Source organism: Anopheles stephensi, chromosome 3 (assembly GCF_013141755.1).
Source record: "Anopheles stephensi strain Indian chromosome 3, UCI_ANSTEP_V1.0, whole genome shotgun sequence".
NCBI lineage: Eukaryota > Metazoa > Arthropoda > Insecta > Diptera > Culicidae > Anopheles > Anopheles stephensi.
Genome location: NC_050203.1, coordinates 49,651,706 through 49,787,161, shown reverse-complemented (window position 1 = coordinate 49,787,161; position 135,456 = coordinate 49,651,706). Strand labels below are relative to the sequence as shown.

The window sequence follows — 135,456 nt, the reverse complement described above, 5'->3', positions numbered from 1 at the left end:
AGACACGCCCCTCAAAGTGGGCGGAGCTTCATCAACAGCAGGCATCACTGTGCGCCGAGGAAAATGCTACCCAAAACGTTGCGATTTACTCGTTCTTCACACTTCAAACCACAGCCAGCTCTTGATGGGGTACGTGCAAGAGAGCAGGAACGATACAAAAAGTCAGCTTATGTATCTACCAAAAGCCTAACACCATAAAGTGGGATTTCGTGCGACGGTTGCTGTTCAATGTGCTTCCCGGGAGCACATAAAAAAGGCTGGAACGGGGCGGTTAGTAAGGTTAAACATAGATCGAAACAGCAAAGCATAAATATTCAACATTGCCAAGGTGGTGGATTGTGGGTCTTGATTGTTTACTGAGCTTCCTTTTATTCTTCGGCTTTTTTGTGCCTTAATGTTCCTCTCTACCAAAATGGAGGATCTTTTGCAGGCGCTCTTGGAACATAGGTAGGAAATGGATTGAACTGATTTCTAGTCGTTATCATACCCTTTGCCTCCCACCTACCAACGCTGGTGTTCGATGACGCAAAAGGCTCACAATCACCGAACAAGAGTCAACCGGTCGACCCAATCTCAGTCGCTCAGTAAAAATGGGTTGCTCACCAGATCCCTTATCGATCCGTCGCATCCGACCGTTCCGAATGCGGTCAGTCCTTTAGCGTTTTGCCCTTTTCGTGTTGATGTATTGATTTTTCACTAAAATAAACTCAATTTCTCCTTCGTTCTTCTGTTTCTCCGGGACGAGTGAACGGTTTTTTGTTCTTTTGTGTAACTTTTTTGCATTCGGATTATTTTTAAAAGCCTCTTTCTACGCGTTGGTCTTTGAGATATTGTTGCCAAATCAAAGTGAACGAGCAACGAACGAGAATCATTGTCAATTGTCGTTCCGTATCGTTCGCACAAGCAAGCATGGAGGTCGACCGAAAACGATCCACCAGAACGTGACGCAATTTGACATCGTGTTGCACTTGCATTCTGTCGACTTGCAGCTTGCAGATTGATTTTTTATTGCTACTCTTTCAGCGTCCGGGCGAAGAACAATCGACTGCACTTCGAACTCTGAACGTGTACGAGTCCGAACGAACGAACGGACATGTGTAATTTGCGAACCGGAGACACCTGATAACTGATGCCATTTTCACCGGACTTCCGAGCCTTGGCACTCGGACTTCGTAATTGGGTTTGCTGAATCGTCGATAAACTGATTAACGGCCATCAACGTGTGATGCTGCCGGTGACCGTTCAAAGCATCTGGAGACACCGTCCAATGCAAAACACGACAGCAAACGAGAACTCGGACAGGCCGCGGTCCGAATATACGTTTTATTTGTGCAATGATGACCATTATTGATTTCGGGCGCTCAGCATGGTACGTGGGACTTTGGACGATCGCGATGTGCTTCCAAATGGACTGGAAAATTAATCGACGCGGTCAAAGTGCGATTTCTTTTTGGATCGCGCCGAGTTGTGGAGCTTTCGGGAGGTTTTTTTTCCATCATTGAATTGTTGATTCAGCTGGAGTGAAGTGTTATAACGCAGACTGCGCAACTATCGTTAGTACGCGGTAAAAGAGGCACACTCATCTTTGTTCATGTTGGAAGCGACTTCACTACAACATTTATTTGATTATCATCTTCACATCGACATAATCATTTGATAGACAAATAAACATGCACAATCGTATCCTTCAAGCCTTCCGGGAATTGAGAGCTGCCAAATGTGCAGATTAAATAAAGGTGTAGCTGAGCTACCCACGGTACATCGTGTGCTTTATCAAATGATCATCTTTGTTTTGAAGGACACCACTTGTTTCTAGAAGTTACTTTGTCTGGAAAAACTTGGAAGGGAGTATGTTCAACTTTAGGAATCCCCACTCGGTAGTATTTATGTAAGTTTCACCAAGAATCGGATTTTACAAACATATTCAAAACTAATTAGGTCTTACAGTAAAACCAAAGAGCGTCGTCATCCGATCGACCCATTCGACGAACCGAGAGGATGGTTGCTGGCAGATGTAAACTCACTCTTGAGCCCATCCATTTCCATTCCCAACGCTACAGATAGCGAAAGGGAAACATTATAAATCTAACCCTTAATACTACTTAATCTTTCCTCGCACTTCCGTCTAGCTCAGGTCCCATTTTCATTAAGCACTAAATCAGGTTCTCCTCTGCTATGCGATGCTGCTGTATGTGTGCCATCAGTCAAATCGGTGGCTTCCTCATAGTATCCAGCGTGTTGTCTTGCCTTGCCAGGACGATAGCACCAGAGGACGAACGGAACAAACACCAAAGCCCCAGCAAATCACCATAGCGACGAGATGAGAAGGGAAAAGTTTTCTCCACCATCATCCGGTTTCTTGTTTCTTGTTCGCTCCAATATCTCTTCCTATCTCTCTCTCTCCCTCTCTCTCTCTCTCTCTCTCTCTCTCTCTCTCGCTCGATCGCTCTCCACCTAGTTCCGCTGCCATAACACAAATGCGGCCATCGTAAATGTCAGGACACCGAACCAAATGGAGACCGTAACGTTCCACAGCAAACGGTAATACGATGCAAAAGTGCCATCAGAGAGCTGTTGTGGGCTTAAACCGGAGTTGGGCGTTCGCTTTTATCGTCACCCATCCACCCATCCACCCACCCACAACGCCACGAGCACCGACACGGGACGCCTCACGTTAATGGAATATTGAAAATTTGTCACAGATGTTTAATGGCGGCGGTTTAATCTAATATATAAGCACCATAGAATATAAATTATACATAAAAGATAACGTTAGAAAAATAATTCCTGTTGATTGAGTGGCGCCAAGGGCGAGCGTTACGGAACGACAGTACGATCCCAACGTGGTTTCGTAGGACACGAATCGCGAAAGGCGACGCCATGAAAGAGCGACATCCTCATGCACAGTGTGAACCACCAGAGCGAGGACAGAGTCGGCAGAGTCGACGACCGGTGGACGACCGGGTCCGCATCTAGAGCGAGCACGATGATGATGAAAGACTTTTCCGAAACCGTTGGTACGGCAAAGAACGTTCCGGACTCAGGACGAACTTTTATTGAATCGATCTGTGCCTGAAATGGTTGGCCGCCACGCTTACTCCACCATCATGACAAATGTTCATCGATGTACCGTAGACGCTTTTGACTTCATTTGCATATCCTTCGTACAAAACGGTCCCACATCCTGCCGGTTGGGGAACGGAACGTCGAGAGACATCAGACCGATAGGCCGTGCCCGATGCCGGTTGGTCCTGATACTGATTTTGCATACAGATGAACGTTGGCTTCGTGTGCAGTGAGGCGTGCGAGGATTGAAATCGAATAAATCCGGATTGCTTTATGATTGATAGGGCAAAAGGCTTGCTATTTTGTGCCCGATATGTCAGGTGTAATCGAGAGCTGGCGGTGCATTTGTATCGATCGAACGATGCATTGTTCGACGGTGGGCGTAATATAATTGTGGCTTTGGTGCTATAGTACACTGTTTTGGGATTGCAGCACTGCTTTTAGATCTCATCATTTGTGTGGCGGTGTATGTCCTATTCGTGTTTGATAATTTATTGAGAGAGGTTCAGTTTTAATTTCTGGTATGTTAAGGATCAGTTTTAACAGTACTATGTTTCCTTTAATACGAAGCACTTTATAGTTTACTGAACTATGAATGCAAGAGGACTGTTGTCTCTTAAGATGACATCTTGTACATCCATTGCACAATCGTATGTGTTTGAAATATAGATCTACTATCAGCAGCTATCTTAAACCATTCATGTTTTTGACCGGAACACCCAGCCCGTAAAGTCCTTTTAGGCCGTCCACACGGACAGAGGAGGCGTGGTAGGCCCAAATTGAGATGGAGTGATGGCATTGATGCGTCCGCCAGAACGGCCGGGATAACGGATTGGCAGACGACGGCGCTAAACCGTGAGCGGTATCGAGGATTGTTGCAGCAGGCCAGGACTGCAAAGCGGTTGTAGCGCCTGATAACGATAACGACGGTTATGACTTTTATCCATTTTAGACCTTTGTCATCCTGATATCATTGAAATTTCCTTAAGCTTTGTCTTGATTTCCCGCACTTCAATTATGTTCTCTTATGTTTTAAATGGCGTTTGTGTTATGCTCGTTTCCATCATCAACGACCTAGGTGTTTGCTTCAAAACTGATCTTACTTTTTCGCATCATATCGACTCACTGCTCGGTAGCGCCTGGAGAACACTGGGCTTACTAAAACGCATGGCTAATGATTTCTTCGAATATCTACATCTAAAGGGTCATTGTTGCTTGCTGTTCAGGTCGTTGGTGCAGTTTTCCTCAATGGTCTGGACCCACTCTGCAAGGGTTCACATTGAACGCGTACAGCAAATGCAAAGATCTTTCAACAGGGATGGCACCCCTAATCTATTGGGTGATAAGACCTCTGCACTGCCTCCGTATGAGTCAAGAAGTTATTTATAAGGCTTGCGTATTGTGCAGGATCGTCGTCTATTTACTAAATTCTCTTTCATCGCTTTCTTTCTTTTCTATCACCTAGATGCTCCCACTAGACGGGGCGGTCTTGCGGTCGAGGCTATAGCGACGCCGGTCTTCACACGGCAGTACTGGGGTTCAAATCCCATCCAGATAGCCACCCCGTCCGCTGGACAGAATATTAGGCTACACGGGTACAAGGAAGTCAAGGGAGCTTGAAATGGAGAGGCCGATGTCTTTCGAGGTTGTAGTGCCAAAGCAGAAGAAGATAGATGTTCCCGCTCTCCTTTCTTCAATTCATTTCTATGTTCTTTCTCGCTAACTGTGCTCTCATTTTCCTTCAATTGCAACCCACAAGGCACGCTTTAGATGAACGCAAAGAGCCTTTGCACCGTACAATGACTAGCTTTAACCTTTTAGCACACAGCTTCGACTGGAATACGTCTTTAGTCTACTTCTGTTCCTGTTTTTCATATAGCTAGCAGCTATCCTAGGTTTTTATTTAAGGTAGGTTATTTAGTCATTTACTTACATTTGTTTTGCCGTGATCCAGACAATATTCATGCTGAATTGGATTAATAATGTAGAATATGAATATAATGGTCTCGTAGATACTTTACTAAAGTGCATTCTCACATCAAATAATAGATTGGTCAGAGTCACCAGCGTCCTTCAACGATGTTGTTTGTTTAAGACGTATACGTTTGAGTTAAGGGACACGATCTACCGGTGCGGCGCGTGTTACTACAATTCAGCGAATTGAACAATCTCCTTAAAACTCGACTATCCTCGTCCCCTTGTTGGGAACCGATTGTGTTTACTTTTCACGCTGTGTAAATTATTAGCTAACGGGTCCTCCTCCCTCTATTGCTTCTCAGCCCTTCTGTTCCACCACCCTGACACGGACAATTAGAAGCGCTAAACGTGTTGCCTCAATACTTCAGCTTCAGCCCAGTGGCCGGGGTTAGTTTCGCGTTGCATGCGACCTATTGTCTCTTGATTGGCAGCCACCGTTCTTTACATCATTATCATTATCATCCCAGGCCCGATTTGCACCATTTGCTCACCGCATTCCGAAAGGCGGCTTCCAGAAAGGTCAAAATCGATATTGAAACAGTGCACACGCCTCGAGATCCCACACAGTCGACCGGCCCGACCACGGGAAAGCGAACCGGAAAAGCGGAAAAACAAACACTTCAACCCCTGGGATTGGGACCTGCAGCCAGGCAGCCAGGCAGTCAGCCGGTTTCGTCCGGCAGTCAGTCAACCAGTCAATCTGTGCCCACCTTTGCGTCCGTCAGTTCCACGGGAGGTGTATGTTTTGGAGGTTAGCCGAACGCAAAGCAAACTGCAATAGCTGCCGCCACCGTCGTCGCATGCAGGGATGTGAAATGAATTTCATCAAATTTTTCCATTCCTGTTTTTGACGCGTTAGCCCTCCTCTCGCACACGTACACACACACAGCCCTGCAGCTCATCACAGCCCACCTTGGGTGGGTGCGCCTTTTTGGTCGGCATGTTTGTGTCCGGTTGGTTGGTTTCGGTTTTCGGGACGTTATCATTTCTATATTTCATTCACGCCGTTATGAGCATTAATAGTCTGATTTTATTATACCAACAAATATTCGCACAAAGCCATAACGAGAGTGGTTTCCCGTCGTTCGTTGTGGTCACACGCGACAAGCGGAGGATGCGTGTTGCGTTCGAGGGATGGCCAGGATGTAGGAGTATGCCTTCAAATCGAAATTGCGCACACGTGTCAAACATGGACGTACAAATTGATTCACCTTTGTCGTATTATTCTAAATCAGCTCTTAGAACAATGTGTGGCGCTGTGTTATTCGAGCTTGACGTTGCACAAAAGATAAATTTACATCAGGAAAATTCGGTTGCCGTATGCCAGCACATACGGGAACTGGTTACACTTCAAGGTTCCGAGATTGCAATCGAGAATTAAAAGGAAGTTTCAATCTTCATTTTTTTACGAAGCATTTCATGAACTAGGATCAGGCTTGGGTTTTTTGGTTGAAGAAGCAACAATACATAAAAACACCTCGCCAAGGTTTCCTTCCCAATGCAGCATTCCGGACATGCTTTTGATAGACGGTACTCCATTTCCGCGATATGATTCAAATGCAAAATGACACTGTTATGACAGCGCACTGTCCGTTTCCAATGGCTCAGACTCACCACATCCTATAGGGCCCTATCCACAACAGCATACTCGCCATGTTGGTCCATTTCTTTTCCCCACGTTTTCTGCAATCAAGCGATAATTTGTTCGTGCTTAGGCGTGGGTTGACTAGTTTGATGAATGCATTCTGTTTCTGACCGCCGTCGGCAATATCTGTGTGGTCCCGCCTCCATCCACTCTCAAGATCTGTGCTAGTTACAGGATGGTTGCAAAAACACGAAGACACAACCCGAGAGCAATAATCGTGCTAAAACAAAGGTCAGCATATTTCTGTCAGCTTCAGCCCCAGCGCCAGATAAGACGCCGAACGTTCCTTTCGCTCTGCGCGAGAAAGCCATCTTTAGTCTCAAGATTGCTTCCACCGAATGTCCCTACCATTCGGTAGCGTCACAAATGCTGAACTCAACTTCTCCCGATTGACAAAACTGTAATTTATGTTGATTGAATTACGTCGCTCGCACGTCGCTGCTGACACCTCCGCTGCTTCTACCGACTTCTGGCGAGATATTGACTGGAATGTCAAGAAGAGCGGTCGTCCGGATTTGGCACTCGAAACAGGCGCACGATTCGCTGAGCTCGGAGGCAACTTTGAACTCAACAAATCAAATCAAAATAAATCAAATCACCGAAAGATAAAAACGAACCGAATGCCACGACCGAGCCACGTACTGCCAGGGGCCGGCTGAACTTTTCTGGATGGCGCACTCGTACTTGCTCGCGCAATTTATTCGTACTTTTCAAGTTGTCGTTGACTGTTTCTTTGCAATCCAGGACGGCAAACCCAACCTCTTCAAGGTGAGTCGAAGAATTCGATTAAGCGTAATACCTATTGCCAAAAGGACTGGCATGTTTTTTTTTTATTTTATCACAGGTAACGAACGGCTAAAGGTTACTTTGGTTGAACTTAACCTTGATCATAGAAGGGATATAAGTTATGAGAATCGGTAATTAATCGATGAGCGTACAGGAATTGGAAGAGAGTTGTAGCGATTTGCAATGGAATCATCAAACAGTGTTCTGTTTTCTAAAATAATATGCCATGTTTGCTTGTGATTTGTGAACATGAGGTTAGTAATTTTTAATAATTTCTATTTACAGCTCATTTTATTTAATATGAATTGAACTACGGCGGTCTGATTGTAAAGGCGTTAACGGCGGCAAACTTCACACGGCAGGATCGGGGTTAAATTTCCATCCGGGGACCGTTCCTCCGTAGTAAGAACTGACTATCCAACTACGTGGCATCAATAAGAGTAGTAAGCCGCATTATGGCCAGGATGATCATTTAGGTCGTAAATAAGGTTGAAGCACTATATCTTTCTAGCTCTAGGATAAGATCTAGACTTCAACCATATCTCGCATAAGGAACACTTATTTCGAAATTTCCTGCTTATTATTTCTGAATGATTAAATTATTTGGGATTTTAGAACATACTGTTGTACGTTCGTGAATCAATCTAGTGTAATGAGTGGCACCGCTTGGGGCGGTCCGGTGGTAGATGCGATAACGACGCCGGTCTTCACACGGCAGGACCGGGGTTCAAATCTCATCTAAACTTCCTCCCTGTTCGTAGGGCTGACTACTTTACTACGGGTTAAATTTAGTCACAGAATGCCAGAAATGGCGGCCCGAGACCTCTCGAGGGTGTAGTGCCAAGAAACAATGTGTGGAATTGCGTACTAATAATAGTAACGAGATACATATGATATTTGTCAATTGCGTTCATCCTTAGAATTATTACTACCGATTGGCTGAAGCTTTTTCAACTCACGTAAAAAGCTTCGCGCAGACCTGTTTCGTGTTTCCTAGCTTAGCTTAGCTTATACACGCTTTGTTAATGTGTGAAAGTGTCATTTGTTGGCGTTGATCCTTGTATCAAAGAAAATATCGGTAGATTATCATCTCTTGGGATACAAAAGTGATTGACTCTATAGTGCATGAATGTCTGAATGGCTATCCAATTGATTTCGGCACACCGCAGCTATATTCTGATCAATAATTCCTTCAGAAAAAGGACGACGATTCATATGTGTCATAGTATGTATTTTTGTAGAACTCGATGGCTGCAATTCGTTAAATTCGACCAGTTGGAGTGTAACTGTTGTATCGCAGAATAATTATGTTTTTGTGTCTTGTTATCGTACAAGAGTAATGTGATAAGAGTATCACGTCCAAGTCACTGAGGCTGACTTAGAGATAACCATTTTGCCTTGTTGGCTGCTGGATGTAGACACAGCCATAATTCAGTCATGATGATCAGTATCCTAGAACATGAGCACTCAGAGATGTGGGTCGACTTGACAGGTGTACTAAAGCGATCGTTGTTCATCAGTTTAGATAGTTAACTACTTCGAATGATCACTATTGCCTCTGGAAGATTATTTGTGCAGGAAGCCACCGATATTACATTTTGTAGCTAAGGTGATGCCTTTGGACAAAATCGTCTGTAATGGAACATGCCTATCTAAATACTGTCGAAATCCGCTTAGTAACAACATCGAGTCCATCTTTCCCTGTACAACTCCCATTTTACACGAAGATATATCACAGCGTAGGGGTGTGTCATAGCGTAATCAGTGGCTTCTATTCATTCCGACTTCTGCATAAGTGTACCAACATACCATGTAGAGCATTTAATTGAGGACGCAGTTAAGACGTGGGAAACGGTAATTTTCGTAGAGACTGTACTCGCAGAACTGGGAACTGTTGTTGGGCAAAATAAAATGAATAGCGGAGTCAGAGTCAGGAGCAGCCGGAATCGACTCCGGATCGACTCCGAAGGTTGAAGCGGAAATAAGTGTAAGGTTATAGCGGTGATGACCAGAGCAGGGAGGGAGGGAGGTTGGAAACTCTGGCAACGATAGAGCTCTAGAGTCGGGTCTGGAATTCTATCGGAGTTGGAGTCAGTTTTTAAAACGTAAAGTTGTAGTGGATTCGTGAATCATCGCCGGAGTTCACATCATCACTCGGAAGACGACGCCTGTACGTGTTCTGAGTGGTACAGGATACATTTGATTGGTTTAATTGAATTTTGTTAATTATCTTCCACAAGTATTTGTATTTTATAGGGCTTTGAGTAACTAAGTTCATTTAACATGTGTGATTTGAGGCACTGATTTATAAAAACATACGATTTGTTGTTGTAGGATCCCCCGTTTTCCCCTTTACGAAACACTGATGTGTGCAGCAGAAATCTATCAGATTATTATTTGATTTCAGCAGCGTTGAACGAATTTGTACTCCCATTTTTTATCAGTAAATTAATTAAATGGTCTGTATTTGTAAAAAAAAAACAGATATAAAAAGATGTAATTGATTTAAGGTAATAGGAACTTTACAAATATTAAGAAGTCTAAAGTAATCTCTAAAGTCTAATCGTGGTTTACACGTGTATAGTATAGCTTACGAGATGAAGTTAGAAAGGTAAGAATGCATGAAATTTTGTTAAGTTACGTTACTTTAGAAACTTCAGCTACTACAACTTTTTAGATACTTTTCAATCAGTGTGTTTATTCATCAGAAACAACTTGGCTGTATTGTTACTGTTAATACTTTAGTAGAATTAGAATTTTCTATTTTTAGTTTCAATTTTCAAATTTCTGCCTACCGGTATATGTGAAGCGTAAGTCAGAAAAAAAGGTCGCAATTCTACTTGTAAATAAAGATCTCTTATAAAGTCACAGAAAGGTCACAGATTTCTTATTTTATCTCTATGTTTCGACAGTTTTGATATTTATGCTTTCTCAAATAGCTCTCCAAAATGAAAACTAATGTTTAGATAGAATTTTCATCTTAATTTCAATAATTTTCGAAGTATTTTAGTAGTACTAGTTTTAGGGGGCCCCTAACGGGTGGGGGGGGGGGGTGGCTCCGGGACCGCCTCCTCGTACGCTGAACTGACTATCCAGTTACAGGTAAAATCACATCATAGAATGCTAGAAATGGCAGGCCGAGTCCGTTCGATGTTGTAGTGTCAAATTAGCAGAAGTTTTAAGATTAATCGATTTTGCATGAGGCACCCGTATCCGGTATCTATATATCTGAGATATCTGGGTAAGAGCAAGAGTTGGAATCATATTTAATATTTCATCAACACAACGACTAGCCTTTATTTAACTCATATACTTACGACGATTGTTTTGCTTCTGGTCGACTGATTCTGAAGTCGATCTACCTGTACTTCTACTCTCTCTCTCTTTCTTCCTTTCTCGCTCTTTATACGCCCTCTTAAAAGCTTTTTTCGACACTATAATATCGTAAAAAAGTACGATATGATTGATTGCTAATTGTTTTGAGATGTAAACGGTACAGAAACGGAAAACTCTTAGTAAGTATGGGCGTGACATAAACTCTAAGTTATACTTGAAACTAAGATTCAGAACTAAGAAACAACTAAGATTGTTCGGAAAAAAATCGAATGAGCTAGCTAAGTCTACGGTTATTTGTGTCAATAACACGCACAAGTTAGAGAAAATCCACAGTGAGATGATCTCAGAAATCACAATCAAAGATTTTCAGTGGAAAATGCTTAAATGAATGAGGATTACAATATTTGCTATGCTTGTCATCTCTTGTAGAAACATGTTAGTTAGATGAAGCTGCCTTAAAGCAATTATCAAGTTTTAATCATTTTAAGCTGAACAGTAATTCTCCATTTTACATTATATGTTCATATTTATTTTCCATCCAAAACATTTACTGCCATACCCATTTCATAAACAGCATTTGTTTCATCATACACTAACAAACATGAAAAATGGTATTACAAATTTGTGTTTTGTTTGACTATTTGACTATTTGTCCCGAGGCTCAAATCCCATCCAGACCGTCTCCCCGTACGCAGGGCTGACTACTTTACTACGGGTAAAATTAAGACCCAGAAAGCCAGAAATGGCAGGCCGATACCTCTCGAGGTTGTAGTGCCACCGAAGTAGAAGAAGAAGAAGAAGAAGAAGAAGAAGAAAAATTGACTACATTGTACAAGTGTATACTTAAATCAGACACACCATATAGCAGGAATAACTAAGCATTTCTTTGTAAACTTACACATTACCAATCAGAACAGTCAAGCTAAGGCCTTGTAAGAGATTTGGGAACAAACTAGCAAGAACTAACATGGTCGTCGAATCAATACCTGTGCCATCTATTTCTCTAACATGCATTGCGCTTATTCGTATTCTTTGACTCATCTTGAAATGGTTGGGTTTGCCGTCCTGGCTTGCAAAGAAACAGTCAACGACAACATGAAAAGTACGAATAAATTGTGCGAGCAAGTACGAGTGCGCCATCCAGAAAAGTTCAGCCGGCCCCTGGCAGTACGTGGCTCGGTCGTGGCATTCGGTTCGTTTTTATCTTTCGGTGATTTGATTTATTTTGATTTGATTTGTTGAGTTCAAAGTTGCCTCCGAGCTCAGCGAATCGTGCGCCTGTTTCGAGTGCCAAATCCGGACGACCGCTCTTCTTGACATTCCAGTCAATATCTCGCCAGAAGTCGGTAGAAGCAGCGAAGGTGTCGGCAGCGTCGTGCGAGCGACGTAATTCAATCAACATAAATTACAGTTTTGTCAATCGGGAGAAGTTGAGTTCAGCATTTGTGACGCTACCGAATGGTAGGGACATTCGGTGGAAGCAATCTTGAGACTAAAGATGGCTTTCTCGCGCAGAGCGAAACGAACGTTCGGCGTCTTATCTGGCGCTGGGGCTGAAGCTGACAGAAATATGCTGACCTTTGTTTTAGCACGATGATTGCTCTCGGGTTGTGTCTCCGTGTTTTTGCAACCATCCTGTAACTAACACAGATCTTGAGAGTAGATGGAGGCGGGACCACACAGATATTGCCGACGGCGGTCAGAAACAGAATGCATTCATCAAACTGGTCAACCCACGCCGAAGCACGAACAAATTATCGCTTGATTGCAGAAAACGTGGGGAAAAGAAATGGACCAACATGGCGAGTATGCTGTTGTGGACAGGGCCCTATAGGATGTGGTGAGTCTGAGCCATTGGAAACGGACAGTGCGCTGTCATAACAGTGTCATTTTGCATTTGAATCATATCGCGGAAATGGAGTACCGTCCATCAAAAGCATGTCCGGAATGCTGCATTGGGAAGGAAACCTTGGCGAGGTGTTTTTATGTATTGTTGCTTCTTCAACCAAAAAACCCAAGCCTGATCCTAGTTCATGAAATGCTTCGTAAAAAAATGAAGATTGAAACTTCCTTTTCATTCTCGATTGCAATCTCGGAACCTTGAAGTGTAACCAGTTCCCGTATGTGCTGGCATACGGCAACCGAATTTTCCTGATGTAAATTTATCTGGTATGCAACGTCAAGCTCGAATAACACAGCGCCACACATTGTTCTAAGAGCTGGTTTAGAATAATACGACAAAGGTGAATCAATTTGTACGTCCATGTTTGACACGTGTGCGCAATTTCGATTTGAAGGCATACTCCTACATCCTGGCCATCCCTCGAACGCAACACGCATCCTCCGCTTGTCGCGTGTGACCACAACGAACGACGGGAAACCACTCTCGTTATGGCTTTGTGCGAATATTTGTTGGTATAATAAAATCAGACTATTAATGCTCATAACGGCGTGAATGAAATATAGAAATGATAACGTCCCGAAAACCGAAACCAACCAACCGGACACAAACATGCCGACCAAAAAGGCGCACCCACCCAAGGTGGGCTGTGATGAGCTGCAGGGCTGTGTGTGTGTACGTGTGCGAGAGGAGGGCTAACGCGTCAAAAACAGGAATGGAAAAATTTGATGAAATTCATTTCACATCCCTGCATGCGACGACGGTGGCGGCAGCTATTGCAGTTTGCTTTGCGTTCGGCTAACCTCCAAAACATACACCTCCCGTGGAACTGACGGACGCAAAGGTGGGCACAGATTGACTGGTTGACTGACTGCCGGACGAAACCGGCTGACTGCCTGGCTGCCTGGCTGCAGGTCCCAATCCCAGGGGTTGAAGTGTTTGTTTTTCCGCTTTTCCGGTTCGCTTTCCCGTGGTCGGGCCGGTCGACTGTGTGGGATCTCGAGGCGTGTGCACTGTTTCAATATCGATTTTGACCTTTCTGGAAGCCGCCTTTCGGAATGCGGTGAGCAAATGGTGCAAATCGGGCCTGGGATGATAATGATAATGATGTAAAGAACGGTGGCTGCCAATCAAGAGACAATAGGTCGCATGCAACGCGAAACTAACCCCGGCCACTGGGCTGAAGCTGAAGTATTGAGGCAACACGTTTAGCGCTTCTAATTGTCCGTGTCAGGGTGGTGGAACAGAAGGGCTGAGAAGCAATAGAGGGAGGAGGACCCGTTAGCTAATAATTTACACAGCGTGAAAAGTAAACACAATCGGTTCCCAACAAGGGGACGAGGATAGTCGAGTTTTAAGGAGATTGTTCAATTCGCTGAATTGTAGTAACACGCGCCGCACCGGTAGATCGTGTCCCTTAACTCAAACGTATACGTCTTAAACAAACAACATCGTTGAAGGACGCTGGTGACTCTGACCAATCTATTATTTGATGTGAGAATGCACTTTAGTAAAGTATCTACGAGACCATTATATTCATATTCTACATTATTAATCCAATTCAGCATGAATATTGTCTGGATCACGGCAAAACAAATGTAAGTAAATGACTAAATAACCTACCTTAAATAAAAACCTAGGATAGCTGCTAGCTATATGAAAAACAGGAACAGAAGTAGACTAAAGACGTATTCCAGTCGAAGCTGTGTGCCAAGAGGTTAAAGCTAGTCATTGTACGGAGCAAGAGATCTTTGCGTTCATCTAAAGCGTGCCTTGTGGGTTGCAATTGAAGGAAAATGAGAGCACAGTTAGCGAGAAAGAACATAGAAATGAATTGAAGAAAGGAGAGCGGGAACATCTATCTTCTTCTGCTTTGGCACTACAACCTCGAAAGACATCGGCCTCTCCATTTCAAGCTCCCTTGACTTCCTTGTACCCGTGTAGCCTAATATTCTGTCCAGCGGACGGGGTGGCTATCTGGATGGGATTTGAACCCCAGTACTGCCGTGTGAAGACCGGCGTCGCTATAGCCTCGACCGCAAGACCGCCCCGTCTAGTGGGAGCATCTAGGTGATAGAAAAGAAAGAAAGCGATGAAAGAGAATTTAGTAAATAGACGACGATCCTGCACAATACGCAAGCCTTATAAATAACTTCTTGACTCATACGGAGGCAGTGCAGAGGTCTTATCACCCAATAGATTAGGGGTGCCATCCCTGTTGAAAGATCTTTGCATTTGCTGTACGCGTTCAATGTGAACCCTTGCAGAGTGGGTCCAGACCATTGAGGAAAACTGCACCAACGACCTGAACAGCAAGCAACAATGACCCTTTAGATGTAGATATTCGAAGAAATCATTAGCCATGCGTTTTAGTAAGCCCAGTGTTCTCCAGGCGCTACCGAGCAGTGAGTCGATATGATGCGAAAAAGTAAGATCAGTTTTGAAGCAAACACCTAGGTCGTTGATGATGGAAACGAGCATAACACAAACGCCATTTAAAACATAAGAGAACATAATTAAAGTGCGGGAAAAAAAGACAGAGCTTAAGGAAATTTCATTGATATCAGGATGACAAAGGTCTAAAATGGATAAAAGTCATAACCGTTGTCGTTATCAGGCGCTACAACCGCTTTGCAGTCCTGGCCTGCTGCAACAATCCTCGATACCGCTCACGGTTTAGCGCCGTCGTCTGCCAATCCGTTATCCCGGCCGTTCTGGCGGACGCATCAATGCCATCACTCCATCTCAATTTGGGCCTACCACGCCTCCTCTGTCCGTGTGGACGGCCTAAAAGGACTTTACGGGCTGGGTGTTCCGGTCAAAAACATGAATGGTTTAAGATAGCTGCTGATAGTAGATCTATATTTCAAACACATACGATTGTGCAATGGATGTACAAGATGTCATCTTAAGAGACAACAGTCCTCTGGAATTCATAGTTCAGTAAACTATAAAGTGCTTCGTATTAAAGGAAACATAGTACTGTTAAAACTGATCCTTAACATACCAGAAATTAAAACTGAACCTCTCTCAATAAATTATCAAACACGAATAGGACATACAACGCCACACAAATGATGAGATCTAAAAGCAGTGCTGCAGACCCAAAACAGTGTACTATAGCACCAAAGCCACAATTATATTACGCCTACCGTCGAACAATGCATCGTTCGATCGATACAAATGCACCGCCAGCTCTCGATTACACCTGACATATCGGGCACAAAATAGCAAGCCTTTTGCCCTATCAATCATAAAGCAATCCGGATTTATTCGATTGCAATCCTCGCACGCCTCACAGCACACGAAGCCAACGTTCATCTGTATGCAAAATCAGTGTCAGGACCATCCGGCATCGGGCACGGCCTATCGGTCTGATGTCTCCCGACGTTCCGTTCCCTAACCGGCAGGATGTGGGACCGTTTCGTACGAAGGATATGCAAATGAAGTCAAAAGCGTCTACGGTACATCTATGAACATTTGTCATGATGGTGGAGTAAGGGTGGCGGCCAACCATTTCAGGCACAGATCGATTCAATAAAAGTTCGTCCTGTAGTCCGGAACGTCCTTTGCCGTACCAACGGTTTCGGAAAAGTCTTTCATCATCATCGTGTTCGCACTGGATGCGGACCCGGTCGTCCACCGGTCGTCGACTCTGCCGACACTGTCCTCGCTCTGGTGATTCTCACTGTGCATGAGGGAGTCGCTCTTTCATGGCGTCGCCTTTCGCGATTCGTGTCCTACGAAACCACGTTGGGATCGTTCTGTCGTTCCGTAACGCTCGCCCTCGGCGCCACTCAATCAACAGGAATTATTTTTCTAACGTTATCTTTTATGTATAATTTATATTCTATGGTGCTTATATATTAGATTAAACCGCCGCCATTAAACATCTGTGACAAATTTTCAATATTCCATTAACGTGAGGCGTCCCGTGTCGGTGCTCGTGGCGTTGTGGGTGGGTGGATGGGTGGATGGGTGACGATAAAAGCGAACGCCCATCTCCGGTTTAAGCCCACAACAGCTCTCTGATGGCACTTTTGCATCGTATTACCGTTTGCTGTGGAACGTTACGGTCTCCATTTGGTTCGGTGTCCTGACATTTACGATGGCCGCATTTGTGTTATGGCAGCGGAACTAGGTGGAAAGCGAGCGAGAGAGAGAATAAGAAGAGATATTGGAGCGAACAAGAAACAAGAAACCGGATGATGGTGGAGAAAACTTTTCCCTTCTCATCTCGTCGCTATGGTGATTTGCTGGGGCTTTGGTGTTTGTTCCGTTCGTCCTCTGGTGCTATCGTCCTGGCAAGGCAAGACAACACGCTGGATACTATGAGGAAGCCACCGATTTGACTGATGGCACACATACAGCAGTATCGCTTAGCAGAGGAGAACCTGATTTAGGGAACAGGCGCTTTCCGTCTAGAGTGCGTAATGAAAATGGGACCTGAGCTAGACGGAAGTGCGAGGAAAGATTAAGTAGTATTAAGGGTTAGATTTATAATGTTTCCCTTTCGCTATCTGTAGCGTTGGGAATGGAAATGGATGGGCTCAAGAGTGAGTTTACATCTGCCAGCAACCATCCGCTTGGTTCGTCGAAAGGGTCGATCGGATGATGACGCTCTTTGGTTTTACTGTAAGACCTAATTAGTTTTGAATATGTTTGTAAAATCCGATTCTTGGTGAAACTCACATAAATGCTACCGAGTGGGGATTGCTAAAGTTGAACAGATCATCTTCCAAGTTTTTCCAGACAAAGTAACTTGTAGAAACAAGCGATGTCTTTCAAAATGAAAATGATCATTTGATAAAGCACACGATGTACCGTGGGTAGCTCAGCTACACCTTTATTTAATCTGCACATTTGGCAGCTCTCAATTCCCGGAATGCTTAAAGGATACGATTGTGCATGTTTATTCGTCTATCAAATGATTATGTGGATGTGAAGATGATAATTAAATAAATGTTGTAGTGAAGTCGCTTCCAACATGAACAAAGATGAGTGTGCCTCTTTTACCGCCTACTAACGATAATTGCGTAGTCTGCGTTATAACACTCAACTCCAGCTGAATCAACAATTCAATGATGGAAAAAAACCTCCCGAAAGCTCCACAACTCGGCGCGATCGAAAAAGAAATCGCACTGAGACCGCGTCGATTAATTTTCCAGTCCATTTGGAAGCACATCGCGATCGTCCAAAGTCCCACGTACCATGCTGAGCGCCCGAAATCAATAATGGTCATCATTGCACAAATAAAACGTATATTCGGACCGCGGCCTGTCCGAGTCCTCGTTTGCTGTCGTGTTTTGCATTGGACGGTGTCTCCAGATGCTTTGAACGGTCACCGTCAGCATCACACGATGATGGCCGTTAATCAGTTTATCGACGATGCAGCAAACCCAATTACGAAGTCCGAGTGCCAAGGCTCGGAAGTCCGGTGAAAATGGCATCAGTTATCAGGTGTCTCCGGTTCGCAAATTACACATGTCCGTTCGTTCGTTTGGACTGGTACACGTTCAGAGTTCGAAGTGCAGTCGATTGTTCTTCGCCCGGACGCTGAAAGAGTAGCAATAAAAAATCAATCTGCAGGCTGCAAGTCGACAGAATGCAAGTGCAACACGATGTCAAATTGCGTCACGTTCTGGTGGATCGTTTTCGGCCGACCTGCATGATTGCTTGTGCACTTGCGAACGATACGGAACGACAATTGACAATGATTCTCGTTCGTTGCTCGTTCACTTTGATTTGGCAACAATATCTCAAAGACCAACGGGTAGAAAGAGGCTTTTAAAAATAATCCGAATGCAAAAAAGTTACACAAAAGAACAAAAAACCGTTCACTCGTCCCGCAGAAACAGAAGAACGAAGGAGAAATTGAGTTTATTTTAGTGAAAAATCAATACATCAACACGAAAAGGGCAAAAAGCTAGAGGACTGACCGCATACGGAACGGTCGGATGCGACGGATCGATAAGGGATCTGGTGAGCAACCCATTTTTACTGAGCGACTGAGATTGGGTCGACCGGTTGACTCTTGTTCGGTGATTGTGAGCCTTTTGCGTCATCGAACACCAGTGTTGGTAGGTTGGAGGCAAAGGGTCTGATAACGAATAGAAATCAGTTCAATCCATTTCCAACCTATGTCCCACGAGCGCCTGCAAAAGATTCTCCATTTTGGTAGAGAGGAACATTAAGGCACAAAAAAAAGCCGAAGAATAAAAGGAAGTTCAGTAAACAATCAAGACCCACAATCCGCCGCCTTGGCAATGTTGAATATTTATGCTTTGCTGTTTCGATCTATGTTTAACCTTACTAACCGCCCCGTTCCAACCTTTTTTATGTGCTCCCGGGAAGCACATTGAACAGCAACCGTCGCACGAAATCCCACTTTATGGTGTTAGGCTTTTGGTAGATACATAAGCTGACTTTTTGTATCGTTCCTGCTCTCTTGCACGTACCCCATCAAGAGCTGGCTGTGGTTTGAAGTGCGAAGAACGAGTAAATCGCAACGTTTTGGGTAGCATTTTCCTCGGCGCACAGTGATGCTTGCTGGTACTGAAGCTCCGCCCACTTTGAGGGGCGTGTCTGAGCCAGCCATAGTACAAAACATGAGGGCGATCCGGTAGCTCGAGCGATTCTAGACCACGAAGAAGAGAAGACGAAGAGAGGAAGACGTCCGGATGCGGGATGTGCGAAACCAGGAAAAAGCGCCTGTCATAGTTCAGCTGACTGCCAGCATCCTTGGTCTCCTGTCTTGTGCCACCATCTCAGCAAAAACTCAAATGGCGACGATTCACTTGAGAATCCTTGAACGATTTCATTTCCTTGGATGTGTGTGGCTCTTTCATTCTTTCACTGCATGTCTGGTCCATTGCGAGGAGTCCAGGGGAGAATGAATCGAAAATGATGCTGGAGTTGCCGCTGCACTTGGCGGGGATTGTAGTCTTGAAATGGCATGCGCATAACCCTTCGCATTATGATGGCCGGTAGCAAGAGCAAAATGTACAGAGTAAAAGCCGTGGTGTGTCGTTTGGAGCGAGGCTGAACGGGAATAGGTAGCAACAGCGAACTGAACGGCGCCACTTCTGTGCCAGTAATAAATGTCATCGTACTATGTGGAGCGGACAGATATTCGCACAGTCAAAAACAACGAAAAAAAAGCAATACTGTGTGTATGTACAGTTGGCAGTTTGCTCGCTTGTGGTTGTTGAAGAAGCGGAATGAACCAGATTCATCGATCAACATTGTGGGAGAGCAAAACAGTATCAACTCCTAGCGTCAAACGTTCACTACACAGCAACGCATGAAAAATGAGTCAGAAGGGAAATGTTTGTCAAAATATTCAGGAAGGTGTAAGGTAATGAATTTTATTGTGTTCGGAGCAAAGGCAGCATTTTGAAAGCTATCGGCAACAGTCGGATGTAGCATTGAAACAAAGCTTGTTAAAATATCTTAAAATACTATTAAGTTTACTACTGTTAAGCGCTTTTACTTCATTTTAATAATAAAAAAATGTTCCATGAAATGTTTAGATTTCAAAAGGATTCCTTGAAGTTAGAAGGTTAATCAATGCGAGTGTTTATCTTTTCTGAGATCCAGAACAATGCAGGATTTTGTGCATTTAGCCCCTTATTTGGAGAACATGTCAAGTATAGTCTATAATTTATTATTTTAGAGTCCTTGTTGCTCTTTTCGTGTGTTTCGATTATCCTGGATCTCAAACCATTTGCTTTTTCAAGTATAATGTAAACTGTTTATAAAAATCACTCGATAAATTCAAATATTTTTTGAGAATAAATTCATGAACTTCAAAATATTAGAAAGCCAAGGAGTTTGCAAACAAGTCAACTGTAGAAAGCTTTGCTGATAGCTTCGAAAAAAAATTGTGCAACCAGATTCAGCCACAATTTGTCTGTCACTGTCTCAGTTACCGTCATAATCGCTATCGCCTAAGCCCTTCGCCAAAGACACACTGACATCATACGACGCTTGGCGTTCACTTGGCGTTTAGTCTGTCCCAACGACTGCAGCGGTCTGTTCACGAGAACAGTGCTCCACATTGGAAAGCCGAAATAGAGCGAAATAGGAAATAAGCGAAAACGAGAGAGCGATAACAGCCAACAAAAAGCAACAATATCGCCAGACCAGAGCATACCGTTTGATGTAGCTTTCCTTTTGGGGGATTCGACTGGCACCGGCATCAGCAGGCAGAGTGAGCGAAAGAGTCTCGCGCAATGAATGGGAAAACAGAGACCATCGCAGCATCCTCCCAGGAAGCATTGCGAGGGGATGGAAAACGCTTACCGTCCCTCGCCGGCGTCCCGCTTTTCACCGCGCTTTTCCGCGCGCACGATGTACATAAACGACCAATAAGGGAGGAGTTAGCTTAGGGCTTACAAGTGGCAAAGTTAACAAATGTGGACTTTCGACATCAAGAGAGGACGAATCATAGATTTCCGATTGCATGAATTTTCGCCCCGATCGTCAGTCGCTGTCAGCGAGAATACACAGGCGGCCGTCAGGCAGCAGCACCAGCATAGCAGTGTGACGAGGCTTCGGTGTCGAAAGATTGGCAGTTGTGTCAACGGAACTGGCGAAGGTGCTGTCTGGTACGGCGTGGTCGATTTGACGGAGTGATTTCTAGTAGCAGCGCGAGCGACCGTCGCCGAAGGTGTTGATGGAGCCACTGGCATCCATACCGTCGGCTTAATGCAGTGTATTGTTGATGAGCAGGAGTGATTGGTTCTTGGGAAGCCTTCACGGAGTACAAGTGAAAAAGTGCTGAATAGCTGACTGTTTCTTGGTGAATGACGCTCGACGGTAGAAATACGTACATCGAAAAAAACAATCGCTTGAGGTCGTCCTCTTTGTTGTACGGAGGTATGCGACTGCACTTTTTGCATTGTATGCTGCGTGAGTGCATTCGTTGGAATGTGAGTGGTACATACGAGTCGGAAGTTAATTAGATTGCGAGCATAGTGCTGCGTGTTCCCGTACCGCTTGTAGCTTATGAGGTGCGTTTACTGGACAACATCAGGGCTTTGTGGTGTGATTCCATAGACTCGGACAGTTTTTATTTTAGTTAGAGTGTTTTTTTAGAAGCAGAATAAGGGAAAAAAATCAAATCAGTGCAATCAGCGAATGTGTGACTGTAGACAGTGGGAAGTATTGTCGATTGACGCGGGTTCTATCGTCAGACTCGTCAGTATGGATTAATAGACATTTAGCGAATAGTTGCGCAGCGGAGTTGCATATTCCTTCGATGTTCTCATGTTGATACCGAACAAACGCGAGCGAGACTAGTCTAATCATCAACGTCAAGAGTCAATGGAATGGTAATAGCAGCACATCAAGCCGGACAGAGTGTGTGTGCAATTGATTTTGAATGTTTCGGTTCAGCAAGAAAAACGATAACATGGACAGCTCGACGGTACTGCAGGATAATAAGAGTGGTAAGTGAAGGAATATGTGGATCACGTTGAAGTATTTTACCTTTGAGGAATCGTTTATGTTGAGCTGGACAATAGTTGTCTAAGAATGTGAATATTTACTAAGAACATCCAAGTGTTTGAAGCTGTCCAGGGTAATCGAAATGATTGAATTAGTCTTAGACAAGTTTCACATAAGATGAGCTTAGATGAAGAGTGAAAAGCCTAAATCCTCCTGAAGATCGCATTCAAAACAAAATTGCCGTCGCATGTATGCTCTGATTATTACAGGCCGAATGACTTCACACTCCCACGACTTAGGGAAAGTAATTGAACATTTTAAGCACGATCAGTATTTAAACCATCGATAGAAAATTAAAGCAATTTGAATAAATTACTTGTGATGACAGCATGTGTAACCTGTGTCAATACTCATATGCAGCAAATTTTTGGAAAGTGAAAAAGACATTGGTGACCAGATATTGTAATGTAATGCTAATCCAATTCCATTTTCCTCTTAGTACTTGTTAGAGGTGAATAATTTGAAGTCAAAGGCTTAATTGATCTGGAGCCACAATTGCAGGTGCATGAAAGTGTGATCCATGTGTTTTATCGAAAATGAGCCATAAAACGATCCACGCAAATCTTCAGAATGATAGACTGCTCTACTTGACTTTAGCAGCAACACTGTTACCAACTGTCACGAGGTAGGATCAGCAACAACCAACGCCACTGAGGTGATGTCATCCAATAGCGTATTGACACAGTTGTTGAAGGTGTTTCGGGGTTTTCAAAGTTGCTTCGACAATAGGAATTTCGAAATAAAGGCCTCTGGAAGATTTACTCGCTCCATTGGATCATTGTTGAATCAGGGCTTGGATTGCGCTTGAAACTGCGATGTGCGTTCGTGACAACGGTAATGAACAATGGTAGAACAATATTCTGGCACCTATTTGGCGAAGTAAAAATAGACCCCACAAAACGAAGACGATGATCAGGTTTTGTGTGTTTCGGTTGTCTCGTCAACGAGCAGGATGTTATTCTTCTTCGTGGCATGATCCATTTATGATAACTACATGCCGCAGGCTCGCCGGCCTATGGGATGGGAGCACGGTTTGTTGTCACAGATGTTAAAACGATGAGTTGCAAATTTGAAAGTCATCCTTAGCTATGGGAGCGATACAGCGATAAGCGAAGCGTTGAAATCAAAATGGTCGCTTCGGAAATGATAAAACAAGACGTTTACGGCTTAGTGAGCTTGGGCATGCTGGTAAAAGACGTAATTGATTAGCATAAGGTTCTTAGTAATGGTAGTCACGTTTCCATTTAGATAAGGGTGAGCGACACTTGTTTCGCTTAGTCTCCTAACAATCTGATTAATGAGTTTGATCTAAATTTAATGGGAAGACAATTTGACCACACGTCTTGATGAAGCATAGAGGACGCCAAGAGCGTCTTACGGATTGATAAAAAAAACAGTGCGAAATGGAGCACCTTTGTAGACTCATGAGAGTCAAACTCGTTTAACGAGAACCTACCAGAAACCACACGTGTGAGTGTGTGTGTGTAAAAGATGGCTACAAAGTAACCACCGTTTCTGTTTGGTATTGGCCGCTGAGTAAACAGTAGTTAATTTCTTATTCGTCGCGGAAGACGTTACGGCGTTGGTGCTAGCACGCATCAGCCCCCCAGAACCTTGTGTTAGGGTACGTGAGAGGCGGTTGTTTGTTCACCGTCCGATGCGCTGTTTGTGGAGTCGAGTAAGATGGTTCAGCCGATATAGGTTGGATGTGATGCGTCGAGGTCAATGATATGGCAGGGAGGAAAGGAACACAGGTATCTGGACAAACAAATGATGTGCGATGATAATCAAGGATACGTGTGGCTTGTGGATAGGGTTCGCGGGCTAGAGCGATGCCATTCGTGCGAGACAAAGGTGCAGAACGTGATCATTCTCGAATGGATTTCTTTTCAGGATTCAGCAAATGTTCCATCGCAGATTTCTACGATAAGCTTGATAAGGATGAAGGAGGTCGTACGTTCGGCATCGAAGATGCAGCCCACGGAGGATTATCACGCATCGAGAATGGAATGTCCGGCAAAGGAGGTAGGATTTTTGTGTGATGCAAACCATTTCTGAATGACGAGGAGTGATCGTTCTTCATGATGTTGGTATTATGTTGTTCTCTCGTCCGCAGAACATCGCGGATCGCCTATTTCGTGTTACTCACCCCAGAACCGATTGTTGCCGTGGCCTCCGCAGCATGCCAACGAAAGTCCGAGCTCCTCGGCCAGGAAGGCTCAGAATCTCGGTCTGATTTGTGTTGTATGCGGAGACACGAGCTCGGGGAAGCACTACGGCATATTGGCATGCAATGGGTGCTCGGGCTTCTTCAAGCGCAGCGTCCGGCGGAAATTGATCTACCGGTAAGTACAAGACCATATGATTGGCGATAAAGCTTAAAAATGAAGATTCTAGATTCAATGCTCCGATTCGGTTTAACATTTTCTTGGCAACAGTTTCGCTTACGAAAGTAGAATATATTTGGTATCTTACTTCAGTGGTACGTTCGTCAATACTGTATTTGAAGCTGAATTTGGAAACACGTGTAAGATTGCGAGTCACGATTCGCTGAATTCGCCATCATTCCATAATTATGGACAAAGACAAGTTCGACCACATAATCCGTCAACGCAAACAATTCTACGCCTTGATCCCGACACGCGTCGAGAATGTTGACATACATCATATTTGATGTTGATGCTACGGAAAGACAACAAACCATTCCCGATTTCCTTCGCAAATAGAATAATAGCTTTCCAATCAAAACACCTCCTCGTTAGACGATAACAATCGAATCAAAGGGACGAGGAGAGTGACACATTGCGGTCCCTCAGGCTAATGCCTTCCAGCGAGGTCGCGTAGTGCAAGCAAAAACTGGTAAATATTTACCATTTCGTCTACGAGAGGCACCCTCCAAGGAGCACTTGCTGGGCGAATCGAGAACGGTGTCCGTGTTTTTTTTTTTTCCTTTTTGCTGCTCACCTCAATGCGAAGGACTCTCTCGCATTGCTGGCAGATTTCCGAGTGCGCTCGAGATACTACAACTTAATCCCTGTATCAATTTAACGTGGAACCCCTGTCGGAATCAATGCACACCGCCAAGTTGGCGTGACTGATGACTGGCCGCACAAGGGTTGCAGTAGGGGTGCGCTTTGGTTGTTGTCGGAAGCGCTGGTGCTAGAGAGCCACTCAATAAATTAAATTCTAATTAATCAACAATTTGCCCAGCACCCCTCGGAAGCAAGCGTTGAGTTCTACCCTGGTCGGGTCGGTTCGGGTTGTGCAGAAGCAATAGTTTCCAGTTGTTCCCGGTGGACGACAGATTAGGCGGAAATCGATCAGATGTTACCATTCAATTGTGTCCGGGATGATGCGGCCGGCTGCGTGGTGAAGTTAATGCACTTTACTCCCGGGTACAATTGACAATGACCAGCGTGAAGAAATGGTGGGATATATTTAAAAAAGGGACGAGAGTCGTACAAAAAAAAAGGATCTGCATGTATTTAGGAAGAGAAACCCAGCGCCAGTTGGTGTAGGATTTGTGCAAGGATTCACCGTTGATCCTTTGCATTGAGGCTTCTGCCTTATGTCAGGTTGGGTTCCGCTTCGCTGGAAGGAGCGAGCCGAACGAGGCGTGAACGGGAACCAGTTTCCAGTTTGAAGGGTGTTGCATGAACCGATGTCCCCGCCACTAAATGGTGTTATGATGAATTGGTATTTTATGGTTTTGCATCGTTGGTAACCCGCTAGGAGCCAGGCAGGAACGAGAGTTTTTGATGGAACATATGCCTCTCGATTTCGGGACTCGAGGAAACTCTTTCTCACAAAAAACGAATCTCGATGTGTACCAAACCACGGAAGCTGCTTTCCACCGGAGATTGTGAAGTAAAGGAAAAATGGCAGGAAGCAATGTCCCAAAAGAATGTGTTCAGCAGGTGGAGTTGAAGTTTTTCGAACTGCCATTATTGCAAAGTTTTCAATTTCGAGGGCCAATAGCGTTACTCGATGTCCTCCGTCCTGTCGATGGGTCCCGCTCAGCACATCTGGAGCAGATTTATGGTGGAGTATAAAAAGCGAGAAAGCATGGATCCATTTTATCGTCGCGATTGGAGAGCAAGGGACGATGGCTCGTCCGATGTAGCTTCCATCCTTTGCGTGTAATCTGTTTCATGTGCCTGTGTCACATAAACTCGATCGACTTTTTCCACCTGAGACGCGTTGCCTAGAACCGTTCTGGGAATTCGCTTCCGACAAGAACATTATCATTTTTCGGAGCTTTGGTTCCATAAATCATACCAGCCCGTAATCCCACAGTAATCCATGTTCTACTCTAGGGAGTGGAGCGAGTTGCGGGACGCTCAGAATGGACATAAATTTTGATTCAACATTTTGATATTTGTGTTGAACTGGGCATGCGTTTCGTTGTTACTTTGTAGCTGTGGGCCGAGACTGTAGATTGATCCTGTCAAGAGTGAGAGACCAGGTGGTGCGGAACGAATGGTTGGAAAGGATTCTGCTGGTAGTACATGTTCGGCATGGTTGATAGTAGCTGAAGTGTATTTGTCAGTGTCGAGATGTATCCGTTGGGGAGTCATTAGATTGCAAGAGCTGTTTTTGGTTATGTCTGCACTACTTGAACGAGACTACCTGCTGTCGGTCAATGGTCGGACTGACAAGGATGAATGAGGATGAATATTCAGACAGACTGGGGATTCCATCACAAGGCGTGGTCATGAATAGTGGATTTATTATGTTGCATGCAAAGACAGCAAAAGGCTTGGAACATGAGATCAAAGGGTAGATCTGCGACTGGATTTGTCTTCCGCTTCGATGCACTTGAGCTTGATGCTTTGAAGGGTTCTCTATCTGAAGCGAATGAAAGGTAGGATTCCACTTTAAAATGAGCAGGAAACTGATATCAGAGATGAGTATCGTAGAATCACAGATAAAGTTAATCGGTGGAGAATAAGCCGTGGCCTTTCTACGGTGATTCATTTTGTTTCGAAAAACTCTTGACCAGATGCGACCCTGTGTAGGGAATCTTTGACTGCCAAAGTATTTAAGTTCATCATTGATGAGGATAATTTCTCATTCCTGTAGAGTTGATGGGAGAATGAAACGCTTCCTATCAGTAATGGGAATGTAAGTACAAAGATGATGAGGGGAGCAGATTAATGATGGACTGTTTAGATGGAATAGACATGCTTCAAACCGTGATGATTGTTGCGGTTTCAGTCGTTGTAGTTTATCTTCACATCATTATGCAATGTTAATCATTTGCAATGTTATAAAATAATGATAAAAGTGTCTCAGCTTTCTTCTTTGGAACAACAACCTCGCATGTTCTCGGTCTGCCATTACTGGCTTCCCGTGACTTGATTTTACCCGTTGTTGGATAGATAGTCTTACGTATTGGGAAGCGGATTTGGATTGGATTTGATCCCCAACCCTCCCGTGTGAAGACTGTCGCCTCCAGTCCGGTGGTCCAAAATTTATTTGGTTTTTAGATAATTTTATCTACAATTTGTTCAATTGCTCCTCTTTCATATAATGCAATTCTTTATGTTAGCTCGGTTGTTGTTTTTGCCCCAAAAAATCAACAGCATCACGTCATCGATCGAGTGGATTATATACTGTTTCGTGCTGTTTTTGTAGCTTCGTGTTCGTTGTATTCAATTTATTGGAATGGAAATTGTGTTTTCGCTTTTCCACTTTGGCACATTGAACTTTGCATGGCTGGCGTGTGTGTGTGTGTGTGTGTCCTCCATTTCAGTAATCCGCCCTAACCCGAGTGGAGCATTAGACAGTAAGAGTGAACGTTTGGCGTACGGGCGGAGTGATGCGAACACTTCAATTTCAATTAACAGTTTCCCTTTTTCGGAGGCATTCTATCTAATGAGATTTAGAAGCTGCGCTGGTAGGATGTGCGTTGATTGTGGAGGAATGATGATTCGATTTTTCGGAGGATTGTTGTTAGGTTTACCGGGCTCACCAATGCCAGGCCACCAAAATGCAAAGAGTTGATCCGGTATTAAACGCTTCTTTGTTGTATGCACGAGTTTCGAGAGAGTACTTGTAGTTCTGTTCATTTGACAAGGTACGTGAAGAGTCCAGAACACAGAAGAGGGTTGTTATCTGAGAGGATAGACATGAATAGGTACGCATCTTCCCTGTGAAGGACTATAATCCTTGCACGCTTGGTGACAATGAATTTTGCGTGAGCCTGTGGCTTTAACACGAGGATCGCAGGGGACACTTTACGTAGGGGTCGCATATGTCACGAAATATGTTGAGCTTCTGCAATATTACTGAAATGCTACTTGTATCAAAATCTGTTGGTGGTTTTAATGTTGTTAAAAGCGGGTGTTGATTATAAGCCTCATCGAATTATAATATTTATGAACAACGAAGACAGTATTAATTACAGACGTGTAATCTAATGATCACTAACAGGACAATCAATAACCAGGATTGTCTAAGCATTTTTATGCAAATAAAAGAGTAGGAAAGCAAAAATTAGTAGACCAACATCTTATAAATTCGAAGTACCATTTGAGTATAAAATGCATAAGATCGCGAATATGTTATTTATCCGGATGTAAATCCAGATGTGCCAATGTAAATTTGGTTGATAAAAGCGGTTATTGTTCTTTCTGAAGACATTGAAGAAATGTCTGAAGAGATATTCAAGCTTTATGAGGAAATTGAGCTAGGTGTGTTTAGGTAATGATCATAGTCTACTGTTAAGATTTATTTTTGGTTATAAGACATTGTGTTTGCTTAAGCAATCTTTAACCAGCAATGGGGAGGCCCGGTGGTAGGAGAGACAACGGTGCCCATCTTCACACGGCAGGACCGGGGTTTCAAACTCATTCGAGCTGTTTCCCTGTAGGGAAGATTGACTATCCAACTACGTGGTATCATTAAGTCTAGTAGGCCAGAAATAGCACGCATGACCCTGTCAGGGGTAGTCAAGTCAAGAGAAACTTTAAAGGTCATTAGGCCAAAGAAGAAGAGTAACTAGCTATACCTTATCATTTTAAATCATTATTTATACACACGGAAGTACTGTTTTTTTTTTTTATTTCCTGTGTCATCAAACAGACATTTTTAGAAATCAGGCCCGGTGGTAGAGTCGACAGCGGTCCGGTAGGATCGGGGCTCAAAACTCATTTGAACCGTTCCTCAGAAGTGAGGATTGACTATCCAACTACTTGATATCAATATGCCTAGTCAGCAATAAATGCAGTTAAACAAAAGAGGATGGTTTTGCGTCTCAAGAACAAGAACTACCCTAAATTCTTCACAATTGAGTTTTCTAGCGATTGGGCTGGTTTGTAAAATTCTTAATTTTATAGCTATTAAACGTGATGTGGTAAAAGGGGCGGTCCGGTAGCCGAGGCCCTTACGTTCTGACAGCGGCGCAGGTCTTCACACGGCAGAGCCGGGGTTCAACTCCCATCCAGACCGCCTCCCCGTACGTAAGGCTGACTACTTTACTACGGGTAAAATTAAGTCACAGAGAGCCAGAAATGGCAGGCCTCTCGAGGTTCTAGTGCCAAGGAAGAAGAAGGTAAGAGGACATCTCTAACACTCTAACACTCTAAGGAACATTAAGGAGAAACTCTAACACAATAGTTTAATCATGTTTCTCTTGGAATCTAGAAGACTAAGGCACAAGATACGTTCTGGCACAATAAGAGTACTAGGTTTACGCTTATTCCAATAAACAATGAGTTTATTAGTAAATAGTAAGCAAAATACTCTACGGGTCACAAAAAACCCAATTGTGGTTCAATATTGCCGATTTTAAAAGGGAATCCAGAAAAACACGTATTCATTTCATAGGACGTTTGAAACAAAATTTCTCTAAAATTGGGTTACCTAGTTATACTGCAATACGACTGACTAACATGGTGTATTTTTTTACCCACAAAACCTTCATCAAAGCGTATTTGCAGAAAGTGTCCGTGGAGCGTTGATAATGTTGTCAATGAAAAATGGCGACTAATGCTTCAAAAACCTTCACAAACAAAACAAATCATACACCTCACAGTGACATGCGCTTGTCAAGCGCAGAAGCGAACCACGGTACTACAAAACTTGATTAGAGAGTTCTAAGCCACGTTTTCTTATTGCGTTATAGCATGGTTCAATCAAATACTGCACGGTTAGAAATACTGCGGACATGTCACGGCCCTTTCATTTGGCCAGAGTTATGCAGAGTTATCCTTCGGCAAAAATTGTAACCATCCGTCAGAGGAAAAACTTGTTCCATCCTGCGATGAGGAGATGATCATCGCCGTGGAGGATACGCCATCATCACATCCGTTACGGTGTGTTAATTTCGAATGGCTCTCTGTGTGTTGGGAGTGTTTTGTTTCGTTACCACACGTTGGGCGATGTAAATTTTACAAGACACGTGCGTCCTCGCAGTGCTGCTAACCGACAAGGTCGTACAATGTTGAAACAAGCGGACCGGGTTCCCCCAGGGGTCCATCAGTTTGCTCATTAATGGTTGCGATCAAAGTCGAGCGGCTCATGGCGACTGATTGCGCTCGGGGCACACGCAAATGAGGCACAAACCTCGCACGTACTCATCGTCGAAACAGTCTACAATTCCTGAGGAGGCTCACTGTTTCAACAGGCTTTGGGTGGGGAAACGGAGATGGAAAGACTTTGTCAACCATAAATACATCCGATTCCGTTTTGCTTGTTATTAAGTACACATTTGAAATTATATTGTTCGAAGTTGCAAATGATCCAGCAACAGGCCTTGTGAGTTAAAAAAAAAAGAGCTGGAGCTCAGCTTACAGTAGGTCGTCCAGAAAACAATCGGAAAAGATTATAACGCGAGAATGCGGCATTCGGCTCGGTTCTTTTCGATTGAAGGGAACGATAGCTGGCGTAAGAATATTTAAGAGATTGTTAGGCAAGAGTGGAGTGTGTACTCAGCTCGAAGCACCTGTTGATGGATCCGCGTGAAAATCTGGGTGGGAAATCCGAAGAGGAATCAACCTGTTGACGCTGCAGCAATATCGACACTGTTGAATGTGTAAACAGCAACGGAACGAGGCTCAGTAGAATTTTGAAGTTTTCTAATGGATTGTTTGGGCGATAATAAAATTATCATTAACGAGTCTCTGATAGTAATTTTACCTTAAATCGATGTTACCTTATTCTAATAGCCTGAATGATCAATTGTTGTTCGTGTTGAGCCTTGTCTTATCATAACTGTGCTACTTTCGCATTTGTATCTGTTTCTCTCTTTCTTTCTCTCTCTTTATCTCTCTCCCTCTCTCTCTCTCTCTCTCTCTCATTCCTCAACTCCAAAAGCCATACAGTGCATCGTAGGGAGTTTGAAGCAGCAGATGAAAGGAATTATTGACGTATTTGGTAACCACCGTCACCACCTGCCACTAACCATACTGTTCTATGTCTTTTAATCCTCCCTCATCGCACTAGGTTAGGCAAACCCAGTCCCACGGCCTTCCATTCCTGTCTTTTCGGCCCTTTCACCCAAAATGCCCGCTAGAAGGGTACCTTATTTGTGTGTGTATGTTTATTCAAATGATCTCATACTTTCGATTTTCAGTAAAGCATCCAGCGACGGCCATCGTCGGCCAAGGCCACTGATGCCACAGGTTCTGTTGGTTGGGACAAACTGTTGGCACGCGTTCGCTGCGGCTTGCCGGGTGAATGACGTGAACAATGTTCTAATTATTTTTGTGTAACAAATTGGTTTGTCTTTTGGGTGGCATGATGAAAGGAAGGAGGAGGAGAGAGCAAGAGAGGGAGACAGAGAGAAGGGCTTTGCTAACAAGACATCGCCGCATGGCATTTGGCTGTACGTGCGCGAGGTGTTTGCGGGTTGTATGAGCAATCATGTCAAAAGATCGGTGTCCCGGACGGGCTGGAGGTGCATCCGTGAGAGTTCGTTTGCATAAAACGGTCGGGTTAGCGGTTTCTTTTGGGTAACGGTTGCTTAACCACAATTTGGAGAATCTCCCGCTGTCCCGAACCCGGCTTTGACACGTGCCGTTCGGTTGTCGTATGTGGACGCTTGTGAGGTGTGAATATGGCAAGATAGCTCAGTCATGAGAGGAATAGAGTCCAGGGGTCCTGATCTAGTGTTAATGAGGAGCTAAAATGACCAATGTATGAGCTTATCCTTGCAAGCAGCGAAAGCCACGCCACTTAAACGTTCGCCAACACGCACGCCTGCGGGCACGAAATGGCGAAATTAATTATGCATAAAAATGGTTACATCCCTCCCACATTATCTGCAGGGGTTTGTTGCAGGATTTGAGTATCTTTTTGTTTTCAAGGGTGATCATTACTCCGAGCTTTGTCATAAGTCTAGTGGCAACGGAACACATTTTTTTGCGAGAGTTTCCCACGCATTCAGTAACATGGATCGTGTCCCTAAGTTCGTTTTGTATTTTTGTATTCGTTCCAGCTGTGCAAAACGAGCGTCAACCGCGAAATACGGCAACAATCCGACCGGAAGCGCTGCGGGATATGGAGCAGGGTCGGGCCTTGCGAGAAGCGGCCGTAGCCGTCGGAGTATTTGGGTGAGTGTTGAATACTTAATTATTCCAGATTGTCCCTAATATTCCAAGATAATGACATATTGATAGAATGCTGTTTTACAACTAATTGTCACATTCTCGGACACCAGGCCTCCAGTTTCATTGGCGTTACTGTCACCGTCCCGCTACGGTCCCAGCATTCTGCCAACACCCGCCTTACCGACTAGTCAATTTCTGCACCATCACAGCCAGGTGTCCTCGCTGGTAAATAGTCTACCGCATCACCATCCCCACCATCCGCACCATGCCACCATGCACGGCCTAGCCAACGGTCTGTCGATGAATCTGAACGGTGTCGGTATGCCGGGACACAATGGCACGTCCGGCTTGGTGCATTCGGCTGGAAATAGCTCCGATCGGCACCGAGACACCGCAGTTCCTATGAACAGTAGCAGCGGCGATAGCAACAACAACAAGAACCCTTCGTCTGGCTCGACCGAGAACCTCAACACGGCATCGTCCTCGAACCACTCGATGGCCGGTGATCAGTCGCCGAGTGGGGCAGGATCACCAGCGCACGGGACATCGGTGAATGGACTCGGGACGGGTGGTTGCCCAACCGGTGGTTCGAGCACGGGAGCCGAGAAGCATCCCCATCACAGCTCGTCTTCCTGTGGATCGGCTAGTCCTATTCTGGAGCAGGACAACATGAACGATAACGATGGTAAGTGTTTAGGGGAAGGATTGTCTCGTGTGGCTATGAGCTCAATTTATTTGATGGAACTTTTATCGCTTCCCATCACAATCGAGAGTTGCACAATCAACCTTTATTCCTGGACGACATCTCCGGAGCTCGGGAGAAAGTCATAAAATGATATAATCATAATTTAATCGATTACTTTGTTGATCACAGACTGTTACTCAGGGACATTTCGTACCCAGACTCAGACGAGAGGTACAATTTTGGGTAAAATTAATTTGGCTAATGAGAAGGATGAGACCACACTGTGGAACCAACCTCGGATACCATGAGGTGCCAAAGAGTTATTCCAGAGGGCATAAAATAACTATTTGTCACTTTCTCGGGGTGGTTTAATATCGCATAAATAATTGTCCCTCGTTTGGCATTTGTGCAGAATGGTCAGGAAGGTAGGGCTTATAGTTTCATAAGAGTCCAGCATCAGGGTCGAGCAACCCCTTGCTAACAAAAGGGTAAACGAGGCATGTGTAGTTCAGATGGACGTTTAGGAAGTTCGTAAGGGATAAAGGGAGGAGCTGGTAAATCATTATGCTGTTATGCTAAATGATTTCGTCGTCTGGAAAAGGGAGAGTGGAGGATTATGCATAGCAAATGTTGTTTTGCCTTGATTTGTCCGAGTGCATTTGACAATTATGATGAAAGTTAGTGTCATATCCCTAAAGAATTTGAAATACCTTGAAAGTAGAGAGAGGAAGCTTGCTCTAAAAACATTGTTTTTATATCTCAGGCAAAAGATTTAGAGCTTTTAGTAGTGATGATAATTTTTCAACCGTGTTATTCAGACTGGATCTCTGAGCCCTCATTCGCCTCAGTGATGAGGAATGATCTATGAATGTAGCTGCTTATTTTTTCAATTTTCCCATTAGCCAACAAGAAGCATTTCGTTTGAAAATTCTCCCCTGCTGGGATCGAAGGCGAGAAAATACCTCTGCCTTGTGCCGGAAACTTCAAAACTTAAACTTTGATGGCTTATTTATAACAATTTTAAAACAATTATTGTCGTTGTTCTCTATTCATTCTATAATTGATGGTTTTACCCGGTTCGTGCCGTTGTTCCCTGAGTCATTCAATTAATCAATCACCTTCCATTTTTTGCGTCAAAAGTTTAAAATCTCAAATGTGCAATTTCAACTCTCTAAAGGCTTATTAATAGCAGCATCCGTAAAAACCCTCTTTGGTCGAAAGTATGATCCATTACATCCTGCGCCACTCTTCAGGGAGTGGCAAATGAATAAAAAACTGAATCCCTCTTTTATTCGAACAGCTCCGAAAAAGGCACGAACTCAGTTAAAAAGCAACAGGAGACGCCAGACCCGTGCAATTTTATCATCGTTGAACTCGACTTGAATTACCCTCACGTAGAACTGATGCTGAAACGTGTTTGACGATGTTTATGTTGAAACCTTCATTTTTGCAAAATAAGCGGACAAAGGTAGTGGGATTTGGGTAAAGTAATAAAAAACAACATCATGAATGACAAGTTTATCATATTATACAAATCGTTTATCGATTATTTTAATAAAACTGCTCAACCAAAGCAAATAAAAACAACATGCTGCTATATAATGTTTAAAACAATATAAAAGTTACTGTAAAGTGAAAAGGCTCCGTAACAGAAAATGTGATATTTCTTATGAAGAGATCAAATATATTTTTGTGCTAAAACCTATGCTTATTTATTAATTTACTTATTCTACATTTACTCAATATCACACTATTATAAAAAGGTGGGTATTTTAGGCATTAGTTTTTAGTTTTTGAAAAAGAACTCAAAAAGAGGTCATAAAACTATTTCTGAGTGCGAGATAGCAAATCAATGCCTTGTGATTGGAAAGAAAATATCCGTCCCATGTACCAGATGAATGGAAATCTCTCAGGGTCCTTTACTACCATTAAGGCACCAGGGAAATGGGCAGGTCTGTTTTCTCTTCATTCCAGAGCTAGGGAAGGCCATCCAAAACTTGGAGAACGAAACTTCGGAGACTATCTTCTGTAAGTCAAACGTGATGCTAGCTTATGCTTAGGACTTATACATCATTGGATTGAGGCTCTCCAACGTGGCAGAAGTTTATTGGTTGATGATTCTTGATCAAAGAGCTGAAACCCCAAATGATGATAGCGCCACTAGCTCTGATTTACGCAGGGATGATTTAAAGATCGATGATCGCACTTTTGAAGTCGTTTAGGACTTTTACTATCTGGGGTCAAAAGTCAGTGCCGATAATGATATAGATGTAGGCTTACGCGTAAGGGTGCTGTCTGTCAACAGCTCAGTACTCACATACGCCTCTGAGACATGGACTCTGTCCAAAAGTGACGAAACCCTAAGCCGCGTTCGAGAGGAAGATGCTCGGAAGGATTTTTGTGCCCCCTATGTATGGAAGGACAATGGAGGAGCCGTTACAATCACAAGATCTATGAGCTGTACGATGATCTCACCATAGTGCAGCGAATTAGAATCGCCAGGTTGCGATAGGCTGGGCATATCATGAGAATGGCACAGGACGACCCAGTCCGTAAAGTCCTTTTAGGTTGTCTACATGGTCAGAGGGCTCGTGATAGACCCAAATCGAGTTGGAGTCATGGCACTTGAAATACTTGCACAAAGAAAAGATTTCTTATTTTGCTCGTAGTTTTCAGTTGACAATTTTGAACTTGGCTATCAACTTTATGAAAGCATTACAGAAATTAAATTATATTTCAAACATCTAAAACTTATTTAGCTCAATTCCCGTTTTCCTTTTATGACACTCCATACCAGACGCTCTAACGACGTATTCAAATCAAACTAAATTTTTAGAACACGCCTGTTCTAATTTCAGTTTTAGAGCGTTTTCAGAGCCTGACATCTGAAGCGTTTCCACAACACGACAACTGTCAAGCGTTTTCTACCAATCTGTTATCAACAATGTTTGTTGTTCAAAGTGGTGCAGTGAAATTTAAGCAATTTTCACATAGTTTCTATAGTTTTTCGCGCTTTTACAGCACTACAAATAGTAAGCTAGTGGTAGGTTCCCGTTTGCCACTATGTGGCAAATATATTCAAAGCACAACGGCCGCGTGGACACCTGCATCCAGCCACGTTCTTCCTGGCTCGTCTTTGGTCAACAACAACAATCACAACATTGTGCAAACGCGATGGAATTCCACCGATGAACAATCATCCAGGCAGCGCGTTCGCAAGCGCTTAATGCTGATGGATTTCCCGCAACTGGTGTGGCCATCGGTGATAAAAACCATCCGGAACTGGATCATGGTGCACTTCATCATCAGACCATACTTTGACCGAGAGTTTGTGCTTGCCGATTTCGTCCAGGGTGCGAAACAAGCTTTGCAGGTGAGTAGTTTGCCGCAAGCCGTGCCTTACCGAATCATTGATTGTTTACACCACATTCTGAAAACCAATTTTGTAGGTGGTATCTTCATCGCTTGCCGGAGGAGAAGTGAAGCATTTGGAAGGATTGGTTGACCGAGCTGCACTGGCTGATCTAAAGCAGTCAATTGCTAAAATGTCCGTTGCTGAACGATACGACATACAGGTGGACAAGGAAGATGTGTACTTCTCGTTTCCCTACCAAGTGGGCGTGATGTTTGACGAATCCAACGACGATAGTCAGAAACGGTTCGTCGAAATAACGATGGTGTTCCATGTACTGCGGGGTCTTAAAGGCATGATAGAACGTGGTGAAACAGTCCCGTTAAACGTTGGGTAAGTAGATTGTCAGGTTAATCCTCACCAAGGGCCCCATCCTGAATTGAGAAGTCATATGAGATGCTTGCGGCTTGGCGTTCACGCTCGAGAGCTAATTAAATATTTAATAAAAATCATTCCTAATCGTACAATCCATCCCCCACAGCGTCCTTCCAGAGTTCCGGGACAAAATAAGTGTCTGCAACTATCGATTCATCAAGGAATTTACCAAAGGCGTCGACTCCGACTGGACTGTGAATGTAGTGAACCATTTCAAGCCCAATGATTACATCGAAGAATGACCACACCGACCGGTATATGTTCAACACAAAACACCTCAACCCGACTTACGACGGGAACTAGCGCCGGAACTAGGGCGTCCTGTGTGTAGAAACAATAAAGAAGACAAAAGTGTGCATCCTTTTTGAGGGTGATTAGTGAAGCAAAATATGTGATGAGCGGTTATTTTTAGCATAATTTCCGATACGAATAGCGGTAAGCGATATTGAGATAACGGTGTGAACGAGTTGTCCATCAGTGTATATCAAACCGGATCCATCCAAATGCAAAGTGATTCAAAATGGCGTGCGACTTTCCATGTGTCAGCAGAGTGGAACAGGTTTCGCGTTGAGTAATTTTGACAAAAAAAAACTTATCTTTGTGACCTAGAACAGTCGCACAGTTCATCAAACTCAACAGGCAGGGGTTGGCTATTCTTATCACACACTGCCCAAGTCCAAGGACTCCTCTTCGGATGTACAAGAAGCGAACTTCGAAGACCAGCAGATGATCAGATCAGAAGTTTGTGGCGAACAACTTTGCTCTATTCCCACCACTTCAAAAGCCATGCGGTTCAATGAATCGCAAGTCGGACAACGGTTCTTGCGTCATTTGCTTGCAGCGTCTGGTTAGATTATCCCTATCAGAAGCAATCACCTGCACATAGGCGTCCCCGTTTGGTCTACAAACCCACACACGTAGTACATTATCTAGCAAATTGTGTGCACTCTTCCTGATAGTATTCATCAGCGATAGCTGCGTAGTTGTAGTAAATAGATAGAATCTTGCACTTTCTCATGCGCAAAGATCGTGATTGAGGAACGCCACTGGAAGCTCTTAAGAGGCTACAGCAAGGACAAACATTTCTAAACATGATTACAACACACCAGTAATTTACGTGATCTTCGCGTATGTGTGACCCACTAACGATGCGCGTCTAGTGGCGCTTGGAATATACTATACTTTCTTTCTAAACTCCGGAGGACGTGAGGCGAGCGCGACGCGAGATTATACATTCGCTAGCTACTCTCCACCTTAATCACCACGAAGATTTTTCTATTCTATGGGTAAACTGGGCTAGTTATAGTGAAATGAGGTTTGCACTCGCACTTTTGTCCGAGGGAGACTTAATGGAAAGTACACTGATGGATGGTAGCAAAAACCGCACTGATTATGTCTTCCGCGAGCTTACGTGAAAACGAACACCATCAACATCAGCTGTATATTCTCTCGCGACCACACGCTCCGCGATCGGTGATAATGTGCCACCCTGCGACTGATAAGAAACAAGCCGTGGGTCCTCGGTTTGAACGAGCCCAGTACCGGCCGGGTTACTTCAATTCGTCCAAACGCTTCATACCGAGCGGTTGTACGGTTCCACAGTCTCGCGGCTCACATTAGCCATCGAAACCGGCGTATTTTGTGCAGTGAAGTAAGTGTTCTGGTGCAAGTGGTATATACTAGCGTACGAGTTGCTAGTTAAAAAATCCAACAGTACCAATGAACCTCCCCGAACAAAGTCTAAAGATCAGTGAGTCAAGGTGATATAAACCAATGGACGGTTGATAAGTGTGATAAGTGTATCAGTATCAACTACAATCCCGAACCAGTAAATCTTCGCTAGCAGCGTGTGCGCTCTGATCAATCACCGGTAATGACAGGACCATTTCTCTGAAGCATCCAGCAGCAGGTAAGTTGTGTACCGGTTTGCAAATCACGCCAAGCATTGAGCATCATGTGAACCAATCGTGACAGACCGCATTGTCGAACGAAGGATATACCATTGCCTGCGCCTGTGTATGAACGTGTCCACCCTGTCTGTGGTACTTGTGTTTATTTGAGGCTTGTAAAAAGCCCACTGATAATGTCGACCGACGAACCGCGCTTATCAAAATGCTTTATGCGAGTCGTACAAGTGGAGGAACCGCGAACCAGTCGCAACCGGTTACAACCAACGAAAATGCCGGTTTTCGCCTCCAATTTTGCGCGATTTTAGTTTACCAATTCATCTACTACCATTACTTATCTGTTTTCTCATTAAACCGATTTGTTTTTTGTGTAAACACAACCGGACTGGAATCATCGTACAGGTTGATTGAGATGTACAGATTTTGGCGTAAGTTCTACGGTCAAAGATGAGAAGTGAATATGAGTCTGAATAGCTCCACCACGCATCGATCTGAATCGCAATGAGTCGATGACCTACAACGGGGTGCTTAAATATCGATAAAGTGGAAGTGAATTGAGTCCGAACTGACTTCATCAACGAGCGGGACCAGTTTCCCTATTTGGATAGTGCTCGAGCCCAAGCAGTTGTAGTTGAACCGCTCCATTATACTGTACTTTATTGAAGAACTCGAGGAACGCACACACTCGATCGTAATCGTGTCCTCATGTCACGAATGTCGGGTACAGGAACTTCTAGTAAGAATTAAGTACCCTTAAATGCGTTACACCGATTTCCGTTACGAGTGACAGTTTAGAAGCTGTTTCTGGCAGTATAATCATCTTGAAATCAATCAACGCTCAATACACGAGTATGTCTTTACCCTTATGAAGTGTAATGATGTGCTGTGAATGAATCGTACCAGTACATACTGTCCAGGAAACGGCACTGCCAAAACAAACCATCCAAAAGTTACTCCCAAGGACGTTCGTTTACGGGTAGCTTATCACTGTTGGTTGTGGGGCTCAGTCTGACCTATTCCGGTGGGAGAGGTTATCTCCCGAAACCGGACATTGGCATAACGATGCTGAAACTCTGCGGGAAGGTCTGCAATACGAATGCATTGATTTCGGTAAGAAAATTCGCAATGACCCCCAAGAATATGCGCAGTTCGTATATGCTTCCTTCGCGTCCTGCATTCGAACCGTACTTATCCGTACCTCCCGCCGAAGAATCCAGGGTATTTTCTCCACGAATTGACCTTCAAGCAATTAGTAACAGCAGCGTTAACTAACCCGATCGAGCAGGAAGTTCATCCAACTTTGCTACCGCAGCGACACACAGGCACACCTTCTTTGACCCCGCAGAGAATCAAGCTGCTTCCTCTTCTGTACACGATCATATGCGCGAGAAGGCGGAAAGCAATTCATCAACCGCGTGTTGCGGGCGCGTGAGTCTGCTGGAAAGAAAGAAGCCGCAGTGAACGGAATAATGAACGTCAGCTGCAATTTATCGCACACTTTACCGTCTAGCAGGTTTCTTTACTTTCCAGCCGGGAAGCCGGTTCAAACGGCATCGGTTGTAGGCAGACGCGTCGCGATAATTAATCGCCAGCGCTGTGTAATTGCAAGGCTTGTAATTGTTTAATGTGTGTTCACTCAACACCTTCTCTGGCTGGTTATTAAACGGTAGCACATCCCTACTATACAGGTATACGCGTCCAGAAAAGATTGACTCATGGCAGTTTTGTTGTTGCTTCTGGATGCTTTAGATTACATGTTTTTGGTCTTCCTGTTGATCGTTCCCCGGGGAAACTATGAAGGATTCTTTTTATTACACAGAGAATCATGCATAATCATCGTTAAAAGTGATTCGAGACTTGAGCTCCCCCTCGTTAGTGAGTCATTTACATAGTAAAGTAAAATTTCAACAGCCCTCAGACTGTCTGGCAGTTGAAGTTAATGATGGAGTGGACCGTTTTTACATACTTCGCGAGCCTGATCTTTTACCTTTTAAAACAAACACCCGGCTTACTCATGTGTAATCTTCCGAGCGGCGACTCGTCGGTGGGTTGGAGAAAAAAATGTTTCCTCTTCAACACACCGTTGCGTTTGTTGATTACTACGCATCCGATCTACGGAACGGTCAAATGAAAGGCACTACACATATCGAGGAGATCGGGAACGATCTCTGGTATATCGTGCTGGTGTTTCGTCAATAGCCCAGGACACGAAATGTGATCGTGCCGTGCACAGATCTAGCAGATGATTCAATGTGACCGATAACAGTGTAGAATAGGAAAGCGGATGCGCATACTTTGTACAGGGAATGGATCCCAAGGAAGAGATCCCTAGGGTCGAAATCGTTTCAAGGTGAAACGGTCTTGTGTGCTCCCTCTGCTGCCTGGCGCTGTTGTAGCAGAACGCTTAAACAGTTGCTACCGCTAGCACGGAGACCACCGCTACCGTGCGCAAGTGATTAAGCATAATCGTGACACTGCGCTCACTTTTATCAAATCGGTCAGCTTCAACCACCGACGAACAATGAAGGTACGGACATTCGGGCAACAAGAAAAACGTGACCTGATTCCGTAATGCAAACGGCGCCGAGAAACGTTTCAACCCCACACCGGACGCACCGTTTTGCTACCGTTCCCGCTCCGAAGATTGATAACTGTAGTCCCTTCTTTGACGCTTGCCAAAGGAGCTTCCTCGTTTGATAAGTTTCCTTTGTACGATGGATCAATCTGCAGAAACCTTCGACGGTCCATACCGTACCGTACCCGAGGCGTTGTCCGCGCGACGATTTCATTGGGACTTTTCCTACCCTACTAAAGGGAGCAAACCGATGGTCAGCACCGCAATCAGCCGGCGATGTTTTCGTTAGGAAGCGTAACATCTGCTGCAAGCTCATGCCGGCGATAAGCATAACAGCCGGCTTCAAGCGGCTACTAGTTTTTTCTAGTATCTGCCGCTGAAGGGCCACATCACAGGGCCACGTTGTTTACATTGCCCGAAATCGGAGTAGCCGTGGAGTAAGGTGTGCGGAGACTATCGGGAGAGAGCGGGGAATATTATTGCCGGTTAGTCACAGACACACTCGTACCAAGGGTAGGTAGTAACTGTTTTCGACCAGACTGTTATGTGAGCTAACTTGTTTACAGCTTTTGTGATGATTTGGACCGGTATTATAACGGCCTAATGGTAGCCATTCATTGATTCTTTCAAAGACAGCCGAATCATTCAATCGATTCAGTCCGGTATTTCATTGTACACCTCGATCACATGTAAAAAGCGTATTAGAATGCAATTACAGTATTCCCAATCTCGATCACGATTCAGGCTCGTAAACAACCTATGTCGCAAATTATATATGCACCACTTCTATACATCTTCATCCAACACTTCCCAACGCTCCCCCTAGACGAGGAGACTAAGCGATGCCAGATTTCTTCCTCCTTCGCATCCTTTACCCAGTGAGGCTTTTTGCTCTCCAACACGATCCAACGATCACGCTCTAGCACATAAAGCTACACAACCCTCACAGCCTCACAGGACGAAGCGTAGCTCTGTAGGGCGGCCCGTTCTCCAACAAGCGCACCCTTGCGCCTTTGCCTTGCCGTGGACCGTCGATCACTTACATGGATAAAATCATTGCCGTGCACCGTGGTTGCGTTCAGTATCATAGTTCGGTTCTCGATCGCGAGATCGCGCGCGTCTCTCTTCCCTTGATTGTTAGTCAGCACCCGTTGAAGCTTCTTGAAGCGAGTGTGTGAGCGCGCCTCCTAATGCTGATCTCGATCCCCAAACGCTCCACGGACGTCGAGTCGAACGAGAACGAGTCGAAGCAGAGCAGAGCCACACACAACGTGCTGTGTTGCACGTTTTGCCTTTTAATTTCTTCCGCTTTTATTTAGCGCACCGCTAAACTCGTTTAGTTGTTCAGCCAATTCAGGACCTGCTGCTATTCTACTGCGACCAGCGTACGTTAGTTGCGTTATAGTAATAAGCGGCTGTATTAAAGGTAGTGCCAGCGCGTAGGAAGTAATTGAGAGTGCCGTGTTGCCAGCGAACAAAGTGTAGCCCTCAAAAATTCCATTACTGGTGCATTGCGTGTTGCGTGGCTGGCAGAAGCTAAAACAGTCTTCGTGACGTATTTGACGTAGCGATCGCAAGAGGATAGAGAAGCATAAAGCGGGAACGAGCCCAACATTTGATTCCTTGAGGAGTCCTCCTTATCAGCGGAACGCACGTTGATGAACCGAAGTTTCGTCACTCACCAACGCCACGCCACTATTCGTAATTCATTAGAGGACCCATTGTATAATCATAACTCCCGATGGGCTAATGGGCGACCTAATGCATTTATCGTGAGTGATCGTGAGGTGCCTCACTGAAAACGGGCTGATCGGGTGAGTGGATATGGTTGACCGCGCAGCAATTGCAAACGCCCGGGATCGTGACGAAGATTGGCCGATGTGTCGCCAATAAAAAGAACAAACAAACAATCACGGCGAACAGCTGGAATCGTTACAACATTCGATTATTGAAATCGTGCCGTTTCGTGCCGTGGGATTATTGAGTGTGACGTAAGGTACAACTTGATGCAACATCAAGCGATTAGATACGATCAAGTGCGAATGTGTTCTGGATTCTCAATTTCTTTGCTAAATCTGATCATTTACCAAGGATAACTCATCAAACAAAAGTTATCCACTTACGGGCAGAGCTGAATGATCCTCTAGAGGGTGATCGTAAACAAACTCCCGAAAATAAATATCCCAACCTTGGTCATTGGCGTGAAAATCGTGTGAATTTGCCTCCATCCGGCGCGCTGCACACGCGCGTGTTTTTTTTTCACTATTTTCTTTCGGTGTACGACTAAACGACCGGAACAGCGGTCCGCGTCGTTAGCCAATAAACGACCTTGATCTTGGGAAAGTATCGAGCGCGCGCGCGCCCGAGAAACGAAACATCTGGGCGTCCACCGGTTCTCCACGGCCCGCGACCATTGGCCTGGGGAGACCTACCTGTACGCGTCCCACTTCTTTGCAAAGAGCGAACCGGGTCCGAAATACTACTCAAAGAGCAAAACAAAACGCGCGCGGTAAAGCAAGATCACACCCCGGCAGGCCCCGCACACACAGCAAAGACCGGTAAGGGTAGATCGCGATCGCGAGAGATCGTGCCGTATGTTGGTCGGCTTTGGAGGTGCGCGCACGCTGTTGCCAGTCACTTGTGGGCAGTCGTTTAGCGAACATCACATGCGAACCACCACTTCGCATTCGATCAAAAGGCATATCGCGTGCGTAGACGAATAGTACACACGAAAAGAAAAGAAAAAAAACTTACTACGTTACTAATTGAGTGAAACTGGCACATGAAACGTTTTCCTTCTTGATAGCTCAAGATACAGACTCACACGGAAAACGTCAGAAGCATTCGATTTACAACACACTGATTGACAGTACCTTTGTGATCGGTTGGGTGAAGTGAACAGTTTGGCCTAGGGTTTAGTTTGATCGGATCGACGATGGATCTGCTCCCAGTGGGCCGGTTTGGCCCGAAAGCTCTGACGGAGAAAATGGGCACCATCTCGCGGATGCTGCCCGACGGTACGGTCGGTTTCCTTCGTGGCAACTGTCGCAAAGACTCGTTCCCCGATGGCGGTTGCGTCCTGGCGAACAACCGCGTGCAGGCGGACGCTGCAACCGCGTGTGAGCAGCAGCACGGTGAAGTGCGAAACGATGACGACGAAATCGACCTAAGCCGGTTCGCTAGTGAAAAAGATACACGTGCTTACTTTAAGCGAAAGTTGGCCATCTTCGAGGCGTCCATGATGACGCCGGTCGCGGCCAACAGACGCCTGGCGGCACGGAAGCTGGAGATGGAGGGCGGTTTCGGGGAGCCGTACGCGCCCGAGGGCACCGGACCGACCGACGAATTGGATTGTATTCCGCCCCGACAGCTGCTCATGTACTTGGTAAGGTAGGTATATCACGCGGACCCTGCAGTTGAGATGTAGCTGAAAGTGTCCAGCCAGCTAAGAACGGCGATCAACCGCCGACAGTAATTGTAATCTTCGTCAATGTACACACAAAGAGAAAGGAAGTGCAGCAGCATGCAGCGAAGGGTGTCCCTTCGTCTATCCTTACCCTTTTGCTTAGAACAGTCACTTCGATGGAAATAATGAAGGGTGAAGGTGCTTTCCATTTTATTCTGGAGTGCTGATGTGCATGATGATGATGGCAGCAGCTGTACGGCTCGCAGTCGGTGACATTAGTGCACACATCCGCTTTGGTAATGGATGACTTAAACGGTATTCCGCAATCGTCAAGGAATCGTTTGCTGCGGGAATCATACAAAGACGGCATGGCCTCAGGAAAAGGAACTTTCCGTGCTTTGTATTTACAAAAGATGGTGTCGTTAGTCTGAAAGTACACGACTGATTAGTGATGAGGCTAACGCTAATGAGGTGAAAGATTAATTCACCGTTCTTTCTGGGATGCATTTTGTTCTCATTCATTGTAATCTCTTTGTACCTTCTTCCATTGTGTAACTGTAATTGGTGTAACGCAACAGAGCTGCATAATGAAGATATCGCAAAATGCTCAACACACACAGCAGCGACGCATTGATGGCGTGCAGCTGCGAAGTAGGCGCATGTGCGATAGGCGCGTAGAAGCAGTACGGCGTTATGAGGCACGTTGTTCAACGGGCTCGTTGGTCTAGGGGTATGATTTTCGCTTAGGGTGCGAGAGGTCCCGGGTTCAAATCCCGGACGAGCCCACCTCCCAGAAACTTTTTGGTTGTTTCTTTTTTGCTTCCTACCAGCTTGATGGGGTCTTGCTTTGCGAAATGTCACCCCAAGTTGCGTTTCATCAAATCGGCGTGTGGCTGCATTTATTTTCTACTTGTTGACAACGATATTTTCATTGCGTATCGCGAACGAACATCTACACCACCACCAAATCAACAAATGCCGGCGTTTAGCCAAGCGTGAAACATATTACTTACGATTCTGTTCTGCTTTTATGTACACGGATACACATCGCTCGGTGGTTTCGTTGCTGAGTTTAGATTTTTTGGAGCATAGAAACTGAAGCGCCGGGTAGAATTTACACCATCTGATGAAATTACTCATCCATCCCAGGGCTATGTGGTGGTGATGTCTCGAATCATTAATTCTTTCGTTCTCAACTCAGTCGACCGTACATTGGAAATTTTGCAACTTTAGCACCAAACACTCGATGACGTCTGCTGTTGTTTTCAAGAAGGTTCCAAAAATAAAACAACTTTAAATTCATCATTTATTACAATTCCCCAACAAAAAAAAAAATCCAAAGCTCTCCCCCTCGAGGCACGCCGAACAATCCCGAAAATTATAAACAAACCGCTTCCCCTTCATCATCCCACTACCTGCTTCATGTTGTCTTCTGGTGGAATGTTTCGTTTAATGGAATTTCAATTAGAAACACCCCGAAAAGGGAGTGACAGATATTACAAGAATGATTCATTCCGGTTCCGATTTCGGATATGATTGTGGAAGCCTTTCAGCACCGAATTTGTTTGTTTGTCTGTTTTTATTGTCATTCTGGCCTCGTTCGCCATACTGCGATGAAAGTGGGTGTTGCAAAGGGATAGGAAAGCCTCCCAAAAAAACTGCCCCAAACTGGATCGGGTTGGAATTAGGTCTGGTCCCCAGCATTCCAACCACACAACAGGTCCCGAGGGAAGCTTACGACGCAAAAAGATTTATGCAAATGTTGACCTAAGCTGAAAGTGCGCTAATCGGACGTTATTTTGCTAATATTTTGACCAGATCGTTAACCTTAGCCGTGTCGTTGGCGCCACGATCACGCGTGGGAAGATTTTATGGGAGAGAGAGATAGGAATCTGGGAATGGTTTTCGATTCTTTCTTTATTTTGTGAATGAAATAAAAGCGATAATGAGCTTTTACTGGTCAGCGGAAATGACACCAACGGTCACAGACAGTCGAATGGTAAGCATCGGACATAATCCATTGACGGCGCTACCCGCGTTATTTATCGTTCCGTGGCTATTGGGCACGATGATTAATTTAATTGATTTATTTATTCGTGTTTACCGACGTTTATTTCGTTTAGAAAAAAATAAATCGTTGTGTTGTTTATATCCACCAACGAATGTTTTTTTGTTATATCTCTTACTGGTCCAAGGAAACAAACAACAAGAGGGTCGACGTTTTAGTGGTTTGTCCCGATCCTCGAAATCAACAATCGACGTCTTTAACGGTCAAGAAGCACAAAACGTGTGTTCTCCCAAGGTTTCCTCCAGACTTGAACCGCCGTTGAACTTTGCCTTCGTCATATTTCGGGATACTTCTTGCCCATCTAAATGGACTTTGGTTTTGTGCGGGAGCCTTTTGTGCGTCTTGTTGTTGTGCACCTGAGCTTTGTTACGAGTCATCGAGAGGAGCCTTTTTGCTTTCGGGGTGGTTCTTTCAGTCTAAAACAGTAGTTCTTATTCTTAGCTGTCTGTCAGGGATTTAACTTCACACGTGGCGCCACTTCGTAGGTCGCGAGACTCGTGCGTTCGCACGGACTATAATATCTTGGCGTAAACAACCGGGAATCGGTCAGTTTGCTGAAGGTCACCGGCGCTAGATGACTCCGGCTCTAGATGCACAGTTACCAAGGGTTTACAGATCGAAATAGCAGATAAACACATATACACACACACAAACCGTTACCACCGGTTCAGAACTATGAAGTTTGAAACGATCGCTTCCGTCTTGGGTGAATAAAATTTATTACGCTTTGTGTGGTTTTCGATTAGAACACAGAACAAGCATATTGCTTGCTGTCAGGTTCTAACCGATACGCTGCTTTTATGCTGGAACGAACCTCAAACATTGCAGCATTCGATAGATCGTTTAATCGTGATCCATGGTTCGGGAAGCGGGAGACGGTACCGCACGAGAACTTACTACTTTTCACCCTCGCCAATGCCAGCACTTCCCACTCAATGCGATTGATTTCCCGATCTAACGGTACAGCCATACCATGATCGTTAATCAAAAATTCATCCACGGAAGAAATGCACCGATCTGATCGATGCACCCCGGGCGCTGCTGCATCGAAGCCGTTGGCCGTGCGTGTCCGTAGTACACCTTACCGATACATAGGGTGAAAGGTAAGGTGTCGTTACGGAGGCGGAACGGAGGGGGAGGAGATGTAAATTACAGTTAGAGCCGGGCGGCGTGCTAGCCCGCAACCTTGACGATATTTTGCAAGATCGCTCGCCTCCAGTCGGCGGACACATCCATAAAACCTTCGCCTCCGCCGGGGGCCACAACACAGCCGACCATTCTTCCGAATTGTCGGTTTTCGAGATCTCCTCGCGCCGATGGGGAGGGAGAGCCGGAGCTCGTAAAAATAAATTGCAACCATGCCTATGTGCCCGAGCGCAGGGCGGTCCTTGAATGGCTGGATGGGATGCAATAGGCAAAACCGGACCGGGCAAACGCGCTGGGTGCATTTTCTATGCCCGTACCTTGGAGATATTTTGACCTTATTACTGTCCCGAAAATACACGCGCATGTTAAGGATCGAAAGTGATTACACTAATTGATTGAAGGTTTCTTCTCAAAAATATTGCAATAAGCTATTATTTTGGCTCTGGTGTTTTTTAAATGTTTTATCATAACTAACAAATCAACGATGGGGCCCTGCTGATGAATGCCTATGCTCAAATTAAAACAGTTTGAAACGACGAATACGACACAAAACCGGTTCTGACGCCTGGCTTTATGCATGCCGCGTACGAAGCGTGAGTTGTGCCTTCCGTACACCGTACAACAACATATCCGTATGGCACCCTGGCACGCCATTGCGTTTGGTGTGCACCGCCATTGCTTAGCCTCCTCCTTCTGGCTGACGCACTTACCGTTTGTGATTGTGATCTTCAGGTCGCGACCTAGGTCATAGCCCCTACCACATTGAAACAGGTGTCGATCGTGCCACCGCAACACCGGGATCGTGTATCATAACGGACAGATTTGGCAGGCATACAGCATCGCTCCAGTTCCGGTCATTTCGTGCGTGTTTCGGAGCTGGAGAGGTGCAATTAAAAAATGGAATTCCCTGTCGACGGATATTGCGTCATTTTGTAGCGCTCTAGTCCGCGTGTTTTTGAGTTGCTGGTAAGGGTTAGCGAGATGTGCTGTGTGTATTTCTAATTTAGCAAACCATTCACTTTCGTGCTCGTCGGGTCGATCGTTGATGATCGATGTCATCTGGGTGATGGACAGCTCCACACGTCGCACCGTAATGATCGTTCCGAATAAATGTGAAGGTTCAGGGCAATGACATGAGCCACCGGTATCAATATTCGTGCTACCCTCAGTTAAGCTTGTTCCGGATGCTGCGGAAGTAGAGCAGGTGGTTGAGAGTTCTGCTAAAATAAATTCTAGCTAATAGTGGTATTCTATATTCTAATACTATTTCTTCATATGCGATCGTCACGATTGGTTCACAAAGATGCTAACTTTTGCTTGCTTTCAACTATTAACTCTAAATAAACTTACTCTTCCTTACTTTCCACCGTGTAAACAGCGCACTCGAAGCTAACGAGAAACCAAAAAAAAAAACAAGACACACAAGCCGAGCGCGATTCACATAAAATTCACGTCGTCGCTCATCTTCCGTCAGGATGGATCTTCTCGTTCGCACGACATGGATATTTACGACGAAGCGTTTCAAAAATTTACTCCTCATTCCAAGGTAATTTTGGGACGTTAAATGAATGCTTTTACAAAGAAAAATGGTAAACAAAGCTGTATCTAAATACACAAAGAAATCTAACTAAAATTGCACGCCATCAGTGCGAAATCGAACAACGACCATCGGATCGTACCGGTTCAGGCGGGCGAAAATTTGAAAATTACCGCTTCGTTGCTGCTGTCAAACTTCGGCTTCGTTCGCCCGTCGTCAGTTGAAGTGCTCGAGTAGATGTTGTATACAGCGAGCTTATGTCATCCCGCCAGCAAATTGAATTGTTCGTGCGGTGCAGCGAAACACACACGGCTCGGTGCGGTACGGTGGTGATTTCGATGAAAAGGAAGAACAACCGTGTGTTGACTACCGTTGTGCGTGTGTGTGCGTACTTGTGGAATAGGAAAAGGTGCAATAATAATCACTGGTCGATGGTTGTTACCCGAAACTCAAAATAAAGTTAATGGTGGTGAAATCTGTGCGCCTGTTGCATTTAGTCGTACGAGCAGAGGTTTCGCCTTCCGCCTGAATGTGCTTCTCATTAGTTTGATGTTTGCATTGCTTGCTTTTCGGCCAGAATAAGTTCTACTACCCATATCTACGCAGTTTGTGCAAATTTCGGTGCAATAGCGGACATTGTAAGGACACGCAGGACAACGCCTGCCGCCCGATTGCGTGGGATTTTGGGGGCAAAAAGTTCAGATGCGCTTCGGTTGTGTTGTGCTTAGCAAGTGCGCATTTGGTGATTGCATGCATCGGTTTTTTTTGCACCTGGTCTTCCCATTCAGTGAATGTTAAATAATCATCGGTAGAGTGGGGTTGCAAATATCCGTGCCCACGACGGTACAGCTGTGACCGAATGCCCCGTGTAATGATCCTTGTTAGTGTAAGGCTGTTAAAAGTTAGAAAATAGTTTCACACTCACGTCAAAACTAACAATTCATCGATCAAACATTGCTGTTCCACTATTGCACCCTGTTCGAAGTAAATGTTGTTTACCGCTCGCATTAAAACACACTCACCTAGGTCGCGCTTGTTTTGCCTTGACCTTCGAATTCTGTTGATCCTGCCATCTTTATTGGTGCTTTATGTTTGCAATATTATGAGACTTATTTGCCTTTGCTCGCCAAGATTTTGGGACAGTAATTGTGGTAAATTATTTTTAATGATACTTCATAATATAACTGGTTGAATATTGGGGGTTCTTGGTAGTCGATGGATTTACATGGCCAACTTTGATCTCATGAACACGATCGTGATCAACTCGATCCATCACTTTCACCAAGCTTGGAGTTAAAACAGTTGGAAGCGTTTGTTTGCTCCATAGTTGTTAATTTGCCAAATTATCACATTCTCCACCACATCATGCGTGTGTCCTGGACCAAGAAGCTCGGAGAATGTTCGTTGAGAAGCTGTTCAAACAACCCGGCTTAAAGAATATTTTTCGCGGGAATTTTGGGCCCAGCAGCGCTAGCGTGTTACCCCAAGTTGATGGCCCAAACCGGAATCGTCCAGTTTCCGACAGCGAACTACGTTATCGAGATTCGTCTACGTTTCTGCTAGACGGGTGTGGGTTCAGCGTTAATTATTTGCATATTTTAAGCGGAAGATGTTGTCTACCTTTTCATAGAAAGTCTGAAGCCGAATCGTGATAACCGGTAAAGCATTTCAACCGAGGGTCACTGAATCGTATTACACTAGTGCTGCAGCTTGTTCAGCGTACAGATCAACTGCACACGACACTGAAAACACCATTCTGCTGTGTCACAAGGTAGAATAATATGCGAGCACGTCATCATAGATCGTCGAGAACCGTGTTGTTCTGTACGTGTTCGGTCTAGCAAGTGATCGGTTCGGTTAGTGTCGGTTTGATTGTCGCAGGATACGGACGTTTCGCTGGTAAACGATGCTAGATCCGTGCAGTGAAATTCAGCTGACCGAAAAGTCCTCCCGTGGCGGAGGAGGAGGTGTTCCCATGAATGGGGCACTGAAGAAAAGTCATCTACAGCGGGTGATGCTGCAAAGGTAGTGGGCGCCTTACCACGTGTAGTAGTTAAATGTTTGCCTTTTGTTTGTACGAGATTCATCCGTAACAGTAGTATTTTAAATGTTGGGAAACGTTTGGATGCAGTAATCTTTATCATTTCTTTCTTTTTTGCTTCCCTCACACAGAATGGGCTCGTTCACGTCAGCACCGCAAATAAAAAATGTGGACTATCAGGATGATAAGCTGGAAATTACCGATGGAATGTCCGTGCCGGATCTGGTTGATTACTGCCGGATAGCGAGAGGGGACGATCGCCCATCACTGGTGAAGCGTAAATTTCTCAAACCAGTTGATCGTCTAACCAGGAACGATCTGACGGATGGGTTCAAAATGCTCCAACTAGACTCTATATCCAAAAGTGAGGCAGAACGACTTTCTGTAGTGTAGATAAACGACCTAATTGACTCTATTTTCTTCCTTAGCATGCAGTGAACCATCGCTTACAGCCACACAGCTGCGAATATTCCAATGGAATATGCTCTCACAAAGTAAGCAAGGTGAACCTCCACCTCAAGCGGGGCTTAAATTGATCTTGCTTGTTTGCCGGCGTGTTGATTGACGCAATCGGTTTTATTTGCTTCTTGCAGCGCTCGGTATGCACAATGACGGATTCGTACGATGCCCGCTGGAAGCACTGACGTGGGATTGCCGGCGGTATCAGCTCATTGAGGAAATTGTACAAAACGATCCCGACATCATCTGTCTGCAGGTACGATTAGTCCATACTTCCCACCACGCACACACTGGCCACGGTATAAAAAATGTCGTTTCTTTCGCATTCAGGAAGTGGATCACTTTAAATTTCTGCAAAAGATACTCAGCACACAGAACTACGAAGGCGTGTTCTTCCCCAAACCCGACTCGCCCTGTCTGTACATCAGCGGTAACAATGGTCCGGACGGGTGTGCCGTGTTTTACAAGAAGGACCGGTTAGAGATGGTCAACCATTTTACTCGCGTTCTGGAGGTGTGGCGTGTGCAAAGCAATCAGGTAGCGATAGCGGCCGTTTTGCGCACACGCGATACGCAGCAGGAGATTTGCGTCACCACCACACACCTGAAGGCCAGGAAAGGGGCACTACTGTCGAAGCTGCGCAATGAGCAGGGCAAGGATTTGCTGTACTTTATCGACGGTGTGGCAGAAAACCGACCGGTCATTCTGTGCGGTGACTTCAATGCGGAACCGATCGAACCGATCTACAGTACGGTGCTTAACTACAAACCTCTCGGGTTGGCCAGTGCGTACGCGGACCTGCTGGCGGAGGAATCGCAGGACGAGAACAACCAGAACGCACTCAACACGAAGTCGGGCAGTGAGCGTGGTAGCCGTAGCAGTATTGGATCAGCGCACAGTATCAGTGACGAGTGTGGACTTGCGAACGGTGTGCGGACGAAGGCGGAACAGTCGGCCGTGTACGAACCACCGTACACGACGTGGAAGATACGCGAGGAGGGTGAAGTATGCCATACGATTGACTATGTGTTTTATTCCAAGGACAAACTTACGGTAGGTAGAGCGGGGCGTTTACGTCCAGATTGATGACCGTTCTGTGCATTTGAGCATTAAAAAAATAATTCCCTTTCTCTCTTTGCAGGTAAAAAATTGCCTAATGTTCCCTTCCGGCGAGGAAATCGGTGTCGATCGCACTCCAAGCTTCCAATATCCTTCCGATCATTTTTCGCTCGTCTGCGACATCGAACTAAAGCCTGCAACGGGAGATGGTCCTGCGGACGTTTCGAACTCCATACCGAACCATCAGCTGTAGGGTGGAAGGGAAATGGCAGCAAAAGATGCGACAGTGTCGCTGGTAATCGGTTTCAGTTCCGTGTTGAAATTGTTTGAAAAATCGATTTCCTGCAAACAGCCATTCGGACAACGGCGACAGCGCTAGAGTCTCCTTTTTTGCCGGTGTTCTAAGGGTGTGTGCCCGTGTGAGAGGTTAATTTAGCTTAGGGGACTTTTAGTTTTATTTTTGTGATAGCTACTGTGATCGTGTAAGCAATGCAGTGCATAAAATGGTGTCAGACACAGGATTAAGCAAACAGAGGAAACAACAAGGCAGGGTAGGCTTAAGGTTAATCGGACGTAATGTGTTTTCATTTTTGTTTTTGTTACGGTTTTCTTTGGTTTGATTTTCCTTTTTCCCTTGGTTTTATTTTTCGGCGCTGGTAACATCAATTAATTCTGCCATAAAAAATGCGTAACCGGTTCAGATAGGTTTTGCCGTGTTGCGTGTCTGTTCTGAGTCGCAACCAAAATCCGTCTAATGATCGAGGTTACCGCGTAACTTCGCACAAAAAGAAAAAAATCCCAATTTGAAAACGAAAAACGACAGCAAAACAATGAATTAAAAATAGCAGCGCACTGTTGATCATCGGCATGGCCGAGGATGAAACCGGTGTACAAATTATGCGCGTATTTATAACCAGATGTGTAATAGCATTAGGACCACAACTAATTCCCCTTTCGATGAGCGCAGCTTTCGAAAGGTGAGCAGCAGCGGAGCATTGCGAGAACATTGTAACAGAGAGAGAGAGAGTCGGAGAAAGAAAATTATATTTTCATATCACTTAGCAGTGGAGACGGAACGGAACTAGTAGTGTGTAACGGTAATAATCTATTTATAATAAAACGTAAACATAATTTCGCCTGTCTGCTGGTTTATTCTTTTTTTCTGAATCACCGGTCCAGTGGAAGCCGAGTTTGGTCGCGTGGCTACATCGACTACATTGCGGCGTGAAGCAGAACATCACCACACAGTAAGTTAAGCCTGCAATCGTAGAGTGCGGTGCGTTTGAGTGATTGTACAAAGCTATCGCTACTATCGTTTCTACATGGAACGCGTGTGCGTAACGCTTGGCGTTTGTATGCAAATCTAATACTACTCCAAAATAGGCTTCTTCATCTTCTTCATCCTTCCATCTGTTGAGGTTGCGTTGCGGTTTGTAGTAGTACAAACAAACATCTTAAAAACTGAATTCATCCACCATCAGACTACAAACGGAACAAACGATCGGTCTGGTGGTCGCTTGCCTGCGCCCCGGGGCAGGTGAGTGGAAATTAACTCTAATAACTCAGTAAGTTGAAACTTTGCTTTACAAATCTACAAATGATATGTCACCAATCTGCTCCCTACCAGCGTGCGAACCTTCCAGCAAAGGGCCGGTCAGAGCAAGATCGAGGAACTGCAGCCGGTTCAATCCGCGATGGCGGAGGGAATGCCCTCGTCTAAGGAAGCTTAGTGCACAACCATCTTGTCTAGGAAAGATTGCTATCAATAGTTTACGCTTGCTGTTTCTGCCTGTGTGTTTTCCTGTAAGTTGTCTGCTTTAGCGAGCTGGTCCTAGCGCGCATTCGTTGGCGTGGCATGTAACTGTGGTGTACCAGTTGGAGCACCGTAGCGTCATGTCAGGGGTCGGGCAAAATTACATGAAACTAAGAATAATGTCCCGTACGCTCGTGTACGTGCCAGCTACCAGACCGATGACACCGAACACGATCAAAATGATGTCCTTCCAGAGGGTAATCTTTCCCGGGCCCAGCTTGTCCGGCCACAGCACGCAGATCTCCATAATGGCCGGGAAAGCAATGCCCAGGGCGGACAGACAGAATGCACCGAACAGCGAGATAAACAGACCCAGACGAGGAATGGCGACGGCCAGCAGGACTGGTAAAGGTAAGAAAGTAACACGATTAAGGATTAATACGACTGAGTCAACGCCAATTCCTACTTACAAGTGGTGATGACGACTACAATGCGAACCAACATCTCGTATACCAGCTTGTTGTTCGAGTCACGGTACTTCTCCACCAGATAAACGTTCCAGATAATGTCGACCGGCACGTAGCATTGCAAACCGTACGAGATGAAGATGGCCACCGCAAACAGCACTCTTATCGACTGAGACATACTGGTGAAAGGAAAGGGGAAGAAGGAGATGAACCTTTCCAGGGTACCGAGCATATCGCCATACTTACATTTCTTCCTGCGGCAGGTTGAGTGTGATACTGCCGGCCGATTCGGCACCGTACTTCAGATAGCCCAAGAATCCCATACCGGCATACAGGAAGACAATCACCGCCATGCCCGAATTAAGTACGCCGCAGGTACCACCAAACGATTTCGGTGTAGCCATATTGTTTTCCAGTGCTATAATCTACGGAATTACGGGTGGGAAACACGTGCGATCAGGACATAACTCCCGCGCATCAGAATTGTGAGACTTACCACACCGACTGCCTCCAGTGCGAACAGAGTGGTGCCAAAGAAAAGTGGAAATTTGCCCAACTCGGCGACTGGCTGACGTTCGGAGATCGGTGGAACGTCATCGAGAATGTAGGCCAATATCAATCCAATGCCTGTAGAGAAGAGAGATCCAATTTTGTTAGACGGTGGATGTGTTGTGGTCTTCCGCCTCGTACTAACCAACGAATGTAATCAAGTTGGCCAACGTTGAGAACGGTGCCAGGACCTTCAGGTTGCGAATCATATTGATTCCGATCAGTGGTACGAGTAGAATCAAGCAGTGGATTTTCACGTCTAACTCCAGCCAGTAGTAATCGACCAACTGTGGAGAAGCAATCAAACGTAGCACTGGGTGAAAGTTTGTGTGAAGAAAAGGGATTAATCCGAATCTAACCTGCTTGATGTTGGTCGCAACGAAAACTATGTAAACGCAGCAGATACCCAGCTGATAGACGATCATGAACCCATCGACGATAACACTGCAATTACAGATAACGGAATGTTAAATCGGGAAGGACGTAAACATAATACATCATCCGCCAAACACTTACACCGCGTACGGTGCGAATCGTCGCAAACATTGCGGACCCTCCTCGAGTGCAATCTTCATCGAGATCGGGTAGGTGAGGATGGGCACCCGGTGCCGCTTGCACAGGGCGTACTGCGCCTGGACGAGCACGTGCAAGCAGTACGTACAGAGGATGCCGATCAGGACCGTGTTAACGACGCCGGAGATGTAGCCCGCATTGTAGAATGCTTGCGGCATCGCAAGAATGCCCGTGCCGAGCGATCCCTTCAGCAGGTGGACCAACGTTTCGAAGTTTCTGCACGAAACGAGAGACGGAACACGAAAGAAGAACGTGGTGACACGTGCAGTTTCGGGGAAGGGTTCGCATACTCACGTCGTCGGGTGCGGCCGGTTTCGGTGCAGATGGGGATCATAACTCTCGTCGACGATCGTATTGCCATTCGAGGCAAATATTTGCATGTCCACGCTCGTGCCCTTCTTGGAGGGACTTCCGCCCGAGCTGCTCATCTTGGCTGGCCGGGGATGCTGGGCGGCTGCTGCTGGTTGCTCGCTGTCCGAAGTACCTCACCGCGCAAGGGTTCACTGCAATTGAACACAAATCAGTCAGCGTTAAGTGAACTCAATTGCAGCTCGTTTGGTTTGGTTTGGTAGGTCGCGGTTTTTTTTGCTTTCTCAATATTTTCTGTTTGTTTGTCACGCTCGATTACATCGGCAGCGAGCTTGGGTGGGTTCGTGGTGCCACATTCCTATTTGCTCGCTTGCTTGCGTGTGCTCACGAGCTCACGTGACGAAAAGCGAATTGCCGGATGATAATGAACCGTTGGGCGTACTGCAGGGCCTCATATGTTGACCCCCGTTGGGCAACTCGTTGATGTATGGCGCTTGTCACGTTGATGGGAGGGGGGGGGGGGGTTACATTCAGACGAAAATGCACATATTTATTTATAGAACAAGATAGATAGTTTAATAAATAAAACCCCAATTTTCGCAAAGATTCATGACGCTGTGAAAGCAAATTGCAATAAATGTTTATCTTCATTGACGTTAAAACGCTTACGACGTGAGGCAGATAAACATTCCTCACCACGAGGTTACAACAATCGTAAATTGTGGTTGTGCATCAACAAATCCTTTTCAAATTAATTCATCTATATCGCCCCCCCCAAAAATGCTTTTCACTGCACCTTCGGACCCTCGGTTGCAACGGGCAAAGGTGATTCGATTAGGTCATCGGTGCAAAGTTTCGCCTCAGCGCTGCCGGCACAGACACTTGCTGCACTCACATGTGTTTCTGTGAGTGTTTTTTGGCAACCGTTGCCAACTGACCGCACGGAACAGGCACTAAAAACCACTTTCTCGTTGGTAGCCAGCCACACTGTGCTCCGCTAGTAGCCCTAATGCCGGTACACGAATTGACGCTAATTGAAATAGATTAACCGCTCGCCAGTTAAGGTAAGCGCAACAGAAGGGACAGCATAGTGCGGGAGATAGTAACAATCCGAACCGCGCTCACTGTAATGGCATCAGTGGCCAAAATTAGACTCAATGTCGCGATGCAATCGGATTTGCTCAAACCGTCCCACCGGGCCGGGCGGGTCGTGGTGGGCTGGTCGATTGTTTTATCAAACTAGAAACATTGTTAAAAGAAATTGACCCCTCTTAGATACATGCTGTACTGCTGCCCGGTAGTGGCCGGGTGAGGTCAGTCGGGGGAGTTTGTTGAAAGTTGATACTTTGTGTAGTGCTGCCATGGTGGAGGATGCTTTTTCTTCGTACAATGTATCGTGTTAGGTAAGAGAAGAAATATTTTTCAGTTCAGTGCAGTTCTAAATCTGATATTTGAAAGAGCTATTCTAGTTTTTAACTATTATATGGTATGGTGGCCGAAGCGGTAATATCGCCGAATTTCACACGACAGGACTATTACTATCAAAAGCTAAAAGAAAATCTAAGATAAAAAAACCAATAATGGTAGGCTAATAATTGAAGTCATTGAGCTAAAGAATTGGAAGAGATTTTTTGTTTTTGTCACAACATTTTTAGCATATTGGGATATGGACATAAGTTCTCCATGAGCTGCTCTCAATTTTTTGACACCTTTTGATCGTTACACCTTACTGGACTTTACTCATTTAGAAGGATTAGTTCGACAATACGGCTTCAAGCCGTCATAATTAAAAATTATAAATAAACAAATAAGAAGGATTGGTTGAAGCAATATGGCTATCCTTGATAAATAAAAAAGTAGGATTTGTTGGTTTTTTTTTCTATAGAGGAACGATCCGATCAGAATCTTATAAAAATGTTTGTGATGTAACAGCCTAAATCTCCTCCAATTCGGTATTTCAAATCCATATGGTACATTTGTTCGAACATGCCTTCCTGACTTTCTGACTATCCATTTACCCATAGCATAAGTCTTTTCTACAGAGGAACGCTTTGAACATGATCTGATCTGAGCAAACTAGGTCTCCACTTCCAATGAACCTTCAGGACGACCTGAAATTAATGGCCATATTTGGCACTTTAAATCCTAATGAGGCATTTGATCTATTTAATCACCCGTGGGACTTCAGGACAATTAATTAAGCTTCGATCAGGATCTGCTAGTGTTCCTGACGTGTAGCAGATTAGATCTCCTTTCAATAAACCTTCAAGACGTCATTTTAAACCAATATGATATGTTTGATCCGTAATATCTTCCCGACTTTGTTGATCGGCACATCAAATCCTTATGAGGTATTTAGCCGTAGCAGGGATAGTAAAGTCTTTTCTACAGGAGAAATATTCGGTTTCTATGATGCAGGACCCTAGATCCTCAAGAAATCATCCGGAGCCCTGATTGTTTTAAGGAGCTTTGATGGGAACGGCAGCCGTATTGCTGACGCCCTAAAATTAATGGCCACATAATTTGCATCTTTAACCACTTCAATCAATAGACATTGCTTATAATTTCCAAACACCACACCACACTGCAACGAAAATTGGCCAGCTCCACAAAGTTAAACAATAATTCATTACGAGCTGATACCTGTTGCAGCAGCCTGGTTACATTCACCACAAACAATCCTATGTGTGGCCCTAAGCTCGTACAAAACCTACGGTGCTCGCTAGTCTTGCCATCTAAACGCCTCACTCACAACATAATTTAATCGTTCCAGTATTACGCGACTGACTGACAAAACGCACCAGTATAATGGAATCGGATCCCTGTCCCTCGTCGCTCGGCACCAGTGTTGAACACTCGGACACACTATTGCACACCGGTGATTCAAATCCAGCACTAGATACTGCTTCACTTCCGCTTACGACGACGGTCGACAGCCATCTGAGCGCAAACCGTGTGAGGACCGTGTCGGAATGTGCTAAGAATGAACTAGCTCCTGAACGGCTGGTGAAGATGCAGTACGATGCACACTTGTTGGTGGTGGTGGTGCAAGAGGGATGAGGTTGAACGACGCTTATAACACGTCGCTTCGACAGTGGCAACAAGAGTGTCAGTTTGAGCGCGACGAGCCGTGCCCCCGAGCCGGGCGTACGCTAAGAAGCATGATAGCATCCACTAGACTGGATGCTGCTGGGCTGGTGACGCTAGTGATAGGTGACGGTGAATGTAAATTGAAAGAATTTATTGTTGTGCCCTTATTGCAATTGTCTTTTGCTCTGTTCGGATGGTTCGCCGCAACTGGCACACCAGTAGTTGGTCTCAATTTCTTCCGTACGTCATTGATTATGCGATACGATAGTAGGTCGATTGCAACTCAATTTGCAGTGCGAAGACAAATCATTGCCTGGTGCAGCCGGTTCCACTGACGATGGCAAACGGTTTGGGGTGGCAGCTTAAACCTGATGGGTGATTGATGCTCTACATACCGTCAATAATTACTTCAATTGAGCTGCCGGTAAGTGCCGGAACTATTTTTAGTTTCGTGAATGGGTTTCATAAGTTTTCGCTAAAGTTTGCTCGCTACGTGTTGTGTGGCATTTTTCGCCCACACACTGTTCCCGATTGGTTTTCTCTCGAGGGTAGCACTACTTGTTGCTTCTCGTCGAAACGCCACTGGCAAGGTGTATTACTTCGCACCGTCAGTCAACGACCTTGACGATGGTTTGCCAGGATACGTGGCGACCGACCGAGGTGCACAACTGCTCAAACTTTGCTCAGGAGCTCGGCCATGTTTCGTTCGGTGAATGGTGCTTCTAATCATGTCAGTACAAATTTCCCCCTTGGATCAGTAATATTGGAAGATAAAGGGTAGACCTTCGCGATAAACTTGATCAATCTGGGATTTTATTGATTTTTTTAGTAATCCATCTAAATGCTTCTTTTAACTTTAAATTATTTTGCCCCTTCTTGACGTTAAAACACACCGCCTACTTTAACTGGGATTTACCGACCGGAGTTTAAATTAACTGACTAAAATTAAAATTATTCTCATCAACAACAACACTCATCTTCGCTGCGAATCACGAAACTGGCACAATTCGTTAAGCTGCACGGTCGCATGTGCCTGTATTAATTGAAAAATCAAATAATTGTTCCCGGCCAATTAAAACATTGTTATCGCGGCGCATCCTTCCGACGCGCTAGCACATGACAAACCCCTGTGCCGAAATCCGAAGGACGAATTAAATTTCCATCAAGGTTTCGCAAACTTGGAAGCAACAAACGAACCAAGTCCTCGCATTTGGGCCTCGTGATGTTGATTTGATTTCCCGCCCGAGCTCACGCAAACAACAACAAAATTGAGCGTCCTATCTCGTCCTCCCATCCGGACTCGAGCGACATGCTCGCCCGTTTGCATCTCGCAGCCACCCATCTTCAGTGTGGCGCTCTTGGTATTGGTGAGTCTGGTTGGTTCCTTGCGCAGACACACGGGAAGGTGTATACAATCCGCCTCCCCCATCGGATTTTCACTTCCCAGCGGGTGGGTGGGTGGTTCACTTCACGTGCTATCGTGTTTTTTTATATCTTCTGATTTACGAGAATGAACCCCCCGTGCTTGCAACACTTGGTTGCATCGTTTCCATCTGGTCCTCGATGTGTTGTCCACGAGAAATGCGAGTAAGTTTTACAACATACTCATGCTCTGTTTGACACTCGACCCCGTGATTCTTCGCAACATTTCTACCCCTGAACAGGTATGAAAGTACCCACACTAACCCCAGTCTCGAACGTCTCCAAGAATGATCTAAATATATTCCATCTGCCAGCTTTTCATTCACGTGAATTCTGTCGCCGCTACCATACCTCCCACGAACCGAGACAGAAATCAACCGCTCGCTGTGTAGCGAGAGACGACCAGAAGACAGCACACATCGAACAAAAAAAAAAAAAAATCGGCCGGAATGCACCGCAAATGCAGTTGGAAATTATGTAACGTGTCAGCCGTGCCAAAGTCCTTGCCGCGCTTCGGAAGCACCACACACAAAAACTGAACCGATGTTTCTATCTACCGTCCACAATATACAGCCGAGCATATTGTGCACCCACGGACCGAAACTGCGTGCCAGAAGATGGCGAGTCAGGGCTTGGAGCAGCACACGGCGAACACCATAAAGTACGCGTGCTTAACGAAGAAAGTAAGGATCGAAACAAATAAACGTAAAATACACACCCCTCGCACACGCACCGTTTCGAACCGGAAACTTCAAGTGCAGTCCGTTCCGGTACGGGAATGGTGAAACGAAAAACGGGCAGCAAAAACTATCCGCGTATCCCGACTATCCTTTCCCGGTCACCAACGCTTCACTGTCGAGCCGCACAGAAATGGTGGCGCGTCGCCTGAAAGCGGACGCCTGGTCGTTCGTGAACAGACTGACGGTGGTGCGTTCTGCTCGTTCATTCGACGTGGTTCGGTCGGCTGCAAGCGGCGTGATGTCACGCACACCATTGCACCAGTTCGAACGGTGTGCTACAGTGCTTGCTGTAGTTATGGTGCCGGTGGTCTATTATTAGAGATAATTCCATCGTATCATAAGCATTTTTTGTTGATTTTGATAACACAGCTTCTTGCAGGTACTGCTTGCAATTTGCTGACGGAGTTTTTAATCTGATGAATTGAAATAAGCTTTGGAGAAAATGTATAATATTGATCCTTCTGGTATCGCTATGATCTGTTGTCCGTGAGAGATGCTCTTCGATTGCCTACACGCAGGCGGTTTTTGCAGATCTGTTTTTTGAAACACGATTTTCAAAATAACTGACAATCGTTCAAATAGCTCAATAGTCGGGCCAGGGAATGATGACGTTAATGTGTCGTCAGAAAGACCGGATCATTGAACTGGTAGACGACAGTGCTAGAGACTTATCGAAACCTTCTGCGTTAGGTAAAGACTGTCAAGCATATGTAGCACCTGATAATTAAGTAAGTAAGTATTATATAAAATGAAGATATCAGGTGACGGAACATTTAGATAATTTAGTCCGATACATGTACATAATCCAAGTCAACTTTTTCCCTTCTTTAGGTCTACAACTTCAAGAGATTTTTTGGATAGCCCTAATTGGCATCGTTACCTTAATTTTCTCTTATTTTTTATTTTCTTTATACTTGTAATATTTTACTTCATCGAAAGAAGATGTTGGAAGACATGCTTGACGTGTTTCGAGTTGAAGGTTAGGTTATCCAGCCGCTGAATCAACTGAAAGCATCCTCCTTTTTATTCATGTAGTCCTAAAGCAACCCTTTCAAACGCACACAAAAATTGTTCCTTTGGTTGAAAGAAGATAGAAGAATTGTATTTATTTATCAATTTTTGTAAAACATTTTTTTGATTTATTGCCTTATTCCTAATGCTTTTATGACAAAATGTTGAATGAAACAAGACTTCAGTATTGAATTTGGAAATCAAGTGATTGAAAATCAAAGTTTTTGCTGTGTTTTATTTACTTTCAGTTGATATTAAAGATATGCTTCGAAGTTGTATAAAACGCGAAGAAAGTTTCAAAAAACCATTTACTTTAAAAAAGATTATGCAAACCAAAGCATATTGTATCATCCTTACTGAGCTTTGGAATCCGAAAAAAAATTGTGATATTTTTTAAGCTACAATAAATTTAATGTTAGAATGAAATTATTCAACTATAAACTTTTGCTGATTACTTGTTTCGCATATCTAAAGAATGAAATGACGAAAGGAGTTTTTTATATTCTTCTCATATAAGATACTATCGACAAGGAAACATTCTGATGAGTGGTAAATAAACCAACCTCTAACCACGGATGTGTTATCTTGTTTCATTAAAATACGAGTTTATTGCAGTTTCACTTACACTATGTACACAACTTTTCAAATTACCGGTTGATCATTCCTCTTAGCTTAGCTAGTCTTACAAATACATACGTTCGTCCTGGTGGGCTTCCTGTGCGTAATCCACCAACTCACAGTTATCGATCGTTGCGATCATAGGGAACATCAAGTGAATGTGCAAGAACACCTTAAAACAAAAGCACATATGACAGAAATGATCGAACAACTGACGGCAAATGGACCCCGCCAATTCGGTAGCCACCGCCTGTCACATCATGATCAGGAGATCAGGAGCAGCACGGTAGTAGTTCGACAGCTGCACCTAAGGCTTGCACTTCTCAACGCATTTCTCATAGGAATGGTTATGGCTTTTACAATCATGTTTTCTCCTCTTCCCTCACAAACGTCTGACTCTGTCATTCTCTATCTCTATCTCTCTCTCTTAGAAGCACACGCCCCCCTCCCCAAACATACACACACATTCGGACACTCACGTTCCCCATCCCCTCCCCCTCCGACCCTCTGCAAAGTGCACTTTCTCTCTGTCGCCAGGTGCGCTGTTTACGCGTCGAATAATACTTATTTGTAAATGATGGAGTGAAAAGATGGCGAATCAATACTTCATGTTGGTGGCGGATGTTGATTTTCGCTGCTCGTTGATTGCTAGCGCACACAGCCGCACTCGCCTCAATCGTCGTGACCGAAGGTGTGAATAATTTCGATCATGCTGGTCGAGGTACCGATCACTAGTCCCAGCACGGCCACCACACCGATAACGCTGTTCTTCGCGACCATCCAAACCTTGGCCATGCCCTTCCGTTGATGCCAGTAGGTGCAGGTTTGAATCAGTGCCGGGAAGGCGATGCCCAGGGCAGAAAGACAGAGTGCTCCGAACAGCGAGATGAAGAGCTCCAGATTGGGAATGGCCACGGCCAGCAGGACTGTAAGCATCAGAGGAAGGCATTCGATAAGTAAATCTTTCATAGAGCTAAACTCTCTTAGTACGTACATGTGATTAACACTAGCACCGTTCGTGCGATGTACTCGTAGAAGACGCTTCGCGGAGAGTCACCCAGATTTTTCTTCAGGTAGTCGTTCCAGGTGATGTCAATCGCTACGTAACACGCCAGTCCGTGGGTGATGTAGATGGCAAAGGCTAACATTCCCTTAACGCATTGCGCCAAGCTGTAAGACGAAACCAAGTGAGCGATCGCGTGCTCGATCGTACGTTCGGCTCAAGCTACTTACATTTCATCTTCTGGCAGATTGAGCGTAATCGATCCCTTAATGGCAGAGCCGTAGTTCAGGTATCCGAAAAAGCCCATACCGACGTACAGCGTGACGATCAGGATCATGGCTTTGTTTAGCACACCGAAGTTGCCACCGAACTTTTTCGGCGATTTCATCTCATTCTCCAGCGGCAGGATCTGGAAGTGGTAAGGAATGTGTCAATTGCTCGTCCACCATATCGTGGTACTGCACAGTGCAGCATACTCACCACTCCGATAGCTTCCAACGCGAACAGAACTGTGCCGAAGAAGAGCGCGAAACCGCTCATCGTGCCGACCTTTTCGCGTGCCTCGAACGAGATGGGTTCGCGGAAGATGTAGTACAGGATGATGCCGAACGAGACGAGCGTGACAAAATTAGCGATCGTCGAGAATGGTGCCAAAAATTTCAGATTCCGCACCTACACAATGGGAGACACAAGCGGGCGAAGGAATTAGTATGGCTTTCGGTACAAAGAAAACGAGGGTAGCGCTTGGACGGGATTACGGACCCAGTTGATCAGGATCAGTGGCAGAAGAATGATCAGCATGTACAGCCGCACATCGGTGTCTGTTTCGGTGTAGTAGTCGGCGATGGCCTTAATGTTGGAGGACACAAACACGACGTACACGCAGCAGGTACCGAGCTGGTAGATGAGCAGAAACACGTTTACTACGTGACTGTAATACAGATGGGTGAGAGAAAAGAAAAAGATATTAGAATTTATGGTTAACACCTCTACAGCGAAGTCCAACAACAACTTACATTATAACTTTGGAAAGAGGTTTAAGCGCTTCCGGTCCCTCGAGAAGTGCAGTCTGGGTGACGGCCGGATAGTTCAGGCTCGGTACTCGTTTCCGCTTGCACAGCTCATACTCCGCTTTGATCAGCAGGTGTATGCAGTAGGTACAGAGCAATCCAATCAGCAGCGTACCGATGACACCCACCGTCCAACCGGCATGATGGAAAGCGTTCGGCATGGCCAGAATGCCTGTTCCGAGTGATCCTTTGAGAAGATGAATCAGTGTCTCATTGTTTGTCGTCGGATGCTCAACGTGTCGATGCTGGAACGGATCGTACTCCGCCTCTAGTCCTGGTTTCTTCTCCTGTATCTCCAAGGTGTACATGTTGGGATCGATAGTCTTCGCCTGCGGTGGTTTCTTGCTGCAATTGGGTCCACAAAGAACAATGGAGCGCATTTTAGTAACCCGCGTCAGGAGTGGGCGCAGGGTCACCTTTGACCGATTGTGCAACAACTTACCCATTGATTGCCTCGTCTCCGACGAACGCGGTGTTGGTGTGGCCTTTATCAACCGTCATTGTGAAAGGCTGCAAAAAATAAAGCAACAAGAGCAGAAACTAATTAGCATGGGCTGCGGACTGGCTGATTATCGCTTATTACCGGTCGGGTTCGAGCTAATGAATGAGGAATGCTGATGAATTGCGCAGGTAAATAGGTGGATTTTAAACAAAATTTTACACAAATATAAGCGTCGTGTTTTCGTACTAAAAGCAAAAACAAACTCTGACGAATTCGGTATGAAGTATGACGCTTCCAATTTACTACTGTGTTCGGCAAATACTGTGCGTCCTATGCGATCTCATCCCGCCCTCTTTTTGGAAAGAGTAGCAAATATTATTTCAAGCGTATTTTGAAGTATCTATCGGTTGAAACATGTGCATTGTCAACACAAAATATTTAATATTTACTTAAAATCCACTAAAAACGGCTCTAAGTGTTTTTTAGTTCGTAGAAACCTTCATCAACCCTTCTTAGCGCTCAAAGTCTATCGCCGTCGTCTACCAATTCATTATACCGGCCGTCCTGGAGGACGCATCAACGCTATCACTCCATCTCAATTTGGGCTTACTACGACTCTTCCGACCCTGTGACCATGTGGCCTAAAAGGACTTTACGGACAGAGTTGTCCTGTGCCACTCGCTGCATCATGACGAGACCATCGTAAAGTTCGTAGAGATCGTCATCGTAACGACTCCTCTAATCTCCTGCCACACAAACGAAACCAAAGATCCTTCTGCACATCTTCCTATCGAACGAACGGCTAGGAGGATGTTCTCAGTTTTGATCAGGGTCCATGTTACACAGGCTGTATTTATGGATTTGAGTACTGAGAATGTTGTTTACAATTCGACGGCTTCATCCGTTGCAACAAGTATTTTGAGTGAAGAAGCGCTTGAGCTTTCTGTAGTCCGTTGGATACTACCGAAAGGACAGGGCGACTAGCGCTGCGCTCAAGGCCCCCAGGTACCTCTGGAGATCCCCGCGACATTCGTGATTTGCTTTCCTAAAATGTTGATAGCATTAAGGGTCATCAACAGACCACAGCTGAGACGAATAATTCTTAAGATTTTTTCCAGTTTATAATAGCAGAATTGAAAAAACCATTTTATATTTTATTTATTTATTATTAATTTTGACGGCTAGAAGCCATATTGTCAACATCTTTTTATAATTTTAAACATTTGTTTATCATAAACAAGAACTTGCAAAAATGGATTAAACCTTTATACTATAGTTCCAATGAACAAATATTAAGTTAAAGTCAACTTTACTTGACTCAATTTCTCAACTTAAATACAAAAACCCGGTATTCCGTCTCATTTTAAATTATTCGCTTCACACCGTAAGCTCTTCTGTGTGATGGATGTTATCACCAAAACATCCAGTGACCAAACAGAGGGTGAATTCGTGTTCGCTGTCGTGTTTAATCTATTCACCCTCTCTTTTGTGTACTCCAATCAATGAATGGCACGAATGTCATTTTACGCTTTGTTATCAACACCATCAGCATCATCACAGGTGACCATCGTTGAAGGTTTTGTTTTCGAACGGATGCTGCGTAGGTCAATAGCATTATCGATAGCTAAGAGCCATAAAAAAATCACAAAATAATAACAATGCTCTCCGTCTGTGTTCTGGTGTGTTTGTGTATATCTTTGCCTGGCTTAAACAGCAGTTCGACTCGTTTAGACACGTTGCCCCGGCTGAAGGTCAACCGGGCCTGGGTGGTGGCATAGAAATCGACACAATAAATGATTTATAGCAACAAACCACCCTGCCTGACCGTCTAGTCCACTTGGACGGAATCCGGATCAGCAAGCCGGCATAGAACCGGTTCAAAAAGATTTCCACCAAACATTGTGTTAGAACGGCCCATAATCCGCGCAGGACATCAGGGTGCGAACTGCACCAGCCTAGACAGGTTCGAGTGGTTTTTTTAAATTTGTTTCAAAAAAGGGTACGTCTAAAGGAAGCGGTTACCAGCTAGGAACAGGTTCCAGCCCTTGCGGAACAATTCAACTGCGATGATTATGATAGAAGCAGGCCCACTCCATTCGCTACCGTGTGACGGAAAAACCGATCACGATCGAGAGCGAGGCGCACGTGGCGACCGAATGCTCACCGAGCAGGAAATCTGTTTTATCCGTTTAGCCGACCTTCGACAACCCAGAACCAGGGCAGGCGCTGGTTCCCCGGCTTCTAATTCAATTGCACTGATCGCTCATAATTCTACCGATGCATCCTGTCATTATCGTCGGTTATCAGCACGGGGGGCTTTCTTCAATCAAGGCGCTCGAGCGTGATGGCCTCCCACCATCAGCCCACCAGACAGCAAGACGCTGGGACGCTTGGGGACGCTCGTCGATGACACCGTGCGGCACATGGGCTTTCGCTGGCTAAACAATTGAATAATCACGCGCAAGTGCACTACTGCGCTTCATTATGCATTCCACTGGTCCGATGGGGCGGATGAGAGCAGCTGATTCAAGCCGAGACAGGATTGCACATACCACGCAACGCAAACGGCACATGTGGCCGGCCGTTTGTAACACGCGACGGCCCCATTTAAAGCAGGCGAGGAAGAACGTTCGCTTTGCTTAATTACTGCAATCTAATGGCGGAAAACTAATGCAGCGATCGCTCGACATTTGTTTGCTCTTGTTGCCGCGGTGACATTGACATTAGGGGACCATGAAAAACAGGGTCGTGATTGAGATGGAGCATTGCACTCACACGTAAGAGGACAAACGTTTTGTCATGCAAACAAGCGAGTGGTTTGCAGCAAATGCAGGATGCAAATTTCAATTATCTTCGAATGTGTAGGCTCGTCGCTTTTTTTGTTTTGCACAGGCATGAATAAAAATTGCTTCACTATGCATATGTGTGGCGCTTTCGCATACGAATGGTGGTGCAATCGTGCGATGTTGCAATTGCACTTGGCGTGGCCGGTTTTTATTGGGCCCGTCATTCCCGAAACGGTAACTTGAACCAATTGTTTACACCGGGACACTTGACGCTGGATTGCTCCCGGACGGTCGGCGATGGTTTGTTGAACGTGATAAAGACATACGCTGCGCATATCGTATCATAGCACATCAACGCAAACAAAGGTGTGTAAATAGTTTGCAGAAACGATGTGTGAGCTACTGCTACTGTAGCTTGCGGGAAAGATAGCTAATCCGTTGTTTTCTCTGTTTATTGTACCACTCGGTTAGGATTTTTTAAAAATGCGAACAAACGTTTTATAAAAACACTTCAATTGATTTTTTTCCCACGATGAGTAAATACTTTGAAAAACCCCAAACCACCAGCTAACTTGTGTAGGATAAAAACAACTTTCACCTATCGCAAATCTGTCGAAGGTCACCGCTAGTCTGTTGCAAATTTTTGGACATACCTTTACCACAGCAAATAGTGTGATATAAAGTGTGCGAAAAGTCATGACCGCAAAACAGCGACAATGTAGCAACGGCCGGTACGGGCTTATTGCGCTGCCATCAACACCTTCGTTGGACGGACCATGCTGGCTGGGAACGCCATCCGCTCTCGGTACCAATTTCGTGTGTTGCGTTATATGCCTGCCGCCTTTTTTGCACCGAATTTGTACCACCTCCGGACTTTGCGCCTCCGGTCGGTCTCTACAGTGCTCCCTTTCTTTTGGCATCGGGCATCAGCATGAGCTGGTTCATGACTAATAATCATCTCAAATCAGGCTCAAGGCCTGCACAGTGCGTCCACCGGCCACTGTGCAGGCTCGATACGAATACGGTCACTAATTAGCATACGCAGATCCGGCAAAGCGAGAGAGCACAGAAAGAGAAACAGAAGTGCACCAGATTCTGCGTGCTTGTTTGTGTGGGCAGTGTTTTAGCTGTCTACATTAGCAGACAAATAGGTGAGACTTTAAGAATCAATACAATGGCTGTGTTTTATGTAAGAAACGCGCGAATGTCAACACAGTTTCCTATTCAAATCATTCATTTACGCACACAAAAACCGGGGAAATACCATTTGCTGCGCCATTACTTTCGCCGGCCAAAACAAAATAAGCCTCCCCACCGCACGTCAACCGGGCAAAACACCCCTTGGCTGATCTGATCAATCGTTTGCCGAAATTGTTTGGCGAGCGGTCCAAGCGCTGAAGAAGTGTAGGGTTGGACGGAGGGGAGCTCATAAATATTCACGAAACGAGCCAACTTTGAAAACCAGCTCAAACCGGATCGAAACGATCGCGATCGTGAGCAAATTGAAACGGCACCTGCAGTTGATCATCAGCTAAGCTATACGCGCAACCGGTGTCGATGATGTTCGGCAGCTACTGACCGGGGTGTGTTTTTGCGGATAATTTTGTGATAGCTTCAGGGCGAGCTGTTAACAGAGGAATTTGTCATTATATGCCAAATAACAGAAAATAAAGTGCAATGGACATATTGTTCGTGGGTAAAACTTGTGATAAGATTTTCTTTTGGAAGTTTTTCGAACTATTTTCAAACTAAGCAAAGTCATTTATAGACCTTCATTTCCTAACAGATCTAGAGATTTACTCCGTTTCCAATCAACAACCGTTGCTTGCACAAACCAACGCTGCGGTAATAAATTAATCCGAGCTTTCAAATCCATGCCCTGAAAATTTAGTCCCACCAAAAAAACACGCCAATAAAATCCAACTTGTTTGGCAAATAATAAACGAAGGCACGAATTTGGCTTTGTGAATGGCGCAAACGAACGACGAATGTTGCATGGCTTAAGAAAAGCCAAAACAAAATGTACGATTCATATGAGCGCCTTTTTTCTTTATCTTCTTTCAGGTCGTCCTTTTTGTTGCGTCTTCAGGAGTGTAAGGAAGGTAATGTGGAAGGATGTGATTGGAGTCTCTAGCGTTTTGCCTTTTGCGTCGCAGTTATCGTTGTCCATTTTGACGGGCCAGCCCGGTTGATGGGAATCCCATCGTGAGGTGGAAACCCGTGGACACTGCGGGATTGTGTGGTTATATGTGGGAAAAAATTGACATCGACCGGGTGAGATTCGCCGACAGTTTTTGCCTCACTTTATACGACGTGCATAAACTGAAGAAGTGCATCGTACGATCGTACCATCGTCATTGGGTGCAAGCGAGGGGGGAAACGGGCGTGGAACTGTGGCAGTCGGTGGATCAAGATATCAGCGCGCAAAATTGGCATCTTTCACGCGCCACCTGCGGGTGTTGTGTTGAAAAATGAGGGTAAGAAATTATGAAGCTATCAGCGAGATAGCTGAAGGATGAACGGCATTACGGAGTGGAATGAAAAAATTTAGACAATTGTGTGTAAAATCAGGCGATCATGTGCATATCACATTGCGAAAAATGTGTAATTGAATTAAAAAAGACAATTGAAGGAGATTACATAGCTTTGGTAAACTAAAAGTTTAGTAACAATTAACAGAGTTGATAAACTTGTTCTTCTTCCCAAAAAACTAGCTCCAATTTCTTTTCCATTGCTACATACAGTTGTCTTCACGTGCACTTAATTTGTTTGCTAAACTGAGTCTCCTCTGGCATGCGGCTACTTCCATGAGTCCGAAGCTGATTGATGGACTTCTGTCTGTGTGGTTAAAGCTATCACAAGCCAGAATCGCTTGGCTTGTCTTCGGCACGGTTCTTCTGTCTGTGCTTTATCGCGTTGGTGTTTGGTGAAGGTTAGCCCCATCCTCAAGAAGTATTAGCATCACGTTCAGTGTTCGCTTGCATGCTATCTGAAGAGCACGCCCGGTTCGAAGGAGAATGTTTTTTCAAATCTGCCAAGGTTAACCGGCCGACCAGTTTGGTAAGACGTCTCCAGACACCCGACGGTATTGGTGTGATGCTTCCACTTCCTGGATGAAGCGAACCACTCGAAGTGATCTTTGAAAACAAAACACTCATCTACTGCAAGGTCCATAAAAAGAGACCTTTAGCGATTTGTTGTTGTTGACCACCGGTGGAGGACTGCTTCAGAAGTGGGGTGTTATCTTGAAACAATGGAGAAAAATAAAATGTGACCGTTCATGATTTTTGCTGAGAAAGGTAGCAGATCACGTTTATAGTTGTTTTGCTGCCAGGTACATAAAATGGGCAACTTTATGAAAATAATAAAATGTGCCATTATTGCTAAAACATCAAGACAGGACACAAGTCGCAGGGAAAATCCCTTCAAGAATCAAGATATCTGGGAATCCCTTGAAACTGGTTAACCTCTTAGCGGCCGTTGGATACAAACCCCAAAGAGCATGATGACGACGGGCGTCCATCCACACACGAATTTGCCCACCGTTCATTGATCGCAACCGTGTGCGATCGGAATGGGCGATTCTGGTTTATTGACAAAAGGAGGAAGGCGTGCCGAGGCGGGACGAAATTAACGCTAATAAGCTGTTTTGCAGCATGATCAACCATACGAACGGTCGAAGCGGGTTTACGGGTTAAACAAAACAGAAAAACGACCCGCCAATTATTATGGCGATCGCTGCTTTAAGCCATGCGGCGGTGTATATGCAGAGAAGGTAAGTTTTCGGAGACTTTCATTTCGTAGCGATAAGCCAAAACGAAAGATCAACACAAAAAAGGATCGTTCAGAATTCGGTGCTGCATTGTGTAGTATCAGCAAAGGTGTGGGACTTTAATGGAAGCTTACAATATTCCTCCATTCCGGTGACGGGTCACAAAAGGCTACAGGAGCATGATATTACATGTTTTATTTGTTGGTAATTTTTATTACTTTGGGAAGCTTTTTGTTTTCTTTAAAAATAATACCAAAAGTGAAAAGAACGATAAATTGCACTGACGTCCATTAAACCGTACTAGTTCGTCGGGCTTATGATGAAAGCAACCATCAGGCGGGTATTTTACGAGCTCAGTACCCGGTCCGACATGGCTTTATGTCTCGTTGGACGCTGTTTAACTGTCCACCAAAGACGTCATCTCAGTTACGGGAAATTGTTCCCGAGTAACTGATTTTCCGTCCCACATATTTGACGCAAATGGATGCCGAAAACAAATCTCAAACAATAAAATGTACACACACTTTCTTCTCGACTAGAACAAAAAAATAAAAAAAAGACAAAAACCAACGATAATCCACCACGATCGCTTGACACCGTTTGGCACACTATCTTTAGGATTGTCTCACTTCAACGGCATCAGTCGCGTGGTTAGCTTTGTTAGCGTTGGCTCACGGCGTTGCTTAAAGGGCACTGGCAGTGGTGGGAAGCTTGCCATACCCGGGTGCCCGACCGATAGCCTAGGATAGCTGGTTTGACCTTGCTCCGGTAATTCCCGGATCATAGGCGTATCGAGGCGTAACTTTGCTCGAGTTACTGCAGTGGAAACGGGTTTACTTTGGGGGTATTTCCGCCTGGGGTTGCAGACGAGATTAGAAATGAACGCAAGGTGGGCTCGGTAAGCGGGAGTTAGATTCATGTGACTGACACCAGTGGGCTTGGGTGTTAGAACCGGAGGCATGGCTCCAGCACTGATCCAGTATACGATCAAGAGTGATCATTAGCTACTGCAACAACAGGCAGCAGGCTTGAAGAATGAAATTCGGCTATCAAGATGTAGTTACCTTGACCACTCTAAATATCAGAACTGGAGCGGTTTTCATAGGGTCACTCATATCAAACACCATACTCCTTCAGTCCACACAAGTTTCGATTATCCTTGAAGTATCTGTACACATGGCGCGAGGCTTTGTTCCAAGAAAGAAATTCATAGTCACCGTATGTCTATCTTTCCTACCAAGCCATTGTCGACCAAGCCATCAATCATACACCCAAACACATGTCTCTTTTTCACCGTCGTAAAGCACTCCCGAAGAACTCGACGAGTTTGCTTTATTTTTCGTGGTCGGCAAACCGCAAACTCACACACGGTGGAACTTTGCCCAATAATAGTTTGGTGGTGTCTTTTATACGAAAGGAATCTGTTATATACCCTGGCACGCGCTTCTTTTATTCTGTGCTACCCTAACACCGCGTGTGTGTGTGTGAGCGTGTAAAGATTTAATTATAATCACAATTACCAAAATGTGACCACCGGTTTCGTGCCCAAGCTTCGCGTGATCTCGGCCACCTTTGACGGTGCGCCATTGTCGGTCGCTACCGATCGCGAGGCTATCGGGGCGTGTTGTTGGCGATCCAAATCACGCGTGTCCCCACTTCGTCGTCGGGACATTCGGGCTTGATAGGGGATTCCCGTGTCGTGCGACCGACCTCGATCTTGGTGCGAAAGCTTTCGGCGCTCAAAGCAGTGCGCTGCCATATTTGCATTGCGATCACGCCCGGCAAGGTCTCCTCCTAACTGTCAACGCAAACACGCACGACACACACGGGATCGGGGGAGGATGAATGTTTGGAGCCGGGCGGTAAACAGATTGGGAAACATTCCATCCCCTTCGGAGGGTGGCATTGAAGCACGAGCGGGGCTTGTTTTTGCTTGTTTTTGGTGCTGTTTTGGTCAGATATCCCGAGCTGATCTTTCAGCAACCGTCTTCCGTCTACCGCACGGTCCATACCGTCCGTGCGATTCCGTTCAAAGCAATGCCAACTCGTTGTTGGTTTACCGGGTTCTCTTTTGGCGAACCGATTTGTTATTCTTGCACACTCATTTGCGTCAAACGTTGGGGTGTGAAGCACACGAGATGGACGCGTTTATCACATTCGCCCGCCAGCAGGGCGCTGGTGAAAAGGTTTTTTTTGCGGTTTATAGTCTATAAATAACATTACTTCCCAAAAAGGGTGCCGGTAGGAAAGGTGGGAACGATCGCTGTTGGAATATTTTCGGAAACGTTTTCGTTTGATGGTAGCAGCATAATAAAACAGTTTGTTTATGACCGACCGGTGGAAGCATGAATGATTTATCACGCGAATCGACCACACTCAAAGTGCTTCGGTCAATATTTGTTCCATTTTTTAAGACATTCTGCACACAATGCGCGAATGAGTAGCAGTTTTAGCCTAGGAGCGTAAACATGATCAAACACAGATTTATATTAGCAAAGCCTCAGTGTTAAGTTTGCTAATTTTAAAATGTGTTAGCTGATACGCATCAACTTCGAAATGTATCCCTCGTATAGTTTGCAAGCTACAGATCACTATCAACTGCACGAGGAAGCGATCAGCTGCGACCAGATCTAAGATCGATAGTTGCCATCGCCCATCATTGTGGCTGTATCAACAATGTTTGACACTTCACTTGTCACTGTCGTTAGGTTGTCGGATGCGGTTTTTAACCATCCCCTCGGGTGGCTCGGGAACACATGAAGGGGTGGCTTGGGAAGGCAAGGGCTGTCCGGATCAAATCACTTAAAGCCACCGGCACTAGAGCGATAGAACAGCCACTGCTGACAAGTGGTGTTTATATTGTTGAGCTATTTCTAAAGTTATAGCTTTCTGCGGCTCGCCTATTACCGCACAAACGAGCGATACCGTTTTTTTAGTATCGGAAGTTGGATTGCATTTACATAAAATGACACGCATCCATCCGCCATCCACATCATCCACTTGATCCACGCACGCAAAACAGCAGCTCGTGTCAGCTGTTGTTATCGTTGGAAATTCACCAACCAACACATCATCACCATCATGATTGTCATCAAGCAACACCTACGGGCGCGGATTTCGATCAACGTCGGCAGTGTTGGCGGTCGGGAGAGAAGCTCCAACTCCTGTGTTCGTCGACTGGGGTCGTCTTACCTGGTTGTCTTCCTGGCTGCGCTTCGATTATTCTGATGGTTACAATGCGTCGAGAGAGTGTGTGCTTGGACCAACACGCTTGGAGGCTCCTCAACTATTTTGGCGGTCGTCGAGTGTCAAAGCAAAGTTGAGGTACTAATTAAAAAGAGACTGCTGCTGCTACTGCTGCTACTATGTAGTAAAATCGCTATCACTACCACTCGCACATTCGGTAAAATATTCGCCACACTTCACTGCACGACTTTACGCTTCCGTAGCGGATGTTTTAAATTACTTTTTTGCCCGTATATTTTTCCCATAAAAATATTAGACGCCTGTTAGATGGGGCCCGGGTGCGTATCTTTTTGTTGCTGTTGCTGCTGCTTCCTCGGCTTGTATCTTCCGCTCTTCCACCCGAGCGCGAGGGAATAAATGTTTGATTTAAACAATCGTGCGCTAGAAATGCGCTCACGAGCAGTGTCACGTTCGAAGCGTGACTGGTACCGCCGAGAGGCTGCCGGTGGTGATGATTTTGGTGGCGTTGGTCATGCGACAAGAAATAGTCCTCTGGTGAATCGCCACCGACATTGACACTGACGCACTGAGATGCTGAGAGCTGAGAGCAGATCCGTTGGCACAAACAAAAAAAAAGACTCTTCACACAACAAAAACGAACACAACCACTTTAAAATTGTCCCGAGCTGGCTGAAAATAGATCCTCGTGCAGGATACACTGTGGCCGATCGGTACGAAGCGCCAACCGTTTACACCGTCGAGTTGAGCATTCGTTCGCTCTCGTAAGCGTCGGATAATGGTATTACGGTAAGATGATGCTAATTCACTCCGAACCGAGCTTACGCTCAACAGCAACTGGGTAAAATCGTTCCGACTTTTCGTCCGTCTTATTGGTGCCCGCTAGCTGTTGTATCCTTTTTAGCAAGCTACGTTTTGCGTTCTCGATCGGAAGCTGTGTTGTCACCTGGCTATCTCGCTTGCCTTCACTGTATGACATGCGATATTTGCTGCACACGTAAAAGGACGGTTCTGATAGCGTTTGCTAAAAGCACACACGCAAACGCACCGGGGCTAGATGCGCGGACTGGTCGAGGTCTACGACTTGTGAGCACTAACGCGGTGACTGACAGTGACGGTGACGACGACTGGTCGGAGCGATGGAAGACGATCAACTAAAACGCGCCAGGTCCGAACAGCGAATGCTAGTAGACCGCGCGGTTGATGCTGATGCTGCTGCCTCTGCTGCTGCTGCTGCTGCTGCTGCGGTACCTCATATACGACCTGTACCAATACTACGAATGTGTTGCTCTTGGACTACGATCAGGTAGAGCGTAAAAGAGACGGTGAGCAGCAAGCTCGGCTCGTTGAGAGTAAGCTAGCGAGTGAGACAGAGAGCGCGAGTGGTCGCTGCCACTTGAAGGCTCTAACGCGGTCGGTTGAGATAAAAAAGCATGCACGGACTGTAAATTTAGCGAAAAAGATGCAAATTTGGTATGGGCGAAAATTGCATTCCATGTTGGTGAGAGCGTCCAGTCGGCAGGAAACCTTCGATGCCGGCGATCATAAAAAAAACATCTCGAAGCAGAAACCGGCGAGGGTAATTTGGCATCGAGAATGTTGTTCGATGTTCTGTTTCTTGGCTTTCTTGTTGTTATTTTTCCATTTCATCTCCATTTCTCGACGCCACTCATCGTGATAAGATACGGACCTACTGTGGACCGTTGGGACGCATGTTCATCAAGTAGCTATTGTAAGCAATTGTAAAAACCGTACGTACTTGACATGTGCAGGGAGAGCGTTGTTTTGCAGCAGAAACAAATGAAAAGGTTAGTGACGCTGACGGAACTGTAGCTGACCAGTGTTATAGTTTGTTATTAGTTAAAAACACTTGAACGATCAATCAGAACAATAAATGCTCGAGTAATTCGTGCACATCACGCACTTCAAAGCCATGTGATGGTGCGTAGATACTTGCTATGTTTTATCACAGTAAGTAGTCAAGAAAACATCCTATTTACACATGGGTGACATTGCAATGGAACTGCAGTTACAACTCATTGTACCGGCACAATAGCATCCACAGTTAATCCGTAGTGTTATGCAAAAGAAAATAAACCACTCCACCCGATTAATGTAGCCTTCACATATACATCTCGCACCATTGTGCCTGCAAGCCCTTGATCTGTCTCCTGGATCATCTGACTGTGGTCCTTGTGGCTTAAAAAAAGTAATCTGAAGAAGATTGAGTGTGAGAAATTAAGTTCAAGGGATGGCTAAGAACCGGTCTTTTCGGAAACCATCATCATCTCACGATCAAATCATTCAATTTGCCTTCCTTCACCGTCAAGGACTGCCTGCTGATGATCTTCACCGTCCTTGAATAATACAGAGAGGAGAGATTGTGATATTAGTAGGCTCTTAATATGTTGTGTGCCGATGGTGAAGGTTACGCATATTACGCCAACGTTGCCGAGGACATCCGAATATCAAAGACAATTGAGCCGACTAGGACACCGCTGGTCGACCGAAGTTCGCAGGCACGCAGGCCAAGGGTAACGACAAACGGAATAAGCCTCCCGCTTTGACGAATCCATGTCGTGATTGGAATTTGCATTTTACATGTTCCATCCTCACACCGTCCCCCGGTTTATTTTCCGTCTGCTCCAGCACGCAACTCCGGTCGGGCGTACTTACACGCATTGGCGTTGGCAATGGAGGCAATTGGCGTTTGACGAGCATGACATCATGAAGTTGGCGGAGGATAATTAATATCCGGTGCGCGTGGACAGCAGGTGACATTTTCGTTTTACGACTAATATCGTGGAGGGAAGTTATTGCACCGGTTCCGAATCACGTGCACCAAATGAATGCTGAGAAAGGAACCGGAAAGCGACTACTTCTTCTTACCCAAAGCGTCAACGCATTATGGGTAAGTATTCATTTTAATGAACACTACGAATATAAGGTAACAATGGACGTGGTTAGCCAATTGCCGAAAACAAGATCGCCACCGTAGTCCAAAAATATCCTCCATTGCAATATCCATTGCGCCCAACTGAACCACAGTCCGGAATACCGAAGACGAAAGTATTTCCTTCAATTGGTGATAAGTGCACTAATCTTGGAACCGTATCAATTCCACCGCTTTTGATTAAACGTATAGAGCATCTGTTTTTCGGAGGAAGCTAACAGGATCACCACTCGTTGTTTCCATCCACCACAGTCCATAGGTCTTACTTTAAATCAGCGCACAAAGTCCTTGAAGGCGACAGTATACAAATGGATTTGACATCCAGCTTTGTCCTTTACGATGACGGCACAGTCGTTGAGTGCTGATGGTGTAGCTTCGATCTACGTACTCTCAACAGTTCCAGCTGCGGATTTGAATACCTTTATCTCGTTAGTTTAATGTACGCAAGGGCAATTTCGCATTTTACCGGAATCAGATTCAATTCAAGCAGCAAGCAGTAACGTCGCCAGCGCTACAATTTCTCCAGCCGGATGTTGTTGAACGGTCTTGACGCTTGTTTTAGTCGTCCGTCCGTTTCCCGGCCTTCGGAATGCACGTGTATGCATTCGTAGTCTGTGAGACAATAGAGTACAATTGTCTTCAGCTCGGTCATACACGCTGAGGACCACCTGCTGACTTGCCAGAGAGCTTGAAGAGAGCCTTAAGCAAAGGGATCTGGCAGCAAGTTTGCGTTAGTGTCGTTAGGTCTTTAATTGGTATTTTAGAGGAAGATATTTTTGCTTCAAAATCCGCTTCAAAGTTGGCTCCATACATTCTAAGCTTGAATTATAGAACCAAGTCCGGGGCACCTTATCCGGCTAAGCTGGCTAGAACTGGACTCCACCCATTTGCCGACTACATTTACGAGCTAATCCAATGCTCGCCCCGGCACGAGTATTGCTCGATCGACTCCACACGCTTCCAGCGGTGACGGAACGCCCGTAACCGCCGTACGCAAGCGGCCGTCGTGGCTTTTAGTGGCAATTTAAAATTTAAATTTCAAATCACCAAATCGCAACCGTTTGTGTGTGGCGGGGGCGACAGTTCACGATCGACGCCTAGATCTCGCTCTGGATATACTAGATTCTTGACAGAAAGGAACCCTGCCCGTTTTGGTGCTCTGGGAACGGGTTAAACCTCCGGGACACTTGGCAGACGGATTTGCATAGGCACACGTTGATAATTCAGCTGGTCACGGTTGCTGTGCGGTTCACGGTAGAGCAGCTGCGCAGATCAGGAAAGGTGCAGATCAGCTGATTCGGTGCTGGCGGTTGGAATAAATTGTATTTCCATTATTATTGCTGTAATGCAACTTCCAGTTGGCAGTACGAACCCTATTTCCCACTGTTGTCCAGCACCGTAATGTGGGCGGTCTCATTGTTGAAGTTTGCCGATTGAATTGATAATCAAAGGCCATTCGTTGACATTACTTCCTTCATCGGAATGTTATGCGGCTTTGGAGGGAATATGTTTAATCCTCCCCCCAAACGGTCCATCATGTTTGATTAATTTGAAGTCAATCAATACTGTTGGTGGTGGCGTAATTCATCTTAATCAAGACCAGCCGGAATCAATGTTAATGAAGTGTTGAAACAAACTTGCTTTCACATCGATATTAAACGAAATGAATAGGGCGTAGACCATCAGTATCCTGTTGCTAATCGATATTTGATTTTGAAATAAAATAGTTAAATAAGATATCAGTAGAACTTAAGGTTTGTGGAATTGAGTTCTTGTTTATGGCGTTTGCTTATCCACATTTTTCACCGGATAGCTTAAAATATTCCGCTCCAATTTGGCATTCTTTGCGTGGCATTACAAACATTATTCTATAATTATTATTAATGACATTCCATTCTAATGCCATTTTGTTTTCTACATAATTGAATTAGATCTAGGTTAGAGGAAGCCGCATTCCGTTGCTAATGAATACTTAGCAACGCACAGCGGTACACTAGAAATCATCGAACAATAGAGGAAGTTTTTGGTCTAATTCAATAGACAAAACCGTTCTGCCAAAATTTGCCAGATCCGCGCACAAAACGACGCAATAAATGTCAACTAGCCCAGATTGAAATTGATTGTGCAGGGGGTGAAAGTGCACGCCGCGCTGCTGGACACAATCCGTGGACGCTGGAACGGCATGCGATTTCATTCATAAAACACGACGAATGTGATCGTATCTCTGCGTCGCTTCTCTGTTGCTGCACGTCATTCAAATGTGGATATAATGTGATCAAACCAACACGAGCACCCTTGTCCGTTGGGTGCGATCCCACGGCAATAGGGACCGTTTGCACTTGAAAGTACACAATCACCGTCCAAAATGCGTTGTGCTTGTGGTGGGTCATCGGCATTCTGGCACTTTATGACCATCGAAATGGCGTTTCACCAATACACCAGAAAAAAACTGGGCGAACCCTGCAACAATAGTGCAGATGAGGAGAGGACGATCACGATCGCGATGGACGGACGATGGACGAAATCATTCGCTCCAGTACCCAGTGGCACTATGCGATCAAATTTCACGCTTTCAATGATATGCAAACGCCATACGTCCAAAAGATAATGACACAAAAATCAACACAAGTGACAATCTCTCAATCTCGGATCGCATGTTGCTGGCGAGCGTTTTTTTCCTTTTTTTTGCACCGTGCGCCTAAAGTTGGCGCAGATGTTTAGGTTCTGGCACCCGAGTAGTAGTGGCAGCATGTTGTGCATAAATTTTCAGCCTACCCTTTCCGCTACACAACAGAACGCACGAACACAGGACCAGCTTGGTGTCGAACATTGGACGGACCCCTAAAGTGATCGCTCAGTCGAACCTCGACAGCGCACCGTTTCAGACATTTCCTCACGGGACATTCAGTACACGGCGGCCCGGCATATTTCGTCAACGGGTTTTGTTTTGCGTGCCATTCCTGCTTTCGGCGTAAGGATAAGTGTGCGGTTGAAGTGGTTAAATAGCTGGCAGAACTACTCCTTTAGTGAAGTTCTTGTATCGTTTCGTGGCGAAAAGGTCGCGATCGCCACAGTGGTTCAAACGGTTTAAGTGAAAGCTTTTCGCAGATTAAGTTGCTTCGTAGGCTCGATCATCGGATCGTCTGAAGGTGAGTAGTAACGTGCGCCTGACTGTCGAAAGATGGAATGCAAATTTAAGTGGTTTCCAACCAAAATCAGCATCTGCTATTTCATGACCCTGACCGCGCAAAGGCACCACTGAAATTGGCAGGATGGAGAACTTTGGTGTGTTTTTTAACGCTTTCTGTGAACGCGCCAACCGTGCTTTGTCGAGCATCTTCGTCTGTCTTTCCCTCTGTGTGTGAGGAGTATTAGAACCCACCTCAATCTGGGTGATCATGAACTAGTCCTTGGGTCTCTGCGGGTTGCCTTTGCGAGCGGCGAGATGCCGTGCAAGCGCAGACTGTATGGCGTGCAGCTGCTTGTCGCTGACAGGCGACGAGCGCTTTGAACGAAAAGCGTTGAATCTTTGAGAGGTTGCTATCGGTTAGATGCAAGGTTAGTGGGCCATTGCCGAGCTAAGTGGAAAAGTACTGAATAAAATTTGGGCTTTTGTTCGTACACCGTACACCGAACACGGCCAACCGGTTGCTGGTGAAGTGTTGCGTGAAGTAACCAGACTTATTTGTTCAGTGACACCCTGACATAAGGTAAACACAGAACGTTGCTTAAGCTTTCGTTAAACAGAACGTTAATGAGACCCATTCGTTGAGCGTTCTTGCGTGCTGTAGCGAGAATTTGAAGTTTAAGACAAAGCTTTAATTGTACAGCTTGTTTGTGTTTGAGAAATTCCACCGTTTCAAATATCGTTTTACAACAAATAAATTTTTATGTGGGTAACACCTTGCATCTGTTTCAGGTGGAAAAGGTAAAAAAAATCAGGAAAACGTTCTTCTAATTGAACAGATGTGTTCGGCAAAGCATTTTCGAAGCGATGAAGTGAAGTCATAGAGTGAGGAACACAGCCGGACCGGGGTTCAAATCCCAACCGGACCGTCCCCCGTAGTGACGACTGATTATCCAACTACGTGGTATAGGAAGATAAATCTAGTAGTCTAGTCTAGGCCTCTTAGACCAGAAATGGCAGGCATGACCTAAGTGGCAGGCCATTAAGCCAAATAGAAGAAGCAACAGGGTGGCAATAAAACTTACATACATTTTCATTACATTCTGAATACAACTGGATTTTGTAAATGGCAGTGCAGAATATTCAATGATGGTTTTATAAAAATATTATAATATTTTTTACAAAGTGTAGCGTTTGCACAAACGAAGCGTAGGCATAAACGATGATCCATTCGAGTGTTATGTTCTAACAAAATTGAACGCACCGATTATTCTTCATGAATAAAACATAACTTGTTGAGTAATCAATAACTTGAAAACTCATTTTAATCCGTCGCGTGTAGTGTGGTCTCCAACAACAAACAGATCCCCGGATCTAAGAACAGAAAATAATAAAATTGCTTAATATCAGCGATCTAAAATATATTTCTAAATATAACGCTTAACGTCGTATATATTCAAATCATAATTCCAATAAATTAATCATTTAAAATTTTAGACTCATCAACCGAAGCTGAACTAGTGCCCATATGAATAAAAAAGCCTGGAATTAAATAAGTAAGCCAGCAGGAGTACGGCCCAACCGTTCTACCTTAATAAAAAAAAATCGACGCAAGTAGTTGTTAGCATATCGAACATCTACTCATCATTCAATAAAAAAGGTCGTTCCAGTTGCGACCACTTATCGTTTAAATTTAATTTTGTCCACCAAATTGCTTCAAAACACCTAATGTAGCTCGTCAGTGTTTCTCAACCCGAGAAATGAATCTACGCGGAATGAACACATTCATTTTTGCTGTGGAACCTTCATGAACACTGAATGAGCGCGCTCTCTAACGCATGAGTTTTCCAATCGTTTTATATTTTAATGCTCCAATCAATTTGTTGTAGAAATGTGGATCTTACTTGCATAGTTATTGCAATAGGTTGAAGTTTGCAATTTAAAAGAATTTAAAAGAGTTTGAAAAAAGGAATTTAAAAATGGAATGAATTTATGTTATACCTATCCACCCGTGTTAAACCTAGTTCTTTTACGGCACACCCTCAGTCAACAAACGGTATCCGTACCATTCATTCTCTCTTCCCGCTCTCAGCATGCACCATGTGTTGAGCCGTGCAAAATGAAATAATGTCGCGTCACATTACACGACACACTGCCCGATGATGTCGGTTCCACTCTTTGGTGAGCGTTACTGCAAACAAAACGTGTCAGGTAGTAGGGGAGTAGCAGCAGTGGGCGGTGGGGAGCAAGGGGAGCCCAAAGTAACCGGTGCGGTATGAACCATGGGCTTAACTTTCGCGCTCAACTTGGTTGGAGCGACATTTGTCAACCATCAATGACGTCATGGAAAGTTTCCGCTCAATGCATGCTGCTCTCCTGCTTCTTGCAACCTAGCGCCATTTTAAATGTGATCGATGCACTGCAAGATATGCAGACGATGCGTGTGACAGTGGAGGCCTCAAGAATGGTGCTGCGCGTGGCAAACGCAGCTTGCTTACGATGCAGAGCAGAGCATGAATGAATTTATGTTAACGTTGCTAGATTAGTGACCGTTCCGGAAGAATGATGGTAAGCGGAATGAAAGTCGATTTATTGGAGATTTGTTGTGATCGATGAACCTTTTCATCCCATGAATAATGACGTTAAAAATAATCTTGACTTTTCAAGTTACTTTAATTGAATGACAAAATAATTAAAATATAAAAAATCTGTAGTTTATCAATGAAAAATAAAATACTTAACATTTTAAACGATTGTAAATGAAAATCGCGACCATCCACAGTTTGTTACTAAAACTCTATTACGGCAGTTTGCGAAATTGTGGAACAGAGTGATCTGCGCACAGTACACGCTCGACACCGCGTCAACACCGAGTGCAACTCAATTGAACAAATTGATCGTGACTAGCCGGTCGCAGCAGATCCGATCTCCGCCCAGACCACTCGACCAATTTCCATCCGCCTTAAACCGGCGGCGCCAGCACGAAACACTTCGATTTGCCGGCGGCCAATTGATTGGCAATCAAGCCGTACGCATCGGCCAGTATCGACCTTTGGTACCGCCAGTCAGTGTCGTCTTGGTCTTGGACGCAGAGCCGTCCTCTGTCGCTCTGATTTGCTGATTTTTAAACCGATTCAGAACGAAGAAAAATGAAGCGCTTCTATTGATTGGCGATGAAATTTGGTGTGCGGCGTGCGTTAAGTGAATCGTCTTAAGACTATAAATTCGAATCGATCACTCCGGGCGTGTTGATCGCCTGCTGGACGGAACCTTCTTCACTCGCCGAACAAGTGTTGAAGCATCAAAGAGTTTTGAAGAGATCGGTGCCCCTTCCTTCCGGGCGGCCGGCGACGGTACGATCTACCTGCCGGCGCACGCACACAACGGTGCAATGTTTTGGGAATTTTCCACTGTTTCGTTCCCAGGCCCGAGGCGCCTCCGCGGATCGCCGTGCGAATCTCGTACCGAAAAATGCTATGCCCGAAGCAGAGGAAGAGGTGGAAAAGAGCGCATACGAAATCATGATGCCTTTGTCGAACGCTTGCAACCGTGGTCCCCCCCCCCCTTCCCATGGCCACTTGCGACCCCATCATCCGATGAAGGACTTGCTTCGACGCTGAAGATGCCATGCCGAAACCTACCGAACGTACCTAAGAAAAGTAAGAATGTGGAACAGAAACTGACACGAAAACTGGTTTCAACCGGTATCGGGTCTCCACCGAGATCTTTCACTGCCGAGCCAGGTGCGTGGTGCGAGGCCCCCTGCTACTCCCACCAACAAACCTAGACACCGGGGGTTAAAGTTTAGTTTCCTGCCCGGCATCCCCGGCATCCACCAAACCACCCGATCCGTTTGTCAGCAATCACATCTTCCCTTTCAGCTTGCGCTATTATGTTCGAACGCAAGGCATGCGTTTTTGTGGCGGCTATTACTGATGTGTTGTTCGACGCAAAAAAAAGACAAAAAATTGGACTAGCTGCACAGCGTCTCACAACATCGCAAATCGCGCCGTGGGGAAAGGCAAGCGGATGGCCAAATTTGAGTCTTTCTGCATTGTTAAAACGAACGAACGGATGGAAAAGTACTGGCGGGATATTGAGCGACCGTGCGCTTTTGCAGTCGTAAGGGCATTTTTGGTCGGTCATCTTCTAAGTGTAAACTGAGCAAAAACAATGCGAGATATGACTACAAAAAAAAAAAACGAATATCATCATACAACACGTGCACTGTCGTCATCAAAACGTTTGCAGTAATAAGCGAAATGATTCATAAAATGAGTATGTATCATTCGAATTATTTGTACAAGCCTCAGCTAGGTAATATTCAGCTGGTGCAATATTTGACCAAGATAAAAGACACTATTTCTTTGCCACTTATCTGGTTTGTAGTGTTAAGAACAGTGCCTTATCTAACTGCCTGTATGGCTGAATAGGTCGCTGTTGCCTGATGTAGTATTTACTTTGCGGTATTTTCCATTCGTTACTTTGCATAATGTTTAGTTAAATTTAAATAAAATTTCCATTTACTTGGTTTTAATAATATTTTAGCACTATGCTCACACATTGGGGCGACTTATTGGTAGAAGCAACAGCGTTGCCGGTCTCCACACAGCAAGACCCGGGGATCAATTCCCATCTGGACTGTCCTTTCGCAATAAGGACTAACAACCCAACTTTTGTTTACCAATAAGTCTTTCGAAGTTTCGAAGAATTTCAATGGACTTAAAATAAAAAAAAATGCTTCAGGAACCTGAAACCAAAGAATTCCAGAACCCCAAACACGTGCAGAGTGGAGTCGTCTCGGGGAAGAATACAAGTACCTACAGGCGGGAATGTTTACGAATAGAGAAAGTAAGAAAGGGATGTATAATGAACGTCGTGTCAAAAAGGAATTGCAAAGATCTGCTCAACTCATCTCCCTTTTGAATGGACGCGAGTGTTCCAGAAGATTCTGCAGACTTAAGTACTTATGTAGAATCAGTTAATAACTCGATTTTAGTTTTACACTTGCAATAAGTTTGGTGAAGGCAAACATTTTCACCCAATTCACCGAGTGAATACTTTTCTAGTGAACGCGGCTTTTCTCACTGTCTCAGTATACCGGACGAGCGTTCTCTTTCGAGCGACGCGAAATCATCGTCGCCCCTGCCAGGCGCGCAAACGCGAGGATTGTTCTCCCCGAGCTGGCACGCACGCAGGTCGCTTGCCTCTAAAGGGGCTGTCAACGGCGCCCGGCATCCCATTGTACAGCGAACCGTCGCCGAACACGGACGCCTGCCCGCCTGCCTGTCGAAAACAGCCAGCAAATCCGCGCTCACTCTGAATCGCAATAAACCGCCTATGACCGACCGCGGTGTGTGTGTGTGTGTGGCGTGAAGCGTTACGCTCATTTTAATAACATTGTGGAAAATTGAACTGTCCAAAAAACGGTGAGCTCCGTGCAGAGCAAGCGAGGCGGAAGAAACATTCGACATTAACCGAAAATACGTGCATCGCACCCTAGAGCAGTGAGGGAAAAAGTCGTTGGTGGAAAAGAAAAGAAAGTTACTAGGCCGTGACAGGTTGCAAAGTGAGCACGAGAAAGGCCACGCCACGATCATTGTGCGATATCTGTTTTTAGCGCCAGTGAGTTACAGTCGTTACCGGTCGTTGGTGAGAAGCTTTGAAGCGATCAGCAGCAGACCATTCTGACCGCGAGTCTGCACGGTGACAGTTGATCGTTGTTGTGACGGTTCGAGCGATAGAGAGACATTGATCGCACGCAGGATAATCAATAAGCGATGGATAATTACAAGAAGAAAACACCCGGTCGGGTGCAGCATCTGGAGTATACTGTAAGTAGTAGCAATTGCATGGATAATGTTTGTTTTCCTCCCCCCTGTTTGGTCTTAACAGTGAGTTGCGCAGTGGTAAAATGCTTGTTTATTTGCAAGTTCAGGTGGCAGGGGCAGCTGATAAGTGTAAACAGTGGAAAACTCGATAGTTATATCAGATTCCAGCTCCCGTAACTCTCGTATTACACCCGGCGTGAAAAATGTGCTCTCCAGTTCGAAGAAATGGTAAAATATGCTACCAAAGGGTCGATCGTCATACACCCGTTCGTTCATAATTCTGCTTCGCTACGGCCCTCGAAGCAGGCGGACGATCACGTTGAAGGATCCCGAGTGGCGTATGTTTGTTGAAACTGTTTGAACTACCTCCACCCAAGGGCGCTTCCCAGTAACGGAGGCGAATATTGCTCGAGAAACTCGATACGAAAGCGTGGCATGTTCTGAATATGCATAAATGCAACGGAAACGATGTCACCTGCGAGCATCGTGCGGGGCAAAACTTTTGCACCCTACGATCACCACGCATGACGTGGAACAGTGAAACCCTTTTTCAAACTCGAGAAGGTGTTTGTTGCATTCCCCACTCCTAGCTGCTCTTGGAACTGGGGAAAAGTACCAAGGCTTAGTTTGGAAGTTCAATTAGCAACTTCAGTGACCGGGGTACTTCATATTGCTGGATACTAATGATGAGTCATAAAAGTTCATTACCGATGTGCTGCTAGTGGTAAATGGTGCTTACCGATGCGTATCTTATCCACAAAAAATCGGAAATAAGCTCCAGCTCTTTTTACGATCGAAAAAAAAACCCTGTGGCAGTACCGTACACAACTGTGGATCAAATTATAGGATTAACTTACAGCCTGGTCACCTTATGGGAACCATCCGATGGTGTGCCAATACGAGGAAGGGCACTTCCGGTACTGTCATCAGTAGGCGAATTCCTCACATTTCCGCCTGTTTAGCAGGGGCACCCGGGCAAAATGTCACAATGTACGGATAGATAAGAGAATCAGTGCATCGCTATACAGCGACACGTTCGCGCACACTCACTCGTCCACATTCCTTATCGAGCTAGGGGGGGAATCGATCGTTGATTGAACGCTGATAAAACAGTCTTCAGTATCGAGCAGAACTACAGATGGGCGCACTGCGGGATGCTTAATTGGTGCTCAAAGGAATGCCTGCCATCTGGCACATGCCCTTTTTTAAGGTTCGCCCGTGCATCAATAATAGACGGATTGTATGAATAAGCTGTATTTGCGATTAAGTGTGCGATCGCTTCCGACTGTCTTGCCTCACTCGGTCTGGCCCCCCCTGTCCAGATGCGTACGGTATAAGCAGGGTGAAGGCTATTTTAAATTACTCGTACATCCACAACTGTGACCGTGCAAGCAAGCCGTTAGTTACGGTTCATGCGTTTCTTTGGCACCGGTTGTTACGGATTCAGCAATCACCGTACCGAACGGATTCAGATCGAGCCGGTTCGCTATCGTGCTACGGGAAGATAAATATATCGTTTCCCGATTGTCCCTTAAAAATGATGTAACATCATTTATTTTGCTGCCGACTGTGATGAGCATTAGCTGCGTTAGTGGTACAATGTTTGGTGTCTGCTGTGCTTTATTTATTGTCCGACCGTTCCCTCCCGTGACTCTCGGACTTCTCGCGGGCAGAAGTACCCGCGGTGGGAAAATAGCACTAAACGCCGGACCACGGTAGACGGAACGTAAATAACGCTTTTCACCAAAAATAGCATTTTACATGACAGGCCTCTTGCAATTGTTTTGCTTTTTTTCCGCCCGTGCGGCGCGGACGTTAACGTACGCGGGATGACGCACGGTAGAACGCGCGAGCTTTGTTTTGCATGTGACTTTCCCGGCACGGTCCACCCCGGTCACGATGACCATAACCCAAACCGAAAGATTCCATCTTTCCGATGCGTATTTATTGCCGCATCTGACGTTGAAGCCGGATTTTTTTTTTGGCGTTTAAAAAATCCTTCGAACGACCTTGGGCACCTCGGATCGCAAATTATCGCAAAAACCGAAGACCGAAGTACAAAGAAAAAGTTCTGGGAAAAGCAGGAACAACAGGCGCAACCCTGTCGGGCGGTCAAATTTATGAGTGGTGTATTTTTAACTCCACAACAATTTAACTGTGCTCATCACACCGTGCACGCCACTTTGTTTTAATGGGCACGAGATAAGCACGATTCGGCCAAAGTGGATCATGCCGTGGGAGACAAATAATCAAATGCGGTGAGTTGATGGCGAGGTTCGTCGCTTTGCAAAACACAAATCGCTAATTACTGCTGGTGCATGGTGCATAATGCACATGTGCAGTGCAGGGATGCACATTCACTAGGACTTAGAATATCCACATCCCGAAACGGGAAGGAAATCTTGTATGAATCTTCAACAAAACGACCAAGAAAATCAGACCTACTCATTAGAGTGCGTGGTTGAACAGTTCGGTGTCAACATGCAAATTGTACAGTACTTTGCCGAGACTCCCTCCAGCCCTATCTGCCCTCGGGAAGATGTCAATCAGGACCGATCCGTCTAGCCATTGGCAATGGGGCGATAGGGAGCGACAGGAGACCCTACGTAAAGGCGACAAGATAAATGTCAAATTCCCCCATCTTGCTTCATCCAGTCTTACGTTTCACTTCCACGTGGAGTGGGCCGGCCAGGAACTGCAATCAACTACACTCCACGTGCACTGTAACATGCGAACGATTTTGCTGGCAATCAATTGTGGCTGTCGTTTAAATTGTTTATTCCAGTGTTTCCGTTGCTCTACCCGACCGCGTGATAACCGCAACCGGCTTTGTGTGCTTTGTGTGCCGAGGGCGAATTGCAACTGTCCGCATCGATTTGCTGCTTCATTCATCGAAAGGCAGTAATTGAGCAACGGTGCCATTTGTACTGGTCACGGATAGTCTCATCCGTGGTGGTGGTTTTCTTAAGGATGTTAGGGGTACAATCAATTTTTTCCCCCCCAATCCCACATCCTGGCAGGATATCAACTTTTGCTCGTGGATTGTGGTCCTCGGTCCCGGACACTCGATTTTTTTTAGTTTTCTCTTTCTCCACCAAACACCAAACTACGCCGTTACTTTTCTTTGATTCCCTTCCGGTAGGTCGTGCAATGTTTTATGTTGAAAGTGAAACCAGCCCACCGCCAGACCTTTCCCTTTTCACTGTTCCCGTGCCTGCCTCACGCGGCAAGTTGTTGCGACCGGCGGGAGTAGCACGGAAGCATACAGCCTTCGCACTTCTTCGCCTGTTTGGCGTGTGTTTGGTTGATTGTGTCTTGATTGCGATTGATGATAGGGGGTGAATTCCAGGAGCTGGTCGGCCGTTCGGCAAGGTCATGGTATGGCGCATTACAATTTTTCCCCAATTTCAAACGGAGGGGAAATTTTGCTCCAGAGAGCAGTGAATTCAAGTTACCCGCTTACCTACAGCGGTCTTTAGGGGTAGCAAACTAAGGAGAGAAAAGACGATGCCTTCTTGGAGAGAAGAAGAACTGAAGTTATTATTATTACTTCTCGATTGTTGGGACATTCGGGTAATATAAATTATTTTTTTCATTCAACAAGTAGATCGGCCCACTGCTGCTTACAACTCCGAACATGTATCTAATTCACATGTCCAAACAAAAAACACCTTAAAATTGAGGTTTTCTTATCAGACCGGCGCCACTAGCGTTGGCTGTGTACACAGCATCGGCCTTCCCCGCAATTAGATACCTTTTTGACATTGAAACGTTGTCAAATCGTAGAGCATGTGAAGAACATCGAACTGTGTCGTCCTCTTCATGGGTGTTCGCTCCACGTGGTGATCTCACTTTAAGGCGCATTTCCTTCGGTTTTGATGGCAGGAAGGAATTAACTTTGGACGAGATATCCAACCTAAGCCGCACTGCTTCAAGCCCATTTAAAACCGTCCGCCTTCCGGGTGGTTCACTACGCCACACTACTTCGCACCCTAACCGACCCAACCACATCAATGTGTAATGTCGCGCGATCTTGTACCGGGTGGTCGGAGCCGGCCGGCCCCAGATTGCTTAATCACTTTACGCGAGTCGCACGTGCGACTTGTGGGGCGACGGTTCGAACCGGCTCCACGGCGGAAAACCGCGGAATGCGCGTACGCGAGACGGTCCGCGAAGGGCGCGTTATCAGATTGCGATACAGGTGTACCTGGCCACCTGTAATTTAACCTTCGTGTTGATTTTTCCATTCACCTCCCATGCCATGCCCCATTTTCCCTGCCCTGCCTCTGTAGGTGCTGGATACTCGAGTGTGTGGACCACTTTACACCTATCACGGCTTCGGATGGCAATTATTGGGCTCGATTGGCGATGAAAAGGGGAGAAAATTAGTGGCACAGATAAGTGGAGAGGCCAGAAGCGCTGTGCGCAGGTTCTTAATTAGATAATTGATTGCGATTCCAGGAAGGAGAACCCTGACAAGGTGCTTTTCCATCACGAGACGACCGCGTTCTTGACGATGATCGGGCCGACATTGTAGACAAGCGCCTTATGCAATATGCAATTATTTGATCACGAATGTCTAGCTACGGGCAAACTTGCGCATAACAAGAAAATGAGACATTATGTAAATAAAGTGCGGAAAAAACTGTTCTAGCTCAATGCGTTTAAAGCTATCGTTTGCCATGTATATACCATCCAGCGCTGTATAAGTGCGTCTGGACTCCATTAAAAAAGCGTTCAGTTTCTGTATGCACATATTAATGGCGCAGTCACTACCCAGATGTGCATTTCCTTCCGCAAGTGATCGTGAAAAAAAAGCTGCTAACACTGCAACGTGAACGTGAACCTGAGCGCTTCGAATACACCAGCTGAAATATGAACTTAAAGTTAAGCATCTTTTTTTAAGGTGTAAATAATGCTTTCTTAACACTGGGAGACGGTCGCTTGAGGTGTGTGTGTAAGCTACATTCTCAAGGTGTTGCTTTTATTGAGTTTCAGTTTTGTCGCTACTTTTTGTTACACTGGGTGTTGTGGTTTTGCAGCCGGGCTTAGGTTCATTGAAGAATTGCTTGGGTGACAGGAAACAAAAGCTGTGGCGTGATTATTGAGTCCAAGTGCCTTGTTTTTTGTAGTCAGAATTGTATTATTTGCGACACAAGTTGAGACCTCAAGTCAACCGATAAGCTTACTAAGTCCCCGTTCTACTCGCTATACTCTATTACACAAACCCTCTTAAATTGTTCTTTACCGTAGAAAAATCGAAAGCAGCGCCAATACGTTCTCGGGTGAGGCTAATCACTCGTTGGTACCATGCTAACCAGTTCAAACCGGCTTCAGGCATATAATTGCCGTTGTTAAAGCGATTACTACAGCTCTTCCAGCACGCGTATGGATACGCGGATAATTATCGACGTTATTAATGTGCCCTGAAAGGAATAATCGGTCCTATTACGCGTCTAGCAAAGCAAAACCCCTGGTGAAATGACAAAAAAACAAAACACAAACCATAACAATGACACATACCTTCCAGGTATGGTGGTGGAGTTGTTTGGAGCTGAAAGATTTTGCTGCCGATGCAGTTAAACCTGTTACCGATTGGGATAATCTAGTTCAAAGCTTTTAGTTCATCATTAATGACCGGCCTGGTGGAAAACAGTGTTTACGCCACGTGTTTGTAAATGAGCCATTGTTCGGTTGTTTAGGTGCCTGACGTGCCCGCTGATGCTTCCGCTAAACTCGATCGTGGGACGGAGCATAGTAATTCCACAGCGAGCACGAGTGGTTGTGGTTATAAATTTCAAGTGTAGGTGACACATTTCTAAATTGATCTGCACCGTTTGCGTGAGTGCATGAGTGATTGTAGCCAGCAGAGGATGAGATGAGAGTTCCAGTGCTGCAACAATGTGTGCCGCAAATGTTTGCTCAAGCGCATTTGATCTTCCGGCAGTTGATCTTCTGAATGAGAGCAATGGCAACCTTCGTGACGTTACCCGCTCTGCTTAAGATGTACTTGAATAAATGACATCGATGAGCGTTGTTTTTCCCATCCTACACGATCTGCATACTTTCACCCTCTCACTACCGTTCGAGCTAGCGGCCTAGGACTGATCATCCCACGCTCACTTCTCGACGAACGAACCGCTACTGAAGTGATCTTAAAGCAATGGTGAATGATTCACAGAGTATTGATAGAGAGTGGTGGCCGAAAAACAATAGCCATGATTAATTAAAGCATCCTTAAAATAACGCAAACGCAGGCCCAGCAGCCCCATCGCTCATCGCCATTGGCATTCCAAGCATTCGCTTCCTGTCGATAGCCTTCGTAGAGAGCTATTTTCGCCCGCGCTTCTTCGCCATCGACTTCAAAATTGGCAATCCATCTTCATTAATTGTATCCTCGAGCGGAAAATGAAAAAAAGATTTGATCGGTTAATAATAAATGGGCCCATGAATGTTAACCCGTTTCCCCCAATGAGCTCCTTTGCCAATCGAGTGGCGCCAATGGATAAACAATTACACGGTTCAACATGTTTGACGAACTTCAAGAATGCGTATTTCCAGCAGCTGCTACCCACTTCGAGCCGATGAGCCGATTGGTCCAATGTGCGGAGACCACACAGTTGGGGCGTCAGCTCGGCGAAGCAAATAGCAAGATCTTTCTGTGGTACGACATCGAACCGTCGTAGGAGTTTTCGCCATGTACCGATGACCACTGGCCGTAGGAAATATTCCAAATTTAGAACACACATCAGGGTTGAAACGCGTCCTCATGTACGTGACGATTGGTACGCAACGCAAAATGCGCCAGAACCGAACCATTCAACCCGAACGTCTGTGACACGGGACTCGAAATACTTTGTCCTTAGAAGCGAACGAGCCATTTACTGAGCACAACAGATTGTGTTGCGGTGCATTAACAAAGTTCTATCGCCCAGCAGTGCCTGCACTTGTTGCACTGCTCCCCGGCAGGAGCGAGAACGCAGGTCGGAAGGGTAGGGTAACACGTGTAACTCGAATCCGGTAGGGAGATTTTCAATGTCTCCCCGATATTTGTATTTTAAACTTGACACAAGATTGTGTCAAGATCTGCCAGAGATCTTGAGACACGAGTGCACGCGATCGCCGCCGCCATCTTCGGATCGACGGTCTTGATGAGAGCAAATTAACCTAGGACCAGATCGTGGCGTCGTCGTGGCAAAGCATGAAGAGGGCGACATTTCACATGAGCACGCGACGTTCGGTGCGTGAAACACCCACCCGCAGACGATGGTCGAAGCTCGGTGTTGGCATTTTTGTGTTGTACAACGCTTTATAAATAAACATCCCAAACGCACGCGCGTTACTTTATTGAATTTTGGCAATGCGGAAAAAGCAACAAAGCACGAACTGTTCAGCAGCCGAGCTGTGGTGAGCTGATGATTCGAATGATAGGAAACTGCACAGTCAACGCACTCAACAGGAGGTTCGAACTGTTTACATTTAACGGATATCGAAAAATCTTAAGCAGTGGAAGTTATCTCCATAAAGACGAACTCAAGCAAGAGATTCGTAGTTCACCCACCAATGTTCCCGATCGGATGCAGTCAGCCGTAATGCGAACGAACACGTGCGCGTTCTAACGCTTGCTTTGCGTGCGGATCACATACACATCGCACGTGCACACCCGAGATGCGTGTAATGCCTAAACCGACCGAGTGCGCATGTGCTCGCTCTGGGTAACCACCACATGGCTCACAATGCTTTCGGATAAAGTGCGATCAAGATCTCGGTTGGCACCCGTAACATCCACGCCCGAACGGAACGTGCCTGACCTAGATTCCACGACGCAACAGAGCATTAACGCGGGTAGCGCCGAATGTGATAGAAATGCTTGCCCAGAGTGCAGACGAACGATGCGCTTGCGCTACGCTAGTCGTTGAACTGCCGCCAAAACATGCATCAGCCAACCGAAACAAATGCATGTCAAAAGGTAAACGGCGAACGATCGGGACCATACACACAATCGAACTTAACAGTGAAGGTCGAGGTTGAGATTACGGTGACGCTTCCCAAGACATCGGAACAGTTCCTCGTATAAGGGTTTTCCTTGGGTTTAAAACACGATTAACAAAAGTTTTGACAAAGTATTTCAAAAACGGCTTAATTTCATGGGCACCGAATCCAATTACACACTGATTCACATCATGACCCTCAAGCGGATCTAATTTCCGTAATGTTGTAATCATTTTAACGAGATCATTAACCTCAAATCAGAAAATTGTTGCCGCGACATCACTTTAGAGTACTTGTTGGCCGAGTCGTGCTTCCAAATTCGAAATAGATCAGAAGGTTGTGACAAATGTAGTTTTCGTACATGCCAAAATTATTCATGGTCATATGTTAAACTTGTGAAACATATGGGTTTCCTGGGCTAATGACCGGCAATGATCTTTAGCGGGGTGTTTTATAATTGATTAATTGGTCTCGGGAAATTTACAGCCCCCAACGAACATTGTTAGGCCTGAGATAACTCTTTAAAATATGCATCGTAAGGGTATACATACCGTCGTCTTCTTTTATGACGCTGCAACCTCGGCAGGATCTGAATGATTCGTTGATTACCAAATCACTCTACCTTACTAACATTGGAAAGCTAATACCGGATGCCTTGGTCCACACTGAGATGAGGATGATATTTAAAAGCAACAAATTATTGAAAATTTCTGATTAAAAAACATACAATACACAGCAAAACAGCCAGTTTGATTCTGTACGGTAGAGTCTTGGATTGTGTATAGGCATTACATTAGATACCTGTGAGCCAATCGGAGTAGGCTAAGCTCCAGCTGTCATATTGATTGTTTCGTTTTAGTTTAGGAAACAAATCGACCATATTGTTTACTTAAATTGCTATATGAACTTTACTAGTGCAAATATTTCAAATTTAGATATTTCAAACATTTTAGATTCAAAAATTGGTATGTTGCTCAAAAACCCAAAAAAACTCACTAACCGCTTGAATTAATCTTCTTATTTACAGCAAATACGTCCGCAGCTCACCGGAGGCAGCAAGTCCGAGCTTACGGGATACATTTTCGGTCGTATGAAGTCCGAGCTGAACGATGTTCCGGCACAGACGGCCGCCGGGTCCACGTTACCCTTGGTGGACATGATCAAGGATGACGAAGAGGCCGGAACGTACAATCCGTTCGAGAACCGAAAGCTGACGCACCCGACCACCGATATGGAAACTCTGGTCCATCTGCTGAAAGGTTCGCTAGGATCAGGTATTCTAGCGATGCCGTTAGCATTCGTGAACGCTGGACTCTGGTTTGGATTGGTCGCTACGATCGCGATCGGTGCCATCTGTACCTACTGCATCCACATCCTGGTGCGCTGTTCACACATCTTGTGCCGAAGGGCACAGCTACCATCGCTTGGATTTGCTGACGTGGCCGAGGTAGCGTTCCTTGCCGGTCCTGAACAGCTGAAGAAGTACTCTCGACTCGCTCGGTTCATCATCAACCTGTTTCTGGTGATCGATCTGATTGGGTGCTGCTGCATCTACATCGTGTTCGTGGCGACCAATCTGAAGCAGGTGGTGGACCACTACACCCATTCCTACTGGGATGTGCGTATTTACATCCTGATGATGTTGGTACCGCTGATCCTGCTTAACCTGATCCGAAAGCTGAAGTACCTGACGCCGTTCTCGCTGATCGCTAACGTGCTGATTGGGGCTGGTGTTGGCATCACACTGTACTACATCGTCACTGATCTGCCGGCCCTGTCCGATCGCAAAGCGATTGCTGAAGTTCAACACATGCCAATGTTCTTCGGAACTGTTATCTTCGCGCTGGAAGGCATCGGTGTAGTTATGTCGCTGGAGAACAACATGAAGAACCCGCAGAACTTTATCGGCTGTCCCGGGGTGCTCAACACTGGAATGTCCGTTGTGGTGATGCTGTACGCAACGGTCGGCTTTTTGGGCTACTTGAAGTATGGAGATGACACCAAGGGCAGTATTACGTTGAACCTTCCGGTGGAGGATGTGTAAGTATACAATGCTCTTCAATCGATTGATCGGTGTGATGTATTCCTAATGTTCGGATTGGTCCTTACGACAACAGGTTGGCTCAAATGGTAAAGCTCATGATTGCGGTAGCCATCTTCCTTACCTATGCGCTCCAATTCTACGTGCCCATGGAGATCATCTGGAAAAACATCAAAGGAAACTTCAATGAGCACCAGAACGCGGCCGAGTACACCCTCCGAATTGGTCTGGTGGTAAGTACAAATACAATATCTGGTGTTTCATTCCTTGGCCAAACACTGATTGATGGAATTTTCTCTTCCAGATCCTTACGGTCATAATTGCAGCAGCACTCCCCAACCTCGGTCCGTTCATCACCCTCATCGGAGCTGTGTGTCTGAGCACGCTTGGTTTGATGTTCCCGGCCGTGATAGAGCTGGTCACGTTCTACGAAAAGCCCGGGTACGGCCGATTCAACTGGGTCCTGTGGAAGAACGTGTTTCTCATTCTGTTTGGTGTGGTCGGCTTCGTCACCGGCACTTACGTCAGTATTGTGGAGTTCTCGGAGCATCTGGAAGAAGTGTAAGGCTGCCGACAGCCGACAGCACCTTTCGTCCCACTAGAACTCCTCAGGCGTGGCGGGATACTGCATCGCAGCGCGACACATGCCGTGTGCTCTTGACTCTGCCACCAACTGCATGCTCTGTAGGGTAGATGTGAGTGGCGCGGCAAGCGAAGATGCGGAAGTCTTGAGCCCGAGTTTCCGCACCAGAAGTGCATCGGACCACCGACGTGTTGTGGTGCGTTGATCGGTGCATTAGGAGCTATGGATCCGTTGCAGCTATGCGCATCGCACATCGGCTCACCGCTCTCTGATGTACTTTACCGTCTTCATCAATTGTAGGATCTCGTTGAATCAATGACGTCGTTTAATCGCGCTAGTAGATCCGTGCTGCGTAAGCGTGCGCTTCCTTGTGTTAATACTATGAGTTTATAATTTTATTATCATATCATACAGGTATCCATGTTAATCTTTCGTTCCTTCCAATGATCTGTTCTTTCCTCTCCTGGCACACGTAGTATTTCCCCGAATCCTGTTCCATTTTTACCACTAGACACCTGTCCCACTGCATCCTTGTTCGTTATCGTTAAGTGTGTAAGCTCGACCCGAATCTGATTTGGGAACCATATCTGCGATACAATAGGAAGGAGAAAAAGCTTAGCTGGTGTTACTTGAGTGTGCGCAACACTACAAAAATACATGCCCCATATTAGGACGTTTAGGAAAACTGTAACGACGTTACACGCGAGAAGAAATTATCCAACCTAGTTGTATACGCGTCCCCGGACGGCATTGCTGTAGAGTAGCCTCACCAGACTTGTTTACCGATAACGTACACACAGGATGAAGGAAGGGGGAATCTTCGCGCTTGTAAGACGCATCCTCAGCTACCTAGGGCTCCCATATGCCCAGTGTTTCATGCACAGGAACTTGTGATGTTGAGTGTTGATGTAGCATGTAAGAGATGTGTTCGGACTCAGTGTCACACTGGCCGGAATGAAATATTTATCTACTGTTTTAATCCTTATACACCCTAAGGGCGTTACGTGCGTGAGGAAATGTTCCTAGCGGACTTTGCATCGGAGAACGGTTTGCCATTGAAATGCTAGTGCAGTTAGTAGTGATTGCCGTAGTTAATGCTCGACACCAGTTCCTGCGAGGGCTGTTTTCAGAACAACATATTTTAATATCATAACAAAAGACAGGAAGCAGCAGGACGTTTTGCAACTATCTAACCTAACCTAGACCTTAATCCTTCCGAACGCCTACCGAAAGCAGTCTTCCAATATCGATCAACAAGCGGAACAGTTCTACCGCAACATGTCTTAGTAGATTGCGTCAAAATGGTTGTTTCTGCGAATGACTACGTAGTATAACGCTAAGTACAGAATAGATTTCTAGTAGACGTATTAGTAGTTCGCTGTAAGTACAGGCTACACGCTTTGTTAATATTTTCGGAATGAATATAAGACTATTCCTTCAATAAATATATCAACAATTACAATTTTGGATCGGTTTTTCAACATTCAGATACTATAAGAAACTACACTCATAATTCTACAGTTCTGAATTCTATTCGATATTCTACCTGTATCTGAATAGTCAGTCCTGTCATAATACCATTTACGTCTGAATCATTTGCAATAAATAAAAAAACCTGATTTTTTGTAACAAAAACGTATAGTTGTATGAAATATTAAACATAATGAATCATCATTACATTGAAACAATATAAATAACTGAACTAGATTTTCTTTTCCAACGGTCAAATTTAATTCGAATCAACAATCGTACTCTGCGGCTGTTCTCTTATGGTAGCGCCCTCTATATGTCAGAATGTGAAAGTTACCTTCACTTCTATAAGCGGAGCACGTTCACAGTACACTCTCTGGACACGCTCACAGACGGCATATGCGCATTTCAGTTCAAATATAACGATACATATTCATAGTACATTTTGTAGGTTTTCAGTTATTATAAACGAGCATCAGTTCTATGGTGCATTTATTTCCTTTAGGTTGAAATTTTTATGTTTGATTTCAAAAAAGAGGAAAAAAAAGAGTAAATCATTTACTAAAAACAATGGTTTAAAAAAACATAAAACGTAAAGGCTAGGAAGGTATCAATGGCATAGTAAACGGCCTGGATTTGCTCGCGGTATCTACAGATAAAAGGTAAAGTAAGATGGTCACGAACTAGATAGCCACTATATTCTATTATGTAGGTAACACTTTGTAAAGCTCTTGACCATTATCTTTCTTTGACAAAAACAAATGCATAAGATTGAATTACTTAATTTTATAATTTTTCTTTGTGTTTTCTTCTTCTCTATCTTTTTTTTGACTGCTACACGTTTTTCACTCTAATCATTTTTTCCCTTTTTTGTTAGAAAACAGTTTGAAATCCTTTTTTGTTAGAATAACAGATCATGTTAGTTAAACTCAAGAATCAATCATAGATATAATTAAAACACAGTTATCATGCGTCTTTTACTGTTAGTTTACTGCAACCAAATTGATCACTCAATCACCCTGAGACATTTCAGAAAGATGAAACAAACATCATTTTCCTCCGAAACTGTACTGCATAATGTAGACAATTGGAACAGTTCTCTCCTGGACGCTGCCCAACACCTCATCAGCAAGCTCCGCGGGAATGAGAAATAAAATTAAGTTAATTTCGCCGAATGTAAGCAGCTCATTAAATGCCGAATTTATGCACCATAATTTACTTGATAAGTAAAGTAAGCACCACCGGAATGATCCACGCGGGCCGGAAAGGTTTCCAGAAGTTAAGACCTCCGCTGCGCGAGGATCACTACGGGTGCAGACGTTCGGTGAATCCCGGTTGTCAGCATGATCTAGCACAGTACGACCATCTCCCCATCTCCCCGGAACGTATCGAAAGCCACACACGCCGCCGCCGGTATATCGATTCGGTTTAATTTTATGAGTCAATTTGTATGCTCATGAACAACCGTGCCACGCTTCGAACGAGCGTGATGGCAATCGAAACAAGACAGCTTCGGCGGTTGCGGTTGTGGTTGCGGTCGGAAGGTCGGGGCGAAGCTTTCCATTTTATCGCCGTTTGCAGTTCGCGATCCTGTGGCCATCATTTCCTTGGGGTGATAGACAGTTGGTCTGCTGACTGACGATGGGGAACCGCTCATCTGGGCCTCATCAATCGTTTGATCTTATTTGAGTCGAGTCGGCCCAGGTACACACCTTGCTACCCACGGCCGAACTCTATGGTTCGTGTTGCCCATATCGGGAACGATAGTGCATTGGGTTCGATTGTGCCAAAAGCAGCTAAACCCAACGCGTCGGCCAACGATGCTAATTCGGCCGAAATTCCCACCGTTACGGGATCGATAGCTAAGGCGAAGATATCAGATCGCAAGATCGGACACGATCGTTCTTTAAGATTCATTTTCGTTCGCTTCACGCTCGGACCGACCGGGTGGGGCCTGGGATTATGATTTTATTTGATTGACACTGACACCCAAAGTGGTCCACACACATATACGGGGAACGCGTGTCACCGTCTGTTTGTGAAGATTATGGAGGCGCGTGGGTGCGAGCGTCTTTAGCCGGCTTGCCGGACGGCAGAGCGTCCAAATTCGATCACCACTTTCGGTGCGGTTTACGCGTTGGCGTAGCAAAAGTGTGAACATGACAAACACTCTCCGGGACGACCGAACCTTGTGTGGCATTTGTTTCGAGCAGGGGACTGATCCGATAGCTGATCCGATCGGTTAACATCGATTCCGTGGGCAGATAGGATGGAATACTGATGCGTGATTTAGCTTCCAGCAGAACTGAAGCACGCAGCGGCTCAGTATGTCAGCCTGCCAACGGAAAGAAAAGCAAATTAATTAACACTTGTTTAACAAGTAGTCCAGAAAAGGGATTTTGTTTAGTTTGACACTTGCTTGCGGTCCCCGGTTGACTTTGGCATCCGTGGGAATATTTGGCAAACATAGCCGATTATGGTTGGTAATTTCGACCTTCTGAGGAGTCGACGTTTATAGTTTGTCAAACATATCGTGCGGTCGATCGATTTGTGTGCTCTTTGGTGGACTGATCTCCTTGACAGCTTCTGACGTTAATATACTCTAAAGCATTGATGTCAATACGTTTTGAATTGAGGAATAGCTATTTTGCATATTAAATATTTGCGTGTTAATAAGCTCTCTCGGCTTATCATCAATTATAAAATTGAAATTTTTTGAGGATTTCACGAGTACTTACTTATCAGGCGCTACAGCTGCCTAACGGTCTTGGTCTGCTCCTTTATATGAATTGCATTTAATCTAGGGAGCGGTCCAATAGACCGCCGGTCGTTACATGGCAAGACCCGACATCAAATCATATCAAACCATTCCCCCGTAGTGAGGACTGACTATCCAGACTTCGCGATCTTGGTTTGCTGCAACAATCCACGATACGAATCCATTATCCCAACTATTGTGGTGAACGCATCAACGCCATCGCTCCATCTCATGTTGGGCCTTCCACGCCTTATCTGTCCTTGAAGACTTTACTGGTTGGGTCGTCCGGTGGAATTCTCATATCATGAATAGATTACCGGAGACTGACGAGTCTTTTTCACTGCATAATAGTGCGAACATCTTAAAGATCATAGTCTTCATATTAACATCTCCATTAACTTACATTCCGTATCAAAAATCCTTCTGATCAACTTCCTCTCGAACTCATCTAAGAGCATTTCATCAGTTTTTTACAGAGTCCTAGTCTCAAAGGCGTATGTATTGGAACTATACATATTCTACACTGTTTTGTCTACACAGGTGATTCGAGTGGAGGAGTCTCATGAGCTTGTAATATGACCTGTTTTTCCTTCTTGCCAAGATGACCCTAGCCATATTGCTACATTGTTTATTATACCGCTATGAAAAAAAAACACTCAATTATTTCATAATTTTTACTTCATGTTGTCGTTCCATTGGCATGTAAAATATCGATTCAGATAATTTTATTTCGGCAGCCCGGAGTTAGGCGGCAGGCCCGGGGTTCAAATCCCCTGTAGTGAGAGGACTGACTATCCAAACACGTAATACCATTAAGTCTAGTAAGCCAAAATTTGCAGGCATCACGTTAGGTAAAAAAAAGAGAGAGAAAGATAAATAGAGAGAGAGAATGAGATGAGTTTAGAACCCGCTTACTAAATAGTGTGAGCGATTTACTATTATTTAGTATTGTGAGAGCAACGTAAAGTTAAGTACTTTATTCAAATGATAGCTTCTTAAACCGTAATATATCGTTTGCACGATTTTATATGCTATTCTTCTTTTTAGTTGATTTTTTTTTGAGCAATATTTAATATTTTGTAGACCAATTTACTGTACCGCTGTCTCTGCTCTTCTTCTTTGGCACTACAACCTCGAAAGGCCTCGGTCTGCCATTGCTGGCTTCCCTCAATTTCATTTTACCCGTAGCTTGATGGTCAGGTCCTGCCTACGAAGAGTTGATCTGGATGACACTTGATCGCTGGTCTTATCGAGTGGAGAAATGTGTATCTATTGTCTCTGACACTAGACCACCTCATTGCTATTGACCAATCCACCAAAAATCATTAAATGATGCGGGGGAGCGTCTCAAATAAAATTGTATCGATCGTCTAAACAAGATCCTTTCCTCTGCTCAAAAAATGTAACTTAACATATTATGTGAGCACATTTGATGTAATGAATCAATAATCCTTAAACAGAATTTATGCATAAATCATTAATAAATTCTCTTCAACCTCTCAACCCATGTGAGTTCTGCCTTGTACCAGCAACTACCTCCAAGAGCTTCAACTTTGCCTACACACGTCGGTGTCATATTACCGACAAAGATTTGCCAATAAAATGTCACATCTGATGGTGTGCCTTACGCTACATTAAAAACCGATCCTATCAATCACTGTGTACAACATAATTCCGAACAAAACAAAGGCAGAAACCCAAAAACCACCCATCCCCGATGAACTCATCTTCGCAGCGCCCACGCGAACCTACCGACCTAATTACGCCGAAACGCCGATGGGAAAAAAACACATTGATCGGCCATAAAAAAGCAGAACACGAAACTCAATAAACCAAATTGCCACCTACAAGGCTGGGCACGGGCAGCGGCATCGTCGTGCGGTCGGGGTGAAATTAAATTAAATTATCATAACACACAAAGTGATGCCTTTTATCGGCCCGTTTGACGTTTGTGGGCAAAAGTAAAGTTTTTACGATTCCTGTGCTGCCCATCGCCGGGGTCGTGGTTCGATGACTAAATTTCGACAGGTCGATCACACCGGGCGGTGCTGGTGGTACCGTGCGTTACGGCTGGTAAGGGATTAGGCGAGCGGTTCTGGGCAAGGCGGAACGGGGCGTTTGTCTTGTGCTGCATAAAAATTGACATTTTATGAGCACACCCACCACGTCCTGGGCCTATGATGATAGGCAAAGGTTTTTGTTATTTTTTCGCTAGCGAGGATCGTCAATCGGCAATCACTTGTCAAATGAGCGGAGCGTGATCGACATTAATGAGGCGTTTTGGAGATAAAAAAGTGAACTAGCCGGACATTTGTTGGCTCGGGCCTCAGATAAGCGTTTGATGGCTTATTTAACGAAAAGAAATATCTTTTGCTAGTTATTATCACGAGCAAAACTAAAAAATGAGAAGAAAAAGGTATATAATAACAGATATAATAATATATAATAACAGAGTTCATTCTATTATCCTTGATCGTCTGTCTATCCATGATTTATTTTTCAAACATCTTCTGAACTTTACATAGAAACTAATAACACTGTTTTTACTTATATTTGGTTATGGAGGCTCCACTCCCTATTGTCAGTAATGACAATGTATTAGGTGTTCTGCTTAATAACTATATTACACCAGCTAATATCAATAATTTATAAAGCATTCACTTAATAGATTTCATTGATGGTATTTGATAGTATTTAGAAAAAAACTTGAAGAAATGAAATATAGCGAAAATATTTCGCTTCTATCAACCTCTCGGGGCTGGTCCGGTGGCCGAAGGGGATAGCAGTGCCGGGTTTTACATGGCAGGACTGTGTATCGAATCATTTCCGGATCGCTTCTCCTTACGCAGTAATGGGTACAATCAAGTCAAGGCAAGCCATAAATGGCAGGTCGTGACCTTTCCAGGTTCTTGTTCTTGTTTATTGAGAGTATGTGTAGTCCTTTCTGTGTCATATTGTATAACGTTTGATACGCAAGTACCTTATGTGAAAATTTTATCTGAGAAATTTAAATATCTTCATAATCTTTGTGAAACAATTGCATTGCTACTTGCAGCACGTAATTATTTGATCCATGCAGGACCTCATCAGTCTCGGTCTGCTATAGAACTTCGTCAAAATATTTTTGGTCATGTGGAGAGTTGGCCCAGCCTTACTTGGATGCATTATTAACCCATCTAAGTTACAATCTCAACTATTTAGCTGGTATGGCGAACTGCCTAACAATCTATTGACTGAATAGGCTAATGTCAATTTCCAACTAACAAGCAACTCCTTGCAGCTTGGCGAGATTTTAAAGTTCTTCTTTGGTCAACAAAACAGCTACATTATCTGCTTCTTAAACGCAGCAATATTAGGGATCGTCCAAATGGCGCTTCAGTTTTGCACTTAGGCATACGAGGGGCGTTCCGATGGCTGAGTCGATAGTAGCGCCGGTCTTCCCACGACAGGGCTGGGGCTCAAAACCCATCCAGACCGCTTCCCAGTTCGTAGCATTGACTATCCAGCTACTGGTAAAACCAAGTCACAAAAATCGGTATATCGCCAGTATTCCAATGGACCGACTCGCACTGGAATCCAGCATGCTCAATATAGTCACAGCTTCATCAGCTCCATTAGGGTTTCAGCTCCAGATGTTTCCTCAGGATTTAAGCATTTTTTCAACATGGAGATCATTTTTAAAGCGACTTCTTAGTCTCTGAGGTGTTTGAGGTCCGTTTCCCCGGCAAAAAAATCCACATAGCAAAGGTTCTTTAGAGTTTTACATGTTTTAGCTGGCTAGTGATCATCGCCGTTACTACCATCTTGATCAGCCTATACACTAAGACGCTGTACTGCTTGGTGATACGATTGCTCTTGGGGTATGATTTTATAGTGTGATAGCTTTCTTCAACGAGGTCTATACAGCGACTAATCCATTCTGCTCGATGCAGGGGATCATCTAATTCGACTATAGGATCAAGCGCTGTTTGGGACGCATACAAGCAACCATTCACACATGCAACCATCGCTGATCTTCCTAATGTATGTACCCGTCAATACGCTCCGGGCTCGGCAATACTTCCCATCATAAAGCCCCGGATCATCCACGGCTCCCGTAATGCCGCATGTCTGCAAGTGTCGTCTGCTGAACACATTCGGAAAGACGTTTGACTCCGTCTTTCTTTGGCAGAAATAATAGGAAGATGGTGGGAAGTGGTTAAAAGTTGATTACTTGTAGAAATCCTTCAGGAAGCTAGGGAAAATCAGAATTACACAAATCAAGTAGAAGAATAAATCCAGACCAATTCTGAAGACAAACTTGTAGGATGATGCGTTAATATAAATGATGCATGTACAGCATTCGTATACACAAGACTTCCGAAAGCCAAACGAAATAAAAACAAACTCTGCGTGGTTTTCGTTCAACATTTCGAAAACAAAAAGCAAAAAAACCATCACGTTCCGTTTCGCTTTCCTCCCACAGTAGCTTCCGAGGGCCACGCAACACACTCAGATCCGAGCAGAGATTCGTCCGGAAAGTACGCGGGCGTGTTACAGCTTCTTGCTGTCATCGGGTGCACGATCGGCTCCAACGCTCCAACGCGCGACAAGTGCACTACACTTGTGGATGACGCATTTCGCTGTTGAGCCCCGGTCGCCCGTGAGTGCGTGATAAGTCGTGCCATAATTTATGCACGAGCTGTCCACCGTCCAGAATCACACGCCTTCGGGGCACCACCAGATGGGTATGCCCGGTTGTGTTGGTTTCGTTCGCTCTATTTTCTTCAGCCACCCATTGCGTAACGTTGTCCACCTGCATGGGTGGACAACGCCGCGTTGCAAGTACCGGAATAGCGAAGCGAACGGTTGTTGTTTTCCCTCTACTTTCGCCTTTCGGGGCGCGATCGAACCGAACGGACTTTGGTTCGGTTTGTTGGGTGGTACCGTCTTATCTACCTCTGGCCAAACCAGCAGCTCCGAAGGTGGACGTACTGGTGTCGATGCACCGCACGATCGATTGCACTGACGCCAACGCAAACATTGGGACCACGTACCGGGTCCAACTGGGCACAGGAAACGTTGACACCTGTGAGGACTGTGGAGGATCTCTACTCTGCGCTCTGCACATATCAGCTTCAGCTGATGTTCTTTTTCGTGTTTCCGTCAAGACTCGTTTGGGATGGGGCGTGTGCGTTTTCCTTCCATCTCCGTCCATATCACACGCTCAGATAAATGTCTTAGAGCAGAGTAATAAGACGGTGACTAACAACTAGCCAGTATGAAAACACTGATAGACACCTAATAAAGTTGTTAAGTCGTTGGCGATGGTGCTGGTGATGATGATGATGGTTTTCGGCCCTGCGGCCTATCTTCCCTTCGCTCGCGGCCGAAGAAAGCGGAGGATAGAATCGGCCAGCAAACGCGTTCGATTAGCGCGACCTCCGGAATCTCGAAACGCGTGCCCTCGTTATAAAGCCAAGTGTCAATGTGAAATCGTCCGTCCGGCACCCACCAGTGTAATCGAGTGTCCCGACAAAACCCCGGAGAAATGCTTCTCGCGCCGCAGGTTCGAACGGTTCGGACAAATGAAATCATAAATTCGTCACGGGTGGAATTTAATCCGAAATTTATTCCCGCCCATGGTCCCGAGCGGTTCGATGATTCTATTACGTTATCTAAACGCGAACGTGACCACAATGTGTCGATGCGTGATCCGCCAGCAGGTCGATGCGTTTTCTTCGTCTCCGTGTGCGCCTGTGCGTTTGTTGGCGGTAATCCCGGTCGGCTCGATTGTGCGCGGGGGGTTTTTCTAAATGGGTACGCGAGTTGGCAGATTTCCACCCCGCTTAGGCTGATGGGGTGGCTCTAATCAATATCCACCACCGTGCTCGTTTGGTGCCGTTCGGGGGGCGAAGGCGTAGTAAGCCGAACAAATGGAGAGAGAAAAAAGGGAAAAGAATGCTCCTACGGTGTCGAATGGTTTCTGAGTGTCTGGTGCTGCTTAAATTCCACAGCGCTCCGATCGAACCGAACCTGTTCGTAATCGTACAACAGGTGGTTTTATGGACACCTGACCGAGCTGTGTGATGATAGTAAATTTGTCACTTTATAATTCTCTGCCCTGCCTCCCGCCCGAGCTTTCCCGCTAAACCACGCTAACAAAGTCACCGATATTGGGCTTGTGTGTGTATATTTACATAGCGAGATGAAACGAAAGCTCTCGCCCGGTTCGCTTATCCTGGAGATTCCAGCAAACGCGTTGTTAGGTGCCGACCGTTAGGCTTTGTTTGCTTGCTTCTAGATGGGTTGTGCTAGATATTAGAGGTTTTTTTCGTCTTCTTCTACTCTTCTATCCGCCGTTTTAAACGATTCCGATTCTGGTGCGTAAATTGTGTCAGAAATGCCAAAAACATGGAACGGGACAGCAAAAACGAAAAAAAAAACAGGAACAAAGTCTCCAAAACATTTCCCACACATATCACGCGGGTGGTGGTTCCCTGGGATGGCCGTTTTCGGTGGTCCACCGCCGAATCGATCGAGCCCGTATGCAAATGTGCAAACCGCATGCTACATCAGGTGAAAGTCGACGAGCCCGACATGGCAACAAACATGGCATCCAAAATGACCAGCATAACGCGCATGATAGTGAGCCCATTTTTGGCATTTTACCATAATTGCTCGATAGGCGATCACTCGATGCAATGTGATGGGATGAGTGGGAAGCGTGTAGGGGAGACGAGACAGGACGAAAAACAAACAAAACGGATGCCAAACAAACAACTGACCACCACAACAGCTGGGTGGCGAAGAAAAAGCAAGACGCATTTCGCATATCCCGTTTGCTAAATAGTTTGTGCAGTTTCGATAATATCAATGTGATTTGTGTGCAATGCCTGCCGGGGTGGAGCATTTGTGTGTTAATGTGTGCGGAAGCCATGCTGGGCAGCTGGGGGGGCGGCTTGTATGTTTGCATATTAATTCCGTACCGCTTTGCTGCGATTGATTGGGAAAGGGTTGGGAAATCGCTAAGCCGGAAACCGCAGCAAGGAAGAAGAACCGTGTCCAGTGCGGTCGGAAAACAAACACCAAGTGCAACCCCGGCGAAAGGTCACTGCTACTTCCACTCTCGCGAAACGGTCCAAAGCAAACACTCGCTTCTTGAAGTGTTGATCGATAATCCTGTCGAAAGGGTTCAAAACAAACGATTTGCTTTTTTTTTCTCGTTAACGAAAAGAATTTCTCGAAAGGTTAACGAAGTTCTCCCTCACAATCGGGGCCACCACCTTCCATCGTAGTAACACTTGGCGAGTCCCGCGACATGCACACCAGAAAGTCGGTAGAATCGATAACGCAATGTCTCACACTTTCTTCCCGGAGCGGCCATAGATAACGGTGTGAAGATATTCGATTGCAAATATTTGTCCTCCACATGAACGAAGGTAAAAGGGAACGGTCCGACCGCACAGCAGAGCCGGGGAAGCAGCCAGTGCTCGGTGCAGTCTACTCACATCGGTAGGGTAAGTCCAGTACGAACGGCACGTTCGAGGCGACAGAACTATCGCTGCCACTGGTGCTGTTGTAGGGTTCTAGCCGTTTAATAGCAGCAAATCAATCATCCGTCAGCGCCGTGTCAGAGGCTGCCATCATCCGACACCGGTAGCCCAGGCGGGGGTAGGGCCGGTAACGCATCTCGAACGCAGAAGCAGCAGCCCGCACACAATAGATGTCTTAGATATGGCCCGAATGGTCCGAAGATCGGATTGGCACCGGGGGATCGCCGAGATGGCGCGACTGCCAATCGGTTGGGTTGTTGGTCGCTGTTATCAGCGAATTTTTATCAACACGTCATCGACAGTGGGGGACGGATCGACGGAGTGCGACGATAAGCAAGACGCAGAAGAAGACGAAAAAAATGTATAAGCCGTTCGAACTGCTGGAACGCGGGAGCGACATTTTCTCACGGGAATTGGAAAGGAGAACCGACTGCTTTATCAGCGCGTCCTCCATTCCAGCCCGGTTGCGTTGCGGGAATCGTGCAGGAGTCGTTGTCTACGGGGGTGTGCTTGCAAAGGATGCAAGGGTTGCGTACGGCGGGACAACAGTGGGGTGGGGTGAGTATTAACGGCGCGGCACCGTATGTGGTGGAATGTAAATGTACGGCGATCCTGAGAACTGGCGACCGTGCTCTTATCGATACGAGCCGATGTTAGTTTTTCCTTGGCGCGTACGGCTTCTGTGTTGATTTGTGACTACCTCGAGGCGGTGTGGAGGGATATAAAGTGTGAGGCGGCTTGGGGCACGAAATTATTGAGAAGCATCAACCATGCATGCTCCACCATCAGCAATATTCGCTTTTTGGACGAGCTGGGTAGATCGTGTCACCCTCTACATGGATTTCGTGAGAAAATGTTTCAATTCGGTAAACATTAAGCCAGCCGAACGTTTAGCAAACATGGTGCGGGATTGTTTGCAAATGCTGCTGAGCGAACTTAGAAATATTAATAATCAATCAAAATTGTATAGTAGTGCGTACTTTGGATATGCACATATTAGGACAGTAGTTAATAAGGCAATAAAGAACTAAACAGAAACTGCAAAGGATATGTCCACTGAAATCCCGAGCAAGCGGTGGTTTTGTGTTTTGAATTATATTTCTTCTTCTACGTCGTCGGCTACAGCCTTGACAACTTTGGAAGGTGGTGGTATTCATAGCCATTTCTGGCTTCTTTGATTGAGCTTACAGGGTTTCACAGGATGAGATTTGAGCTAGGTCCCTTCGTGTCAGCAATAGCTGCCGCTACCTCTAGGCCACCGGATCACCGTTTCAAGTATGCTGTTTGAGGCTGTTGATGTGCGAAAGTAATTGTAAGTAATCAACCTTTTTATCCGTTTTATTGAATGAAATTATTAGAAAAGTGTAACATCATCATCAATAAACTGTTCTTAGGCCACCTCACTGCTATGCCAATTTATTCCCCTCAAGGAAGAAGCTACACGCAGGAAGAATATTTTTATGGCCGGGAAAAGAAAACACAAATCGTAAACAAACCACCAATATCGAACCGGTGAGAACATTTCTCGTCTTATCACAATTCAAACCGTGCGGGGCGCGACATGTTTCTTGTCCGGATCACTTCCGCGTCACTTCCTCCGACACTTTTCACGCCATATCGATTCACCTTGTGCTCAGTTCCAATTCCACCGTTTGTTTACGGTTCACCACGCAAGTGTCCCGGCACAGCAGCCTCAACCTGAACGAGGGGGTTCGGGGTGGCCGTTTTTTTTGTTGTTGACGGAAACAAGCGACAGGATTGTCTTCCGGTCGGTGTACCGGGTGTAGGTGAGCGAGGAATCGAAATCGCTTCGTTCGCAACGGCACAGCTACATTAGATCGATCGCTTTTCGCTAACTCACGGTTCGATCGTGGGAAATACAAATGTATCACAATCTGTGTTTGCCGACCGGGAGAAAATTGGCAAAGCTTGGATAAGAACGGATCCTGCTCGGTTCGGTGTAAAGGCAAAGGATAACGCGTAGGAAGAAATTATACAATTAACCGTGCTGTTGTGGCTCGACGGAAGATGGACTTCGCCCAGGAAACCATTGCCCGCTGGCGATCGTGCCGGTGCACTCTTTATGTTGCGCCACACAACAAATGAGGGGGTTGTGTCGAACTATCCATTTCATTAGACTCGTCGGCCGTTGTGCGTCCGGCTTCATTAATGAAAAGATGCGTCCGCCACTACGTGCGTGCAGTACGTCTTACGCTTCGATCTGCAGCTTATGAATGAAATCTGGCCAAACGGGAGGCGGTAAGCTGTATGCGTTGAATGGACGGAAACACGGATGCAAAGAAACTTGATAATTTTCCACCATTACAACAGTCCCAGCTCCGTAACATGTTTCTGGCACGCAATCGTTCTGTACAGCGGCACAAAAACGGCAACAAAAAATGGTAACGATCCGCAGAAGCGTCCGGAGTCGATGCGAACGAACGATGCACCGGCCGGTTGGAAATTAAATTCGCAAAAATATCTAACCAAACGGTACGACCCAAACGTTTTAAACGGCTATCAGTCGTGATCGTCGAACGGAGGCGCGTTTTTTAAGGGCGTTTTCCCATTCGGTAGTTCATCGGTATCGCTTGCTGCAGCTTCTGATGCTTATGCTCCAACAAAAAATAAAAAAATAAACCCAACGATGGGAAGAGGTGTACGAAAAACATCAATCCTCCCGAAAATTGTACACCACCACGGCAGTCAGTTCTGCGTGGTCAGTTTTTATGACATATCGATCAGCGCAGCGCTTCAGCGTTTCAGGTATTAATAACATTTTTTTCCTCGTACTGCAGCTCAGTTCTGTGCTCGGGAACCAACGATTACTATTGCATTAAGAGGGGAGGAAAAACAACAGCAAAAACGGCCCCAACTGTTGTGCAGACGACGCGTATCCAGTCATCCAGCCCGCCACACCACATTGGAAGGCACTTAAGCGGCATCCGTAGCCTCGGGCAAGCAGCATCGAATCGTTCTGCTTAGGGTACAGCCCCACGTTCTGACACGGCCTGCATACGTGTCTAAACATTTTCCCATTCGTACGGTCTTCCGGTTGCACCCGCGATCTCAGCTTTTTCGTATGATTCACCGAAGGAATTTTCGGGAGAAATTAATCACAGTGGAATTAAAGTGCTAGAGCCACCAGTACGCCAGATGGGGGGACCCATTGTCTGGCATGGGGCACATTGGTTAACGATAGAGGTAGTCAGTAGAATCTTCGAATTCTTCCGTGTTTGATTAGCTTGCAGTGTTTGCCAACGGAACGCCGATGAGAAGTAGGTCTCGGTAGTCGAGAAATCACTACCCATAACCGGTGAGCGCAGCGCCTAGCGCTTTTGGGGGATGCTACGGGAATGCACCAGCTGAGGCACCGCTGCTGTGTAAAGGGCTAGCTGCGTCATGCCTAGTAGCAGTTAAGGTATTCCAAAATCCTCCTAGAGAAACGTCAATTACAGCTTTCTTATTTAAATTAATTTACAAGATTTGACTATGACTGATATCGCAATTCTACCAGGACGTTCATTCAGACTTATGATTGACTTTTATTGGTTTATAATAGTAAAGAGTAAGATTAAGATTTAAAGAGACTTTAAATCCTGTTTAGTATACCGTTTGACACTACAACCTCGAAAGTTCTCGTCCTGCCTTTTCCCGTCCGGGTCCGGATGGGATTTGACTCTCGGTCCTGTCGTGTGGAGATCGACGCCTTAAGCTTAAGCTAGAGATACAATGTTTTAAATAATTACTAGCGATAGTAGTTTGACTTTTATTTAAAAAAGCTTATTTTTAATGCTTTATCTTACCCAAAACTAACGTAAAAACGGTTTATCCTGTTTGTGCCTGCAACCACTGCGTACACTTTTCTAATCATTCCGGGTTAATTGAAAGTAGTTTGTTTAAACAAGCCACCGGTCAATCGTGCCGCCGGTAGCCGAAATCAAACGCTGTTTGTCTTTTCCACGCTTCACACAAAACATCCAACTGCACCCGGAGTTCCCATGAAATGCAGACAAAACAAAAAAAGGACAAAAGCTCAACCTGTGGAACCGTCCCGTGTGGAGGAGGACGTGTTGACAGTTTTTGTTCATTGCATCTCGGCTCCATTGCATCTCGGCGCTGCTTGCAATTGTTCGAACAGAGAAGGGAATGGAAAAACAAAACTGTTTTCAAACAACAACCACACCACCAGCGTTTGGTCAGTGAATTTTACTTAACAAAATATTCCACCTCACCCTGCGGTCGTGCGGGTGTCGCGGTTCTTCATTTGTGTCCACATTCATTCATTGAGCTTTCAAACACCTCGACCAACAAAAAAAAAAAACCACGGGGTGAAGGAATACATATAATGGGGGGACTACCGATTTGAAAATCCATTTAAAAGTCAACGGCACCGTAAAAGAAGCAAGGAGGCGGGCAAGCGCTACTGTAGTGGAGACCGGCGGGATGGAAAACATTTAAATAGGCAAATATTGGTACAAACATTCAAATGCTCGGTTCGCTCCCGGACTACCGTTTTGCGTCTCAAGCCTACTGGCCGCCTCGCTCCGTCCGATTTGTTTGTGAGGCGTGGAGCAGAACCTTAAAAAAATGGGTGGTAAGAAAATAACCCACAACAACACACACGCACACTTGCTTGGCCCAAAATTCATACTCCCACGAGCTGCTTCACCTGCAGCGACCCGGACGAGCCGCGTAGGAGTCTGAATCCGAAAGCCGTAAGGCGTAATTGAATGTCAAGTAGCTCTATTTGCCGTGATTGGTTTGTTAGCTCAAATAATTAACTTTCCTTTCCTTGCATCCTTTCCTGCGCGCACTCTAGGGGCCGTAAGATCGTTCTGCCGTTCGATGGGTGGGCGGTGAGCCATCGAGCATTTCCAGTGTCCCCGGGCGGGTAATGATGAACAAATTTTTACGAGCTCCAAGTCCACCGCTATTCCTCCTCGCGGGGGCCAATGGATCGACAAACATATTTGCACAAGCGGGCAGCTTTAAAATGATGACCGTTCGATTAGCTGGGCTGGGCAGGACCCAGCATGGGAAAGCTTGGGAATTTATCGTATTATTTTTAAACGATTGATAAAAGCTCCCCAACAACGTGAGCGATAAAAATGCATATGAAGTGCACCGGGCGGGATCGTAAATAGGCTTTTATGGGCCGCTCGTTATGGGTCACATTATTATTGGATGCAGGAGTTGAATTTCTTGCGTAAAACATTTAAACGAAATTAAAAAGTTTTCGGAACTTTTTCTCCAAAATATTTAACATTCTTAAGCAATGTAAGAATACTATTGGTGAATTGTACAGCAAGAGCCATCTCTAAATTATTACTGCAGCACGTACTGCTCAAAGAAAGTCATACCTATTCCACCGGGTTCGTCGCTATATTCAGTTGAAGTCTTTCGTATTCGTTCGTACACTCTCACACAGTGCTTCTCCTACAGTCCGTGCTACGTACACCGCGGGCGCTGGTGCTAATTAAAAGCATTCCATTAAATTTACCGCCAATAACCGAGCAGTGCCGTTGACGCTTCTTACCTGAAGCGAGCCTTAATTAATTGAAGTCAATCAATTGAATCCATTCCCTGATTGAACGACGGGAGCCTATGGTTTAATGTGTGAAACAATCGCTCGATGGGTTCAAACCGTTCATCCGTCGATTGTCCGGCACTGTCCTGGGAAGAGAGCTTTGATTTTTGATTTTGAACGATGCTTCATTAATGACTCTTCCACATTCTTCAGGTCCAACGATTGTCACCGATGGTATGCACCACACAATTCAATCAGCGGGCAGCGTCCGGGAGCATCTGGGTGCTTCGGGGGTTCCGAACCCACTCGGAACAATTTAAACATGACGTGAAATAACACCTTCACGGGTTCTGTTCGGGCCGCGTGTCTAGAAATGGAGCACATGTTAAACACACGAAACCCGTGTCTGGTCGTTTTCATGTTCCTCGGGTGGTTAATCAAGATTTCGATCAGTTATTTTGTATAACTCGCGCACTCTCGCCTCTTCCCGATCGGCTCTCCGGACTTTACACTTTTACGACCCAAGGCATGTTCTAGCGTACTGCCCCGTTATGCTAGTGACGCCATAAATTCGAAACTCGATCGTTCCGCTCATTGTTGATGTTGTTTTAATATCATCCCACTCGTCCACTTGTGTGTGTGTGTGTGTGTGTGCAGGCTGGAGCGGAACGACGCGACTGTTGCCAGTGGCACTTTCATCCGATCCGTGTCTCACCCACCGTACGAATAGAAGAAAAAAAACCGTCAGAAAATGATGGCTTTTCAAAACAGGTGCCAGCTCTTTACCATCACACAACGCTCGCCTCTTTAATCACCTTCGGTTGATTATTGTGCATGATCAGAGGATCGTAATGTATTACGATCATACGGCTGGTGGCAATTATGATGGCGCGTTTGTGCGGATGTGCGAGATGTGTCGGTTTGATTGGTAATCTTTATGCGCTTTATACGGTTACGAGCCGTATTTATCTTGCCCAGAGGTTCTTATCATCAATTCTTGGCCCATTGAACAATTAATTTGCTGTCTCTTTTTTGTGCGTTAAAATTGAGTCGTTTGACCATAGAATCGGCATCAATGTCAGAGTACCGTGAGTTTTGGTGATGGGAAATGATAGGAAAAAGTTCTACTAGCGTATGCGCATGCTGTTATTTATTGTTCAGCATTTTGGCTTCATGATCAAACATTTTAGCTATCCAATAAGCAAAGAGACTCTCTTTTGAAGGTTAGTGCGCTCGATACTAGAATTTGGAGAAGTGATATGGAATCCATGCATTGATTATTGGATCATTGGCCTAATTTTCAACCACTCAACTCTAACGCGCTCGGGTTATTACTCGCAATTCAAACATCAGAAACGAAAAGAAGCAATTGTCTGGTTCTTATTATGGAAAACCTTCAAAAAAGACGAAATAAGTGCATCTAGGCTATTTTCCAGAATATCTTCGTTTGTACCCCGTTTTCCGACACGCTATCAACAACGGATTGCAAATGATAGTCGTAGTTCCAATTAATTAAACATCGATCCAATTCTGGCCATGTCTAAACGTTTTAAATAACTTTATCAAAGCTTTTATTTAAACACAATCAAAATACTTTTTTAAGTATTACAATTCTGTTTCTTCTTCTTCTTCTTGGCCTAACGACCTATTAGGTTACGCGTGCCATTTCTGGCTTACTAGACTTAATGATACCGCATAGTTGGATAGTCAGTCCTTACTATGGGGAAACGACCCGGATGAGTTTTGAATCTCGATCCTGGCGTGTGAAGACCAGCGCGGCTGTCGCCTCGGCTAGAATAGGTAAGAATATTTCACTATTTAGCATAATAAGATGGAAAAATATGCACTAAAAGAATAAATAAAATATTTCTTTTTCAACTGGATGTCATCAGCCACAGATCCTACTTCATTTTCAACAAAGATTAAAAATTTATTAAAAAAACTCTGCATGAAAAGGTTCTATCTAGATGATCAAAAAGAACTTGCAGACTTAAGGTGACGAATATGGGAATGGGATGTGTGGAAAGAATCAGAATAGATATCAAAACACTATATTTGTTACTTAATTTTTTTTTATTTTATTCATAAAGAACGGCCTGGCCGTATTGCTTAAAGCTAAATTACAAAAATAAGTACAATTCACGATGGTTTGGAGAGATTTCCTTCTCCAAACCGTGAAAGGGCACCTTATCCCGGGTGAGCTCGGTTGTTACTTAATTTATGAGTCCAAAAAATACATGTGTCACTATCGGAAAACGATCGACGGCACTCGTAAGGATTGTTGAAATAAAATATAGTTCATCAGCAAGACGTATGTCAGCTTCATTTTTAGCGTCCTGAGTATTGTTTTGCTTCTTTCTAAAACAATTTACTTTGCGCTCAGAAAACTATGTTATTATTGAATCATTTCTCAACCATGTGTGTTTTCTATCTAACACACAAAACATAGACTTTTGCTCCACAAACATCAATTTTTGGGGATATAATTGCCAGCATTCTTTCACAGTTTGTTTACGCCCTTGTTACGGTTCTGCTAATGACACGAATCGTTTGTGCGAATCCGTTAAAGAAAGTGGAACCACCGTTCCACAGCCGTGTGCGTGGTATGGCATTCCCCAAAATTCGTCCCGATCCCAACAGGCAGATAGTGCGGTGGCGTTTGCGTGTGTGTCACACGATCCACGATCGAGTGTCTTAATTCCCGAGTACGCACTGAGCCTTACTGCTTGCGGTACTTCTTCCGTGAAGGCAAGAAGTTCTCATTTAAACCAGCAGCCTGGTTGCTGTGTATTGATTCTCCCCCAAAAAAAGGGTTCGCTAGACGAACGACAGTGGAGTGGAGATGCTGCTTTAATTTCTCTTTCACTGCCGTCACCGTGAATGAGGAACCAATTAGCCTATGAACCGGGGGCGCTTTCGCGGCGGATTTCCCGACCGTTCCCGTACGTTTCGGGAGCATTTTGGAAGATGGCGTGTCTCACGTGAACCGTGGCCATGGCTATGGTGAAAACGGCACGCTATTTAGCTGCTCACAGCGTACCGGGGCACGATGGGGCCCGGGTAACTGTCCGGGCTGGTCGAGAACGGATTTGATGAAGATTATTAGAGATAATTTTGTTTGCGGCGTTCCTTGCTTCCATCTCCTTCATACATAGTTCGAATCTCCGCTGTGACCCTGCCGGTACGGCTGGAGATGATTTCGGGAGCTACAGCAGGTGCTCTGGACAGTTTCTTTGCGAACCGCTCGCCATGCCAATGTTCTGCATTCCGGGAGCCGGCCGATCATTTGCCCCCGTGTCGGGAGACCAATGCTAATGTAGCCGTGCTTGCGGTTTCGTGGCCGCTGCTCGGCTCGGTGTGGCCCCGGCAGCCTGGTGGGTGTCGGAAGGAGCATGATAATGTTGCTCGAAATGTGTTTTTTTTCTGTAACCCTCCTTGTCCATGGGTCTGAGGGCGTGTGCTTTTGTTGTGCACGTTGCCTCCATTTGTTTGATAAATGATGCTGCCCAACTGGAGCGAAATGAATGGTCAGTCCAATTATTTAGACTTAAGCGCCCGAATTAATATAACTGTTTTGATTCATGAATAAATATGTTTGCATGCTGTCTCGGCTCGGAGCGTCGAGAGGATGGGTGGAACGCGGTGCGGCTAGAGCGGCAGCCGATCGTCTCGAGGCTCGAGATCACGAGTCGATCGGAAAGGTGCCAATATTATGCGTATTAAAGTGAGTCGAGCCGAGCCGAGCCGGCCGGAATTGCGAGCCCATTTGCGTTGTTTGACCATTTCGGGATTACGATTACGGCCGATACATAGAAATGCTCTCTTTCGGCTACCTCCCTCCACGAAATTGAATTTCACGATGGTCCAGCGGGAAGGGGCTTACAACACACACGAGGGCTGGACCCGGAACCGGACCGGCGGACAAGATCCACCTGAAGTTGCCCAGGCTGCGCAGTGTGACCGCACGAGAATAGGAACGAATTTACCGAAATGATTTGATTCCGCAAATGAGGTCCATTCCGTTGCGCCAAATTCACCGTTTTGATGTGTGTCTCTCTCAATCCTTTCGTCTCCGTTCCGACCAGGAGCTTGGCGTGCAGCTCCGAAAACGGATAAGTATAATCGTCCCGACCACCCGACCATTATTGAGGATCAGACTGAGGTGAAGGTGGAGAAGCTGGTTTAGATGTTTTTTTTTACTGTCTCATTTCGGAACTGTGTGCTGTTGTTGAAGGTTCGTGGTGGCTTTGGTCAATGTTACATTCCTTGAATCTAACTGTAAATGGTGGTGGCGCAGGGGTATTGTCGTGTCCGGCTACAATCAAGAGCTGGCTTTGAGGAGATTGTGTTTTTTTATTAAATGAGCACTCGGACTAGATATCCAAAGCATGGCAGATATGTGTTAGACGAAAAGAGGATCTTTAATTTATGTGACGTTAAGGGTTGCTCCTACCGAAAACATCTGCTTGCTGATTGCGATGCTTCCCCGGGCCGACCCGATTTTGCTCATTTTGTTTGCAAATGCTTGTTGATATTTAAATGATGATGCTTATTGCGTGGTTCGAACAAAACACTGGCAAAGCTACCGCTTATGTGGTTGGGGCGAGAAAGTAAACAATAAAGAAGGTATTTTGTTGCCACGGTATTATCGAAAGAGATAAGCAGTGTTTAATTTTTATATAATTATAATGCTTGTAGTAGAAACTCAAAATAATAAAATAAAAAGATTCAGTTTAATACTTTAAACGCCAGCAGCGCATTCGCTTATCGTGTAAGGCAGCCCTTCGCCAGCATATCAGCTTACGTCACTTTTTTGTTAGTGTCATCCACCCGCACACTATCACCGCGATAACCTTCTCAAATACGACCTTCGGTGGATGCTTACATTACGGCGAACGTTCAGTTTCTTCAATGAGCGCGGACGTACGGATCGTGACGCTCCACGGTGATCCACGTACGTCTAACCCAGTGAAAACCAATTCATAACACGCTTTGCTTATCATCCGTACGGTGGCGGAGCCATACGAAGCAGCGATTGAATCGTAATAGATGAGTGGTATGGTAGATGTGCATACCACTCATCTATTGCACTGTGGTATAGGAGTTTGCGTTATTGAAGTGTTCTATATTACAGCATCTTTTACAGAAAAATCATGGTTTTTAGCATTTTTAATCGTAAGTCCTTTATCATGGAATGACAACTGAAACCTCTTCTGTGCTTTAAACCAGAAATTCTATACTCATGGAAAACTCTGTTAGCAATACGGCCAGGCCGTTCTTTATGAATAAAAAAAAGAAAAAAACTTTGTTGACCTAGGACTTTTTCAACATTAACAACCTTAAACAACAGCTTAAAAAATGAAAGATAGCGTCCGATTAATATCTCCATAGACTTCAAATTACAAAATATGATGAATAACAAAGCAAACTCTAACAAATGCTAGCAAATTCAAACAAGCAGAGCTATGGCTGGATTATTTTTAATGTTTGCCGGTTTAATTAGAATCTTTTCCTCCTTTTCGACCCTATTCTGCAAAAAGAGGGTCTCTGGCTGGGGTTTCCGGACTCTAATGTTCGAAGCATTTAGAGACTATGTGCAGGATGGCGTGTAACATGCTCACTTGGAAGTGGAGACTGTTGCACTTTCTCGAGACCTTTAATAACAAAGTAATATCCTGTGCTGACCTCAAATATGTCAGTTCTGCCATAGCTGAAGCTTATAACACACAGTACTGATATATCGTGAAGCTCTCTTGAAACTACTTTACTTCTTCTTGAAAATAGTCTTGAAATTTCAACAGATTTAATGAGCATAAACAAGACATGACTCAAACCTTTCTGGCAGAACCCTGTTGATGTGTAATTTAATTTAATAGTTTTGGTTAAGTTTCTATAACATTTTTTGTTTTAAATAAAATTATTCGATTTTTTTAACGGTTGATTCTCTGAGTACCACGATAATGGTAAACTAGTAACTTCGAACCGTTGCTAAAATACATTCAAAACGATGTGGAATATTGTTAGCTTGAACCTAAATCTGTTAGTGGACGTTTCACTGTCCGAACTGCTGTTGAACCGATTCGTTTTTGTATTTAGGATCTTTACTGGCCGAAACAAATCACATTCTAGGTACTGTAAATTCTATCGAACTCTGTATGTTTGAACGTTGAGGAGGCTTTTTCAAGCCTAATCTGGAATGTAATACATATTTTATCTCTGTAATGCGTGAAAATGTTCTACTCCAACTTGAACAAATCGAAACATGTCAACAGATTCTAGTTCTATCTGGTAATGTTCCTGTGTATCCTGAGTAAAGTCCAGATATGGGTAGAACTTTATGGACTCATCAGGACACCCCCGTAGCACAATTTAATTGATTCAACAGTTTTTATGAAATCAATCAAATATAATTGCTACTTAAAATATACCAAACGCCTAACTAAGGGTCAATCCTAACATCTTCCACGTGTTCCAGCAAAGACCACACAGCATCGTCATTTCTCGGTCGCATCTCCGACGCATGAAAAGAGGCACATTGATAAGGCCCGCCCTGTACACGGTCACTACGCCGAACTCGATGTCTCCGGGGAACATGTCCAAGCTCTCTGTGCTGAGCGGGTGTACAATATGTCATTTCCGAACCAAACCTTAACAAAGTCTCATCTTCCGTCGAACAAAGTTGTACACACACTGGGTTACTGTATTTAATTTTTTTTGTGGCTTCCCACCGCCGGCGGTAACACCGATCGTTCGATCGTCAAGCCGGTGGTCGATTTCGGTGCCACTTGCTTATCTGGTCGCATTATCGCACCGACTCAGCTCAACTTTTTCCCTCCATCCAGCCCAGCTCGGCAGACTCCGCACCGCGTACATTGTCGCGATCGGGCGCGGGCGCACTGTGCTCCGGGCAAAGCAAGGCTCGCGTGTTTAATTTATTCTGTGCTGGCGTGTATGGAGGCGGATCGATTGTAATAGCAAAATGAAAAAAAAAACGCTGACCATTGCGGTGCGGGAGCAATTTCGCGCCATTACCGTTTACGATCAACTGGCCGGGCGCGATCCGGGGCTCCGACGCACACACACACACACACACACGCACGCACACTCTTGGGTTCACGCCCGGGGTCAATCGTTCACTGACGTCAATCGTGTCGGCGTGTTGGTGTGTATGACAACGCCGCAGAAAGCGGTGAAATCTCGCCCGACCCCAACGTCCAGTACGCCTGCGATCCGCGATAAGGGCTTACCGTTTTTCCTCCATTTTTTGTTGCTTCATTTCATTCTATCCCGCATAGCCAGCGGGAAGAATGACTGGGGAGGGGGGGTGGAAACATTCCTCGGAGGGTGTTGCGCATGAGACCATGTGTCGAACTGCGCACCGGACCGGATGGCTTCCAGTACTCGTAGTTTTGATTCGAGACGGCGGGCCTTACGACGACGGCGACGTCTTCGTCCCCCCTTTTTCGGCCCAAAACACGAACACGAACCGTTCCCTTCGCTGACCTCTGTGTCTTGGCGCTTCCTTAAGATTGATAATCAGACGCGCGGTACGATGCGCTACTGATATGCAAAACAAAGCACACACACACACACACAAAAATCGAGAATGAAAATCGGACGCTGCCCGTACTGCGCGCAGGGTGATGCGCAATCATTGATGATGGCTATGGATGGTCGGTGTTGACCCCGATTAGACCCCTAAACGTGCCGCGCATCGGGTGAGGGTGTTTGTTTCTCATTTCGCTACATTCCGCCCGGTCATCCCCCGGCCGCTTATAATTTGTACCGCTCTGACGTAAAACCCCTTTTGCCGGGAGTCACTTCTTCCTGCTTGGCCGTTTTTGCGCTTGGTGCAGCTGCACGGAAGCCTTTACTAGTTTCACAGGAGCAGTGAAAAACTAATGCCCAGTGATTGTTTTGCCGACTCGCTCGTATGGAGTATTTACTATCAGGCGTGCGTGGTGCGCCGTAAACAAGCGTCAACGGCGTGGAGTCACTTTCAATCAGGTGCCGTGCCCTGGAACCACACCGAGTGTTTGTTGTGCTCCGCGAACTTGGGTGAAAACGAAAACGTAAATGTTTTGGACCACATTGCGACGGCGGTCAGCAAACAGGCCGTAAATAGATTCCAAGCCACCGAGTGATTGCAAGCATCCCGACTGCGATTGCTCGTCGAATCGCTCGTAGAAATGCACCAGACGCTACATTAGTGCAACAAATCTTGGAACAGAGCATTCTTAGCATTCTTTCGCCAAATGATAACTTTGCAAATCTACAATCATTCCATCACATTTACATTAGGAATAAATCGATAAGCACCGGTATTCAACGGACGCTCTCGGGGCTTTCGAAGATCCTCCCAAATTATAGCGTCCCGTAAGCGGTTCTCTGCAAACGATTCCTTCGAATGGCATTTGTAGCATTCGTTCGGAGTTCTCGCGAATCGGACTACGGCCAGACTCAAAATTATCCTATCGCTCCGAGCAGGATATATCCCTGCCGAGCACCCAAAACGGAGCCCCCAAAACACCCACCACACAGAATCCCGGCCGGTTGGGGGCCACTCGTTCACAATTATTCCACGTACGTTTCCAAAACAGGGCAGAAACCACTGATGTGTTGTGCATCAACACCTGAGGGCATCAAAATCCTGGACCGCGAACGGCCGAAACCACCGAGCGAAGGAACAACAGTTCCATTTCACTATCATTCGAAATCTGGTCGCAATTATTCTAATTTCTAATGAGCGTCTCCGGAGCTGGAAGCGTTTAATTTCCCATCACCGCCGACGTACCATCCGACCTGCCATCATCCACCTGCAAGCAGCGGATTGATGGGGGTTGCGTTTCGTTGGGGTTTTTTTTGTTGCTTGTTTTCAACCCTTGTTTTAAGAGAATCCGTTTTCGACTGCTGCATCCCTAGAAATGAGACCAGCCAGACAAGCGTTTGTAACATTTGCCGAAAAAGTTCCGTTTGTTTTTGGAGCCTCTCGTCACGCTTTCACGAGCAGCTGCACTTTTTATGCACGCGTTTCATCTGTCCGGGCACATGTGATTTTCCTCCTGCTGGGTGTTTTTGTTTTCGTTCCAAACCACCAAGATTAAGAAACTAAGACAGTCTCTTCTTTTGCGTGTGGGACAATGTGTGGAGCGAAGAATTTGTTTTGGTCGGTAATTTGCGAGCTTTGTTCTGCATGCATTTAAACTATATTTTAATTCTCGGTTTGGGTAATGGGTCGGTTTAGAATTGACATAACATTTGCTAAACCAGTGGACTGCAATTAGGGTTCGGCAAAGTTGGCACAATTTATCATTATACCGAGCAATTACATACCAAACAAAAACTGCTGAATGCAACATCTATCAAACTGATATCCTACCGTGGGCGATACAGCTTCCAACTTTTGACAACAGTAATCTCTATCAACGCGCATCGTTTATCATTCGCGTCATGGCGGCCCCATCGAAGCTAACCGTTCGCGAAACCGATTTCGAAAGCAATTTTTGGTGATTTTAATCACCCGACTTGGAGGTTTTCTTTTATCGTACTGGGTGAAAGAGTGTGATTAAAACTGCATAACTAACCACGCAACCAGTCGAACGGATGAGCGAATGGACTAAAGTGCTTTAAATAGCTATCGAAGCTCCCCAACACAGCCTAACCCATATTTTCACGAAAACAAACCCCAAATGTACACCACACGATTCGGTTCCGTTTTTTTTCTGGGGGGGGTTAGCGTGTAGTTCGTCGGATTGTCTAGGGACCGTCATCGATCAAGGCGTGCCAAGCGCGGCGCTCCGAATCGCGATGATGATGGATGGATCTTCGTCAGGGGTTTCCGAGCTTAGCTCCCCCCGAAATTGGCCTCGGCTAATCGGTGCTCCTTAAGACACGTAGGCCCCTGGTCCCAACACTGCCGCCCCCGAGAAAGGTTACCCGAGCCGAGCAAATAATCACAACACACACACTTCCTGGGAAATGGTTCGATGTGCGATCGATGCCACCACACCAATCGGTCCGATCTGTAATTGGATATCATTTTGGAATTATGTATATTTAGCAGTGCGGAGATAGAACGCGTGTGGCGCCGAAGCGGTTGCCGGGAATGGGAATGCAAAGCGATACAAAACTGATCGTACCACTGGGACGACGAGATCGACGGGATTAGGCGAAGGCTTGGTCGCCCGCGCAATCGTCGAAGGTCAACCGGTGGAGAGCCCGCTGACCAACAGCGAAGAAGGATGCTGACAATCACATCATTCGCCCGTCTTCCGTCCATGGAAGTCGTCATCGGTACCGCAAGTTCGCAGAGCCGAACTGGAGCCATTCTCCCGGATGAATCGGGCGTCCGAATGAGCATTCTAGTCTGCACCGAGCAGGGCTAAAACCAACCGCAAAAAAAAATCAGCACCCTACACAACCGACGAGTTTGAAATTGGACCGTTTTTCGGGACCCGGGCTATGCAATTAGGTGTAGTTTTCGGATTGGAATCGTTTATCGTAATGATAGGTTCCGGGGGTGCGCGCGTAAACGCGATAGAGGGAGAGTGTGCTGTGGCACAACAAACTAAGCGCACGCACAAAACGAATAACAAAAAAAAAAAAACCCTCGCACTCCAAACTCTTCCTTCCAAATCCCGCTGGGTCGAACGCTACTAATCACAACCTTGTGGGCTCCCCCACGGGAGCCTTTGCAGAAAACTCCTCCTATCTTCGCGAAACTCCGACTCCCATGGAGTCAGGACACGGCCCGGACACCGGGAGAATGATATCGCTTAGTGAAATGATAGGACATTATCTAACAATAGGTTGGCTTCCACCGAGATGGACGACGAAAGTTTGGTTTCGTCTTCCAAATGCAGCCAACAATGTGATACACTGAGCGCCCCACAATCATCACCCTTAAATGCGTCACCTTCTTTAGCGATCGCACGTGTAAAACAGCTCACTTCACCCTTTTATGTACCGAGAGCAACACAGAGCTACAACGAAACATCGAAAGTAACATTTCCTAGCCACCCTACCCAGGCTCAACAGCGCAACAATGGTGAGAAACTAGTCACGTGCGGGCCATGATCGTTGGCTTGTTACGATCGCAAGCTCGATCGGCTTGTTTACACCTTCTGCGTGAGCAGCACGCGAACACACCGATTCCACGAGACCGCACCGCTCCATAACACCGATTACAGCCCACGCATTACCCGGCCAGAGAGGTGAACGCGTTTTCACGGTTCGACGACGATGACCGTTCCTTCCCCCCCTGCCATCGTGTTCGTGCCCCATTCATTTAAGTACTGTTTGCTTTCCAGGTTGTGGGAAGTTGTGCGATGCGATGGATGGTGTTAGATTTACGGAGATTATTTGCTCGTTCGTGTGTCCGAAAGGAGCTATAAACGACGGTGGTGACATCTTCATCGACGAACGACTGTTGTGGGTGACTTTAGTTGGAGAATCTTTCATGCAACCATGAACAATGTCCGATACATAGATTGTTTGTTTTTTGGGACAAATAGTTAACGACTGTAGGGAAAATTGATTGAAATCAATTAATTCAAAAGATTTGTAGAGGATTATCTTTAGCAATAATGACTAAAACCGACATCGATTTGTATCATGTTATCATTATTTCATAAAAATAATATTGCCTTTTTCTCGCTGCCTCGTACTACTAAAATTTAGTTACTCTTTCAATACTTTCAACACTTATTGGTCTTCACACGGCAGAACTGGGGTTCAAATCTCACCCTGATCGAGAGGATTCAGGACTGCCTATCCAAGTAAGTTGCATCTTTAAGTCTATTTAGGCTGAAAAGGCAGGCATGATCAAAGAGGTCGTTAGACCATTTTTTTATCGCTCATTTATAGAAATCTTGGGTCGCTGAGACCTCTTTCACCTCTGTCCTGTCTATGATTACATGGCTAGGTATCAAGGTATCAAGTTGGCATGAAGTTGGCTCGATGTGTAGTGTATTCATGGCGATCAGTAAGGTTGTGGCGGACAGTAATGTCAGCGCAGCAAATCCTGCATAGAGGAGTGTATTTATCGGTCGGTAGACAAAGAATCTTTCTCTCTCTTCTTTGAGACACTCTTTCAATCCTCACGCGCTTTAAAGCAGCAAAGCGAAAGGAAATAAATTATTTGGGGAATCACTGGCAAAATAATTTAAGAAATGTGTTGTATTCTCTTGAAACCAATTGTTTCGTCTTTGAGACTACAACCTCGACAGGCCTTGGACAGCCTTTTCTGATTTTCTTTGACTTGAATTTACCTGTTAATTATTCCTTTAAAATATATTTTTGCTGAGCCTAAACAATAAAGTAAAGCGAAACACTGTACACTTGTTCCTTGAAACTAACTTCAGTTGATCAGGGAGTTGGTAGGAGTTCTTGAAATCCGAAATTTCAAAGACTAGATCTGATGACTTTATTCATAAAACTATGTTATAATTCAAAAAATTGGAGAGTAATCGGGAATTGATTAAGCTATGGTCCGTGAAATAAGATAAATTAGCAACCGTTCTTCTATCACATAACATAAAATGCTTTTCATGGCGCCATCTGACCATTTTTATCGCCTTCCAAGATGTACCACGGCAACGATGACAATCTGCACCTGATCAGTTAAATCAACTCTCCGAAGCAAAACTTTTCTCACAGAATTCTAAAGTTCCGTGTTTTATTGAACAGCCAACACCTTATGTCTCTATCCTGGTTTTCACCCCCTACCGGTGAGATCCGTCGTAAACGCAATTCAATTAACACGCGCTCCAGTTTTATCGTTTGTCCTAAAAATACCAACCAGGACAACACCCCCAACGGCTCTCGATCTGGCGACGAAGCAACAACCGGACAGGGCAGAAACTAGTTCCAGACTAAATAGAGATCACCAAAAGGAAACAAAAGAAAACACATGACAGCATAAAAATCAAAACTCCAATGGCCAAAAACAAACCGAATCAAGCGCGAGCGCAATCGCGGCCCGGGCCATTATTTGTGAAGCCGATTCGATTCTGTCAAGATATCGATGATTTTAATTTGTTCCCATCGATGCTTTGGTTGTGATTGCGGCGGGGCAACAAATATATGTGTTCTGGGATCGTCGTTCCAGCAGTGGCAGTGAAAATGCGGAAAACCACCACACTCTCCCTCACAACATTCAAATCGAAGCACACGCACACACGCGCGCACCACCGATCGCCACATCCGACTCGAGCTGGAACCCGTTGAAATGGAATCATTTTTCAAGATTTCCTCAAGCTTCTCGATCCGTTTGCTTGTCTTTGCCTGTCTTGCCCCTGTTTTGCTTTCCCGCTGCCCCGCGAGCCACTCCAGACTGATCGGCTGGGAGAGAAAAGCTGCCGACAAAGTCATCATCGGATCGGAGCAATCAGTGGCCGCGTCAACGAACATTAATATCCAGAGTCTAATCTTAATCTTCAATTTGAGAGGTTGACTTCTTGATGGGCACCGTGGAGCTTTGAGCGTGCGCGGGAACGAGCGGGAAAGAGACGCACGAAGGAAGGGCACAAGCAGCGTAGCAGGTGAGAACGCCACACTGCCCTGCCACTGGCTGGTTACTACGGAACTGTCGTCCCACGTGCGCACTTCTCGCGCGCGCCACGTCTTTCCCAGCGTTCGGTTCGGCAGCGACTACTGTTGCGTCGCAATCGCATCAGTGCATGGCCGCGCCTGTACAACAGGGGTAACGATTCAATAAATAATAATCACAACACGATCATGCCGATCGATACAGTTGGCGCAAAAACGCACCATCAATTACCCGAGGCGACTCCTCTATCGCTCGGGCGCCTGGAGCGGCCAAGAACAACAACAACGATATGACAGTGACAGTGTGGAGGGCACCCATTTCTACCACCCGGCGTGGGGTGTTTTCCAGCCCCCACCCCCTTCCCCCTTATCCACGCTCAAACCATCCCTCCGCAAACACACGCGCGTTCGGGTTTCGTTTTCGCGTATCGCGCGAATCGTTGACGATGGGATTGAGCTGCGCTGGCTCATGGGTGTTGTTTTTTTTTTTATTGTACTCACTGTACTTTTCGCTGCAGCCCGCTCGTGGCAAATTGCGAAATTATAAGCAGATAAGATAAATAGAGCCGGAGCATATTTATTTGCCATCGTGGGTGTGGCCAACTGAAGCACCTCACCAAGGTCCCCATCGTGCGGCCAAAAATAACAGAAGCATCCATCCCCAACCCAGCCCCACCAAAGGGGGTTGTACGTGTATGAGTATTCGGTAAATGCTACGAGCTTCCATCTTCGTCCACCCCGTGATGATTTATGACCATTCCACCTTCGATTCCGCGCGAGTTCCGGTTCGATTTGCGCGTGTTTCGTGCGCATTCGGAGCGCATTATGTGTCTTCCAAACCCAACTATCGGCCGGCAGTTTGCTTCTGATGGTGGTGGTGGTCCACACAAGGTGCACCGTGTGAAGTGCGAAATTGTGCGAGTGCTTTTCTCAATTAACTGTTGCGACTGGGTTGGTCAGTGGCAGCTGAAGAAGTATGCGATCATGATTATAGTAATGGCCGGCCGATTATAGTGCGATGATACCGATTGCTTGGGTTTGGAGAGTATATTATTAATGTTGGCGCATTTTATCAACCCACTGTCATATAATGTGTCAAAACAAATTATTCGTTGGTAGTGCACAGCTACTACCCCTTGGCTGCTCCTTTTCCGAGGTAAAGCAAAATGGCAGGATTGAGTAAGTTTTTTTACATGTGTTGTGTACTGCACAAAATGGTTGAGGCAGCATTTTCATGTAACATTTTTACTCATTTTATATTACTTGATATGAATTTTAAAATTAATCTTATAAAAAAAATCCACAATAAAAATCCCACGATTTGCGTAGTGTATGACCTTGCGACGGATATTCGCCCTACTCTTAAAAACTTTTCTCATAGAATCGGGATAACAACACTCATTTGAACAGGTTGAAAGATCTCAGTTCAGTTCATACATGTTAAGCTTTAAATTTACGGTTTAAAGCTTTTAAATGCTTTATAGATATTTTTATATAATTGGAGGGCTGACTATCATATTATGCGGTATGAATATGTCTTGTAAGCCATTAAGGGCAGTTATGATCTAAGCCAAAAAGAAGAAGTTAGGTAAGTCAGGTTCTCATCTATTTTCGAATACTGGGCAATTTTGAACATTTCTAACAGACTCATTGATATTAATAGCAGTTTAGAAGAGTTGATACATCTGATAAGTGTTTAAGATAAAAATATTTAATTGAGTCTCGTCTCTTAGCAAGAGTTTACAAATAAAATAATTAGCAACGAGTGTTGGGATAGGCGAGGAGACCCATAATTGTTTTTACTAATTCTAGCTTATTGGATCACGGATTGGTTAAAAATGATCAAACAATCGGAATAACCTAAAGTACAGACGGAACAAGAGATTTGGATGTGGGTTGCAGGATTCTCTATATTAGCTTCCAATAACTCCTTCTATTTTATAGCCTTATGTGTGATGTCGCTGAAGTTTCATCTGAAAACGAGCCAGGAATTAAATGTGACTCTCCGCTCACTAATTATTTAATGACACTACACCACTGTACTTCTGTGAGACAGAAACACTTCGAAGCGTTGTAACAGTCGACATAAAGCACCACTCATAGCAATTAACATCGTAGAATTTTCTTCCTGTTTGGCACTACAACCTCTCGAAAGATCTCGACCTGCAATTGCTGGCTTTCTGTGACCTAATTCTAACCGTAGCAGAAAAATCAGTTCTACGATGAGGCGGTCTGGATGGGATTTGATTCCCGGTTCTGCCGTGTAAAGCCGAAAGCACGATCTAAACCATTCCATAAAAAGAGAAGAAAAAAACTATTTTTTACCATTAAATGTTTTCACGGTTTAAGCTTCTTGAGTGTACGGATTCGGTTTAATCAGAATGAACAGTTTTTTGTCAAATATTTTATGAGTTTTGAAAAAAAAAATTGTCATAGTCTGCCTTTATTATGATAATTCGGACACTTCCTTCATAGAAAACCGCCTTTTCGCCTGCAGAAAGACGTGCTACAACCCTTTCCTGTTGATACCATTTATCTTCCGAAAGGGAAAAAGAAAGGTGTGACGAATCGGAACTAAGCGTACCTCTATTTCCGTTCCCCAAAATCACAATAAAATCCTTTACAGGCCGCTAGTTACATCCATCCGGCTACGGGGAAATGTGATACTGTTGGTGTGTTGCTCTTTTGCCATGGAGAAAGGAAATGTTACTGACTGTCCGGAAGCAAGGAACTCTACCTTTTTTTTAGAATCATATTCGTTGGGCGAAGCGTTCAAGGCCATTCAACAACAAAATAATTGGTGCTCAGAATTACAGATTTCAAGATAAACCCTTTAGAAAATGTTCCTGCACTGTTAAAACGCTTTTTGCAGCGTTGACGTGAGCCCGTGTAGAACGTGTCAACGTATAGACAACCATTCTTCCCTTGGCCGACGTTGGCCAAACCATTGGGCTTTGGCTTTTGCCGCCCTCAACGCTGACACTGTTTGCACGGATTAACACGCGCGAGGATTTTCACCACCCGGTGCATAAACCCTTTAATCCTTTGGGCTTGTCAACATCAGCACGCCTAGAAAACCGCGCAGCAGAGCCACAATAAGTACACGGCTACATGAATCGGGAGCTGTTGTGTTCTTGGTGTGAAGCAACACTTTCTGGTAACATTGCTGCTCTTTTTTTCAGGCATTACATGTGTGCTTGCTTAGTCATGGACATGAGGCTCCTTTGTACTTTGGTAGACTGAAGGCAGCAGATATGTTGGGGGAGTTTGTTTGACCATCTTGGCGGGATTATATCTACTGAGATTCCCCGAAGCAGACAGATGTATGTTGACGTTCAAAATTGTAGTTTAATAGATAAAAATGAAAAATATTGAGTAAGGAGCATGTTTGCATATCGAGGCCACATACTTTCCCAGACAACAAGACAAACAATTTTTAACGAATTTCAAGTGATAACTGATACAAAGTATTCCAAGGCAAAGCATTTTAAAACATCGAAAGCATCGCAATGTGGCGCTAAATGAGCGTCGTCATCGAGCTCATCCTCCATCGCTGACATCGACGCGGATTGTGTCCACCAGCACACCGTTAGACAAATGCAACCCTCCCTTTCGGGGACAGGAGCAAAACTGCTGAAAGCGCCTCTTACACAACCCCTACGTAGCCAGCCGCCCGAAGGGTGTTTCAACGCTTCCCCTGTCACTGTATTGGGAAAAGACGTACGTTCTCACGATCCGGCGAAAATCTTTGCATTGAAAGGAAAGATTTCTTTCTCGCTCGCATACACACGCATCATTCCGATACATCGTCGTTTGCCAACCTACAATCCACCCGATTGACCCTACCCAACGATACCACCCGTGCGTGAGTTCCTGCCACGGTGTTGTTTGGTTGGCGGGTAAGCAAACAGCATAACTATGCACCCCTCCATGCTGTGACATACACGCACACACACACACACATACATAGAGAAAAACATATTGGGAGGGGTTCGGTTCGATAACGACCAAAGTTCGAATAAAGGAACAGTGTTCGATCGCAATGGTAATACCGTTTGGATGCTTGTATTTCCAACACTTTTTAAACAGATGTGCTAAAGACTATTCTCAATCTAATTGCAGTATCTTAACTTTTATATAAATTTTGCTAGAAAATGTATGCGTTGATGTACAGAACAATAAATTTGAAAGTCGATTCTATCCAATTTTACACAAAATACTCTTTAGTAAAATCCTATACTAAATAGAAAGAATCCTTAATTTTTTACAATACAGGGTTTTTCAGATGATAAGGCAATAGCACCCATAGGGCTTCGTATGACAGGGTAATAAAATACCTTTTATTGTAATGTCCTCAGATGATATTCTCACAGTAGACGTTGATATTGCACGCACTTACCGGGCGCTAAAAGGACGTGTACAATATCAGCGGCTACCATGACAATATCATCTGAGGACATTCGAATAGAAGGCATTTTGTTTCCCTATCATATGAAGCCGCTTCCATGTTAACTAGCTTTGCTTGCCGTTTCATCTAGGAAACCTGCCATAAAAATGGGTGCTATTGCCTTATCAATTGAAAAACCCTGTAATAAGTCATATTCTCGTAATAATACATATTCTCCAAACCTAAGTGTTATAAAAAATATTGTAGGTTGCTATGATACGACGAAATTGGCCTTATTGTTGTGTTAAACAAAACACAAAACTTCGGTCGGAATTTTGAAAAATCACACAAGCATTTTTCATGCAAGCATTTGAGTTGATATTGTATAAGAGAAATATACTATAAATATTAAAGGGGTCGTCTATTTTACGTAGCTGCAAAATTATTCAACGTACATCTTCTTCCTTGGCTCTCCATCCTCAACAGAATTATCGACTTAGTTTCATCTCTTCGTCCTTGGCACTTCAAACCTTCAAAGGCTTCAGTCTTTAATTTCTGGTTTTCCTTGGTTAGTTTGCACCCGTTGTTGGATAGTCATTTTTGCGTTAGCCTTAGTCCTGACTTAGTTTCTTCTTCTTTGGCACTATAACCTCGAGAGGTCTCGGCCTGCCATTTCTGGCTTTCTGTGACTTAATTTTACCCGTAGAAAAGTAGTCAGCTTTAAGTACGGGGAGGCGGTCTGGATGGGATTTGAACCCCGGCCCTGCCGTGTGAAGACCGGCGCCGCTGTCGCCTCGGCCACCGGACCGCCCCCTGACTTAGTTTGCTATAGCTAAATAGTCAATCCTGCGTTGACACGCGGTCCTGCCATAATAATACGTAGCTTTGCGAATTGAAAACAGAATTCAGTTTCAAAATCTACATGCAACATACAGTGACGGACAATCGATTCATCTTCTTCTTGTCCTGCGCGCTTTGTTAAAAGGAGCCATCCCCGTAACGAATTTTACATGCTGAAACTGACACATTAGAACGCATAAAACTCACTATGTGAAATCTCACGAGGGTCCATATATTTTCGCTGTTTCAACACCTTCTACAATGAAACCGTTCCCGCGTAAGCTTCCGCACTACGCATTATGGTAATAAAATTTCAAATCACTGAATTCAGTGAATAATGTGCCCAAGCGGTTTGTACGCATGTACGCAGTTACTGACCTTGTGATGGCGTAGCTACATCTGTTCGCCCATCGACTTTACATACCCTCATGAAAGGCTGCATCCAGCAGCTCTATTGTTGCTAGCTGGGGAAACTTGATTTGATTCGTTAATTGCACTTTACATTAACGTATCCAATTATGATGCAACTACTTTGGTCGATTTGGGTCGTCTGCGTCTAAATTGTATCACCCTCCTGCCTGATGAGTGATGCACATTTACATTTCACGC

General features: G+C 45.2%; 6 protein-coding genes and 1 non-coding gene across 21 annotated transcripts; 5 read left to right on the top strand and 2 right to left on the bottom strand.

The window, feature by feature from the left end:
• Nucleotides 1-20,809: 20,809 nt before the first annotated feature.
• LOC118509990 lies at nucleotides 20,810-35,163 on the top strand. The gene is made up of 6 exons (XM_036051373.1): nucleotides 20,810-22,162; nucleotides 24,114-24,245; nucleotides 24,337-24,565; nucleotides 31,972-32,129; nucleotides 32,662-32,776; nucleotides 32,884-35,163. Exons 1-6 carry the CDS (start codon nucleotides 22,096-22,098, stop codon nucleotides 33,602-33,604), a joined length of 1,422 nt encoding a protein of 473 aa, XP_035907266.1. The 5' UTR covers nucleotides 20,810-22,095; the 3' UTR covers nucleotides 33,605-35,163.
• Nucleotides 35,164-36,369: 1,206 nt separating this feature from the next.
• Nucleotides 36,370-37,635, top strand: LOC118509092 (m-AAA protease-interacting protein 1, mitochondrial). Its single transcript, XM_036049239.1, has 3 exons — nucleotides 36,370-36,831; nucleotides 36,908-37,203; nucleotides 37,352-37,635. Exons 1-3 carry the CDS (start codon nucleotides 36,403-36,405, stop codon nucleotides 37,485-37,487), a joined length of 861 nt encoding a protein of 286 aa, XP_035905132.1. The 5' UTR covers nucleotides 36,370-36,402; the 3' UTR covers nucleotides 37,488-37,635.
• Nucleotides 37,636-38,794: 1,159 nt separating this feature from the next.
• Nucleotides 38,795-54,574, top strand: LOC118509089 (nocturnin). 12 transcript variants are annotated; one of them, XM_036049230.1, is made up of 7 exons: nucleotides 38,795-39,154; nucleotides 49,726-49,893; nucleotides 52,057-52,289; nucleotides 52,354-52,419; nucleotides 52,519-52,640; nucleotides 52,715-53,437; nucleotides 53,526-54,574. In XM_036049230.1, exons 2-7 carry the CDS (start codon nucleotides 49,823-49,825, stop codon nucleotides 53,694-53,696), a joined length of 1,386 nt encoding a protein of 461 aa, XP_035905123.1. In that variant the 5' UTR covers nucleotides 38,795-39,154; nucleotides 49,726-49,822; the 3' UTR covers nucleotides 53,697-54,574. The 12 variants fall into 12 exon arrangements, with proteins under 12 accessions (XP_035905123.1, XP_035905127.1, XP_035905116.1 ...); XM_036049225.1 differs by lacking the exons at nucleotides 38,795-39,154; nucleotides 49,726-49,893 and adding exons at nucleotides 50,121-50,293; nucleotides 51,515-51,909; XM_036049228.1 differs by lacking the exons at nucleotides 38,795-39,154; nucleotides 49,726-49,893 and adding exons at nucleotides 50,160-50,293; nucleotides 51,686-51,909.
• Trnap-agg lies at nucleotides 45,847-45,918 on the top strand. Its single transcript has one exon. It is a non-coding gene; the product is annotated as a tRNA-Pro (tRNA).
• LOC118509091 (proton-coupled amino acid transporter-like protein CG1139) lies at nucleotides 54,471-62,524 on the bottom strand. 3 transcript variants are annotated; one of them, XM_036049238.1, is made up of 9 exons: nucleotides 62,340-62,524; nucleotides 57,080-57,288; nucleotides 56,729-57,001; nucleotides 56,572-56,656; nucleotides 56,358-56,499; nucleotides 56,160-56,290; nucleotides 55,910-56,088; nucleotides 55,667-55,842; nucleotides 54,471-55,598 (listed from the first exon to the last, which is right to left on the bottom strand). In XM_036049238.1, exons 2-9 carry the CDS (start codon nucleotides 57,211-57,213, stop codon nucleotides 55,357-55,359), a joined length of 1,362 nt encoding a protein of 453 aa, XP_035905131.1. In that variant the 5' UTR covers nucleotides 57,214-57,288; nucleotides 62,340-62,524; the 3' UTR covers nucleotides 54,471-55,356. The 3 variants fall into 3 exon arrangements, with proteins under 3 accessions (XP_035905131.1, XP_035905130.1, XP_035905129.1); XM_036049237.1 differs by having other exon boundaries at nucleotides 62,325-62,521; XM_036049236.1 differs by lacking the exon at nucleotides 62,340-62,524 and adding an exon at nucleotides 59,896-60,199.
• A 1,413-nt stretch (nucleotides 62,525-63,937) lies between these two features.
• LOC118509088 (proton-coupled amino acid transporter-like protein CG1139) lies at nucleotides 63,938-77,433 on the bottom strand. The gene is made up of 8 exons (XM_036049222.1): nucleotides 76,241-77,433; nucleotides 66,491-66,558; nucleotides 65,995-66,393; nucleotides 65,741-65,909; nucleotides 65,459-65,650; nucleotides 65,209-65,387; nucleotides 64,970-65,145; nucleotides 63,938-64,901 (listed from the first exon to the last, which is right to left on the bottom strand). Exons 2-8 carry the CDS (start codon nucleotides 66,547-66,549, stop codon nucleotides 64,648-64,650), a joined length of 1,428 nt encoding a protein of 475 aa, XP_035905115.1. The 5' UTR covers nucleotides 66,550-66,558; nucleotides 76,241-77,433; the 3' UTR covers nucleotides 63,938-64,647.
• A 4,647-nt stretch (nucleotides 77,434-82,080) lies between these two features.
• On the top strand, nucleotides 82,081-100,246 carry LOC118509087 (proton-coupled amino acid transporter-like protein pathetic). Of its 2 annotated transcripts, none has more exons than XM_036049221.1 (4): nucleotides 82,081-82,354; nucleotides 97,183-98,195; nucleotides 98,273-98,429; nucleotides 98,501-100,235. In XM_036049221.1, exons 2-4 carry the CDS (start codon nucleotides 97,246-97,248, stop codon nucleotides 98,759-98,761), a joined length of 1,368 nt encoding a protein of 455 aa, XP_035905114.1. In that variant the 5' UTR covers nucleotides 82,081-82,354; nucleotides 97,183-97,245; the 3' UTR covers nucleotides 98,762-100,235. The 2 variants fall into 2 exon arrangements, with proteins under 2 accessions (XP_035905114.1, XP_035905112.1); XM_036049219.1 differs by lacking the exon at nucleotides 82,081-82,354 and adding an exon at nucleotides 87,528-88,166 and having other exon boundaries at nucleotides 98,501-100,246.
• Nucleotides 100,247-135,456: the final 35,210 nt, after the last annotated feature.

Bases quoted from the DNA above. Each gene is read 5' to 3' on its own strand.
- LOC118509990 (XM_036051373.1), top strand. From the start codon at position 22,096: ATGTTTCGGTTCAGCAAGAAAAACGATAACATGGACAGCTCGACGGTA. The intron at 22,163-24,113 runs GTAAGTGAAGGA...ATTTCTTTTCAG, and splicing joins ACTGCAGGATAATAAGAGTG to GATTCAGCAAATGTTCCATC. The intron at 32,130-32,661 runs GTGAGAGTTCGT...TATTCGTTCCAG, and splicing joins GACGGGCTGGAGGTGCATCC to CTGTGCAAAACGAGCGTCAA.
- LOC118509092 (XM_036049239.1), top strand. From the start codon at position 36,403: ATGTTTGTTGTTCAAAGTGGTGCAGTGAAATTTAAGCAATTTTCACAT. The intron at 36,832-36,907 runs GTGAGTAGTTTG...CCAATTTTGTAG, and splicing joins GTGCGAAACAAGCTTTGCAG to GTGGTATCTTCATCGCTTGC. The intron at 37,204-37,351 runs GTAAGTAGATTG...CATCCCCCACAG, and splicing joins ACAGTCCCGTTAAACGTTGG to CGTCCTTCCAGAGTTCCGGG.
- LOC118509089 (XM_036049223.1), top strand. From the start codon at position 44,663: ATGGATCTGCTCCCAGTGGGCCGGTTTGGCCCGAAAGCTCTGACGGAG. The intron at 45,118-52,056 runs GTAGGTATATCA...TCCCTCACACAG, and splicing joins CTGCTCATGTACTTGGTAAG to AATGGGCTCGTTCACGTCAG. The intron at 52,420-52,518 runs GTAAGCAAGGTG...TGCTTCTTGCAG, and splicing joins ATGGAATATGCTCTCACAAA to CGCTCGGTATGCACAATGAC.
- LOC118509091 (XM_036049238.1), bottom strand. From the start codon at position 57,213: ATGAGCAGCTCGGGCGGAAGTCCCTCCAAGAAGGGCACGAGCGTGGAC. The intron at 56,089-56,159 runs GTAAGTCTCACA...GTAATTCCGTAG, and splicing joins CACTGGAGGCAGTCGGTGTG to ATTATAGCACTGGAAAACAA. The intron at 55,843-55,909 runs GTAAGTATGGCG...TCCTTTCACCAG, and splicing joins AACCTGCCGCAGGAAGAAAT to TATGTCTCAGTCGATAAGAG.
- LOC118509088 (XM_036049222.1), bottom strand. From the start codon at position 66,549: ATGACGGTTGATAAAGGCCACACCAACACCGCGTTCGTCGGAGACGAG. The intron at 65,388-65,458 runs GTGAGTATGCTG...TACCACTTCCAG, and splicing joins CGTTGGAAGCTATCGGAGTG to ATCCTGCCGCTGGAGAATGA. The intron at 65,146-65,208 runs GTAAGTAGCTTG...TTCGTCTTACAG, and splicing joins AATCTGCCAGAAGATGAAAT to CTTGGCGCAATGCGTTAAGG.
- LOC118509087 (XM_036049219.1), top strand. From the start codon at position 88,113: ATGGATAATTACAAGAAGAAAACACCCGGTCGGGTGCAGCATCTGGAG. The intron at 98,196-98,272 runs GTAAGTATACAA...TTACGACAACAG, and splicing joins AACCTTCCGGTGGAGGATGT to GTTGGCTCAAATGGTAAAGC. The intron at 98,430-98,500 runs GTAAGTACAAAT...TTTCTCTTCCAG, and splicing joins CCCTCCGAATTGGTCTGGTG to ATCCTTACGGTCATAATTGC.